Source organism: Neoarius graeffei, chromosome 9 (assembly GCF_027579695.1).
Source record: "Neoarius graeffei isolate fNeoGra1 chromosome 9, fNeoGra1.pri, whole genome shotgun sequence".
Lineage (NCBI taxonomy): Eukaryota > Metazoa > Chordata > Actinopteri > Siluriformes > Ariidae > Neoarius > Neoarius graeffei.
The window spans coordinates 23,017,383-23,161,561 of NC_083577.1; the positions used below are offsets into that span (position 1 = coordinate 23,017,383).

General features: G+C 41.8%; 3 protein-coding genes across 6 annotated transcripts; 2 read left to right on the top strand and 1 right to left on the bottom strand.

The window, feature by feature from the left end:
* Positions 1 to 13,816: 13,816 nt before the first annotated feature.
* Positions 13,817 to 19,085, bottom strand: LOC132891155 (CMRF35-like molecule 7). The gene is made up of 4 exons (XM_060928623.1): positions 19,036 to 19,085; positions 18,628 to 18,957; positions 14,194 to 14,356; positions 13,817 to 14,108 (listed from the first exon to the last, which is right to left on the bottom strand). Exons 1-4 carry the CDS (start codon positions 19,067 to 19,069, stop codon positions 13,979 to 13,981), a joined length of 657 nt encoding a protein of 218 aa, XP_060784606.1. The 5' UTR covers positions 19,070 to 19,085; the 3' UTR covers positions 13,817 to 13,978.
* A 14,392-nt stretch (positions 19,086 to 33,477) lies between these two features.
* Positions 33,478 to 104,284, top strand: sh3bp4 (SH3-domain binding protein 4). Of its 4 annotated transcripts, XM_060929199.1 has the most exons (6): positions 33,478 to 33,578; positions 33,688 to 33,782; positions 73,536 to 73,744; positions 73,877 to 76,224; positions 99,004 to 99,192; positions 101,132 to 104,284. In XM_060929199.1, exons 3-6 carry the CDS (start codon positions 73,624 to 73,626, stop codon positions 101,354 to 101,356), a joined length of 2,883 nt encoding a protein of 960 aa, XP_060785182.1. In that variant the 5' UTR covers positions 33,478 to 33,578; positions 33,688 to 33,782; positions 73,536 to 73,623; the 3' UTR covers positions 101,357 to 104,284. The 4 variants fall into 4 exon arrangements, with proteins under 4 accessions (XP_060785182.1, XP_060785181.1, XP_060785183.1 ...); XM_060929198.1 differs by lacking the exon at positions 33,688 to 33,782; XM_060929200.1 differs by lacking the exons at positions 33,478 to 33,578; positions 33,688 to 33,782 and adding an exon at positions 33,855 to 33,926.
* Positions 104,285 to 137,133: 32,849 nt separating this feature from the next.
* On the top strand, positions 137,134 to 138,946 carry arl4cb (ADP-ribosylation factor-like 4Cb). The gene has a single exon (XM_060928624.1). It carries the CDS (start codon positions 137,587 to 137,589, stop codon positions 138,163 to 138,165), a length of 579 nt encoding a protein of 192 aa, XP_060784607.1. The 5' UTR covers positions 137,134 to 137,586; the 3' UTR covers positions 138,166 to 138,946.
* The last annotated feature ends 5,233 nt before the right edge of the window (positions 138,947 to 144,179 follow it).

A 144,179-nucleotide genomic window follows, 5' to 3' on the forward strand; every position in this document is an offset into this window, starting at 1 on the left:
CATACATTAGATACCCATTTAACCCGAAAAGGACCGACAGTGGTGCTTGAAAGTTTGTGAACCCTTTAGAATTTTCCATATTTCTGCATAAATATGACCTAAAACATCATCAGATTTCCACACAAGTCCTAAAAGTAGATAAAGAGAACCCAGTTAAACAAATGAGACAAAAATATTATACTTGGTCATTTATTTACTGAGGAAAGTGATCCAATATTGCATATCTGTGAGTAGCAAAAGTATGTGAACCTCTAGGATTAGCAGTTAATTTGAAAGTGAAATTAGAGTCAGGTGTTTTCAATGGGATAACAATCAGGTGTGAGTGGGCACCCTGTTTTATTTAAAGACTATCAAAGACTGATCTTCACAACACATGTTTGTGGAAGTGTATCATGGCACAAACAAAAGAGATTTCTGAGGACCTCAGAAAAAGCTTTGTTGATGCTCATCAGGCTGGAAAAGGTTACAAAACCATCTCTAAAGAGTTTGGACTCCACCAATCCACAGTCAGACAGATTGTGTACAAATGGAGGAAATTCAAGACCATTGTTGCCCTCTCCAGGAGTGGTCGACCAACAAAGATCACTCCAAGAGCAAGGCATGTAATAGTCCGTGAGGTCACAAAGGATCCTCGGGTAAATTCTAAGCAACTGAAGGCCTCTCTCACATTGGCTAATGTTAATGTTCATGAGTCCACCATCAGGAGAACACTGAACAACAATGGTGTGCATGGGAGGGTTGCAAGGAGAAAGCCGCTGCTCTCCAAAAAGAACATTGCTGCTCATCTGCAGTTTGCTAAAGATCATGTGGACAAACCAGAAGCCTATTGGAAAAATGTTTTGTGGATGGATGAGACCAAAATAGAACTTTTTGGTTTAAATGAGACGTGTTGTGTTTGGAGAAAGGAAAACACTGCATTCCAGCATAAGAACCTTATCCCATCTGTGAAACATGGTGGTGGTAGTATCATGGTTTGGGCCTGTTTTGCTGCATCTGGGCCAGGACGGCTTGCCATCATTGATGGAACAATGAATTCTGAATTATATCAGCGAATTCTAAAGGAAAATGTCAGGACATCTGTCCATGAACTAAATCTCAAGAGACGGTGGGTCATGCAACAAGACAATGACCCTAAGCACACAAGTCGTTCTACCAAAGAATGGTGAAAGAAGAATAAAGGTAATGTTTTGGAATGGCCAAGTCAAAGTCCTGACCTTAATCCAATTGAAATGTTGTGGAAGGACCTGAAGCGAGCAGTTTATATGAGGAAACCCACCAACATCCCAGAGTTGAAGCTGTTCTGTACGGAGGAATGGGCTAAAATTCCTCCAAGCCGGTGTGCAGGACTGATCAACAGTTACTGGAAATGTTTAGTTGCAGTTATTGCTGCACAAGGGGGTCATACCAGATACTGAAAGCAAAGGTTCACATACTTTTGACACTCACAGATATGTAATATTGGATAATTTTCCTCAATAAATAAACAACCAAGTATAATATTTTTGTCTCCTTTGTTTAACTGGGTTCTCTTTATCTACTTTTAGGACTTGTGTGAAAATCTGATGATGTTTTAGGTCATATTTATGCAGAAATGTAGAAAATTCTAAAGGGTTCACAAACTTTCAAGCACCACTGTAAACTACTGAGTGGGATCAGTTCGAACCTCAGAGGTGGTGTGGTGTACTGCTTAGTCTATTCAACTGACATAACTTATTGCTTTTAGGAGTTTGTTACTCTATAGATTCTTTATCTAAAAGTATGTTTGTTTCAAGATTGATAAAAAAAAAAGTGTTTAACAAGGTGACTGATTTTCTGTTAGGGTCCCATTACTCTGTGAGATTTGTTGCAAAAAATATTTCAGCAAGTTAGTCGCTTCTTTGTGTGTCTATCTTTGCCTATCTGTAAGTTTGCATGCTTGTCTCAGATGTCTGCCATAATTAAGAATATAACTCTTTCTTACAAATTGTAGATAACTAGTGAACCTGTTAGTTATAGAGTTACTGAAATGTCTGATGTCTGATGCTTATCTGTCCATGCACTCTCCATACAGAACAACAGACAGTTCAGCAGATACAGAGAAAACTGGCATTGTCTAGTTGTGAAAGTGACATTGTTTACTTTTGAAAATAGTCCAGTGGCTGTCTCATCTCATCTCATCTCATTATCTCTAGCCGCTTTATCCTGTTCTACAGGGTCGCAGGCAAGCTGGAGCCTATCCCAGCTGACTACGGGCGAAAGGTGGGGTACACCCTGGACAAGTCACTAGGTCATCACAGGGCTGACACATAGACACAGACAACCATTCACACTCACATTCACACCTACGGTCAATTTAGAGTCACCAGTTAACCTAACCTGCATGTCTTTGGACTGTGGGGGAAACCGGAGCACCCGGAGGAAACCCACGCGGACACGGGGAGAACATACAAACTCCACACAGAAAGGCCCTCACTGGCCACGGGGCTCAAACCCAGACCTTTTTGCTGTGAGGCGACAGCGCTAACCACTACACCACCGTGCCACCCGTCCAGTGGCTGTTCTGGTCATAATATGCGTTACCAGTAACTGCTTTTATCTTCATGTTTTGTGTTTGAATCCTTAGGCAAAGTGTTACTTCTTGATGTAGTTTGGACATTAAAAAAAAAAACAGAAACTGCTAGCAGCTTAGTAATAAATGTATCACAGAAATTTCTGAAACGAGAGACTGTGAGCTGAGTTCTGGAATGTAGATAAGCTATAAATATTTTCAAGTTCTGTAGCAATAGTGTAAAATATTTCTGGCTTTTTTATGTTCTCTATGTACTTAACCCTTGTGTGGTGTTTGTATTTTTGTTACTCAGCCAGTTCATGGGTCTGGTGGACCTGCTGCATTTTGGTGCTTTAAATTCAACACAATCAAACAATTTTACATTAAATACTTAACAGATGTTTACTTCACCCCAATTGCAAGCAACATAAACAGCATATATGGTTAATATTTGCCCTTTACCTTTGTTAGATTACATTTATTTAAAAAAAAAAGTGCTACTTGTTTTTGTTTGTTTTTAATGAAATGTAATTTTACAAAAAGAAAATCAATTACAGTCAAGATATGAGTGGAAAAAAAAGATGTTTATCTTCAAATTTACAAATGAAGCAAGGTTTTTCATAACAACTGATTTTTTATTTCTTTGAATTTCATTAGAAATTTAACCCATTCAGTTCAGTTTACACAACACAAGCTGAACACATACAGTCACCATGTCAGTCTATACAACACAGCATCCCCATGCTCGTCTTCATTTTGGGACGGGCTGATGCTCCATCTCATCCTCATATAATTATGAAATTCGTAAAGCAAGACAGTCTTTCTTCTCCAACATTATCAACAGGAATATGAACAATGCCCGTGTGCTATTTTCAACAGTAGAGAAGCTAACTAATCCCCCACCACAATTAGTACCTGAACTTCTCTCAGTTAATAAATGCAATGAGTTTGCATCCTTCTTCAAAGGTAAAATTGATAAAATACGGCAGAATATTGCTCATACTATATCTCAGTTGCAAATAATTGAAAAGCTGCAATCACCAGTGACACAGACAGATAACTTCAACACAATGTCAGAATTTTGTTTAATTGATTATGAGACTCTTGAAAAAACTGTACAAAATCTCAGTTCCTCAACATCTGAATTGGACATTCTGCCCTGCCCACCAACTTTTTTAAGTCTGTTCTTCACCTTATAATTACAGATGTGCTTCAGATCATAAATACATCCCTAGAGACTGGCATTGTTCCTGTGTCCCTGAAAAAAGCCGCTGTAAAGCCCCTACTTAAAAAGAATAATCTGGATGCTTCAGTATTAAACAACTACAGGCCAATATCGAATCTACCATTCATCGGGAAAATCCTTGAAAAAATTATCTTCAATCAATTAACTGCCTTCTTGATATCAAACAGCTGTTTTGATAACTTTCAGTCAGGATTTCATGCCAATCATAGCACTGAAACAGCGCTGATTAAAGTTATAAATGACATACGTCTTAATACTGATGCAGGCAAAACATCGGTCCTGGTGTTACTGGACCTCAGTGCAGCTTTTGATACTGTTGGTCACAACATACTGCTATATCGACTTGAACACTGGGTTGGGTTGACTGGTAAAGTTATCAATTGGTTAAAATCATACTTAGAAGCTTCTTTGTTACTATGGGAAATTGTACCTCAACATCAATGTCCTTGACCTGTGGTGTCCCCCAGGGGTCGATTCTTGGACCATTACTATTCAACCTTTATATGCTCCCACTTGGACAAATTATCAAGAACAACTCAATTTTGTATCACTGCTATGCAGATGACACCCAAATTTATCTTGCTCTATCACCTAATGATTACGTCCCCCTTGAATGTCTCTACCAGTGTATCGACCAAATCAACAACTGGATGTCACAAAATTTTCTTCAGCTGAACACAAATAAAACAGAAGTAATTCTATTTGGGAAAAAAGATGAAAGACTCAGGATTAGCACTATTCTTGACACAAAGGGGATTAAAACAAAAGATATGGTTAAAAATCTTGGTGTTTTCATTGACAGTGAGCTAAACTTTGACAGTCACATGAAAGCAATCACTAAAATGGCATTTTATCACCTAAAAAACATTTCCAAACTAAGAGGACTTATGTCAAAAAATGATCTGGAAAAACTTATACATGCCTTCATCTCTAGTAGGGTTGATTACTGCAATGGCCTTTTCACAGGCCTGCCAAAAAAGACCAGCAAACGACTTCAGCTGGTTCAAAATGCAGCGGCTAGGGTTCTCACACGAACAAAAAGAACAGAGCACATTACTCCAATTCTAAGGTCCCTTCACTGGCTTCCAGTAAGCTACAGAATTGACTTTAAAGTATTGCTGCTGGTGTACAAATCTCTAAATGGTACAGGGCCCAATTACCTCTCTGATATGTTGCAGCGGCCTAACCCAATCAGATCTACCAGATCACAGCAGCAAAATTTACTGGTAAAACCTGTTGTTAAAACAAAGTGTGGTGAAGCAGCTTTTAGCTACTATGCAGTACAGCTATGGAACCAACTCCCAGAGGACATCAAAAATGCTCCTGCTGTTGGCAGCTTCAAATCTAGACTAAAGACTAAGCTGTTTTCAGATGCTTTCTGCTAAATGATTAATATTGTCATCTTTACATGTTTTAAACTTTCTTAACTTTTACAGTCTTTGCATGTTTTAAACTTTACTTAACTTTTATTCTATTTTATTCTGCTGTTTTTTTACTGAACTTTTACTTCATTTTATTATTTTATTTCTACTATTGTTTAATTCTTATTATTTTTCTTCCCCCTTTATTTTATGTAATTTTATTTTCTATTGTTTACTGTTTTGCTTTTATCTCTGTAAAGCACATTGAACTGCCACTGTGTATGAAATGACTATGATATTGAATTTACACTTTGTTGAATTAATTCAATATCATAGTCGCCACTGAAGTCCACTCGATCCTTGTTGACCGTTAATGGATCGGTCACTCATCAAACAGTCCGCCAGAATCCGAGTAGGAAATGGCCGCAACAGCCTCCGGGGGAATTGCTGAGCGTAGCTGTCAGTCAAACACAAGTTAGCCAATGGGAATGCATTCCTGGACAGCCCACCCACACGTGAAGTTTGTGCCAAAACTGCAAGCAAGAAGTCAGGGAGCGCAAACGAGAAAGCTGGAATCGCAACCAAAATAAATTACATCAAACAAAACTGAGAAAGACGCGGAACAAAAATAAAAGGTTTCTGAAGACTAATAGACTGATATTTTGCATGATTACACAAATAATTTGTTTGCCAGTCTAAAAAAATTGACTTTTTTTTTGTATTTTGATTTGTCGTTTTTGTTTGATATTTCAAAAGTATTGTATGAACATTTTGGCACAAAATTGATTCCATAAAGCTCCACCCTTCAAAAAATAAACTTACGAGCACGAGATAGGTCACGCGACCTCGTGACGTATGTTTCAGAATAACACGGTGGCATCGTTGCACCTGGACTGAAGTGCTGAAAGTAATTTGAGTTGATTTAGTTACTTACAAAGACTGAGTCCAGAGTTTTCGCCTACAGTCCCCAGCCATGCCTACTCGGTGTATAATCGCAGGTTGTGGCAATACATATAAAGACGGGGTAAGCTTTCATCGCTTCCCCAAAGATGAGACCATCAAAAAATTTGCGCCAAAAATGAAGTCGTACAGATATCATGGCATCCTCAGCAGGTAAGTTCATACCTCTCGCTAATCTTGATAACTCAGAATGTTGCTGTTTTCATGCTGATAATAGATAACATCACATTCAGTATCAATATTAACAGCATCAACAAAATCATTGTTTCTTTCCTATCATTTCTATCTCAGGATTCATTTAGCAGCACTACACTACAACGCAAACAGTGACAGAGAGCAGGCAAGGACAAGTAAAGGGGACCTACGCTATAGTATTCGAAAACCAAAGTACAAGCCAGGAAGTGCTTCAGCTAAGCCAGTCAAAGAACCATGCAACTACTGTAAGTCAAAGGTGGAAAATGTCACGTTATGTAGGTTGTGATTTCCCCCATACATTTGTCACATATGCCGCTTTTCCACTACCAACGCGGCTGAGTTGGGCTGAGCCGTGCCGTGCTGAGTTGGGCTGAGTCGGGCTGAGTGGGGCTGTTGGAGTTGCATTTCGACTACAACCGTGCTGAACCGTGCTGGCTGGAAGTGGGTGGACACATTGGGTGGAGTTAGCGAAAGTGGGTGGACGTCACGTGATGTCGTTAGGCGGCGCAAACAGTGACATCAGTGATCTTTTAAGCGGTAGTCTCACAACCCGGAGAGTAAACAATAAACATGGAGGACATGGAGTCGTTAGTGTTACTGGTCTTGGTGCTGTGGCTTGTTGTCGCCGAAAACGCCAACAGATACTGGCAAGAGCGTATAGATGAGGCGAAGCGCATAAGGCTTCATAATTCTCGTAATTCTCCTTCTTCCGGGTTTACGGTGTTTACAGATCCCAGCGTGCTCGCGGGGCGTGTGTGGGCGTGTGAGGACACTCCTCCTCACCAATCAGTGCACAGGGGAGTGTCTGCTCACGCCCCTAGCCTCACTCAGCTCGGTTTGGCTCGCTTCAGCCCTACTCCAAAACCGTGCGAGTTTTGGGGGCTGAGCAGGGCTGAAGCGAGCTGAGTCGTGCTGTTCTTAGATAGTCGAAACACGAGCCGTGTCGGGCTGAAGTGAGCTGAAGCGAGCTGAAGTGAGCTGAAAAAGGGTAGTGGAAAAGGGTCAATATTGGCTTTGCACTGATTTGTAAAACGCTTTACCTAGTGTTACAAAACAGACAGCCCACCAAAACTAAAAGCAGTAATCTTCTTTTGAATGTTTGACACTTTTTTTAATGTGTGTAGCCTATGTTGAGGAACTCATGGCTGATGTATCGGAGCAAGACTTTGACACTTCACCACCAGAGAGGCAGCCATCACCACCACCTTTGAGCAGCAGCCATCTGTACCCCCCCAAAGAGGACATAATCCGATGCCATCACAGCTGATTTTCCAAAAAATGATTGTATTGTGCTGTATGTACACATCAGAGAAACTTTTGATGGGCAAATGTGTGTCATGTATGATCTTGTGCCTTTTTGGGTCTTTGAAAACTTTTTCAGTTCTATTTCAACACCATACATAATTATTATTATTATTATTATTTTTTTTTTATCATTGCTGAGGTTGTTTCAGGCAAGTATTAGTGTTGATTATGGACATATAATGTATCCACACTGGATTGGGAAGGATTGCTGTGTGAATCCTTTTCCCAGGTCTTTGGACCTCTGGTTTGTCTTTGTTATAGGGTTAACAAATGCATTAGAACAAATAAATCTGATTCAAGTATACATTCAAACGTCTTTATTTGCCACATTACACCACATCCTGGAAACCTGTATATTCAGTGGATGGGAATGTCTCCCAGATCTTTGTGACTGCACAGGATGGCAGTGGAATGCGAACATGACGGCCTAGGTACTCCCAGCACCATCTAGCCAGCTGCCGATATGCAGTATGTCTGATAGAGCCCTGCACTCCCGCGGGAGTCCCGCGGGACTCACGGGAGCCGCTGCAAAGCAGTGCGGCGCGGGACAAATTTTGAAAGCTCATTGCGGGCGCGGGCGGGAGCAGGAGTGCATGTATGCGGGTGCGGGTGGGAGCGGGAGTGCACATATGCGGGCGGGAGAGGTGATAAGCTGCAGTCCCGCTAACTAAAAATGTGTTTAAAATAAAATTTATAAATTATTAATTTATGTCTATCATATATAATTTGTGCTGGATATTTTATTTGGCATTAATAAAAACATTTTAAGATGCCTAAATTTGCAGAGAGAGTCAGATTGCCAGATTGAGTGAGGAATGGCATCTTAAATTTGCCATTGATCACCCTAACGGGCAATCCTTTGATCACTCTAATGACTCGCTGTTCACACCCAGCCTCCAGTGACCCACACTAACATGATGCCTCAATGACACCTTAGATGAGCTGGTCATCAGAATTCTGATTCTGATCCAGGAGAGGATAAATAACTCTCGTACGTTTCCGATTCCTTTCCTCTTCCGTGTTTGAGATCTCCGATCATGGCAGAAGAGCAGAGCTCCTTTACTGAAGCTCACAGTGTTTCAAAAGTAAGTGCTGCTTTAAAAAGAGGTACATTTACCATTAAAAAGTCAAGAGTCCTGAAATCGGACATTTTAGTTAGAAATGCTTTACAAATGTAAACTGGGTTAGCCTAATGTTTTGTATGGCTGAACAATAAATATACCAAATTTCCACTTGGAATTACGTGCTCACCTGTCTTTTTTATTATTATTATTATTATTATTATTATTAGAGACACTGACGAAGGCAACAGCCGAAACGTTTGTCTCCTTCTGTTGCTAAAAACAACTGAAAAGAAATGTAACTAAAAGAATAAGTTCAAGAGTGCGATCCATCTCTCCTTTCACACTAATTATTCATAGGAGACGCACCACGGGAGAGCGCATACTTAAATGATTAGCCTACTTAAATAATTATTATTATTAGGTCTACATGTTGCCATTTCAACATTCCGAATTCAGAAACAAGGTAAATAATAACAAACGTGAACGTGAGCTGTAGATATTTATGCTCAAATCCACTCAAAGTAGGGGGCGGGGCACCATCACGCTGTGTCAAGACAAGAACTTTCCTGAGAAATAACGTGAACATCTGCATCATGCGGGATTTGCGGGCGGGAGCGGGACAAAATATGGCAGGCGCGGGCAGGAGCGGGACTGAAAATCATAATTCTTTGCGGGCGCGGGCGGGAGCACGACTGAAAAATTATAATTCTTTGCAGGCGCGGGCGGGAGCGGGACTGCACAATGCGGGCGCGGGCGGGAGCAGGACTGAAAAATCCGACCCGCGCAGACCTCTAATGTCTGAATTTCCTGTAGAGCAAAGAAATGTCAAGAATGTGCCTTCATTAATAATAGGTCATTTCCAACCATTATTCAATGTACTTTGTGAATTTACTTTGTGTGTGGTTTTATTATTATTTTACTACAGTAGTGATGACACCTCTCCTCAGCTCATCTTGGTCGGATATATCGCTGGAACTGGATGCCATGTCGTTCAGCTCAATCGCTCACCACCTCACAAATGTTCTACTCGCATGTGCATCACTTATGTACCCTACCCTACCTGATAAAAAAAAAATGAAAAAGCATGATGCAGGACACATTCGGGGCATATTACCTGTTGTGAAACACTATGGAAAACAATGCACAACACAATGTGTCCCTTTTATTTCGATCCTTATCGATCATTTCCACAAAAACTGCAGGGAGTTCTTCAGGTACTTTCTGCATTGTATTCTGAAACATACGTCATCACCTGTTGTCCAATCAGAAAGGGATATTTTGTAACTTCACTAAAAATATACGATTTTGAGAAGAACAACTTTCTTGCTTTACTTCCAAGTCAGGTTTTGTGTTTTTAGGTAAGAATAAACATATTATGAAAGTTAATTTTTTTTTAACTTAGTTGACCTTTAAGATACAAGTGAGAAAATTTCAGGTTAGACAGGCTCTATGGTGGTTTTATTATTTAGCTTTTTTTTTAAGTTTTATATGTACATCCAGGGAGTTTGCATGTTCTCCCCGTGTCCGCGTGGGTTTCCTCCGGGTGCTCCGGTTTCCCCGACAGTCCAAAGACATGCAGGTTAGGTTAACTGGTGACTCTAAATTGACCGTAGGTGTGAATGTGAGTGTGAATGGTTGTTTGTCTCTGTGTCAGCCCTGCGATAACATGGCGACTTGTCCAGGGTGTACCCCACCTCTCGCCCGTAGTCAGCTGGGATAGGCTTCAGCTTGCCTGCAACCCTGTAGAACAGGATAAGTTCTTGACTACAGATGATGGATGGATGGATGGATGGATGGATGGATGGATGGATGGATGGATGGATGGATGGATATACATCCAGTATATTACATACATGACCATGTATGTAGTAATATAAGATCATTTTAGGACCTTGGTAAATGAGCTATTTTAAAATAAAGGTCCAGCTGGGCTCGTGTTATGGGTCGTTTACCTGGAAACCCTGCAGCTTGGAACTCTCAGTGAGATTTAAAAAAACAGGAAGTGATTAAGAAGTGGTGCTAACAAGGACATTAGTTTATAGAGACCTCAAGAGGGCATGATGTTTATTACCATGTGCTGATGTGACACTGAACGCAGTGTGAAGTATCCTTTACTGGGTTTATTATAGAGATGACTGCACACAGTAAAAAGGCTCTTGCTGTGTAATAGTGGTGCTTCGAATTAATGACGCTGTGTGTCTCCTTGTTTTCAGAGGGGCTGCTTCATGATACACAAAGCCACTGGGGTCTTTAAGGAAAAAGCTGAATGGAACCTCTCATGGTTTTACTGAAATGTCAGCCAGACACCAGAACACAGAGAATCTGTTCTTTCTGATAATGAGTGATGCTTTTAGCCAAAGGGACACACTCTGTGTGTTCCAAACTGTAGCCTTCAGGAAATAGAGTTTAACTGTTTTTAACATTTGGTCCTCTGCTACACTTGTTAAACCTGTTACTACACTACACTAACGACTATAGACTAATTAGGCATATGCAGTATGGTAATTAAGTGCTGGCAAAAAAATAATTGCATTCTTCCTTGCTAATGAAGATTACTGTTTCTTCAGTGTGACATGCAGTCAGATAATGCAAAGCTTTCCTCCCCATTATTTTTAACTATTTATATAAAATTGATTTTATATGAATTCCTTCAATATCAGGTCACAAAATAACTTTCTGGGGTGGCACGGTGGTATAGTGGTTAGCGCTGTCACCTCACAGCAAGAAGGTCTGGGTTCGAGCCCCATGGCTGGCAAGGGCCTTTCTGTGTGGAGTTTGCATGTTGTCCGCGTGGGTTTCCTCCGGGTGCTCCGGTTTTCTCCACAGTCCAAAGACATGCAGGTTAGGTTAACTGGTGACTCTAAATTGACCGTAGGTGTGAATGTGAGTGTGAATGGTTGTCTGTGTCTATGTGTCAGCCCTGTGATGACCTGGCGACTTGTCCAGGGTGTACCCCGCCTTTCGCCCGTAGTCAGCTGGGATAGGCTCCAGCTTGCCTGCGACCCTGTAGAACAGGATAAAGCGGCTAGAGATAATGAGATGAGATGAAAATAACTTTCTTCACAAAGCAATTGTATGTTCTATTTTTTTTTAATATAAAACTACAGTTTTAATATGTAAACATTTTATAAATGATAAAAATACATTCTTTTAACAGCCAAACAGTTTGAAATCTAGTCAGTATTCAAAATATTTCATTACATTAATTGATTGAATTAATTGAATACTGCACATTAATGCTAAATTCTACTATATGTAATGCAAATGTTAAGTATGATCCAAAAATGGTCCAAGGAAGGACAACCAGTGAAACGGCGACAGGGTCATGAGTGTCGATTGGACCATATGGGCTAGCCTTCGTGCCCCATGCGAATCAGTGAGGCTTCGACACCCATGACCCTGTCGCTGGTTCAACGGTTGTCCTTCCTTGGACCACTTTTGGTAGGTACTAATCACTGCATACCAGGAACACCCACAAGACGTGCCATTTTGGAGATGCTCAGACCCAGTCATCTAGCCATCACAATTTATCAAAGTTACTCAGATCCTTACACTTGCCCATTTTTCCTGCTTCCAACACATCAACTTTGAAAGCTGACTGTTCTCTTGCTGCTTAACATATCCCACCCCTTGACAGGTGCCATTGTAATGAGATAATCAATGTTATTCACTTCACCTGTCAGTGTTTTGTAATGTTATGGTTGATCGGTGTAAATGTAATGTAAGCCTGAAGCATATATGTTTCTCTCAAATCATCAGTAAGGGGTACTGAAATAAAATTGTGTTGTGTCTGAAAATGTTTCTACTTGAAAAGGTGAAATACCTTTTCAGACACTTATTACATGAGAGATGAGATATAATAGATGTCTCTTCCTTAAAATTCAGTCACTATAGCATGAACTTTTGGCTTGGATCATCACACCCTTATAGTAGGGGTCCAAGCAACCAAGTGCACGATCAAGAAGTGTTGTATTATCACTAATCAGAAATGGATAATTTTTTTTTTCCAGTTTGTACTTAAAATTCAAAACGCAAGTTGGCCTAGTGGTTGGCGTGTCAACCTCTCAACCGGGAGATCACGAGTTCTTGCAGTCAGGTCATAGCAAAGACCATTATAAAAATGCTACGTACTACCACCGTCTGGCAAGGCACGCTGCAATACAGATGCGAGTAGGGAAGTGAAACTCTCTGGTTACCAGAGGACTAGCCCCCCACTGTAACCCTAGCTGTATAGGCGAGAGGCTGAGGGCTATCGAAACAGAGATCAGTGCTGCACCCATATGCCTTAGGCCCTGTCCACACGGCAACGGATTCAGGTGAATCTGATAAAATTTTTTATCGTTTCGGCCTGGCGTCCACACGGCACCGGCGTTTTGGGTGCCCCAAAACGATATTTTTTGAGAACGGTTTCCAGAGTGGAAAAATCTGGCAACGGCACCGTTGCGAAGTCGTCTGGATGAGTAGAACGGATTTGTTTACAATGATGTCACAACCACATGACTAGAACAAGCAGCACTCTCGCGCGCATCATTCGTAACAACAACAGCAACAATGGCGGACCCCAGAGTAGTAGTAGTTTCAGTGCTGCAGTCGCTGCTAAGTTTAGCAGACAAGAGAGTCGGTTTTTCCTCGCGTAGTCGCAGCCATCTTCTTCTTGTTGTTGTGTGTTTGTTCCTGTGAGTGCTTCACACCGGGTAGAAGAAGGGGTTTATGCGCATGCGTCCTACTTCTTCTATTGTTCTGGTGTCTCCGATGGGACCGTCTTACAGCGCACGTAGAGGTGTGGCATGTGTATTGCATCGTTTTCAGCAAGCGTTGCGTTGCCATATGTACCTGATATTTTACTGATCCGTTGCCCATGTGGACGTGATATTTTTTTTACCCGTTAAAAAAAAAAATCTCGTTGTCATGTGGATGTAGCCTTAAAGAGTTGGTTAGTACTGGGACAGGAGACTGCCTGGGAAGGCCAGATTTTGGCATGAGAGGGACTTTGACTTGCTTAAAATTCAAGAATAGATTATATGAAACTGAATATTGTTCACTGTTTAAAAAGTCCAACAACAATCCTATGTGTTTGTTCTTTCAATAAGAACATAAATTAATGAAGAATAATATTTCAATAGGAATCTTATAAGATCAGTTAGTAATCACCAATCACTTCTAAACAGTTCCTGATTGTTGGCTTGGTAGTGCTTGTTTGGCTTCATTTTTACCATCGAGCTTTTGTTATTAATCATAATATTAAAAAAGTACACCAAAGAGGCACCCAAATCTGTCATGAAATGAAAGAAATGTTCAGTGTAAAGGCTTAGTGTATCTCTTAGTGTCTTCGAAACCCAATTTCAGTGCAGGTTACAAAACAGGTAAGGTAGACACACATTCCCATGAAGAGGATCCATCGTGTGATGCTCCATATTTTGGGGTTGAACCACTCAGTGACTTCAGTCTCACTGGAAAAAGAGGGGGAACAAAAGTGTTAAAATTGACTCAGGCTTTGAATGATAATTCCAAAGTACAGCATCATATCTGACATACTCTGGTGTGGTTTCATGCTGTACGTCTGTGTTTTTCAGTGTTGTGTGTGATGACATTATTGTGGTCGTCCTGAAAGTTGTTAAGGCGCTCGTTGTCAGTGGTTGAGTGGTCGCCTCTCTGACGTTTTGTGTTGGCTCAGGCACAGAGCAATGCTGCGCTGATTCTGTGTGGGGGGAAAAAGGTTCCAGTGAAGAATGGAAACTTTTGATCTCTCAAACCAAATACAAGTCATTTCAGTATACTGGAGGTTAAACTGACCCCTAGAACAAACGTTGATGTTGGTTTGACAGATTCTGCAAGTAAAGGCTTATACTGTTTGTTCTGTTTTAATGATAAAATGAAAATGTTACAAGGTCCAGTCATTAAGAAGTTGCTATGTGATTGAGAAGGAAGTGCTAGGTGAAGGCTATGGTGTTTCTAGTGGCTGCTAGACAGTTGTAGGTTATTCCAAGTGGTTGTTAAGGTGTTGTGAGATGATCGTTGTTTCATTCTACTGTAAGTGGTTGGTATGGATTTCCTCAGTGGTTACTCCTGTAACCCCAGGTGGTTCGTAGGTTGGAGCTAAGCAGTTGCTATGGAATACCAGATGGTTGCTGTCATGTTCATGAGAGCCTAAGGTGTTTGTAGGCAGACCAATGCACTTATAACTACCTCCAGTACATCTGAATTAACACTGCCTCAAATCTTGTGTTGGAGAACCAGTGAAGCCTTCCCTTTGTACACCCTGTGGGGGGGGGGGGGGGGGGGGGCATTTTTTTTTAAGTTGAAAAATTATCAATTTGTTTTAATGTAGGATAGGAACTACTGTTAGGAAGTATTGTTTAATTCCTTGTTTCCACAGGGGTTGTTTTATGTTGTTGCACCTTGGATAATAGACCAAGCTGGATGTATTAACCTCATCTCATTATCTCTAGCCGCTTTATCCTTCTACAGGGTCACAGGCAAGCTGGAGCCTATCCCAGCTGACTACGGGGGAAAGGCGGGGTACACCCTGGACAAGTCACCAGGTCATCACAGGGCTGACACATAAACACAGACAACCATTCACACCCACGATCAATTTAGAGTCACCAGTTAACCTAACCTGCATGTCTTTGGACTGTGGGGGAAACCGGAGCACCTGGAGGAAACCCACGCGGACACGGGGAGAACATGCAAACTCCACACAGAAAGGCCCTCGCCGGCCCCGGGGCTCGAACCCAGGACCTTCTTGCTGTGAGGCGACAGCGCTAACCACTACACCACCGTGCCGCCTGTATTAACCTCATGTGCCGAAATTATTATTAAAGTTTATAGCCCGGTTGGGTTGAAACCGTACAAGTTGTGAAGTCTTATTATGAAAAGGAACAGACTTTAACAGTATGTATTTATTTTTCAAATTATAAATCATAGTTTTCACACTAAGAATTCTAAATAAACCACAGAAACTTCTTGGGGGTGCTCAGGGGGTGCTATGGCTATCCTAGAAGTAGCTGCAGCACCCACAAGCCCCTTCCTCGCACCACCCATGGTTCTGTCAACCATAACTCTGATCTTTCCCTAAAAGTGCAAGCGCCCAGTTCCTTTGAGATCAACACGATTCTGCTGAACTCTGTAGTTCTACGTAAAAACGTAATTTGCGAATAGAAGATGACTATGTTCACTCTGTCAAGCCAACATAATTAAGATCTTGTGGTTACATTTAATGAGAATATTCACAAGGCTGAATGACACTGGATAAGTTTTTCACTGCAAATGACATAAACCTACTTGAACATTTATAAAGGATTTTTTTTTCTAATATGGCAGCTGTACTAGACTGAGTTTATTAATTCTGATCTCAAGCTGACTTAGCACCTGAGTCAACAGACAGCTTTTGGTTAATACAAGGTTGCAATCTGACATCCACCATGCTGACTTTTCTGAGAATATGGATATCATCAATCTTTTAATATGGTGACACCTTATATTTTATTAAGATGGCTTTTCCCCCCACATATAATGTAATATTAATCGATGTCCAATCCTGGCAGTAACTTTAGAATAAATATAGAGATAGTGAAAGTAGTACACAAGTTTCACAGATGTTTTAGGAGTCCAAACTTACATTTTTTCATTCACTTATACAGTTGTGGTCAGAAGTTTACATACAGTGACATGAATGTCATCTTGGATATGAATGTCATGGCAATATTTGGGCTTTCAGTAATTTCTTTGAACTGTTCTTTTTCTGTGGCAGAATGTACAGCATAAGTCTTTCATTTTAAAAAAAAATACTAAAATTTGGTGCACAAGTTTTAGTTTTCTTTGGGTTTTCTGAAATCAACACAGGGTCAAAATTATACATACAGGGTCAAAAATATAAATACAGCACACCTAATATTTGGGTAAAATGTCTCTTTGCAAGATTCACCTTGACCAAACATATTTTTGTTTGCCATGAACAAGCTTCTGGCAGAATTCTGGTTGGATACTTCACGACTCTTCGTGGTAAAATTGGTCGAGTTCAGTTATTTTTTTTCTCTTGGCATGGACTTGACTTATAAGCATGGTCCATATATTTTCAATAGGGTTGAAGTCAGGGCTTGTTTTTAGCTTGCTTTATCCTCCACAACCAGCTCTGATGCGTGTTTGGGTTCATTGTCCTGTTGTAAGTCCCAAGTCGTGTTCAAGTTTCTGATGGTTTATGCTGAAGAATTCTGAGATAGTCCTCCTTCTTCATTATTCCGTCCACTTTGTGTAATGAACCAGTTCCACTGGCAGCAAAACAGCCCCAGAGCATGATGATTCTACCACCACCACCAGCTGGTACAGTGTCCCTCTCTACATGTTGGTCATTGTGGCCAAACAACTCAATCTTTGTCTCATCTGGCCATACAGCTTTCCTTCAGAAGGCTTTTTCTTTGTCCTTGTGATCAGCTTCAAACTTTAGTTAAGCTTGAAGGTGTCAATTTTGGAGCAAGGAGTTATTTCTTGGATAGCAGCTTCTTAGTCCATGGTGATCTGAACTGTAGACAGTGATCCATCAGCTTCCAGTTCATGGCAGGGCTGTGCCATGGTGGTTCCCAGGTTGTTCCTGACCATCCAAACCAATTTCCTTTCAGCTGAGGGTGACAGTTTGGGTTTTCTTGAAGCAAAGTGGCTTGGCAAAGTGACTACACCTCACAATAACTTGGATACAATTGTTTGAACTGATGTTGGAATTTTCAGTTGTTTAGAAATGGCTCCAAGAGACATTCTAAAGTTGTGTTTATCTGCGATCCTCTTTCTCAGATCTGCACTGAGCTCCTTGGACTTTCCCATTTTACTGTGTGTTGGTCAGTCCAATGAATGCTGTAAACAAACCCTTTTTATGAAGGCACAGAGAAGCTACCAGCTGTAGTCAATCCTGATCACTAACAGGAAGTTAAGAGACCTCGGCCTTGGCAAGATAAGCGACATTTCGGAAGTTTCAGCACCTCTGAATTAATAATCTAAGTGAGCATATGTAAATTTTTGGCCCTGTATGTATAATTTTGACCCTGTGTTGATTTCAGGAAACCCAATGAAAATTAAAACTTGTGCACCAAATTCTAGTGTTTTTTTTTTTTAAATTAAAGATGTATGCTGTACAATCATTCTGCCATAAAAAAAAGAACAGTTCAAAGAAATTACTGAAAGCCCAAATATTGCCATGGCATTCATATCCAAGATGACAGTCATGTCACTGTATGTAAACTTATGACCACAACTGTGCCTACATATCAATAGTTACTGAGGGAAATTTGGAGTCATTACTAAATGGTATGCTTTACGATGACGACGACGACAACAACAACAACTGAATAATGGCTTAAGGCTTTAAGATGAACTGTTAACCTGAAATTGACCCTTAGTGCACTCCGGTTACAAGTCACAGCTTTCAGGAAACAAGAACAATGAGAAAGGCACTCAGAAGAGTGTATGCCTTATGTGTTTGTTTAGATACATATCTGGATTTGCATCAAAATCTAATCAATTGTTCCTTGGCCCATGGCTCACCTTTCTTCCAAATTTCATCAAAGTCCATTCATTACTTTTTTTTAGTTACACTGGGAAAAGACAAAAAAAAAAAATCCTGGATCCACATACATATCTGGATCTTAGATCCACATACATAACTGGATATGCATCAAAATCTAATCAATTGTTCCTTGGCCCATTCCCCACCTTTCCTTCAAATTTCATCAAAGTCTATTCACTACTTTTTTCAGTTACATTGGGAACAAACAAACAGAGATGAAAACCTCTTCCAACACCACTGGTGGAGGTAAACATTTAAACCACATTTCTCTAAAGTTTTTCTAATCATTTTCCACTCAACAATTTGTCAAAATTGTATTGCTTTCTGATAACTTATGAGATAAAACCAATTCTTGATGGTGGACTTATCAATTTTGTCCCCACTACATGATAATCAGAGGAAAGTCAGCTTACCTTCAGATATGATTAACTGCATGGATTTGCTTACGTGACGACTGACTCTTTCAATCGCGCACCAGTACCATCCACTATCTGCTGTTTTAGCATGCTTCATGTGGATGCTGAAAAACCCTTCTCTTTTATTGTCGCTTATCTGCAGAGGTTCAGAGAAATGCTGGGATTGACCCGTCTGTAAGAGTATGGTGCAGTAATTAAAATAGTAACCTTTGCACCAATATTTGACATGGTCCCGGTAAAATGGATGATAGTGACAGATGATGTGAATGGCTCTGCCTGCACATTGCTTCACTTCATTAGGTCCAGTGAGTGTATGATCAGCTGCAACTAAATACAAATAGCCATTACAGTTCAGTAACATGCTTACAATGTCATGTAAAGTAGCCTGTAGATGGCAGGACTCACCCTTTTCGAGGAAAAGCAGAAGAACTAAGATCATTTTGGAGACCACTTGCTTATCTTAGATGCTGCTAAATGAGGCATCAAGTACGTATAGCAGGGGACAAAAAAAAGAAACAGAAAGTTCAGGTAACTTCCTGTTGCTATGCGTATGGTCAGCGGCGTTGTGGCTGCTCAATTTCACACAGGAAACAGGCTCGCATGCAATGCACCTTTAAAACACTGAAACATAGGATGTGCAGCTTTATGCTTGATCTTTAGAGTAGCTAGATAGTGTATCATGGAAATGGACTCTTAAGTCTGACAAATCAAATAGAATTACAGTACTGAAGAAAGAATACAAAAGTAATTATTAATACTTTGTTATCAAATCAGTGATTCTGATTAACCCTAAACAAAGATTGACTGACTGTTTCTGTAGGATTTCTTTGACCTCATCTTGTCTTGGTTTTATCCAACTGCTGAATCCATGTGCTTACAAAGCATGAATGCGATCTCATTGCTGAGGGTTATAGACCAGGAAAGGACTACAAAAGCATTTCCAAAACATTAGATGCCCCATGGAACACTGTGAAAACCATCAAGAAGAAATGGAGAAAATGGGGGGCCACAGTGACATGACCAAGAACAGGATGTCTCTCAAAAATAGACAAAAGGACAAGAAGAAAACTCATCATGGAGCCTGCCAAGAGACCTGTGGCAACAGTGAAGGAGCCACAGGAGTATCTGGCAACTCCTGATCACTCTCAGCATGTGGCAACGAGCTCTCATTTTCTTCATTTATCTGGACTAAGGGGTAAGGTGGCTAGACAGACTCTCTTTCTCATGAAAAACAAAATTTAAAAATCCAGGTCTGCCTAAATAACCCCATACCATGTGACAAAATGTGTTTTAGACTGACTGACAAGACCAAAGTAAACATTTTGGGCATAATTCTAAAAGATACAGTATGTTTGAAACAAAAACAAGACAAAGAAAAAGTCAAAGTCCCTCTCACGCCAGGACCTGGTCTTCCCAGGCAGTCTCCTGTCCCAGTATTAACCAACTCTTTGAGGTGCATGGGTGCGGTATCGATCTTAGTTTCTACAGCCTTCGACTTCTCACCTATTATATAGATGGGGTTACATGGGAGGTTAGTCCTCTGGTAACTGCAGGAGACTGACTCCCTACTTGCATCTGTATTGCAGCATGCCTTGCCAGACAGCAGCAGGTACCATTTTTGTGATGGTCTTTGGTATGACCTGACCACAAGTAGAACTCGCGAACTCCTGGTCAAAAGGTGGGCATGCTAACCACTAGGCCAGCTCATGGTAAAAACAAGACAGTTCATCACTAAAAGAACACTGTACCTACAGTGAAGCATGGTGGTGGCAGCATCATGCTGTGGAGCTGCTTCTCTTCACCTGGGACTGAGGCTCTAATCCAGCTGTCCATGAGGAATCATGGACAGATTCTGAACTGTTAGTCAGTTGAAGATGAAGAAATACTGTCTTTCACCTTCCATTACAATAATGACTCAAGACACAAGTCCACATCATCAAAAGACTGGCTTCAGAAGAAGAATACAGTATCAAGGTTTCTGAATGGCCAAATCATAGCCCAGATCTAAATCCTTTTTAAAAACCTGTGGAATGACTTGAAGAAGGAGATCCCCTTACAGTTGATGGATCTGGAGCATGTTTGTAAAGAAGAATGGAATAAAATTACCAAATCATTGACCAAGACTAAAAAAATACCAGAAAAAAACCCACACACAATATGCTGCATTCCAAGCAAAAGTTGTTGAACCAAGTATTACTTAAGTAGTGTGTACACTTATGTAACAAGGTTATTGTAAGTTTTTCCTTTTTTCCCCCTAAATTGTGATATGACAATAAAGGTAGGGAAAGATCTGACATTAATGACCTTGTTTATTTGTTTATTTATTTTTTACATGGTCAGAAAATAAAGTATGCCATTGTACCTTTCGCGCTACAATGGTTTAAGGTACTTATTTTTACCCTTTATATACTGCTTGGGAATGTACAGTGGCATGCAAAAGTTTGGGCACCCTTACTGAAAATGTCTGTTACTGTGAATAATTAAGTGAGCAGAAGATGAACTGATCACCAAAAGGCATAAAGATAAAGACGAAACATTTATTTTCAGTGTTTTCTGCAAGATTTGTGTATTATTTTTGTTTTGTACAATTGGAGAAAAGAAAAGGAACACCATGCGAAAGTTTGGGCACCCCAATACATTTGAGTTCTCAGGTAACTTTTACCAAGATTCCAGACCTTAATTAGCTTATTGAGCTGTGGCTTGTTCAAATTCTTCATTAGGAAAGGTCAGATGGTGCAGATTTCAAAGCTGTATAAATTATCTGACTCCTCAAACTTGTCCCTAAAATCAACAGCCATGGGCTCCTCTAAGCAACTCCCTCGCATTCTGAATAATAAAACCCCGATTCCAAAAAAGTTGGGACAAAGTACAAATTGCAAATAAAAACAGAATGCAATGATGTGGAAGTTTCAAAATTCCATATTTTATTCAAAATAGAACATAGATGGCATATCAAATGTTTAAACTGAGAAAATGTATCATTTAAAGAGAAAAATTAGGTGATTTTAAATTTCATGACAACAACACATCTCAAAAAAGTTGGGACAAGGCCATGTTTACCACTGTGAGACATCCCCTTTTCTCTTTACAACAGTCTGTAAACGTCTGGGGACTGAGGAGACAAGTTGCTCAAGTTTAGGGATAGGAGTGTTAACCCATTCTTGTCTAATGTAGGATTCTAGTTGCTCAACTGTCTTAGGTCTTTTTTGTCGTATCTTACGTTTTATGATGCGCCAAATGTTTTCTATGGGTGAAAGATCTGGACTGCAGGCTGGCCAGTTCAGTACCCGGACCCTTCTTCTATGCAGCCATGATGCTGTAATTGATGCAGTATGTGGTTTGGCATTGTCATGTTGGAAAATGCAAGGTCTTCCCTGAAAGAGACGTCGTCTGGATGGGAGCATATGTTGCTCTAGAACCTGGATATACCTTTCAGCATTGATGGTGTCTTTCCAGATGTGTAAGCTGCCCATGCCACACGCACTAATGCAACCCCATACCATCAGAGATGCAGGCTTCTGAACTGAGCACCAATAACAACTTGGGTTGTCCTTCTTCTCTTTAGTCCGAATGACACGGCGTCCCTGATTTCCATAAAGAACTTCAAATTTTGATTCGTCTGACTACAGAACAGTTTTCCACTTTGCCACAGTCCATTTTAAATGAGCCTTGGCCCAGAGAAGGCGTCTGCGCTTCTGGATCATGTTTAGATATGAGTACGGCTTCTTCTTTGAACTATAGAGTTTTAGCTGGTAATGGCGGATGGCACGGTGAATTGTGTTCACAGATAATGTTCTTTGGAAATATTCCTGAGCCCATTTTGTGATTTCCAAAACAGAAGCATGCCTGTATGTGATGCAGTGCCGTCTAAGGGTCCGAAGATCACGGGCACCCAGTATGGTTTTCCGGCCTTGACCCTTACGCACAGAGATTCTTCCAGGTTCTCTGAATCTTTTGATGATATTATGCACTGTAGATGATGATAATGTTCAAACTCTTTGCAATTTTACACTGTCGAACTCCTTTCTGATATTGCTCCACTATTTGTCGGCGCAGAATTAGGAGGATTGGTGATCCTCTTCCCATCTTTACTTCTGAGAGCCGCTGCCACTCCAAGATGCTCTTTTTATACCCAGTCATGTTAATGACCTATTGCCAATTGACCTAATGAGTTACAATTTGGTCCTCCAGCTGTTCCTTTTTTGTACCTTTAACTTTTCCAGCCTCTTATTGCCCCTGTCCCAACTTTTTTGAGATGTGTTGCTGTCATGAAATTTCAAATGAGCCAATATTTGGCATGAAATTTCAAAATGTCTCACTTTCAACATTTGATATGTTGTCTATGTTCTATTGTGAATACAATATAAGTTTTTGAGATTTGTAAATTATTGCATTCTGTTTTTATTTACAATTTGTACTTTGTCCCAACTTTTTTGGAATCGGGGTTGTAAAATAATTGATGCTCACAAAGCAGGAGAAGGCTACAAGAACGTAGCAAAGTGTTTTCAGGTAGCCGTTTCCTCAGATTGTAATGTTATTAAGAAATGGCAGTTACCAGAAACAGTGGAGATCAAGGTGAGGTCTGGAAGATGAAGAAAACTTTCTGAAAGAACTGCTCGTTGGATTGCTAGAAAGGCAAATAAAAACCCTGTTTGACTGCAAACGACCTTCAGAAAGATTTAGCAGACCCTGGAGTGGTGGTACACTGTTCTACTATGCAGCGACACCTGAACAAATATGACCTTCATGGGAGAGTCATCAGAAGAAAACCTTTCCTGCATCCTAGCCACAAAATTCAGCATCTGAAGTTTGCAAATGAACATCTAAATAAGCCTGATGCATTTTGGAACCAAGTCCTGTGGACTGATGAAATCAATATAGAACTTTTTGGCCACAGTGTGCAAAGGTATGTTTGGAGAAAAAAGGGCGCCAAATTCCAGGAAAAGAACACCTCTCCAACTCTGAAGCATGGGTGTGGATCGATCATGCTTTGGGGTTGGGTTGCAGCCAGTGGCACAGGGCACATTTCATTGGTCGAGGGAAGCATGGATTCGAATAAATACCAGCAAATTCTGGAAGCAAACATCACACCATATGTAAAAAAGTTGAAGTTAAAAAGAGGATGGGTCCTACAATAAGACGATGATCCAAAACACACCTCAAAATCTATAATGGAATACCTCAAGAGGCACAAGCTGAAGGTTTTGCCCTGGCCCTCACAGTCCCCTGACCTAAACATCATTGAAAATCTGTGGATAGATCTCAAAAGAGCAGTGCATGCAAGACAGCCCAAGAAACTTGTAGAACTGGAAGCCTTTTGCAAGGACGAATGTGTGAAAATCCCCCAGGTAAGAACTGAAAGATTATTAGCTGGCTACAAAAAGTGTTTACAAGCTGTGATACTTCCCAAAGGGGGTGTTACTAGGCACTAACCATGCAGGGTGCCCAAACTTTTGCTTCAGGCCCTTTTCCTTTTTTTGGTCATTTTGAAAATGTAAAAGATTAAAATAAAAAAAAATTCTTTTTGCTTAAAATATAAAGGGAATGAGCCATCTTTAACGTTATGCCTCTTGGAGATCATTTCATCTTCAACTGTAACAGCAATTTTGACCAGGGGTGCCCAAACTTTTGCATACCACTGTATATGTACCTTTTTGGCCCTGAAAAGCTACACATGGTTACCTTGAAGTCCAACAATGAGCCCTAGAGGGTACATTAGTGTTGATTGTATCTTAGGGGATAGAAATGTACGGTACTCATAGTGTACCCCTATTTCTGACAGTGTATGTTACAAAAACCTGTAATTATAACAGGGGAGTGTAGACTACAGTATCAAGATATCAACTGTAAGTCTCAAAAATGTTGTTGAATTTTAAAGATAGACTGCCTTTCAAATTTTTCATGTTTAGGTCATAAAAATAATTTTCCCTGGCACCCAATTATTTTTGTTCAGTGGACTGAAAGCTACTGAATTCAAATCACAGACTTCCAATCTTATTCTTTTTTTTTAATCAAACAATTAAAACTAGACGGCCTTTCGAGTTCATAAAATCAGTGAAATTTAGTTCCCTCTGAAATTTGATTTATTTCTGTTAGATCTTTAAAAAAACAAAAACAAAAAAATGCCAGGCCATTCTGTGGCTGGGAAGTTATTTAATTTGAGGGGATTCTCTAGCAAATAACGTGCATGAAATCGTTCACTTCACACAGTCAAGCAGACAGGGGAAGTCTGTGTGCTCATGTGCAGGTTTACCTTCTTCTTTTCCTTCTTCTATTGGGTTTTACGGCAGCTGGCATCCAGTGTTGCATTACTGCCATCTACAGGTTTACCTTTGACCGTGCACCGAGTTCCATCATTCTGTCACTAAACAAACAGCTGATCACACCGAGGTGCTCGCTGACTGCCGATATTTATTAGTTTGGTCCTGCGTTTCCTTTCCTTCGCAACATAACGTCTTTTCTTCTCGCTTTCTGTTACTGTAGTCGGTCTTTCACGTTACATTCGCATCCTCCATTTCTCTCTCCTGTTTCAAATTTGTATCCCACAATGCCTTGTGCAAACAGGGAAAGCCCACCACGTCATGCATGATGTAGTATCTTGTATTGGGTCATGGTGAAGCAGGAAAAAATAGTGGAGAATTTAGGGCCATTCATTAAGTGTTCTTTTTTTTTAAACTAATAAATCCGTTTCCGGTTGAGAGTACGTCGTGCGCGTTCTGGCTGCCGCTTCTCACCGGAGCTCTTATTTTATTTCTTTTTCTTTTTTTTTTTCTTTTCTGTGTGTTTGTGTAGTTTGGTGTTTGTTTGAGTGTTTTGTCCGCCGGTTGTGGTGTAGCTCCGGACCCAGTTTGGGGCGTTGGTTCCCTCCAGGCCTTGGTTCACTGTGGGTGATGCCTGCGCTCCCAGCTGTGGACTGCAGTGAGTCTGTTGCTCAATTTACATCATGGTTGTCCAGCGCTCTGTGCTTTAACGCTCGGCGTGATGTTCCAAGCGATGTTACTCGGTGGCGTCGCGGCGGCTGTGCAGGCGGTTTGGGAGACACCAGCGCTCTGCGTGGCGGAGCTTCTCTGCTCGCTGTGTGGATCCATGGCATGGTGTTCGAGCGATGTTGCTGACGGCATCATGGCGGCGGTGCTGGAGATGTGGGACTTGTTTTCGTGCGCCTTTTGGTGGGACTGTGGCTGCTACACCATGGGAATTACATCCTGACCCCTACTTGGTGGACTTTTTACTTTTTATTATATTTTTATTTATTTTTTCTTTCCTTGTTTATAATTGTAAAGCGTCCTTGGGTTTTTTGAAAGGCGCTATATAAATGTAACTTATTATTATTATTATTATTATTATTATTATTATTAATAAAATTGGAAGTCTTTGATTCGAATTCAGTAGCTTTCGGTCCACTAAACAAAAATAATTGGGTGTCGGGGAAAATTCTTTTTATGACCTACACTTGAAAATTCTGAAAGTCAGTCTACCTTTAATGAATTTAGGGCCACGTGGCCCTAAATTCTCCACTATTTTTTTCTTGCTTCCCCATGATGCAATACAAGACACTACGTCATGCATTACATGGTGGGCTTTCCCGTTCACGCAAGGCATTGTGGGATATAAATTTGAATGCTAGGGAACCTGCTCAAATTAAATAACTTCCCAGCCACAGAATGGATTGTTTTTTTTTTTTTAATAGATATTACAGAAATAAACATATATCACAATGACCACATTTCAGAGGGAACTAAATTTCACTGATTTTATGAAATCGAAAGGCCGTCTAGCTGTAACCTAGCTTTTGTTGCCTAAATATCTTAATAACAGTAAAATTAACGACAGAACATCTTCACTGTGCAAATCACATAGTGTTATCTTTACTGTATGGTGTTATTATCCAGGGTGTTTCAAAAAATTGGATATTATTTGAGATGTAAATATCCCAGAAACTACATAGTCGAGGCAAATGAAACTGAACAGGCTTAATGTTGAGCAATATAAGATTTATTCCTCAAAATTTGAATGAGAAATTCAAAAGGTACCGTATGTGGATTCCATGAACGGTTTCACAAATTTTCAATATGCGCACCGCCTGAGACACGGCACACAGCCTTCCTCTTTGAACTTTTTGTGCCGTGTCCAAGTCTGCATTGCAGTTGGTGCATTTTTAAAGAATTCTCTCATAAACCCAGGCTGCACAGTCTTGTTCGACTGTGTTCGAGCGTACTCTAACACACAAAATGCCTTTTCTTTTCCAGTGAATGGCGTTTCTATACCTAAAGAGATAAAAACAAAAAGCATTAAACATAAAATTTTGACCTGTTTCTACGCATGCTGTTAAAATTTGAGGTCAATTGAACGAGAATTGGTGAAGTTATTAGATTGTGAAATGATATCAAAATTTTTTGAAACACCCTGTATTATTATGGTATTATTGATATCAGTGTTGTAAAGAGCAATATGTCTTATTTAGCATAATTTCACAACACATTTTGTTCTCGAAAGAATATGTTCTAAAAACCGTAAAGTATATTATTCAGTAACTGCTCAGGGGGAAAAGCATGCAGTGTGGAATAAAAGTTGGGAACAGAAATGAAAACAAAGGCTTCACTTCTATAGTATGGTAGAAAAAAACTTCAAAGGATTATATTCTAGACAGTCTGTATTGCTACACAGAGGTGATGATTAATGGATGATTAAAGCTTTTTTTATTAATGAATGTCTTTTGAAAGACTGTGAATGACATCTAGTGGGCATGTTGTGGCAGCTCAAGGCCTAGAACTCTATGATCAAACCCCATGTTCTCGGAAGTTCTAGGTGAGTCAGTGTTCAGTGAGAAAGACCACAGTATGATATTACCTTCCTTTCACCCTGCCTCAGGCTGTGGATTGTGTTATGTTGGCCATATTGATGTGTAATGTGTCATGAGCCACAGGAAGATCTTTTTATATTATTCTTCCTGTTAAGAACACCCATCCTACGGTATGAGGAAGCTGATGACAGTACTATGTGTCGAAACCTATAACAGAATTTACGAACTGATTAAATGAAGTACACTTGAAAGTGAACTCATATTTTTGGATCAGTCCATCAAAGAAAATAAGCTAATGAATAATGATTTTGACTTAAATTGTGGATTTCAGTATATTCATGAAAAGGTCTAGTGCAGTAGTAAATGTATAGTGTTCATATGCTTAGATTATGGATAATAATAATAAATAATAATATGAGCTCATTCGGATCAAAGGGAAAATCTACAAATATCCCATGTGCATTTAAACAAAGGGAACTATTTCGAATAACAATCGGAATACTGAACAATGAAAACTATGTGTTTGTGAAAATTATTTGTCAATGCATCTTAACGTCTCTCTTAACCCTTAAGGTCCTAACACTAAAAGGAACGTTTGACAAAATCCACAGTACTGTGCAGAAGTCTTGGGCGCATGAAAAGAAATGCTATAGACCAGGGCTTTTCAAAGTGTGGGGCGCGCCTCCCCTAGGGGGCGCCAGAGTTCTTCCGGGGGGGGGGGGGGGGGGGCAACGTGAGGAAAAATCTCATCTCATTATCTCTAGCCGCTTTATCCTGTTCTACAGGGTCGCAGGCAAGCTGGAGCCTATCCCAGCTGACTACGGGCGAAAGGCGGGGTACACCCTGGACAAGTCGCCAGGTCATCACAGGGCTGACACATAGACACAGACAACCATTCACACTCACATTCACACCTACGGTCAATTTAGAGTCACCAGTTAACCTAACCTGCATGTCTTTGGACTGTGGGGGAAACCGGAGCACCCGGAGGAAACCCACGCGGACACGGGGAGAACATGCAAACTCCGCACAGAAAGGCCCTCGCCGGCCACGGGGCTCGAACCCGGACCTTCTTGCTGTGAGGTGACAGCGCTAACCACTACACCACCGTGCCGCCCGTGAGGAAAAATAAACCAGAATAAGTTACTATTGCAGACATTTAGCGAACTTCAGCTAGCCTTTGCCAGAGACAAAATGGATCGATTTTTAGTACCTAAAGCTACAGTGAGTGAGGAGACAGAGTCTGGGCCAAGCAAAAAAAGAAGGAAGTATGACCACGATTATTTAAAGTTTGGATTTTCATGGACTGGATCTGAAGATGCTCCACTGCCACAGTGTGTTGTCTGCCAAGAGGTGCTAGCTAACGATGCTATGAGATGTTTAAAATGTGTAAAACAAGATGTTTTTTTTTAAAAAAAGCACAGATGTTTAAAATGTGTAAAAGAAAAAAAAATAAAAATGTGTACAACAACCATTTTTTTAAAATACGAATGGAACATTAAGTATAGCAAGAACAAAAATTGTAAGGCGGGGGGGCGCTGTTGTTTATTTGCTCTCTGGGGGGGGGGGGGGATAGAGAGCACAAAAAATGTGTTTTTTGTTTTAAACGGGGTAAAGCCTTTACAAAAAACAAAGAAAAAAACTCTCATATATACTAACCCTGATTAACCTGTATACCCTGTACGCCCCCACATTTTGTATGCTGCTGAATCTGTCCTTTTTTCAGTAGCTTTGTATAAACAATAACCGCTAAATGTAATGCAATGTTATGTAAGGTGATCGCCTAAGCATTCTCATTGTGAAAAGTAAGTCACATGTACATGGACTGGCATTTAATGTTGTATTTGTTCCTTTCTATTTGTTTTTTGTCTGTTCATATTCTTTTTGGGGGAGTAAAGTCAGTTTAAAAATGTCGTTAAATGCATAGGCCTATAGGCCAAGTTTAATGACCTTGAGGTTATCAGAGGTCATATGTCGTTTTACAAACGAAAAATGAATTCAGCACCCAAACATTTAACAAACAAGGCCATTTGCTAACTTCATTAATCATTTTAGTACATTTCATTCCTTAGAAAGCTGAGAAACTGGGTTCAGCTGAGACGTTTACAGGCCCAAAGTTCAATGACCTCTAGAGGTCAACAGAGGTCAGATAGAGCTCGGCATATTGCAGATTTGAATTCGGCACACCCAAATTGACAAAATAAGACTGTTTGCCGACTTTGTCTCAAAAATGCCTTTAACTCCTTAAATAAGCACTTTTTTGAATTTTGGTACCAGTCTAATATGAATGGGACTTCTGTTTCACAGCACACCCTTATTTGTTTGTTTGTTTTTGTTTGTGGGTGGGGTATCTCTGACCACAAGAGGCATATCTGTATCTCCAAACTTGTTGAAATCAATAAATAAGAGCGTACTGCAACCATTCTGTTTCTGTTTATTTGCTTGATGTCCACTAGAGAGCACTGTAATTACTATTAATTCAGGATCTCATCTCATCTCATTATCTCTAGCCGCTTTATCCTTCTACAGGGTCACAGGCAAGCTGGAGCCTATCCCAGCTGACTATGGGCGAAAGGCGGGGTACACCCTGGACAAGTCGCCAGGTCATCACAGGGCTGACACATAGACACAGACAACCATTCACACTCACATTCACACCTACGCTCAATTTAGAGTCACCAGTTAACCTAACCTGCATGTCTTTGGACTGTGGGGGAAACCGGAGCACCCGGAGGAAACCCACACGGACACGGGGAGAACATGCAAACTCCACACAGAAAGGCCCTCGCCGGCCACGGGGCTCGAACCCGGACCTTCTTGCTGTGAGGCGACAGCGCTAACCACTACACCACCGTGCCGCCTCGAGAAACTGTATTAGAGTTTATTTTTATTTTATTTGGAAGTGGAAATTGTGTTTTTGTTGTAAATAATGTCATGCATGATTTTGCATTATGTATGAAGACATTGTGTTCATGCTTTCGACTTAGGTCTGCATTATACTGAGTAGCCTAAGTACATGTATGTTACCTTTTTCAATGCATTTTATTGTTTTTTATCTTTAATTTTTATTCCAGTAAGAAATGTTTGATATATATATATATATATAGGCACGGTGGTGTAGTGGTTAGCGCTGTCGCCTCACGGCAAGAAGGTCCTGGGTTCGAGCCCCGTGGCCGGCGAGGGCCTTTCTGTGCGGAGTTTGCATGTTCTCCCCGTGTCCGCGTGGGTTTCCTCCGGGTGCTCCGGTTTCCCCCACAGTCCAAAGACATGCAGGTTAGGTTAACTGGTGACTCTAAATTGACCGTAGGTGTGAATGTGAGTGTGAATGGTTGTCTGTGTCTATGTGTCAGCCCTGTGATGACCTGGCGACTTGTCCAGGGTGTACCCCGCCTTTCGCCCGTAGTCAGCTGGGATAGGCTCCAGCTTGCCTGCGACCCTGTAGGACAGGATAAGCGGCTACAGATAATGGATGGATATATATATCAGCAGCTTTGATTATCGACAGTCCACAATTATCGACACCTTTTCAGATTTACCAATAAAAAACAATTTTACAAAGGTGAGTTTCAGTTACAACAGTTATTATTGGTTAATTAATCAACCGGAAGACCCGCCTCACCCTTTGATCTCGTCGTCTGATGACACAGCTCGTTACCTGAGATGGCATTTTTTTAGCACGATCAGCAATTTCAGGAAAACCCGGACGTTATCATCGCAGGTAAGCATGGTGGAAAGATCACGGACATGTTTTTACTGATCAAATTCACCGATATTTCATGATCTCCTTGTCGAAACCCACTTTATTTCTTACTCTTTCATTTAACAGTCGCCAGTTTGTATCTAAATGCACGTTTGAGAATCACGTGAGGTGTCGATAATAGTGATCACTTTCACCGGTGTCCACCATTATCGACACGCTGTGGAATTAAGGGACGTTTACAACTGTTATGGATCCATCTTTGTGTAACATTGTTGAAGTAGATGAAGCACTTTAAAAATAATAAAAGTGCTGTGATTTGTTATATTTTTTCTTCTGATTCTTAACAGAATGGAATGTTTATAGTGTGTTTGGAATCCGATTGCAATAAATAGAATTAGACCGGAATTAAATTCCTAGTATATAAAAAATTACATGCTAGAAATATTCAGATTTTTCTATTCCATTCAGAAAAAAACCTTTTTTTTTTGCAGTTTGTTGTAAATATCTACCACATATTACAATATCAGTAGACATTTTATATTTTGGTTCGAGGAATGACATGCGACGTTTGACCTGCGGTTACGATATCAATTGCCTGTTGAGATTTATCGACGAAAATCCTTAGAAAATGTACACAGGTTAAACATTCGCTTAATTTGTTTACAAACATTACAATTACTTTCTCATTTACTTAAACACCGACATCCATATATTTATATAAAAGATATTTTGTACTAAATATAAGTCTACGTAAAGCAAATTTTAAATAAAAACTGTTTTGTTAAGTTAATACCACATACTGATTATTAAAAAAAAATCATTCTGGGTGTCGATAATTATGGAACAGTGTCGATAAATGTGGACAAAGGTGTCGATACTTGTAGAAAGGTGTCATGTGATATCGGGAATTTTTTTTTTTAATCCAGTGGAAGTTTGAGTAATTATTCATGCACAATTTACGTATTGAAAGTCTTTTCTACTTTTGCAATGGCAAAAAGATTAAGGTGTCGATAATTGTAGCCGCTGCTCTATATTGTGTAAATGAGAAGGTAATTGTAATGTTTGTAAACAAATGAACTGAATGTTTAACCTGTGTACACTTTCTAAGTATTTTTGTCGATCACATTTTGTCCCTCACGCCATCAGACTGTACAACTCCTCTCTGGGGGGGAGGAGGGGTAACAGGAGGACAGAGGACGGGAAGGAGCAGCAGTAGCCTAGCCTAACAATAAGCAATACTGGACAGTGTGCAATATACTGTAAAGTGCGATATCTCTCCTGCTGGCCCCCCCCTTTTTCTTTCCCCCCTTCCTCTCTTCCCCGTATCTTATTCTTTTTATATTTGTATATGTAAATACTTCATTTAATTTATTTATCTAGAAGTTTTTCTCTATTTCTTTTCTCTGTTTATAAGTAATGATGCTGCTCGAATCTTAATTTCCCTGAGGGAACCCTCCCAAAGGGATCAATAAAGTTTTATCTAATCTAATCTAATCTAATCTAATCTAATCTAATCTAATATTTCCGCACTTGCATCTTGTCTTTATACTTCAACTATGATTAAAAGTATCAAATGGAAAGGTGGGCGGCACAGTGGTGTAGTGGTTAGCGCTGTCGCCTCACAGCAAGAAGATCCGGGTTCGAGCCCCGTGGCTGGCGAGGGCCTTTCTGTGTGGAGTTTGCATGTTCTCCTCGTGTCTGCGTGGGTTTCCTCCGGGTGCTCCGGTTTCCCCCACAGTCCAAAGACATGCAGGTTAGGTTAACTGGTGAGTCTAAATTGACCGTAGGTGTGAATGTGAGTGTGAATGGTTGTCTGTGTCTATGTGTCAGCCCTGTGATGACCTGGCGACTTGTCCAGGGTGTACCCCGCCTTTCGCCCGTAGTCAGCTGGGATAGGCTCCAGCTTGCCTGTGACCCTGTAGAACAGGATAAAGTGGCTAGAGATAATGAGATGTATATAATAGTAATAGAATGTCAAATTTGTTAACATTTAAAAATGGATATAATTATAAAATATATATATAAAATGTCAAATTTGTTAACATTTAAAAAGTTTATAAAAATGGATATAATTTTATATATATAGTAATAGAATGTCAAATTTGTTAACATTTAAAAATGTTTATAAAAATGTATATATATATATATATATATATAATTTTTTTAAAATAATTTTTGAATTCATTTTTGTTCCAATAAATTGTTGGGAAATTGTTGTCATGTGCTGGCAAGGAGCCAGGAGTGGGCGGGACCGGTTATGTCCCGCCTACTCTATCTCTTCCTTACTGTCAATCACATTGGTCGCCAACCAATCACGTCGCTTCATGTCTCCAGAGGAGGAGCCGCAGGAGAGATGTTTGTCCCGGTCTCTGAGCTCAGTGCGCGTCTCTCGGCTTCTCTCTGTGTCTCCTGGTGATATTTTCCTGAAAAGTGGGATTTGTTGCAGTGAGTGAACTTTTCTTCCTCTCTTTCAGCTCCATATTTAACTTTTAAACACAGGCTTTTGTTGCTTTTAGCGCATTTACAGCCAACTGAATGGGTTTGTTTGTGTTAGTTTGATGTTGTTGAGCGCGCGAGCTGCTGGGGGTGATGATGATGATGGTGGTGATGAAGATGATGGTGGTGATGGTGATGATGAAGATGATGGTGGTGAAGATGATGGTGGTGGTGGTGATGATGATGATGATGATGATGATGATGATGGTGGTGGTGATGATGATGATGATGATGATGGTGGTGGTGGTGGTGGTGATGAAGATGATGGTGGTGATGGTGATGATGAAGATGATGGTGGTGAAGATGGTGGTGGTGGTGATGATGATGATGGTGGTGGTGGTGGTGATGATGATGGTGGTGGTGGTGGTGATGAAGATGGTGGTGGTGGTGATGATGATGATGATGATGGTGGTGAAGATGGTGGTGATGATGATGGTGGTGGTGATGATGATGATGATGGTGGTGGTGGTGGTGATGATGATGATGGTGGTGGTAATGATAATGGTGGTGGTGATGATGAAGATGGTGGTGGTGATGATGGTGGTGGTGATGAAGATGATGATGGTGGTAGTGATGAAGATGATGATGATGATGATGGTGGTCATGATGGTGATGGTGGTGATGATGATGGTGGTGGTGATGGTGGTGGTGGTGATGATGATGGTGATGGTGGTGGTGATGATGATGGTGATGGTGGTGGTGATGATGATGGTGAAGGTGGTGATCTTTTACTCCACAAAGCCACAGTGCTGAAATCCGGCAGGGAGAGTTTTACACCAGTCTCAGCTTTACAGCATGGAATTAAATTTCAAGGAGGTGTTCAGTCAGGAATGGAAATGTTCCTGGTGAAGAAAAGTTCACTCCAGAAATGTTCCTTATTGTGACTAGATGACCTGATGGAGTGAACAGCCATCATGTAGATTCAATACTCAGTTTATGATGATTTTCTAAAAGAAAACCTGACAGCAGTAAACCAGAACTTGCCCATATCATCATGGTTCAACAAATTACAAAGCTTTTAATATGTTAATTAATCTGCACCAGGAGTTTAAAAGACTTGACAACTTCAAGAGCTTTGTTTTTGTTTGTTTAATGAACAGAAGCAACATACAGGGTGTCCCAAACAAACAAAGCACTTACTCTTTTAAATGACAATAAATGCATTGTTTATTGACTCAGTAACAAGATTAAAGGAGAACTGAAGTCATTTTTAAACTTGCTTTATTTTTTAATTAACATCTTATTCACTAGGCGGCACGGTGGTGTAGTGGTTAGCGCTGTCGCCTCACAGCAAGAAGGTCCGGGTTCGAGCCCCGTGGCCGGCGAGGGCCTTTCTGTGCGGAGTTTGCATGTTCTCCCCGTGTCTGCGTGGGTTTCCTCCGGGTGCTCTGGTTTCCCCCACAGTCCAAAGACATGCAGGTTAGGTTAACTGGTGACTCTAAATTGACCGTAGGTGTGAATGTGAGTGTGAATGGTTGTCTGTGTCTATGTGTCAGCCCTGTGATGACCTGGCGACTTGTCCAGGGTGTACCCCGCCTTTCGCCCGTAGTCAGCTGGGATAGGCTCCAGCTTGCCTGCGACCCTGTAGAACAGGATAAAGCGGCTAGAGATAATGAGATGAGATGAGATGTGTTATTCAGTTACGTTTTCGGTTTTATTAACCTTATATCGTGACTCATATTGGCATATTATATGACACTTATCAGCCTTTTCGGTTTTTAGCCATGTTGGACGTAGTTCGTTTGGTCCATGGCCGGTGTCGCTTAGGCCCCCGTCACACTTTAGGACTGCGGTTGACTTGCTGACTTTGGGACTGCGATTGTCGTGAATGGTTTTGCGCTCGGGTTTCCGTCGGTGGGGGGTTTATAGCATCATCGAAGCTGACTTTATGTTAGGACTGTTAATGTTATGCATGTTGTCTGTTGTTGCCCAAATGAGGATGGGTTCCCTTTTGAGTCTGGTTCCTCTTGAGGTTTCTTCCTCATGTCGTCTGAGGGAGTTTTTCCTTGCCACCGTCGCCACAGGCTTGCTCATTGGGGATAGATTAGGGATAAAATTAGCTCATATTTTAAGTCGTTCAAATTCTGTAAAGCTGCTTTGCGACAATGTTTATTGTTAAAAGCGCTATACAAATAAACTTGACTTGACTTGACACTTATTCGGAATTAGCAGGAATTAAGCAGAACCAGCTGGAATGAAAAAAATTTTCAGAATTCGTGCGGGAATTTCAAACTGACCACCATTCTTACAGCTTTGTAAGAATGCCATTCGAATACTTAGAATGCACTTCGAACCCGCCTCGAATGACTCTGGCACATTCCGGGTGTATTAGCTTTCGAATGCAGTTCAAATGTAGTTGGAACACAGTAGGAATACCTAGAATGCTATTAGAATGCAGTAAGAATATTAAGAATGCACTTCGAATGCCATACGAGTGCGGTTCATTTGCTGCCCGAATACCACCCGAAGTCTGGTCGGAAGGTGCCTCGAATGCTGTACAAATTCACCTCAAATGCAGTCAGAACGCTCCCGGAATAGTCGCCGAATATGTTTCGAACGTCTAAGAATTCAAAGAGAATGCAGCTTGAATACTTAGAATGTACTTCGAATATCCCGGAATATACGAAGAATTTTCATTCCGATGGCATTCCGACTCATTCAAGGCACATTCGGGGCATTCTGGCAGGATTTGAAGCGGCTTGCCATTTCGATTTTTCCCTCGAACACGATCAGAATGTTTCGAATGCTGTTGGAATGCCGTAAGAATATTTAGAATGCTGTCAGAATGCAGTTGGAATACACTTCGAATGCCGTTCGATATTTCTCCTCTTCGAATGCACCTCGAATGTTTTGAGCATGAGTAAAACATTCGGGCCGGCCACAAGAGTGGGCCCGAATGTTTGGAATGCACTCAGAATGCAGTCAGAATTTTTAGAATGCACTTTGAATATCCCGGAATATCCGAAGAATTTTCATTCTGACGGCATTCTGGCTCATTCCACCTCTAGTGTGACTACCCTATTATCCGCGCGATCTTCATGAGACTTGTGCGAGGCTTCAAACGTGAAGCGTCAGCGCCGCCATTTTGAAAACTGTTTACACAGCGGCCAGATCGCCATGTCATTCAAATTTAGGTTAATGTCGAGATTTGCCAGCTTCATCAGCGATGGAGTGTCAGTCGTGCACGCGAAGGTGCGCCGAGTGAACTCCAGCATGCACGCCGTCCACAAGGTGCACCTGAGCTGAGCTCAATTAAGGAACTATGCATTTGCCTATTTAAAGACTGTGCTGATGTATTTGCATCGTGAAGTATTACGATACGCATGCACGCATTACCGAGCCTTTCTACCTGTTGTCTTGATTTCCTGTTTCACGATCCTTGTGCCTGTTTCTCGTTCTTGTCCTCGCTTAGCCTCTGATGTACTGTTTGCGCCTCGACTGACCCTTTTGCCTGTATTCTCGTTTTTGATCTAGCCCATATATGGGCAATTCCATGTAAATGTCAACCTCACCATGCAAAAATAAAGCAACATGTAATACATCAGAACCACTCCCAGAGATCTCACCTAGGCCTGTATTTTACAGATGTGAATAAGTTGAATCAATTTGTCACAAGAATTGTTCCCTTCGCCTTCACTACTTTAGCTAAGATTAGATTAGATTAGATTAGATTAGATTAGATTAGATTAGATTAGATTAGCAGTCTAGTTTAAAAATCTTTTCACAGGATATGGCACACACTGTATTATTATTATTATTATTATTATTATTATTATTGTAATACACCAATCAGCCACAACATTTAAAACAACTGAGAGGTGAAGAAGTGAATAACATTTGATTATCTCATTACAATGGCGCCCGTAAAGGGGTGGGATATATTAGGCAGCAAGAGAACCGTCAGTTCTTGAAGTCGATGTGTTGGAATCAGGAAAAATGGGCAAGCGTAAGGATCTGAGCGACTCTGACAAGGGCCAAATTGTGATGGCCAGATGACTGGGTCTGTCTCATTGTTTCACATGAGGCACGAAGACTATGCCATATGGTCCAATTCTGTAGAAGATCTATTGCAGCACAAACTGCTGAAAAAGTTAATACAACACCGTTCTGTTTTAGCCAGCATTCATTCACTTTTTCAGCAGTTTGTGCTGCAGTAGCTCTTCTGTAGGATTGGATCATACCGGTATGGGCTAGCCTTCATGCCCCGTGTGAATCGACACCCATGACCCTGTCGCCGGTTCACCGGTTGTCCTTTGGATCCTTGGACCACTTTTTGTTTGGTACTAACCCCTGCATACCGGGAACACCCCACAAGATGCGCCATTTTGTAGATGCTCAGACCCAGTCATCTAGCCATCACAATTTAGCCCTTGTCGTAGTCGCTCAGATCCTCACGCTTGCCCATTTTTCGTGCTTCCAACACACCGACTTCGAGAACTGACTGCTCTCTTGCTGACTAATATATCCCACCCCTTGATAAGTGCCATTGTAATGAGATAATTAGTGTTATTCACTTCACCTCTCAGTAGTTTTAATGTTATGGCTGATCAGTGTATGCTTGTCTTGATGTCAACGTTAACGTGGTGTTGGTAGCATGGCTATGATGGAGAAAAACCAGAGAAACTCGAGTAAAAAGTGAAATTATGGTACTTGCAGTTTTGAACGGGTATCCATGAGTCGTTTTTATGCCTCCACCACCTTAAGGTGCAGGAGGCATTATGTTTTCGGGTTGTCCGTCTGTCCGTACGTGCGTCCGTGCATGCGTGCGTGCGTCCATCCCGAAACCTTGTGAACACAATGTCTCCAAGGCAAATGAAAGGAATTTCACCAAACTTTCACCATTTGTGCATTTGGGGACAAACATGAACTGATTAGATTTTGAGGTTAAAAGGTCACAGGTCAAGATTACGGATGCCCCTTTTCCACCAAAGCAGTTCCAGGGCTGGTTCGGGGCCAGTGCTTAGTTTGGAACCTGGTTTTCTGTTTCCACTGACAAAGAACTGGCTCTGGGGCCAGAAAAAACGGTTCCAGGCTAGCACCAACTCTCTGCTGGGCCAGAGGAAAGAACCGCTTACATCAGCGGGGGGGGGCGGAGTTGTTAAGACCAACAACAATAACAAGACCGCGAAAGATCGCCATTTTTAAGCGACGAGAAGCAGCAGCTGTACAAACGCGAAGTCATCCATTATTATTATTATTATTATTGTTGTTGTTGTTGCTGCTGCTTCTTCCATGTTGTTTTTGCTTCGATATTCGCGCCAAGGTTTATGCAAACGTAGCGACGTAGCTGACGTATACAGCGATGTAATGACGTGGCTTCCCTTAGCACCGTGAGCTATGGAAAAGCAAACTGGTTCTCAGCTGGCTCGCAAGTTGAACGAGTTGTGAACCAGCACCAGCACTGGCCCCGAACCAGCCCTGGAACTGATTTGGTGGGAAAGGGGTAGGAGAGGTCAAATGTCCATCCCCAAACTTTGTGAACACCATATCTCAACGGCTAATGAAAGGAATTTCACCAAACTTCACCATTTGTGCACTTTGGGACAAAGATGAAATGATTAGATTTTGAGATCAAAAGGTCTAAGGTCAAGGTCACTGTGAGGTCAAATGTCTGTCCGAGAACCTTGTGAACACAATGTCTCCAAGGCAAATGAAAGGAATTTCACCAAACTTTCACCATTTGTGCATTTGGGGACAAACATGAACTGATTAGATTTTGAGGTTAAAAGGTCACAGGTCAAGATTACTGTGAGGTCAAATGTCCATCCCCAAATGGCAACTTAATAAGGCGTGTAGTCTACCAGGTGGAGGCATCCCCATCAACGCCGTTGGCGTCGAGTTCTATCTAGTTCTTCTTGCAAATCTCCACAATCCATATCCGGCTACTTTGGCAAATAGCGTGACTTTGTAGTTAAACGTCATCTATGCGCTTCAAAGAGAAAGAAGTTGACAGTGACTTGTAATATTTGCACCTGCTTGGATCACACTTGCATATAAAGAACATGAACAAAACATAGTACATTTACCTTCGCCATATTTTGCCCAGTAAAGCAGATGAAATGCGTTTAAGGGTGTATTCAGACCAGGATCGTTCGATAGTTCACTTGCTTTGGTCCGAACCAAATGTTTTTTTTTTATTTTTTCATTTTGGTGCGGTTCGCTTTCACACTGTGCATTTTAGTAAGCGGACCAAAATCTGTCAACAAAGCCACGCGCCCTGAGGTCGTTCAGCTATTGGTCAGAGACGACACGCGCACAAAGCGTTAAGTTCAAAAGTAGTCATGGAGGCTTTCCGTGCTGTTATTCTTTTTAATGTCATCAAAGCTATATGTTTTTTTTTTCCAGTTTTTACTGTTTTCACAATTGTGCGATTACTATGCTGTTGTACAAGTAATTTATCGACGACGACAAAGGGCAAGGCGGCTACGGAGGATAGCGCTGATGAGCGCACATCATGTTGTGACAGTTCTGGCTCTTCACGCAATAGATGAATTTCTTTTTTGCGTCGCTAGTACCACCACTTTTTGAAAGAACGTCCCTGATTTTAATGTAGGTCTGACGGAGTTTCTTCACTTTTAGCCGACATTGTTCTGGGGAGCGCGTGAACCCCTTCTCCTTCATTTTCTCACTGAATACAGCAAACACGTCGGCATTTTTGCGTGTTCTCTCCAAAAGCTCAGATATGTGGACATCTGCCCATATATCCACAAGGGTACGCGTTTCTTCCTCGGCCCATGTTTGCCCCCTACTCATTTTTTGTACTCTGTAGTCTAGCCTGAATGACTGAATGACTGTTGTAAGGTTCCCTTGACAACCGAAACAGTGTTTGCACTTTGCGGTGGAGTGTCAAGACTCTGTTTCCCATAATGCTCGACAAACGATGGAAGCTCCCGAGGTACAAAAAAGCAAAACTGTCGGATTAGGTCCGGTCTGCTTTCACACCTCCAAAAGATCCGCACCAGGGTTCCTTTAGTCCGGACCGAGTCCGACCTTGCAGCTCGGTCTCGGTCCGCTTGTTTGGTCCGGACCAGAGTTCGGTGGTTTGTATTCAGACCAACCCAAAAGGTCCGGACCAAGGGAAATTTGGTTCGTTTGGTCCGGACCAAACAACGTAGGTGTGAATACGCCATAAATGTGAATATTTTGGTTTTGCTTTGTACTTTTTTGGCTGTGCTTTGTTTTGCTCTCTGGAGAGGTGGAAATCTTTTCAGCAGGTCAGAGTGATTGACCCGTGTGTGACTAACTGTGTGATGGCACGAGAGGAGAGTTTTCAGGAACACATCACATAGGCATTTCCTCTGTGTTTTCCTGCCATTTAACCATTCGCTCAGGCTGCAGTGTATCTCTCTCTCTCTCTTTACATTTCATTAGAAATCAGATCTACTCACTCCGCTGAACTTTTCATGAGTTCAGGTCATAAACAGCGTGGAAATGTTCTTAATGTTCAAATGTCGAGTAAATGTCCGTCTGTAAGGCTGAGCTTTGTTTCCAAGCATCACAAAAGAGCCTTTTTGCCACTTTCAGTCAGTCCCAAGCAAGCTTGTAGTACTCGAGTCTGACTCATACCCGAATTTTAAGGACTCGTGACTTGACTTGGACTCGAGCACTGATGACTCGGACTCGTGCATTATCTGCATTCGGACTTGTAAATTGGAAACAAGGAGACTGATTTCTTTCTTTCTTTTTTTTTGTAACATGGCATCATAATTTGGCATAAGATATTTATATCTAGGGTGGCACGGTGGTGTAGTGGTTAGCGCTGTCGCCTCACAGCAAGAAGGTCCGGGTTCGAGCCCCGTGGCCAGCGAGGGCCTTTCTGTGTGGAGTTTGCATGTTCTCCCCGTGTCCGCGTGGGTTTGCTCCGGTTTCCCCCACAGTCCAAAGACATGCAGGTTAGGTTAACTGGTGACTCTATTGCCGCTTTTCCAATACAAACGCGGCTGAGCCGTGCCGTGCCGAGTCGAGCTGAGTCGGGCTGAGCGGGGCTGTTGGAGTTGCATTTCGACTACAACCGCGCTGAACCGTGCTGGCTGGAAGTGGGTGGACACATTGGGTGGAGTTAGCGAAAGTGGGTGGACGTCAGGTGATGTCGTTAAGCAGCGCAAACAGTGACATCAGTGACAGTGGCGGAACAAGTCAGAGCCGGGCCGGGGGCGGGGCAAATGACCGGGCCCTTTATTAAAGCTTATCATAACATCATTTTAGGCTACAAAATGTCCGCAACTGCGGTGTTTACCAATTTCAACACTACCGGGTGCAACTATGTTATTTAGTACATCAAGTCCTTCAAACGAACATGTAACTCAGAAACAAAAAACATTAGGATACTGTACATGGCTCATAATAAAACATCAATAGCCTATACTGCGCACATTATTTGAAGGGCATACGAATGAGCGCTCAGAGGTTGCAACGGTGACAGGAAGAGTCAGAAATAAAAGGAGGGCGGTGCAAACCTCACTGAATGCACTGTGTTTACCAATTTCAACACTCCGGGGTGCAACTATGTTATTTTGTACATTAAGTCCTTCAAACGAACATGTAACTCAGAAACAAGAAAACATTAGGTGACATACTGTACATGGCTCATAATAAAACATCAATAGCCTACTGCGCGCATTATTTGAAGGGCATACGACGAGCCTTGCGCTCCGCGAACTCGTCCACGATGCTCTGTATGTCACTGATTCAGTGAGCTTTTAAGCGGTAGTCTCACGACCCGGAGAGTAAACAATAAACATGGAGGACATGGAGTCGTTAGTGTTGCTGGTCTTGGTTCTGTGGCTTGTTGTCACCGACAACGCCAACAGATACTGGCAAGAGCGTATAGATGAGGCGAGGCGCATAAGGCTTCAGAAATTCTCGTAATTCGTAATTCTTCTCCTTCCGGGTTTGCGGTGTTTACAGATCCCAGCGCGCTCGCGGGGCGTGTGTGGGCATGTGAGAACACGCCTCCTCACCAATCAGTGCACAGGGGAGTGTCTGCTCACGCCCCCAACCTCACTCGGCACGGCTTGGCTCGCTTCAGCCCCACTGCAAAACCGTGCGAGTTTTAGGGGCTAAGCAGGGCTGAAACGAGCTGAGTCGTGCTGGTTTTTGGTAGTCGAAACGCGAGCCGTGTTGGGCTGAAGCGAGCTGAAGTGAGCTGAAAAAGGGTAGTGGAAAAGGGCCATAAATTGACCGTAGGTGTGAATGTAAGTGTGAATGGTTGTCTGTGTCTATGTGTCAGCCCTGTGATGACCTGGCGACTTGTCCAGGGTGTACCCCGCCTTTCGCCCGTAGTCAGCTGGGATAGGCTCCAGCTTGCCTGCAACCCTGTAGAACAGGATAAAGCGGCTAGAGATGATGAGATGAGAATGAATTTTTTTTTTTTTTTAATCACTTGGACTTGAACACTGGGGACTCGAGACTGGACTCGGACCCGAGGTTTAGTGACTCGACTCCAACAGTGGTCCTAAGTGAAGTTTATGTTTAAAAGCAAAGCACCGCTGTCATTTTGCTCTTTGAAAGAGAACAGGTTGTAACGAAATTGAATGAAAGTGATGTTTTGTCTGTACTAGTCATACTACTGCTGTTATTAATACTAATAATACTCCTGTTAATGATCGTCGCCCAGTTCAGTTGGGCTCCATTGTGTCAGTATGGAGTGCTTGGTCAGTGCTTCAGCTGGGGTCGTGGATCATTTTATCCACTCACACACATCATTTGCAAATCTGAGTAGTAGTTTTCTCAATGCCAGTGTTGTAGTTGAGTCACTAAACCTCGAGTCCGAGTCCAGTCTCGAGTGCCCAGCGTTCAAGTTTGAGTCGAGTCCACCATTGATCCGAGTCAAGGCTGAGAACAAGACTCCAATCGCGCCATTTGACGGTGGTTGTTGCTGCCTTTATGTGAAAGCGTCTCTGCGACTGTGCTGGACTAACGTTCCTGCTTGACTGCCCCGTTTTAGTTAACAGGCTACAGATAAAAAGCTTGTTCATCGCTCAGCAAGCCCCGCCCACTATCAACAGGGCAAATAACATGAGAGAGGGTTAACACTAGCTAGTTCATCGCTTAGCAAGCCTCGCTATCAACACAGCAATGAACATAGCGTGTCACTTCCTTCTCTGGGTGAAGTCTTGCCAAATGACGATTGAAGTTCGAGGTCGTCCCCGTCGTCTCCTTGATAGTTCTTCTACATATGGAACACACAGCGGTGCATTTTTTCCCACTGCACAAGAAGTCTGTATAAGCAAAGCGGACAATCCTAGGGGCGTCTCTCCAGGCATTTTAGCACCATTAGCGTTAGTTTGTTCCTGAACATGACATATGAACAGGTAAATGTGCATTCTCTTGCATGAAATTAGTATAAAAATTAATGTAGATATAAGGCCATCCTTAAAAAAAAATCCGTTTCCTGTCCACCGGGTGGGCAAAAAAAATTTCAGTCGGGAGGGAGGGATTTATTTATTTTATTTATTTATTTTTTATTATATATGGATGGATAAGAAATCGCAATGCTGTGTTTGCTTTTTCTTTCAGTACTTTTTTTTTATTACAAAAGCAGACACATTTAATAAAATATGACAGTTAAATCAACTGAAACTTGTACAAAAACTTGAAGTTAGCATTTTAAATGCTGACTGCAACATTTGCAAAACTTTTACAAAGGTACTTAAAATGTCCGACACACGGACTTTTTGTAGTTCTAAATCGACCGTTAGGCCTAGTTCGGATGAAATTACACTATTAAAATGATCACTGAATGATTTGTTTTTCTGAATCTTTACTATTTTGTTGTTCGCTAGAATACCGTTTTGCGATTTCACATTTCAGCAAATGTTTGAAAACTCCGGATCTCCTTCCTTCATGGTGGCTGCCATTTTTTTGTGCCGCACGGCGCATGCGCAGAGCTGATTCGACAGGGCTTTCCACAAGCGCCGGCTGCCGGCCACACAATTAAGTCCAGCCGGCTACTTTAATGACTATTTTTGTAGCCCACAGGCTCTAAATATTAATTTTCAATTTTAATAAAATTAAATGTTTATCTAACGGACTGACAATAATGTCAAACTGAACCGTTGATCAAGGGAGAGTAACTCATCTGCACCCCGACATGTGGTGTGCGCGCGCACTCAGCTGCGTGAATGTGTCATGCACCGAAAATAAGAGATTTACAAGCCAGGAAAGCCTCATGATGCAATACGCAAGAAAAGAAAGAAGATTTACTGCCATTTTACTTTGTATTTGAGTAAAGTGAATAAATAAATGGTCTGTGGAAAATAAACTTAACCCTGGGAACTGCGTGCACAGGAGTTTATTTTGTGTTTACTCCCCCCGGCTGGCTACTTATTTATCATGGCTGGCTAGTATGAGCCTTAGTGGAAAGCCCTGGGAATGCGTAAATGTCAAGTTCGATTTTAGATTTACGAACCTGAAAAAAATGTCGAAAAACCGGCGTTAAAAAAAAATTTTAATTACTTGTCCATTTAATTTAATTGTCCAGGGTGTACCCCGCCTTTCGCCTGTAGTCAGCTGGGATAGGCTCCAGCTTGCCTGCGACCCTGTACAGGATAAAGCAGCTAGAGAGATGAGATGAGACATGAGTGTTTTACTGAGAAATACACCACTCGTGTTTTTCATACGAGCTCCATCTGGGACATGGAGAAGCAAAACCGTGACATGAATCTCTTTATTTTTTTTCGTGGTCCTGTTTCCATCAAATCCTGCGCTCTGATTGGCTGGCAAGCAGGTCCATATCCTACGATACGGACCCCGGTTACGGACCTCTGGTGACTCGCTCGTTCACAACAACAAACATAGTAGCATTTTTTGTCAACATTTATTTATTTATTTATTTATTTTTATAAGATTTATTTATAAGATTATCAAAAATCTTGTAAATTTTTGCCAGCATTTCTCAGGAGAATAGCATTAATTTTACAGCATGGATAGCGATAACGACAGTGTTCACAGCGAAAGTGAGTTTTACTACCCTGAGGAAGAAGAAATAAGAGAAAACATTTCAGGAGAAAGCTAAAAACCTCTAACTGTTGCTGACGCCGAGCAAAAACATGGCTGAATCCCGAATGACTCAATTTTGCATAAATAAGGGACTACATAGGCGGCAAAATGTAGGTTTTTTTTTTCCTGCCATGGAAGTGCACTTGTATACCGAGGAGGAAGCCATTTGCATTACAGCCGTGAATGAGGATTCAAAATGGCGGCTCGCCTCGGTTCAGTTTTCCCTTTCGGGTGCTCTCGTTTTCTGTTAGAATTTGGTAAAGAAAAAAATAAATATATTATTTACCAGCTTAAGATCGGACCGTATGGTGAAATACCGTGACCTCGGCCTTGAATACTGACCTCGGCCCAGAGGGCCTCGCTCAGTACTTTCAAGACCTTGGTCACGATATTTCACCATACGGACCTCCTAGCTGGTAAATAAAACTTGTGTGTATATATATACACACACACACACACACATATATACATATATATGTATGTCACTCATGAGGAAATCGATGAATTGTTTTGCTAAATTTGGGAAATTTTTGTTTGTGAATGTGTCGATATAATAAAAAGAAACTCACACATTGGCTTGAAGATATGAAGTTTATCTTCTCGTGTTGAAGAAAAACTCGCATTTTTCAGACAAAATACATCACAGATCTGAGTGAGATATTTAAATAATATTGACTGGCGTTGAGTAGTAGATCATATACATTCCATTCAGCTAGCATGATACTGAACGAGTCGAAGACAAGTAGCTGAATGGAATATATCTGATATACCACAAAGAATATTTATTATTATTATTATTATACATGCACATGTGATGGAACAATTCTAGATTTTACAAAAGCTTAAGAACAGGGGGGTAACTTAGCAATGCTGATTCTCATCTCATCTCATTATCTGTAGCCGCTTTATCCTGTTCTACAGGGTCGCAGGCGAGCTGGAGCCTATCCCAGCTGACTACGGGCGAAAGGCGGGGTACACCCTGGACAAGTCGCCAGGTCATCACAGGGCTGACACATAGACACAGACAACCATTCACACTCACATTCACACCTACGGTCAATTTAGAGTCACCAGTTAACCTAACCTGCATGTCTTTGGACTGTGGGGGAAACCGGAGCACCCGGAGGAAACCCACGCGGACACGGGGAGAACATGCAAACTCCACACAGAAAGGCCCTCGCCGGCCACGGGGCTCGAACCCGGACCTTCTTGCTGTGAGGCGACAGCGCTAACCACTACACCACCGTGCCGCCCCAATGCTGATTCTGATTAAATGTAATTCAGTGTTCTGTCAATCCAATGTACCGTACATGTACTAAATCAGAGTTCTAACAATAAAAATGGTACAAGTCCAAAAAGCCTGAATAACAACCCAACTTATATACGAGTGATATTCAAGTTCACAGTTACATTTGGTCGTAGTTAATCGTTACATTGCAGTTGTTCAAAACAAAAGTGGCTTTGCTGAGTGAAGTCCACGAATGAAGTCCTCTTGTAAAAGTCTCTGTCACTTTTCCTCACTTCCAAGTAGAACTTTGACATAATTTCCGCTATTGCTCTCTTTTTCCAGTTTTTCAATGTCAGTTTGCTTGTTTCTTGTAAATATGTATGAAGAATATCCAGTGAAGTTTTGGTAGCCTTTAGGGTGTTCAGCGCGTCTCTCTCTTTCAAAATTCTCTCAATCTTCCAATTTTAACGACGCAAACCTCACGGCCATGTTTGTGTACAAACTTGGTCACTCACGAGCATGGAAGTTTTACGTCTCCGATGTGTCTCTCTTCCAGTTTTTTGATGTCCATTAGTTGCTGTGTTCACACTTATACCGGTACGATAGTGGTATAACTGTATCGATACAAAGTATACCGGTACAGTTTAGTGCATCTGTCCACACTAGCGAGAAACGTTTGCGGTTTTCTTTCACGGTAGTTGAAATGCGCGTGCGCGAAATGTTTCCGTGGTTACCGAGTAACTTCCTTCCGAGAATATGGCGGATGAAACAACGTGTGTGCGCTTTTTGTTGTCAATGTACAGTCTGTATTTCTGGTGGTCGTTTATTCAGTCGAATCGTATAAAACGCACGAGGCAGTTGAGAAAGAAACAAAGAAAATGAATCTCCCTTTCTCCCCCTCCCTTTCTCCCTCTTTCCTTCTCTTCCCCTCACTTTCTCTCCCTTTTCCCCCTCTTCTTCCTTTCTTCCTCCCTCTTTCCCCCTCCCTCCCTCCCCCTCTCCCTTTGCTCCATGTAGCTCCACGGTCGTTTTGAGCCATTTTGACGTTTTATTTACAGCTGGAAAGCACGGGCGTATTGTATTGTATTGTATGAATAACCCGGAAGACGTAGGAATGGTTCGTTGTAGCCTGGGCCCGCCCATCCTAAGTGTGACGCAACACGGGGGCCTGTTGCGAACTTAGTCTGGCAAGGCAAGCTATCTCCAGCTCTTCCAAGCTCCCGAAAAATCAGGAGCCAATCAACTTTGAGCATCTCCAACAGCCCTGGGTAGAGGCGTGTTCAAGGCACTGACGTAGTAGAACTGCGACCGGAAGCCATAGATTGTTTACAGAATCTATGCCGGAAGCGCTTCATTCACTACGAACATGGAGCAGCGGCAAGCCTTTGACACAGCGGTAGATGCTGTATTGAAAGCATTCAACGGGAAGTTCTCATTGAAAACAGAGCAAAGAGCAGCCCTGGAGGTATTTATCTTCTTCCTGTTACTCAAGCAGTTTCCGTCGCGTCACATACGTCAGAGGAAAGAGTGATGTGATTGGTTTAAGCTTCGTCACAGCCTTTTCTGGCTTCGACCAGTAGCAAACTGAGGCATTTCAGGGAGGCGGGTCAACCACGCACTTTGGGAAACGGTTGGGCTTAATATCTTTGCCAGACCAATGCTCGCAGAGCTTTGAAGTTGCGTTAGCCAGACTAGGTTTGTTGCGCTTGCGCATTATATTTGTATCGATACAGAACCGCTTCATCTGTCCACACTACAACGAAGCGCTACAGTACCGATACTGTCCCGGTACGAAACCCATACATTTGTGGGTTTCGTACCGATACAGTTATATCGCTACAGTACCGGTATAGTTGCGAGTGTGGACAGGTGTTGCGGTACGAAAGTAGTTTCGTATCGGTACAAAATCCCTAGTGTGGACAGGGTAAGTATGTTTTTTCTCTTGTAAATATGTGTGAAGAACATGTAATGAAGTTTTGGTAGCCTTTTGGGTGTTCAGTGTGTCTTCAGTTTCAGTTTTCAGTTTATTTATTTAGTGCTTAAACCTAGCACTGGATTAGCCTTGTCTTCTCTCTCTCTCTCTCTCTCTCTCAGCTGAAAAAAAAAATTATTCTGCGCTTCAAAGATTTATGCTGTACAATCATTCCACCTTGGAAAAACAACAGATCAAGGAAATCATTAACAGCCCAAAATTACCATGACATCCATGCCCATGATGAGTGTATGTAAACTTCTGACCACAACTGTGTGTGTGTGTGTGTGTGTGTGTGTGTGTGTGTGTGTGTGTGTGTGTGTGTGTGTAATTTGTTTATTCTATCCACATTGACTGGATATGAGCTATCGTGCACTCTGATCGGCTACTCGGCTATCAGCTCCTATACCGTGAGTAGAGAAAAACAAAATGGCAGCGCGTGTTGCTGAACCAACTGAGGACGAAATGAAAACTTGACTCAAAAACAAAACCCCCAAAATATTTTTAAAAAGCAACAAAATATGGAATAAAACTCTTTGATGGTAAGAATTATCGCATTTTTTACAAATCGCTACTGTCATTTCACCAGTTTGTTTAAACTCTTCATCTTTAAGCATTAAAATTTGTTGTGTGTGTGTTTTTTTTTTTTACCTCCGCCAAGGAGGTTATGTTTTCGGTAGCGTTGGTTTGTTTGTTGGTTTGTCTGTTAGCAACATTACGGAAAAAGTTATGAACGGATTGCTCTGAAATTTTTTTCCAGAGGTGCGACTGGGCACAAGTAACAATCCATTAAATTTTGGCGGTGATCCGGATCACCTTCTGGATCCCGGATTTTTTTTAAAGGATTCTTGGCGAAAGTCTGCGCTCTCCGAGTGCTTTTCTAGTTATTTATTTAATTTTCTTTTATAAAGACTAGTTCAGAAGCTTAAAGAAGTTTGAAAATTACTTCACTGAAATGTCCAAGGAAGAATTAAATAAATATCTAAAGTTATTCTATACCTTGACACGACAGCAAGACGGCACTTTCTACAAAAACAAAACAAAACACTAAAGTCAATTTGTGCAGTGATAGGTTTTTAAGAAGTCCACTTAAGAGGAAATGATTTTGTCAGATGTTTTGTATAAAGTTTTTGTTTATCGAATTTGCAAAAAAATAAAAATACTCTTTCTCAAAATCTAGAGAATATGGATAGAACAGAACAGTTATTCCACTCAGTCTTGTCGTACATGGCTTATAGCCGACTCGGTGCTACGAGCCTCATCACCTATCAGCTCATATACGACTCAGTTTCATGGAATAACTGTTAAATTATATTTGATTTATTTGTTTGTTTACTATGTGTCTGATTTTAGTAGTCTTTGTTTATTCTATTCAGACTTGTAGTACTCGAGTCTGACTCGTGCCTTAATTTTAAGGACTCGTGACTCGACTTGGACTTGAGCACTGATGACTCGGACTCATGCGTTAACTGCATTTGGACTCGTAAATTGGAGACGAGGACTTGGGGTTTTTTTCTTTATTTTTTTGTAACATGCCATAATAATTAGCCATAAGATATTTATCTCATCTCATCTCATTATCTCTAGCCGCTTTATCCTGTTCTACAGGGTCGCAGGCAAGCTGGAGCCTATCCCAGCTGACTACGGGCGAAAGGCGGGGTACACCCTGGACAAGTCGCCAGGTCATCACAGGGCTGACACATAGACACAGACAACCATTCACACTCACATTCACACCTACGGTCAATTTAGAGTCACCAGTTAACCTAACCTGCATGTCTTTGGACTGTGGGGGAAACCAGAGCACCCGGAGGAAACCCACGCAGACACGGGGAGAACATGCAAACTCCACACAGAAAGGCCCTCGCCGGCCACAGGGCTCGAACCTGGACCTTCTTGCTGTGAGGCGACAGCGCTAACCACTACACTACCGTGCCGCCCTAAGATATTTATATCTACATTAATTTTTATGCTAATTTTGTGCAAGAGAATGCACATTCACCTGTTCATGCGTCATGTTCAGGAACAAACTAACGTTAATGGTGCTAAAACGCCTGGAGAGAACGCCCCTAGGATTGTCCGCTTTGCTTATACAGACTTCTCGTGCAGTGGGAAAAAATGCCCTGCTACTGTATGTGTTCCATATGTAGAAGAACTATCGAGGAGACGACGGAGAGGACCTCGAACTTCAATCTTCATTTGGTAAGACTCCACCCAGAGAAGGAAGTGACACGCTATGTTCATTGCTGTGTTGATAGCGGGGCTTGCTGAGCGATGAACTAGCTAGTGTTAACCCTCTCATGTTATTTGCCCTGTTGATAGTGGGCGGGGCTTGCTGAGCGATGAACAAGCTTTTTATCTGTAGCCTGTTAACTAAAATGGGGCCATCGAGCAGGAACGTTAGTCCAACACAGTAGCAGAGACGCTTTCACATAAAAGCAGCAACAGCCATCGTCAAACGGTGCGGTTGGAGTCTTGTTCTCGGACTCGACTCGAAATTTTCTTTTCTGACTTGGACTTGATTCGGACTTGAACACTGGGGACTCGGACTCGACTACAACACTGATTCCATTATCCTATTATCGGCTATGTTATAAATACCCATATCCGTATTTTTGCCTTTTAGGCTTCAAAGGCTTTGTTATGCTACTGAATGGTCTATATCCTCTATATTCGTTTCATATCCTTCCAAAGGTATTAAACAGGCAGTATACTGTAATACGATTCTTTGCTTCCAGTGCTTTGACAATCTGCCATTGTCCTATAGATGTGTATGACTTGAGTCTGCAGTAATGCACTTCACTTGCAACAAGTGGTTTCAAAGCACTTGTAGAGTTTTTCACTTCAACAACTTTACGCACATCTGTGTGTTTCTTGCTTGCTAAGTTCAAGAGGCTTAATCCGTGTCTAGGAAACTTGTCTATACAGATACAGAGCATGTAAAGAAATAATAAAAGCATGTTTGTGCAAGTCCTTCACACCGGTATTTGTCTGAAGATCCTCTCATGGAAATGCCTTTCCTCGGCAAGGCGGTACCCATGGAAACTGTGGACATGTGCTTCGGAAGAGCTTGCTGAATCTCAGATCAGGCTTAAGAGGACACTACTTTGAATCTCAATCATTTTGCCTGTATTTATACATACAGTTGTGTTCAAAATAATAGCAGTGTGTTTAAAAGCATGAGTACAGCTCAAAATCCTTATAATAGTTTTTATTTCCATGCATTGGGAACACTGCACATTATATTCTACATCAAAACATGAAGAAAAATGTATGAATATTTAATTACTTTACAGAAAATGAAGAAAAATGAACATTGGGCTGTTCAAAAAAATAGCAGTGTCTGCATTTTTCATTACAAACTCCAAATATTTACTGTATAAACTGAAAAAATCTTAAGGATTTAGTATTCCCGTGAATCTCATCTCATCTCATGATCTCTAGCCGCTTTATCCTTCTACAGGGTCGCAGGCAAGCTGGAGCCTATCCCAGCTGACTACGGGCGAAAGGCGGGGTACACCCTGGACAAGTCGCCAGGTCATCACAGGGCCGACACATAGACACAGACAACCATTCACACTCACATTCACACCTACGGCCAATTTAGAGTCGCCAGTTAACCTAACCTGCATGTCTTTGGACTGTGGGGGAAACCGGAGCACCCGGAGGAAACCCACGCGGACACGGGGAGAACGTGCAAACTCCACACAGAAAGGCCCTCGCCGGCCCCGGGGCTCGAACCCAGGACCTTCTTGCTGTGAGGTGACAGCGCTAACCACTACACCACCGTGCCGCCCATTCCCGTGAATCACTAAACTAATAGTTGTATAACCACGGTTTCTGAGAACTTCTGGCACCTGTGAACAGGTATTCCAGCCCAGGATGATTTGACAACATTCCACAATTCCTCTGCTTTTCTTGGTTTTGCCTCAGAAACAGCATTTTTGATGTCACCCCACAAGTTTTCTATCGGATTAAGGTCCGGGGATTGGGCTGGCCACTCCATGACTTTCATTTTGTTGGTCTTGAACCCTGATGCTGCTCGCTTACTGGTGTGTTTGGGGTCGTTGTCTTGTTGAAACACCCATTTCAAGGGCATTTCCTCTTCAGCATAAGGCAACATGACCTCCAAGTATTTTGATATATGCAAACTGATCCATGATCCCTGGTATGCGATAAATGGGCCCAACACCACAGTAAGAGAAACATCCCCATATCATGATGCTTGCACCACCATGCTTCACTGTCTTCAGAGTGTACTGTGGCTTGAATTCAGTGTTTGGGGGTCGTCTGAAAAACTGTCTGCGGCTCTTGGACCCAAAAAGAACAATTTTACTTTCATCAGTCCACAAAATGTTTTTCCATTTCTCTTTAGGCCAGTCAGTGTGTTCTTTGGCAAATTGTATCCTCTTCAGCACGTCTTTTTTTTAACAGTGGAACTTTGCGGGAGCTTCTTGCCGATAGATTAGCTTCAGACAGGCGTCTTCTAATTGTCACAGTACTCACAGGTAACTTCAGACCGTCTTTGATCACCCTGGAGCTGATCATTGGCTGAGTCTTTGCCATTCTGGCTATTCTTCGATCCATTCGAATGGTAGTCTTCTGTTTTCTTCCACGTCTCTCTGGCTTTGCTGTCCATTTTAAAGCACTGGAGATCATTTTAGCTGAGCAGCCCATCATTTTCTGCACTTCTTTACAGTATACGTTTTACCTCTCCAATCAACGTTTTAATCAAAGCACGCTGTTCTTCTGAACAATGTCTGGAACGACCCATGTTTCTCAGGTTTTCAGAGAGAAATGGATGTACAACATGTGCTGGCTTCATCCTTAAATTAGGGCCACCTGACTGACATCTGTTTTTTCACAGAATGAATGACCTCACTAATTAAACTCCACACTGCTATTATTTTGAACACGTCCCTTTCACTTAATTATTCGATTACACAGACTCGGGAGCATGCATATCATGAATGTTGGGTCTGTTGGTTTTCTATGACTCTACTACACCTACTGGTAAATTATTTGCCATGTAGTAATATAATTTCCACCAAAAACAGTGATTGATCTGGTTAGTCGTGTTGGACTGCTATTATTTTGAACACAAGTGTATCACTGTGTAATTCAGTGGTAATATAATAGAAAGTGTTTTTCAACAACGTGGTGTCCATCTTTCTCTTTATGACAATTAATTTTGCTAATATCTACAACCTCTCCAGGAGGTATGAGATGACAAAAAAATACACATTCATAAAGCACAATATTTTTTTTTTTACAAAATGACAGTCAGTTGGACTGAAAGAAGAAAAAAAAAAGGTTTACTTATGACACATATACAGTACAGTTGGTCTAACCCGTGAAATTTGAAGTTGGTGCTGCATTCTTCTTTGACTATCTGTCATTTATCTCATGGTGGTGTGACTGCAGGGGCTTTCCTCATGATTCTGCAACCTTTGTGGTTGTTCTATACAGCTAGCTGTCTAACTCTAGCTGCTACGAGGTGTGACAGAAAAGAAACACGACTGGGGTCACAAAAAAAATTTGTCAAATCCAAACTGCAAGTTTTCCCCTTCGAAATAATCCCCCTCGAGTCTAATGCACTTTCCCATCCTTCTCCACCATGCCTCCATGCACTCCTGGAAGGATTCTCCTGGGATTCCATGCAGCTCCGTTGTCACGGCCCTCTTGGTGGCTTCCATGTCCGGAAAATGGGTCCCCTTGATGACCCCTTCGAGCTTGGGGAAAAGGAAAAAAAATCACACGGAGCCAGGTCGGGTGAGTTGGGAGGTTGCTCCAGCACAGCAATGTTCTTCTCGGCAAGGAACTGCCGGATGCTCAGGGTGTTGTGAGCCGGTGCGTTGTCGTGGTGAAGCAGCTATGAGTTGTCCTGCCACAACTCTCGCCACTGAAAGTGCATTCTCGTGCACTGAACTAAGCAAACACTGCAGGATCCCTTTGTAGACATGCTGGTTGACCGTCTGGCCCTGTGGCAAGAACTCTATGTGGACAATGCTCCTTACATCGAAGAATGCGATCAACATGAGTTTGACTTTGGACTTCGACTGTCTTGCTTTCTTTGGCCTCAGCGACTCCGGACTTTTCCACTGAAGGCTCTGGCGCTTGGTCTCCGGGTCGTACTCAAAGATCCATGACTCATCACCGGTGACTCTCCCAAGCAAGTCTGGTTCGGTTTCAAGACGCTCGAGGATGTCCTGACACACCTGCATGCACGGCAACTCCTGGTCGTTGTTCGGCACCATCTTCACGCAGATCTTCCGCATGCCCAAATCTTCGGTGATGATCTGCCAGATGCTGTTGCGGTTCATGCCCAGCTCACTTGCGATCGGTCGAACAGTCAACCAATGATCGCCATGCACCACCTGCCTCATATGCTCAACGTTGGCCTCAGTCCTGCTCGTTGAAGGCCTTCCGCTCCTGGGGTCGTCTCAGCGCTCGAAACTAACGGTGTCCCGGCGTCCCGGGGACCATAAAAAATGTCATCGGGACACAAAATTATCATATCTGGGACAATCCCGGGACAATGGAAAAAAATAGATCTAGAAAAAAAGTTCTACATTAATATTATTTACAAGGCCGTAACACATACGTAGACATTCACCTAATTTGTCAATTTTAATTTTAAAACGTTAACAGCGAAAAATACATAGTAGCTACACTTTCGATGCACCTGCATCCATAGGCTACAGAGCAGCGCATTCTGTTCTAGAATCTTCGGCCGGAGTCCGCATTATATGGACTTGGAATGGAATTGCTACCGCACACGCTGCGCCGACTCTTGCCAGAACAAAAATGCTTAAGTGGTTGAAGCGGACCGACCGCGGGGAAGAAACTGAAAGCCCAGACATAACGTCTCCGGGACCTTCAGGATCCAAAGTGTCATCGCCTGGTCTGCAGGCAACGCTAGCAACTGAATGAACTTAATGAACACTGTTAGACACGTTATAAAATACAACAGGAATGATGTGGATGATATTGACGGAAGATACCGTTCAACAGAATAAGTGAGTTTTCTTGGTGTCTTTCTAGTTCAGAAAGTTTAGTCAGTCAGCAGCACAACTAGGCTCGGACCTGGCACTATGCTGATGGTGCTAACGTTTGCACCCGGCAGCGAAAGTTCATAAAATGGATAACGGAAAGTTCATAAAATGGATAACGGAAAGTTCATAAAAATGGATAACGGTAATGGATAACGGAAAGTTCATAAAAATGGATAACGGTAATGGATAACGGAAAGTTCATAAAAATGGATAACGGTAATGGTGAAAATTATAAGTTGGCCTTATAAGTCCCAACAGATATTCAAGGTATAAGTAGATTAAATGAACATAAAAGGGGTCTTATTTTCAACTAAAGTGTACTGCAGATGTAGGGAGTTGAAACATTTTCTGAATGAGCTAGTTGGCCCCTTTAAATAAACGGGTATCTATTCATACAGTGAGATCGCCAAAGTTTAATAAACTGAAAATGCAATAACTGTAATTTTGAAGTAGATGATGTATAGGACATGTGTCGCTTGTGTCTTGTGACTTATTGTAAAAATGATATAAAGGGTTCAAAATCGCATAGTTACAAATATAATAGTAACTTCATATGATGGGCGGCACGGTGGTGTAGTGGTTAGCGCTGTCGCCTCACAGCAAGAAGGTCCGGGTTCGAGCCCCGGGGCTGGCGAGGGCCTTTCTGTGTGGAGTTTGCATGTTCTCCCCGTGTCCGCGTGGGTTTCCTCCGGGTGCTCCGGTTTCCCCCACAGTCCAAAGACATGCAGGTTAGGTTAACTGGTGACTCTAAATTGACCGTAGGTGTGAATGTGAGTGTGAATGGTTGTCTGTGTCTATGTGTCAGCCCTGTGATGACCTGGCGACTTGTCCAGGGTGTACCCCGCCTTTCGCCCGTGGTCAGCTGGGATGGGCTCCGGCTTGCCTGCGACCCTGTAGGGCAGGATAAAGCGGCTAGAGATAATGAGATGAGATGAGACTTCATATGATAATATTAACCACTGGTTATTTCAGAGAGGAAAAAAATGGGGACACTATTGCTTCCATTCGGGACAATACAACACAGAAATCGGGACCACTGGGGGACACAAAGAAAAAAAGTTAATTTCGAGCCCTGGGTCGTCTTCCATGTCCTCGCATCCCTCTTTGAACCTCTTGTGCCACTCGAAAACCTGTGAGCATGACCTCATCTCCGTACACTTGCCGCAGTAGTCCGAGTGCTTCTGGCCGCACCAGAAACTTCAGGTTGGTTCGTTGCTCTGTGCCCACCACTTGGCAGCCTAAAATTGAGGAGCTGTTAACAAAAGCATGTGAAAAAACATAAAGTGGCTGCAGAGAGCTGAGATCACAGTTATATACTCCCCGGATATTACTTCACACGGTGACGCAACCCACTAATCCCTACCCCACTCATAGCTCACACAGCACACTAAGTCCTGTTACTTTTCTGACACACCTCGTATATAGTGTCGAGAACAAAACCATGACACATGGTCCTTTCATATAGCGTCCCCTGGTTAGTTTGTGCCACAATGGCATCAGAGGGTCGAATCATTTGAGAAACTTAGGGTGTATTCAGACCAGGATAGTTCGATAGTTCACTTGCTTTGGTCCGAACCAAATGTTTTTTTTTATTTTTTCATTTTGGTGCGGTTCGCTTTCACACTGTACATTTTAGTAAGCGGACCAAAATCTGTCAACAAAGCCACGCGCCCTGAGGTCATTCAGCTATTGGTCAGAGACGACACGCGCACAAAGCGTTAAGTTCAAAAGTAGTCACGGAGGATAGCGCTGATGAGCGCACATCATGTTGTGACAGTTCTGGCTCTTCACGCAATAGATGAATTTCTTTTTTGCGTCGTTAGTACCGCCACTTTTTGAAAGAATGTCCCTGATTTTAATGTAGGTCTGACGGAGTTTCTTCACTTTTAGCCGACATTGTTCTGGGGAGCGTGTGAACCCCTTCTCCTTCATTTTCTCACTGAATACAGCAAACACGTCGGCATTTTTGCGTGTTCTCTCCAAAAGCTCAGATATGTGGACATCTGCCCATATATCCACAAGGGTACGCGTTTCTTCCTCGGCCCACGTTTGCCCCCTACTCATTTTTTGTACTCTGTAGTCTAGCCTGAATGACTGAACGACTGTTGTAAGGTTCCCTTGACAACCAAAACAGTGTTTGCACTTTGCGGTGGAGTGTCAAGACTCTGTTTCCCATAATGCTCGACAAACGACGGAAGCTCCCAAGGTACAAAAAAGCAAAACTGTCGGATTAGGTCCAGTCTGCTTTCACACCTCCAAAAGATCCGCACCAGGGTTCCTTTGGTCTGGACCGAGTCCGACCTTGCAGCTCGGTCTCGGTCCGCTTGTTTGGTCCGGACCAGAGTTCGATGGTTTGTATTCAGACCAACCCAAAAGGTCCGGACCAAGGGAAATTTGGTTCGTTTGGTCGTTTGGTCTGGACCAAACAACGTAGGTGTGAATACGCCCTTAGAGTTTCTCTGATACAAACTAACTTCCTATCAAATTCGAGAACAGGTAAATGTCTTACCTGTCTAGCAAAAAAAAAAAAGCCTAAAACTCTGTCAATCCTGAAAACTTTTTTTTTTCCTTGGGTTTATTTTTTTATTTTTATTTTTATTTTTTGTTACACTCACCTGGTTGGCTGTGTGTCCTGCCCATCAGTGTGGATCCAGACTTATTTTATGCCTCAAGTTGGGGCGTAATGATGTTTGAGCTGTTAAGTTTGTATAGCGCTTTTAACAAAAGACATTGTCACAAAACAGCTTTACAGAAAATTAAAGGCTTTAAACATGAGCTAATTTTATCCCTAATTTATTCTCTGCGGTGACCGTGCCAGGGAAAAACTCCCTCAGACGACATGAGGAAGAAACCGAGAGGAACCAAACTCAAAAGGGAACCCATCCTGATCTGGGTGATAACAGACAGTGTGATTATAAATAACTCACTTCTGTAACTGAGTCCTATATAGTCACAGAGTATAACTGTGAAAACAGGAAAATCATTATAGTTTTAACCTGAAAACTGTATGTTGTATGACTGCATGCACATTTCCTGCCAGATCTGACACTGCACTAATTAGTATTACAGAAATTTCAGGATGACGCACAGCAGCTCAGGAACTAGGGCTGGGTAAAAAAAAAATCGATTTAATCGATTTTGGATCGATTTCATTTAAATTTCGCACTATCTATTCACAGGGCATGAGATCGAGTTTTTTTTTTTTTTCTTTTCCCCCCCCCCACAACACAATCTTGTGTGGCGGCACGGTGGTGTAGTGGTTAGCACTGTCGCCTCATAGCAAGAAGGTCCGGGTTCGAGCCCCGTGGCTGGCGAGGGCCTTTCTGTGTGGAGTTTGCATGTTCTCCCCGTGTCCGCGTGGGTTTCCTCCGGGTGCTCCGGTTTCCCCCACAGTCCAAAGACATGCAGGTTAGGTTAACTGGTGACTCTAAATTGACCGTAGGTGTGAATGTGAGTGTGAATGGTTGTCTGTGTCTATGTGTCAGTCCTGTGATGACCTGGCGACTTGTCCAGGGTGTACCCCGCCTTTCGCCCATAGTCAGCTGGGATAGGCTCCAGCTTGCCTGCAACCCTGTAGAACAGGATAAAGCGGCTAGAGAGAATGAGATGAGACAATCTCGTGTGTTGTGTGATTTTCCTCCCTCAGCCATCTCGTGCGTGATGACGCAGCTGCGCAGTCGTACGTCGTGACGTTCAAGCACGCGCACAAAATGGCTGAGGCCAGAGCCATGGCTGAGGCAGAGAAAACACCGCTCGGCAAGCCGTCTCAAATGAAATCTGACATGTGGAATCATTTCAAATTTAAAACGACAAAGGACGAAGAGCTTGATAAAACCAAGGTAGTTTGCAAGATATGCCAAGCAGAGCTCAGTTATTGTAGGAATACTACAAACCTCAGAAACCACCTGACAAGGTACCACACTACGCTAACCTTAGCTTCCGACAACAAGCCGCCCGGAGCAAAACAAAAGAAACTGAAGGACCTGCTAGCATTACCATCAGAGTCTCCGCGGGCGATAAAGATAACAGAGGCCATCGCAACTTTTGCTTGCAGAGATTTATGCCCATACTCGGTAGTGGAAAATGAAGGATTCAGGCAGCTCATTCAGGTACTCGAACTTGGTGCAACGTAAACATCTGACTGAAACTGTGATACCCATGATGCATACATCTGTGAAAGACGCGATACGAATGAAAATGCAGTCAGCAAACAGAGTCGCAGTCACGTGTGACACCTGAACATCGCTGTCAACGCAGTCCTAAGTGTGACAGTTTAAGTTTACTGTCTTCGTTTTGTTAATATTAATACTTTTGTTAATATTTTTTGTGAATATTTTTTCACTTAAACGATACAATTTGCTGCAACGTACATTTGCACTTTTTACATTTGCACTTTTTTAATTACAGGAAGATAAGACAGTTTTGTTTACAGTTACGTGTGAACTGTCAAATTTACAAAATAAAGACGTATATTTTGCAACGTATTGTATGGAGTTTCATTAGTTAAGAGCAGATTGAATTGATTCAGATCGAATCGAATCGTGATTAATCAATTTAAAACCCTAAGAATCGAAATCGAATCAATCTAGGAAATTGACTGTGATACCCAGCCCTATCAGGAACATCTCCCCGATATACTCATCACACACACACAAACACCTGACCGTCACATCCATATGTAGTACTTCCCCAAACTGTTACCATGAAGTTGGACGCACACAATTGTGTCAAATGTTTCTGTGTACCATAGCATTAAGATTTCTATTCACTGGAACTAAGGGTGTTTTCACACTTGGTCCCTTTCAGCCATCTAACCGAACTCAGATCGATGACTCAGCATTTTTTGCGCATATGTGAACACTCCAACCGTACCCAGACCCCTTTAAAGGAACAGTCAACCGTACTTCCATAATGAAATATGCTCTTACCTGAATTGAGACGAGCTGCTCCGTACCTATCCGAGCTTTGCGCGACCTCCCAGTCAGTCAGACGCAGTCAGACGCGCTGTCACTCCTGTTAGCAATGTAGCTAGGCTCAGTATGGCCAACGGTATTTTTGGGGGCCGTAGTTAGATGCGACCAAACTCTTCCACGTTTTTCCTGTTTACATAGGTTTATATGACCAGTGACATGAAACAAGTTCAGTTACACAAATTGAACCGTAGCGATTTTCTATGCTATGGAAAGTCCGCACTATAATGACAGGCGTACTAACACCTTCTGCGCGCTTCGGCAGCGCATTGATACGGAGCTCAGATATCAATGCGCTGCCGAAGCGCGCAGAAGGTGTTAGTACGCCTGTCATTATAGTGTGGACTTTCCATAGCATAGAAAATCGCTACGGTTCAATTTGTGTAACTGAACTTGTTTCATGTCACTGGTCATATAAACCTATGTAAACAGGAAAAACGTGGAAGAGTTTGGTCGCATCTAACTACGGCCCCAAAAAATACCGTTGGCCATGCTGAGCCTAGCTACATTGCTAACAGGAGTGACAGCGCATCTGACTGCGTCTGACTGACTGGGAGGTCGCGCAAAGCTCGGATAGGTACGGAGCAGCTCGTCTCAATTCAGGTAAGAGCATATTTCATTATGGAAATACGGTGGACTGTTCCTTTAAAGCGAACCGAACTGAGACCACCTCAGGAGGTGGTCTCAGTACGGTTCGCTAAAAATCAACGGTACGGTTCGCCTAATCTGCGCATTGTGAACAAAAAGTGCACTGGGTTCACTTCGCCTTTCACTGTAGTTTAACCTTCTTCGTTTGCCGTAGTTGGTCACGTGACTGTAGCAGGGAAACTCAACTTCCTTTTGGAACTTACCACAGCCGCTGGAATACATTTTCCTTAATCCGCACTATTTTGATCAAAGAATACAGCAGGGCAAGCATGGCAGCAGACGTTTTGATTCAAGAGAAAATTACCCAGAATTCCGTGCACTGGGGGTCTGAGGTCTCTAGAGGACCTGGTGTGAACAGAAAGAGGACTGAGGCCCCATCAAAGCTTAACTGGACCAGAAAGAGAACCCAGTCCTCTTTGTAATAAATTCACAGTGCGAACACAAAAAGAACTGAGTTCTTTTTCTGTTGGTCCACTTTTTGGTCCACTTAAAGAGGACTGAGTCTGGTTCCTTTAAAGGGGACCAGGTGTGAAAACACCCTAAGAGGCCCAAACCTGTTCCAGCATGGTCCATAAAGAAAAGGTTGGCTTGGAAGAACTCGAGCGTCCTGTTTGAGAGTACTGACCTTAACCCCATTGAACAGCTTTAGGATGAACTGGAGTACTGGACTGGAATGTTGTAGTACTTAAAGGAGAACTGAAGGCAATTTTTTTTTGTCAAAATTCTATTTATCTCATTTTATGAACTATAGGAATGCATTTTTGATAGCTGTTTTGTCACTGCTATAGCAAGTGGAGTGTTTTTGAGGGTGTTTTCACACCTGGTCCCCTTTAAAGGAACCAGACTCAGTCCTCTTTAAGTGGACCAAAAAGTGGACCAACAGAAAAAGAACTCAGTTCTTTTTGTGTTCACACTGTGAATTTATTACAAAGAGGACTGGGTTCTCTTCCTGGTCCAGTTAAGCTTTGATGGGGCCTCAGTCCTCTTTCTGTTCACACCAGGTCCTCGAGAGCCCTCAGACCCCCAGTGCACGGAATTCTGGGTAATTTTCTCTTGAATCAAAATGTCTGCTGCCATGCTTGCCCTGCTGTATTCTTTGATCAAAATAGTGCGGATTAAGGAAAATAAATTTATTTATTTATTTATTTATTTATAATATAGTTATATTATTGTGGCCGACTCGTCAGTCAGTAAGTTCAGAGAACTGTAAAGCGGCTGTGGTAAGTTCCAAAAGGAAGTTGAGTTTCCCTGCTACAGTCACGTGACCAACTACGGCAAACGAAGAAGGTTAAACTACAGTGAAAAAGGCGAAGTGAGCCCGGTGCGCTTTTTGTTCACAATGCGCAGATTAGGCGAACCGTACCGTTGATTTTTAGCGAACCGTACTGAGACCACCTCCTGAGGTGGTCTCAGTTCGGTTCGCTTTAAAGGGGTCTGGGTACGGTTGGAGTGTTCACATATGCACAAAAAATGCTGAGTCATCGATCTGAGTTCGGTTAGATGGCTGAAAGGGACCAAGTGTGAAAACACCCTGAAACATGCTACAGTATGTAATACATCCGTCCATATGTCAAAACAATGGCCGTAAACGAGATTCGTTGAGACTTGTGCAAGACATCATAGGACGGAAGTAAAATGTACAGCGGAAATCAAACCACGTGTCCGAAATCGGTCACTCGTTCACTACTCCCTATATAGGGAATTACTATATAGAGGACTATATAGTGAGCTCATTGTTAAAATGAAAAAAACACTTTCGGACACTACTCCGTCGCGCTGGTGTTTACGTCATTACTGTCGCACTATTAAAACGTGCCAGGTCAGTCGGCTGGTGGGTTTTCAAAATAATAAATATGTGCATGTATTTTTGTCATAAATCCATATTCTACTGAGCGCATTTCCCACATTAATCAATACAAAGTGTCTGCATCTTTCAGTTCTTTTAAATCAAGGCTGAATACTTTCTTCTTTGCTGCTGCCTTTTATTCAATCAAATTTGAGGCTTTTAATTTGATTTCTTTCAGTGCGACCGCAATGCATGATGGGATATATTGCTTTGGTTAGTGACCATCGTTGTACGCTACTTTTTGTGATGCGTTGTGGGATACTTTGAGTGCACTATATAGGGTGTAAATAATCCTCACTAGGGTTTCGGACAACACTACAAAATGGCGTCCCCACTATATAGTGCCCTGTGTTAGTGAGTAGGGAGCGATTTCGGACACGGGCTGTCAAAAGACGCGCGCACCCTCTTTGGAATACTGATGTAATCAAGCCGGAAGTTTTGTTTGTTTTGATAGCAATCAGGAAAGTTTGAAGAAAGTAGGCAGTCATTGTCATTCAAACTCATTTTTATGCAATATTTCGTTTGGAAAACAGTTTTCAAAATGGCAGCACTGACACTTGGCTGACACTTAATGTTTTGAAGTCTCACACAAGTCTTGCGAAGATCGCACGGATAAGCGACGCCTGCCATGGACCAAACGAACTAAATTCAACATGGCTAAAAAACAAATAGGCCGATAAGTCTCATCTCATCTCATTATCTCTAGCCGCTTTATCCTTCTACAGGGTCGCAGGCAAGCTGGAGCCTATCCCAGCTGACTATGGGCGAAAGGCGGGGTACACCCTGGACAAGTCGCCAGGTCATCACAGGGCTGACACATAGACACAGACAACCATTCCCACTCACATTCACACCTACGGTCAATTTAGAGTCACCAGTTAACCTAACCTGCATGTCTTTGGACTGTGGGGGAAACCGGAGCACCCGGAGGAAACCCACGCGGACACGGGGAGAACATGCAAACTCCACACAGAAAGGCCCTCGCCGGCCCCGGGGCTCGAACCCGGACCTTCTTGCTGTGAGGCGACAGCGCTAACCACTACACCACCGTGCCGCCCAGGCCGATAAGTATGATATTTAATTGCAGTTAGTTGCCAATATGGGGTGGCACGGTGGTATAGTGGTTAGCACTGTCGCCTCACAGCAAGAAGGTCCTGGGTTCGCGGCCAGTGAGGGCCTTTCTGTGTGGAGTTTGCATGTTCTCCCCGTGTCTGCGTGGGTTTCCTCCGGGTGCTCCGGTTTCCCCCACAGTCCAAAGACATGCAGGTTAGGCTAATCAGTGGTTCTAAATTGGCCATAGGTGTGAATGTGAGTGTGAATGGTTGTCTGTGTCTATGTGTCAGCCCTGCGATGACCTGGCGACTTGTCCAGGGTGTACCCCGCCTTTCGCCCGTAGTCAGCTGGGATAGGCTCCAGCTTGTTTGCGACCCTGTAGAACAGGATAAGCAGCTACAGATAATGGATGGATGGATGGATGGATAGATGGATGGATAAAACTGCCTGCTTCAAATGTGATCAATAACATGACTCGTTGCGAATTTGAAATTTCGTTATTGTTAATGGCTGTCATCCCTCCCCCGCCCCCTTTCACACCCTCTGGTCCTGGTCTTAACTCGGTTTTGCCTTGCCTAGGTCTTGACTTGATTTCAACCCCTCGAAGTCTTGGTCTTGACTCGGTCTCAATACACTCTGATCTTGGTCATGACGTGGTCTCGGTTTAGGTGGTCTTGACTACAACACTAATGGACTGCGTGCAACACCTTCTTGCCTAACCTCACTAAAGCTCTTGTGACTAAATGGGCTCAAATTTTCTCATCTGTGTTCCAACATCTAGTGGAAAGCCTTCCCAGAAGAGTGGAGGCTGTTGTTAAAAGTTGTATGGTTGTTTTTTCATTGGGGTTACTGGCAATTTAAAAGCATACAAGGGCTTTAACTCAAGGCCATGTGGTTTTGGGTAAACTCATGCTGGTGTTATCGAGTAGCTATTAATGAGAATGTAAATGTTAGGGAAAGTTTAAATATCCAAATCGTACCTCAAATTTCTAATCATTTTATGCTTGAGCATGTCCTAATCCTGCAGCAAAACAGGGACAAGGCAGCGACTTCTTCATTTTAAAGCGAGAGATGATTCAGATTTTTGTTCCTGTGCAATCATAAACTCCGGGAATGAGCTGAGGAAACTTGTCTGGACTAGGGCGTGCTCTTTTTGTTTTTTTAAATCCATTACTGTTTTAGTGCATGACCTGTCATGACAGAACATTGCACCATTTGTGGTTATGGTGCAAACAGCCTTATGCAATAATAGTGCAACTAACTTTTTTTTTGTGCAGCTTCGACTGTTAGAAATGTTATACCTGTAAAGCCTGTTGTCAGCAATAGTGACAGTTCAGAAACTGTCAGAACATTGTTTTGGAATGTACACTTGGATCAGCAGTGTGTGACATTGGTTAGTTGTTGATCTTGGCAGCAGTTTCACTGGTATAAAAAGTCTGAGTTTGTTTAGTGCTAAGACTAATATGCACTTAGATTTCTGGTCTATTAGATAAACCAGAGATATCCAGTACACCATTTCTAGAGCGAAATTTAGTGTGTGTGTAATTAACCATGTAACCAGTTTTGTGACTAAGTCTCCAGGATTGTATGTGATATACAGTTGTGCTTGAAAGTTTGTGAACCCTTTAGAATTTTCTATATTTCTGCATAAATGTGACCTAAAACATCATCAGATTTTCACACAAGTCCTAAAAGTAGACGAAGAGAACCCAGTTAAACAAATGAGACAAAAAATATTAGACTTGGTCATTTATTTATTGATGAAAATGAGCCAATATTACATATCTGTGAGTGGCAAAAGTATGTGAACCTTTGCTTTCAGTAAAGGTTGCTTTCTGGTGTGACTCCCTTGTGCAGCAATAACTGCAACTAAACGTTTCCGGTAACTGTTGATCAGTCCTGCACACCGGCTTGGAGGAATTTTAGCCCGTTCCTCCGTACAGAACAGCTTCAACTCTGGGATGTTGGTGGGTTTCCTCACATGAACTGCTCGCTTCACAACATTTCCATTGGATTAAGGTCAGGACTTTGACTTGGCCATTCCAAAACATTCACTTTATTCTTCTTTAACCATTCTTTGGTAGAACGACTTGTGTGCTTAGGGTCGTTGTCTTGCTGCATGACCCACCTTCTCTTGAGATTCAGTTCATGGACAGATGTCCTGACATTTTCCTTTAGAATTTGCTGGTATAATTCAGAATTCATTGTTCCATCAATGATAGCAAGCCGTCCTGGCCCAGATGCAGCAAAACAGGCCCAAACCATGATACTACCACCATGTTTCACAGATGGGATAAGGTTCTTATGCTGGAATGCAATTTTTTCCTTTCTCCAAACATAACGCTTCTCATTTAAACCAAAAAGTTCTATTTTGGTCTCATCTGGCCACAAAACATTTTTCCAATAGCCTTCTGGCTTGTCCACGTGGTTTTTAGCAAACTCAAGACGAGCAGCAATGTGCTTTTTGGAGAGCAGTGGCTTTCTCCTTGCAACCCTGCCATGCACACAATTGTTGTTCAGTGTTCTCCTGATGGTGGACTCATGAACATTAACATTAGCCAATGTGAGAGAGGCCTTCAGTTGCTTAGAAGTTACCCTGGGGTCCTTTGTGACCTCACTGACTATTGCACGCCTTGCTCTTGGAGTGATCTTTGTTGGTCGACCACTCCTGGGGAGGGGAACAATGGTCTTGAATTTCCTCCATTTGTACACAATCTGTCTGACTGTGGATTGGTGGAGTCCAAACTCTTTAGAGATGGTTTTGTAACCTTTTCCAGCTTGATGAGCATCAACAACGCTTTTTCTGAGGTCCTCAGAAATCTTCTTTGTTCGTGCCATGATACACTTCCACAAACATGTGTTGTGAAGATCAGACTTTGGTAGATCCCTGTTCTTTAAATAAAACAGGGTGCCCACTCACACCTGATTGTCATCCCATTGATTGAAAACACCTGACTCTAATTTCACATTCAAATTAATTGCTAATCCTCGAGGTTCACATACTTTTGCCATTCACGGACATGTAATATCGAATCATTTTCCTCAATAAATAATTGACCAAGTATGATATTTTTGTCTCATTTGTTTAACTGGGTTCTCTTTATCTACTTTTAGGACTTGTGTGAAAATCCGATGATGTTTTCGGTCATATTTATGCAGAAATATAGGAAATTCTAAAGGGTTCAAAATCAGTCAGATTATAAGACAACATATTACATCTAGCTTACATAAAAACCTTACCAAAGTAGGTCATTGTTTATGCTCAATTTAGTGTAACTTTAACTCTCGTATTAAATTAACACACTTGGAACATGTGCACTATGATCGCGCAGTGGTGATACGGACATTGCTGAATGGCAGAAGTTTAAGGTTTGAATGTCAGTTGAACGTGCAGAGTTCGCTTTCATTCAAGGCTTTGCAGATACGTGATCAAATCATGTTGAATTCAAACACATGGAACTGGGGTACATATTTGAATTAAGTTAATTCTTTCTTCTTTTTTTTCCCCTTCAGTGTAATGGGACTAACCTAAAGGGTTAGTTTAATAGATGACTTGCAACCACTTGATCAAAATGTGCTTCATCATGAGCATCAGCCATGATGGTGGATATACAAAAGCAACTAGGATGGCAGCTGCTGAAAGCATGTCTGTAAACAATGCTGAATTTTCTCAGTATTACCACGATCGGAACAGTCGAGCAAAGATTCTATACAAAGAGAAGATAGATATGTGTGGTTTTGATCAGGGCTTTGAACCAGAATTTTCTTCCTATTGGTTCGTTCCGAACAGAAACGGAATTTTAACATTTCCGGTTTTGGGTTCCACCATTAAATAGACGTTCCTGAACCGGTTAGAACAAAAAAAAAATAGTTCCCGGAACGGTTAATTACGTTCCCTGCCAGCTGTTTAACAAATGGCTATAAAATTATGTCTCTGTCTCATCCAGCTTAAGCCAAATGTAGGCTAATTCTATTACAACCTTCATTAAATAAGACAAGAAATAATTCAAAATTATTATTATTTCAAATGTTGGCGATATGGATTCTCAGTATGTCTTCCCATCTACACAAACAGAAAAAGTGCCAAAAATGAAAGATAATTCGTTTAGTGTGTTACCAAAGGCTAGTCAGGCCCTATGCATTGATAGGCTAACAGAGGTTAACGTCATTTAATGTTCGCGAGCCTCTCATTAACGTGGACAAATATATTGATATCGTGTTTGAAATTGACATTTTTGAATAACGATAGACTGCAATATTTACCTCTTATTTAAGATGTGGAGATGTGATAGTAGTCCACCCTCCCGCTCTCTCCATTCAGTCAGCGAACGTCACACAGGAAGTGAACCCCAGCGGGTCATAGAAACTTGCACAGGAGAAGAATGACTTTTTTATTTGTAGGCTACGGAAACTTTGAGGAATGAAATAAAAACCGGTATTAACCGGTTACCATTATTTTTAATAAGCGTTTCTGTTCCGGAACATAAAAAATAATAAAGTTTCTGGTTTTGTTTCTGTTCCATGTGAAATAGAAAAAGTTCCCGGTTTTCGTTTTCGTTCCTTGAATCGGTTCAAAGCCCTGGTTTTGATCCATATTATTTAAAAAAAAAAGTCAGATTTTTCTGAGGATAAGACGCTTCTACTGACCATCGAGGACCCAGATCTGTTTGGAAATCTTAAATTTATGGAAGTTTCGAAGCAATATTAGGGCAATTCCATGTAAATGTCAACCTCACCATGCAAAAATAAAGCAACATGTAATACATCAAAACCACTCCCAGAGATCTCACCTAGGCCTGTATTTTACAGATGTGAATAAGTTGAACCAATTTGTCACAAGAATTGTTCCCTTCGCCTTCACTACTTTAGCTAATGACACGAATAACTTTGATCATGTACAATTCTATATTATTGCCACAAGCCACAGAAATGTATGCTAAAATCCACAAAACAGCAAAACAAGAGCCATCCTAAATATTATTTAAGAACTTTGATAGTTTTAGCTGATATTTAGAGAGTTTTTCAAAGGGTTATGGTGGTTAAATTGCTGATTTTCTAAACATATGCCATGTCTATTTCAGACGCGTCACATCCATAACGGAATTTCGTCACATCCATAACGCTGACTTTTCCTTCCGAAACTCTGCATAAAATACAAAATATTTTAAACAAAGATTTTTTAATATTCACCTTGGACCCCTTTATCAAATGGATATCTCCATTTCGACATTAGGTTTACAATTTCACAGAGTTTGATAAAAATGTACAGTCACCCAAGAAAAGTGATACTTTTTCTGTCACATCCATAACGCATCTTTTATTGGCATTTTCTGGCATGCCCTAGGTGTACTATGGGAATTGTTCTTGTTCTATCACTTCTCCAGTATGGTACAGCCTTAAAATATGCAACACCTGTTTAAATACTGGGAGACAATAAAACATGCACTGGGTCATTTGTTGCCATTTTGAGTTCAAGTGTCACGTCCATAACGCTGGAATTGCTCACTACTTTTGTTTCAGTCAAAATTAGCTGACCTGGTATTAATTTCTCAGCTTCAACTGTGGTGTCTTGGAACTCCACAGGCGAGTTACCACATGCAGCTTCCACAAATTCAGCTGTCTTCCTCCTCCTTTGAGCTCTTTGGTAACGTTCCGCTGCCGCAGAAAAAAGTCCGACCTTGGCCGAAACATAGCCCATTTTCTGAGTGGGTGCCCAGTCTGGATTGTTTCTTTCATGTAATTTTGCTGGCGCTCCTTAACGCGAAATGGTAATACACATGTTAAAATTATAACAATGACCGAGTGAACCACGACAAGAGAACACTCATTTTATAGCAAAATTCTAGCAACACAAAATAAAATTCTTCCATGATATTATTGAGAGAGCTTTAGAATCTCACCGGAGATAAAATGATTACTGCAAGCACGAGCTGTTTTGGTTTTAGCCTCTGTTAGATCAGCCCTGCTGATGTTCAGCCGTGCTCGTCCCCTCTCCATACTAAGCCTCAGAGTTTCCTCGCCCTCTTTCCGAGTCACAGATGGAATTCTAAAAAAATCGAAACATGCTACAGTCATGAGTACTGTTGTGACCACAACCATATACAGCACAAAGATATGGCAAAGCTAAAAGAACGCTCAAAGCAGTGGAAAAACAAAGACGGTTGCGCGTGCGTGACTGTTTTGTATGGAATGTCGCTTGATCCCGCATTTGTATATCCACCAACATGGCCGATATCCAGGTTTCTATTTTGCTTTGAGGTCACTTGCAAGTCAAGGATAGGATTATATTTATTATATACAGAGTGTTCCCCTAAGTTTACTGGCTTTTTGGAGGAGGGGGGTGCTGGATGAGGATGGTCACATTGCTAACTGTTGTTTGAATTGAATTGTTTCAATTGTGGCGGCACGGTGGTGTAGTGGTTAGCACTGTCGCCTCACAGCAAGAGGGCCCTGGGTTCGAGCCCAGTGGCCGGCGAGGGCCTTTCTGTGCGGAGTTTGCATGTTCTCCCCGTGCCCGTGTGGGTTTCCTCCAGGTGCTCCGGTTTCCCCCACAGTCCAAAGACATGCAGGTTAGGTTAACTGGTGACTCTAAATTGATCATGAATGTTTGTTTCTCTCTATGTGTCAGTCCTGTGATAACCTGGCGACTTGTCCAGGGCGTGCCTTTCCTCTCGCCCATAGTCAGCTGGGATAGGCTTCAGCTTGTCTGTGACCCTGTAGAACAGGATAAAGCGGCTACAGATAATGGATGGATGTTTCAGTCATTTTTGAGCACATGAGAGGAGAGCAGCTTGAGTGGGGGATGTTTCTGCATGGTCCTAGTGCCTGCTTCCTCTCCTGTTTTTGAGCAGGCACTCTTTCCGTGTGGCCTGCACTGCAAAAAATAAAAATCTTAGGAAGTTTATTTGTCTATTTTCAAGTCAAAACATCTAGCCACCCTTATTATAAGACATAATTGCCCAACAAGCAAAACCTCATTTAGCTAGAAAGGCTAGTTTTTAGACAGTCCATCTTGAAAATCTTGTATAGACAAAATGTCTTGAAAAAGTCTTATTTGGAGCACCTTTGAAAGTAAAACAAGTTTTTTTTAAAACAAGTAAGTACGTTTTGGACATTTGTCAAATGCGGTTCATCTTGTTTCAAGAAAAAAAAAGTATGCTTGTTTGGGAATAAATGAACTTTACTGAAATCTTTGAATCTTTCATTACAATTCAACTCCACCTTACAGATCCTAAGTTTACTGCGACTGTTTACTCAGTCATTCAGAGTGAGCTCCTTCTAGATGCTGTACAGACTCTAGACCAGACAAGTGCCTTCAAAAAGGCTATGAGTGAGTGGAGGGCGTTTTAGACCCCGTCCACACGTAGCCGGGTATCTGCTAAATCGAAGATATTTTTCTACGTTTTGGCCTGTCATCCACATGGAAACACATCAAAAACGAATATTTAAAAATACTCCGGGCAAAGTGAAGATTTTTGAAAACTCCGTGTATGCCTTTTCGTGTAGACAGAGATAACCGGAGTTTTGCGTTTTAGAACGTTACAATCTGTGCCAAAAAAATGACAACAAATCTGCCCTGACGTCAAACGTGCGACCTTTGTTTACTGCAGAAGCCAGATTAAGCATGGACAAAGAGTAATGGATCGGAGTAGTGCCTTGAAAGCGTTAATTATTGTGCAGGTGCTATTTACATGTTTAATTTTAGAAGCCCAACTACTGACAAGATTCCCAATCAACGTTTTCATGCGTCTTTTGAAGTTTGTACTCCAAAATTGTGTTTAGAAGCAATTCTGTCTCCGAGTCTGTCCAGACGAACGAGCTTGGCGCCATGTTTTATGTTTAGGCGGAAGTGACGCCAACAGAGGGCTATTCTGATGTGATTAGGGGGTAGGATTTGGGGAAATAATGCCATCTACAGGTTTGGAATGCTTATGAATGTGATTGAAAACGCAGATGTTCGGTTATGTGTGGAAGGGATTTTTTTCGAAGACGAGGTGGTGTGGATAAAACATTTTTATAAACGGAGGGGGGGGGGGAAATGTTCGGTTTTAAAAATACCCGGCTACGTGTGTACATGGCCTTAGTGAGGACTTTTTGGAATGCTGTGAGTTAAGTTGTGTTTTTTGTTTGTTTGTTTGTTTGTTTGTTTGTTTGTGTCTGATCTTGTAAACCCCTCGTACACATGAATAGTCAGTGCCCCCAAAATGCACTGTTGCTTTGGCGTTGTGTAAGCACTGTAAGTCAAAATGCGTAGACTTTTTATTTATTGATTTTTTTTTTTTTTTTTTTGGTGCCTGAGGTCCTGGGGAAGTGGAATCTTAAGAGATGTTTTAATGTTTGAATGTTGAAATGGGAAAAAAAAATAAACTTGTTGCAATGCTACACGTGTCGTCAACTTGATTCAAGATAGTCTCTGGTCTCATATCTAGAGTATTTTACTAATTACAGGTCACAAAAGGAGAATCTTTTAAGCTAGCAATGCTTAGTTGTAGAATTTAACAATCCTCATATTAGTATATTTATCTTAAATTCAGTTTTTACTGCTAAGACTTTGTCATGAATTTAAGTGAAATACCCTTAACATGAAATAAATAAAAATGACTTGAATGGCTAAATGTAAGAAGTACGATCTTGTTATAAGAACTATTTTGATTATTTTGAGTTAATCAGATCTCGCATAATAAGTTCCCCGATCTTATTTTGGAATTATTTCATCTAAAAACAGGTTAGATTTTTCATTTTACGTTAAGAAATCTTACCAAGTCAAATTTGACTAGTTCCATTGGCAGATTTCTTTTCACCTGATTCAAGCAAATATGCTTTGTTTTAATCTTTTATTTCTTATTTTTGAAAGGCCATTTTTTGCAGTGTGTACTCCTTTTTTCGGACCTTAAAATGTGTGTGTGGGGGCTCCCCCAGTATAATGTTAGGTGAAGCACTGCAATATTACTAATTGCACCATCAGTATCTGCTAATAACCCTGTGGAATATCCCAAGTGAGTAAAATCTAGAAGGTAGTTCAGTCCTGACTTCTGAAGTTAGACTTTTTTCATCGAAGTTTCTGGTGGAATACAAATTTTAAGCCAAAAAGACACGATCACCATTTGACACATGGCCTTTTGTTTCCCAAACAGATCGAATGAAAAGCTGCTGGTCACAGTTGGGATTAAAAGATGGAACAAGCTTCTTGACAGAGAAAGAAATGCAGCAGGAAAACTAAACATGGCTGCCCATCGAATTCGAACAGCAAATAACAACAATGTCATGCCTCGCTGCAAGTCTGAGGGAACACTTATTGAACTGAGTTCTGGAGTGTCAGAAGCCAACCTTTCCGATGTTAAAGGTTCCTTTCATTTTTTTTGTTTGTTTGTTTTTGTTTTTCTACCCTTAATAGAGTGACTAGAATGTCAGTGTTTTCCAAGCATATTTTTGTGCTGACTTAATTCACTCTTTTTCTTCTTCTTCTTCTTCTCAGTGCCCAGCCCTAGCAGTTTACGACGAGAAGCTACTACCTCAATTGAATCTGCTAGAGAAGTCATTGCCATTAAAGATTACTGTCCATCAAACTTCACCACCCTAAAGTTTTGTAAAGGAGACCATCTTTATGTTCTTGACACATCTGGTGGAGAGTGGTGGTATGCCCATAATAACACAGAGATGGGATACATCCCAGCAGCCTATGTCAAGCCTGTCACACACCGAGAGTCTTTATTCTCTGACAGTGGCATGATTGACAGCCTCGGAGACATCTCTAATGATGGGTCCAAAGTGCTAGAGCAACGTGGAGAATGGTCAGAGCACATAAAACCTACAGTTCCTCAAAACGGAAACCCTTTTGCGACTAAGCGGCTGTCTCTCAACCCGTTCCTTGATGGCTCCTTGCTAACTGATCAAAACAGTATCCAGAGTTCAACGGATCACCTTGGCTTTGATGCGTCCTCCTCTCCAGACTCAAAAAACAGCAGCAGTATTAACGTCAGCAAGTTTGGAAGTAATATTTTGGATACGTATTGCTTGAACTCTGGCACGGAGAAAGGTCCAGTTCTTAGAAGGAACAATCCATTTTATAGGAGCAAGCGTTGTTACAGCTTGTCTGAACTGTCCATCTTGCAATCACAGACAGACGCACCTCCAGAATTCTTGGGGTTTTTTGGTAGCTTGAAAGCACCATCACCCGAGCAGTTTCAAAGTAGAGAAGACTTCAAAAATGCCTGGTTAAACCACCGCAAGTTTACAAGGTCCTGCCATGACCTAGATTCCATTGGTCAAAATCCTGGATGGGGTCAAACACAGCCAATAGAGACCAATATTGTGTGCAAACTGGACAGCTCAGGTGGTGCTGTTCAGTTACCTGATACTAGCATCAGCATCCTTGTACCTGAGGGCCATGTTGCACCAGATGACACTCAACAGATATCTTTAAAGGCCTTGCTGGACCCACCATTGGAGCTTAACAATGACAAATGTACTACTGTGAGCCCAGTTGTGGAGATCAAGCTGAGTAATATGGAAACTAAAACCACCATAACATTGGAGATGAAGGTGTCTGTCGTAGTCAAGATGGAGAGTCGACAAACAACAGAAGTGATCTGTGTCCGCAGTGACTGCAAGGAGGGACCCTACATTCCAGTTCCTCATGTTTATATGTATGGAGATACAGTCCAGGTAACTTTGGACAATTTAGAGCCATGCATGTATGTATCAGTTGTCGCTCAAGCCCAGGTTGTAGCTCCATACAATACAGTCTGGGAGCATGTTGTAAAGAAAGTTACCCTTGGCGTATATGGTCCCAAGCATATCCATCCATCTTTCAAGACAGTTGTTGCCTTATTCGGCCATGATTGTGCTCCAAAAACATTATTAGTAAGTGAGGCTAAAATGCAGTCTCGCTGTATTCCACCAGTATCCCTCCAACTCTGGGGAAAACACCAGTTTGTACTTGCAAAGCCTCAAGATCTTAAGGTTGGTCTGTATTCCAACATCACAAATTTTGAAGTGAAAATTAGTGAGCAGACAAAGGTGGTGAGGAGTTTTCAGCTGAAACTTGGCAAAGTATCGCGCCTCATCTACTTGATATCTGCTCGAGATCCAGACAACATCTCGGACTTCACATTGCGCATTCAGGTTAAAGATGACCAGGACTGCATCCTTGCTCAGTTCTGTGTTCAGACACCACCTCCTCCACCAAAGGTCGCAACAAGCTCGGTGCAGCGGCGCTTTTTAAAGAAAAAAGAAAAGCACAAGTCTGTACTGTTACCGCTCATCGGAGACACAAAGTACCCTGTGTTTCAGGACAGACCAGTCAAAAATATCAAGTTTGGAAAGATGCTAAAAACTGTCCTTCGGCAGACAAAGAGCCAGTATTTGCTGGAGTATGTCAAAGGGGATGTGATGGCACTTTTGACTGAAGAAAAAATCAAACTTAAAGGGCATCTTTGGACCAAGGAGTGGTATATTGGATACTATCTTGGTCGAATTGGATTGGTACATGCCAAGAACATTCTTATAATGGGAAAAGTCAAGCCAGTTAATTTAAAGGGGCCTGAGCTAACATCTGCTGTTCTTTTAGACCAAATTCTAATCCCCTGCAAATGCCTCACTTACATGTATTCCTCATTGAGGACTATACTGATGGAAAACATAAATAGCTGGAGAGCATTTGCTGATGCCTTGGGCTATGTCAACCTTCCTCTGGCACACTTTTCTCGTACTGAGCTGAACAGTGAGCCAGAAAAAGTGGCCTGTGTTCTTGAGAAGCTTAAAGAAGACTGCAACTCATCTGAAGTAAAGCAAAGGAAGTCTTTCCAGAAGGAGCTCTTTACGGTATGTACTAACTAAGTGTTTTTTAATTTGAAGTGTAAATTGAAAATCAGTTAATTTGATTCAGAGGTCCTACACAGTATTTCCTTGAATTTATACTCAATCTTAAGGCAGCTAGATGTAAGATTTTAGAATGTTGCCCTCACTGGCCGAAAAATGCTATTGTAAGCTACTTGCAGAAAAATATTTTGTAGCACAGTGGTGCTATGGCCATTTGTATACCACAGATAAATATTCACGATGCAAATTTTAAAAAGGCTGTGAGTGCCAAGTCAGGACACATTCAGAGAGAACTTGTTGTATGGACACACTATTTAGTATTGGACATGACCCAAGTGTTTGTGATTTCTGAGGATATGATATCTGTTACTAGTCTGGTTAACACCAGACCATATCACAAGTGAAATATGGTCTGGAATCCGCCTATTGAATTTCTCTTAGGGGAGGTATGGTTTACGATTGTCAACGGCCGTTTATTGGACGTTGCGAATGTCTATCATTTGGCGTATACGTAGCCCATGGCCAATCATGGCAGTTGTACCCGGTGATGTAGTTAGAGCGACGAAGAGGCGAAGAAGAGAAGGAAATATGTCTTTTCAGATCGGAACGATTGTGCAAAGCAGCATGGGATTTCCCAGGCTAATTCAGAACAGTGTCTAAAGCTTGATCGAAAGTTTGGTTCGTATCGCTCGCCGCCATGTTAAATGTGATCCGTAAACAGTCCCAAATAAACTACAAGCTTCCGTTTGTCGAGTAGTACGCGTCACCGTCTTTCCACCCCTCCCCACTCTCTGATTGGCTCCCTAACTCAGGCGAGCCTTTAGACCATAGTTTCCATGCTGTCTTTTCAGATCGGAACGATTGTGCAAAGCAGCATGGGATTTCCCAGGCTAATCTGTTACAGGTCTTGTTTCCTCACTGTTACAGAGGCTTTATGAGAATTAAAAAGGTATCTTTCAGGGTAATTAACGCTATCTAGCTAGTTAGCTAAGATACAGTGTAGCGAGCAAAGCTGTTAAGATCTACCTTGGGCTGTGAAATTAATCTGTCCGTCAATCTTGCTATACTGGACAGCAGTGTTGGGCACGTTACTTTCAAAAAGTAATTAGTTATAGTTACTAGTTACTTTTCCCAAAAAGTAACTGAGTTAGTAACAGAGTTACTTTGTCATAAAAGTAACTAATTACCAGGGAAAGTAATTATTCCGTTACATTTTGTTCCCCCTCAAAAAAAATCAAATTCAATTAGTGTAATCATAATAAAAGTGAATGTTAAATGTGTTTAATGACTGAAATGGACACTTAACAGAACCAATTAGTAACGTTATCTACACTATATTAATATTTTTGTGGGACAATGTGAGATAAGACATCTATCAAATGTAATATATTTTTGTAGTTATTAAAATTATGTTACTAATTACTGGCCACTGACGAGGACAAATGCTTTGTTCCTCGACATAATGTGCATTGCACGTAAACACTCTTGCCTTTTATTTCAAGTAATGAAAAGTAATGGCTGTATTTCCAGTGTGAAAGCGCAGTGTTGGGCTGACCGCTCGCCATCGCTGGGTCTTCCGATTGAAAGAGTGCGCAGTAGTGCAGTAGGCGTGGCCTACCTACGTCTGTTGTCCAAATCTACTCTGATTGGCTTACTGTGCCATTGTCTCGTGTCTCCCCGCCCCACACGAAAGCAGAGTAAAGAAAGGCTGAACGAGCAGCGTGCCAGATGAGAACAGCTTTAATAAAGTAACGCATAGTATTTTATTGTAAGTAACGGGAACGGCGTTATAACGATGTAAAAAGTAATTAGTTAGATTACTCGTTCCTAAAAAAAGTAACGCCGTTAGTAACGCCGTTATTTCTAACGCCGTTATTCCCATCACTGCTGGACAGTGTAGGTAGGTTTACGGCTTGAGATGGTATGCGGTTACAGACTCTAATTTTATTATTTGGGGACTAGTTTTTGGATATTATTAGTATACTAGTTTTTTTTTTCAATCTCATCAATTTCAGGTGTAATATGAAAGATAAATAAATAAAGGGGATAAAATTGTGCTGGTCTGAATCCATAAAACAACCTTAAGATATAGCACAAAAAAAAAAAAAACACTACACTGCAACCCTACTACAACAAATTCTTTTACTACAAACTTTTGCATATAACAAACAAAGTTTGTGTCTCCTGCCTTCAGTGAAAATGACTGAGTTAAAAAAAAATGAATTAATTTATTTAAAAAAAAAAAGAAAGGTCACCGTGTTTGGTGCTCGGAGTGCGCAGTGCAGTTAGGACTAATTACGATGCACCTGCTCCGAATTGGAACACAATCACAGCAAGCTTATTGGGACTCTCTAAACGCACAGACCTGGCAAAGAATACGCACTGTATCTAGTTTCTCACATTACCAAGCCTTGTGTCTGTATATTGCCTTTGGGCAATTCCATGTAAATGTCAACCTCACCAGGCAAAAATAAAGCAACATGTAATACATCAAAACCACTCCCAGAGATATCACCTAGGCCTGTATTTTACAGATGTGAATAAGTTGAACCAATTTGTAACCAACCTAATATGTCACTGTCAGTCTTTCTTTCTTATAATGTAAAACCCAAGCTAAAATCAACTTTGATCATGTACAATTCTATATTATTGCCACAAGCCACAGAAATGTATGCTAAAATCCACAAAACAGCAAAACAATAGCCATCCTAAATATTATTTAAGAACTTTGATAGTTTTAGCTGATATTTAGAGAGTTTTTCAAAGGGTTATGGTGGTTAAATTGCTGATTTTCTAAACATATGCCATGTCTATTTCAGACGCGTCACATCCATAACGGAATTATGTCACATCCATAACGCTGATTTTTTCTTCCTAGATTCTGCTTGAAATAGAAAATATTTTAAACAAAGGCTTTTTTTATTTTCAGCTAAGACTCCTTTATTAAATGCATGCCTGCATTTGGATATTATGTTTGCAATTTCACAGAGTTTGATGAATATGTGTAGTCACCCTGGAAATGGGGTATTTTTTCCGTCACATCCATAACGCGTGTCTTTTTTGGCATTTTCTAGAGTTCTAAATGTACTATGGGAATTCTTTTTTTCCCCATGACTTCTCCAATATGAGAGGTCTTAAAAATATACAACAAACTTTAAAATACTGGAAAGGAATAAAAATTAACTAGGTCAGTTGTTGCCATTTTGAGTCCAAATGTCACATCCATAACGCTGGAATTGCTCCTTTCTGGTTTTGACTTTATGTATTTGGACTCTGCCGTTCATCTTTGCCTCCACTATTCTGTTTGTGCCTCACGTGACCACTGCCTATTTTACAACTCTGGCTTTGTCTTACGTTTTTGAACTGTTTGCCTGCCTGTTTGTAAATAACCGCGCTTCCTGCAATTACATCCATCATTCACCTGCTTACATGACACACTGAGGCTACGTTTACATTAGACCGTATCTTTCTCGTTTTCTTCACGGATGCACTGTCCGTTTACATTAAACCACCTGGAAAAGCCGGGAAACGGGAATCCGCCAGCGTCCACATATTCAATCTAGATCGTATCTGGTCCGGTGCTGTGTAAACATTGAGATACGCGAATACGCTGTGCTGAGCTCTAGCTGGCATCCTCATTGGACAACGTCACTGTGACATCCACCTTCCTGATTCGCTGGCGTTGGTCATGTGACGCGACTGCTGAAAAACGGCGCGGACTTCCGCCTTGTATCACCTTTCATTAAAGAGTATAAAAGTATGAAAATACTGCAAATACTGATGCAAATACTGCCCATTGTGTAGTTATGATTGTCTTTAGGCTTGCCATCCTTCCACTTGCAAGCAATAAGTGATATGCGCTGGGATCACACACACAGCGGCTCAGTCCCGAATCGTGGCTTGTGCACTTCACTTGCGCGCTCTGTGAGCTGCGCAGGGCCGGAGTGCGCACCCTCCAGAGGGCACTCGCTGTTCAGGGCGGAGTGATTTGGAGCGCAGGATGCCTGCGGAGCCGAGCGTATCCGTGTATTGGTGTTGCTGTGTGCACGGCTAACGGTTTTAGTGTAAACGCGAATCGTTTTAAGAACGTTAATCTGATGATCCGCTGATTCGACGTAATGTAAACGTAGCCTGAGCCATGCGCTGCAATTCCCACCAGAGACAAACAATAAGTAATCAAGTCTGCAGTCAAGTTAACAATACGTGTTAACGGCATAAAACAAAGGTTTAACGAGTCTCACTTAGGTGTCTGTCGCTAACAATTATCGAGACTGGAGATCAAAAGATCGATAAAAGGATGATATGACTGCTGATACTGCTAAACTTAACACCTAGTTAAAGCATCCCAGTGGTGTTTTTATACTCCCCACCCCACCCAGCCCTGTGGTGCGACATAAATTACATCATCAGTGATTTGGAGCACATGAGCGAACTGAATGGTGAAGATTTAGAAAACGGTGCGAGTCAGTGGGTGGACACAGACACCGGTAACCTCCATCAGTCAGTGAACTGCGATAATTACTTGAAAGGAGAAATTCGTGATAAGGAGAATGTGCCTAAAATTTGGCATATAATGTGAGTATTTCGTCCGACAAGTGGGTCCATTTTAGTATTATGGACTTTTCGGTATAACAAACTATTTGGACGTCCCCCAAGGAGTTCATTATAGCAGGGTTGCAGTGTCTCATGATACTTGAAGACATTTTCACAATACATACATATATACATATATACATACATACATACATACATACATTTCAAGTCAAGTCAACTTTATTGTCAAATATGCTATACATGCTCGACATACAGCACAGATGGAATTTCAATCCTCTCTGACCCACGGTGCAAACAGGCAATGCAATAAATAAATAGAATAACTAAAATAAACAATATAAACACTCTAGATAAGAAAATAGACATATACACACATCTGTGAGTGTTGTGTGTGTGTGTGTGTGTGTGTGTGTGTGTGTGTGTGTGTGTGTGTGTGTGTGTATACAGTGCTCGGCGTAAATGAGTGCACCCCCTTTGAAAAGTAACATTTTAAACAATATCTCAATGAACACAAACAATTTCCAAAATGTTGAAAAGACAAAGTTTAATATAACATCTGTTTAACTTATGACAGGAAAAAGTAAGGTTAATAATATAACTTAGATTACACATTTTTCAGTTTTACTCAAATTAGGGTGGTGCAAAAATGAGTACACCCCACAACAAAAACTACTGCATCTAGTACTTTGTATGGCCTCCATGATTTTTAATGACAGCACCACATCTTCTCAGCATGGAATGAACAAGTTGGTGACATTTTGCAGCATCAATCTTTTTCCATTCTTCAACAGTGACCTCTTTTAGTGACTGGATGTTGGATGGAGAGTGATGCTCAACTTGTCTCTTCAGAATTCCCCAAAGAAAATAATTTATTTCCACCACAAAGGTGAAGGCTACAAGAAGATCAGCAAAGCTTTACTTATCAGTCAGAATACTGTAGCAAAAGTGGTACAAAAATTTAAGAGAGATGGAGCTGCAGCCATCTCACAGAGACGTCCAGGTCGTCCACGGAAGTTAACACCTCGACAGGAGCGTCTTCTGATGAGAAGGGTTGAAGAAAATCGGCATGCAAGTTCACTGCAGTTATCTAAAGAAATAGAAAGCCAAACTGGGGTGACTATTTCCCGTGACACAATACGGTGTACACTGCAGAGGAATGGCATGCATGGATGCCGTCCACGAAAGAAGCCTCTCCTAAAGCCCAGGCACAAAAAAGCCCACCTACAGTTTGCCAGGGCCCATGCTGACAAAGATGAAGACTACTGGGACTCTATACTCTGGAGTGATGAGACCAAGATAAATGTTTTTGGAACTGATAGCTTCAAAACTGTATGGCGTCGCAAAGGTGAGGAATACAAAGAAAAATGCCTGGTGCCTACAGTGAAACATGGTGGTGGCAGTGTCCTTATGTGGGGCTGCATGAGTGCTGCTGGTGTCGGGGAGCTGCATTTCATTGATGGCATCATGAATTCACAGACGTATTGCTCTATACTGAAAGAGAAGATGCTACCATCACTCCGTGCCCTTGGTCGCCGTGCACTTTTCCAACATGACTAAACACACATCTAAGGCCACTGTTGGATTTCTGAAGAAGAACAGGGTGAAAGTGATTCAGTGGCCAAGTATGTCTCCTGATCTGAACCCAATCGAACACCTACGGGGAATTCTGAAGAGACAAGTTGAGCATCACTCTCCATCCAGCATCCAGCCACTAAAAGAGGTCGTTGTTGAAGAATGGAAAAAGATTGATGTTGCAAAATGTTGCCAACTTGTTCATTCCATGCCTGGAAGACTTGGTGCTGCCATTAAAAATCATGAAGGCCATACATAGTACTAGATGTAGTAGTTTTTGTTGTGGGGTGTACTCATTTTTGCACCAGCCTAATTTGAGTAAAACTGAAAAATGTGTAATCTAAGTTATATTATTAACCTTACTTTTTCCTGTCATAAGTTAAACAGATGCTATATTAAACTTTGTCTTTTCAACATTTTGGAAATTGTTTGTGTTCATTGAGATATTGTTTAAAATGTTACTTTTCAAAGGGGGTGTACTCATTTACGTCGAGCACTGTACATACATACACATATATATACATATATATATATATATATATATATATATATATATATATATATATACACACACACATACTAAACACTCACAGATGTGTGTATATGTCTATTTTCTTATCTAGAGTGTTTATATTGTTATATATGTACACACACACACACGCACACACACACATATATATATATATATATATATATATATATATATATATATATATATATATATATAATTGGAGCAAAGGGACATAAAATACATAGTCAAGGGCACTTGAGGAATAGCAGGTAAACATGAAATAAACAATTAACTAATAACTAATAGCTGTTAAGGTGAGGTAGTGCGGAATAGTGCAAATGAGCGAGGTAAAGTGAAATGTGCAGTCCCTGAGTTCAGTGTGCGAATGAATGTTGAGAGTGTGTGTGTGTGTGTTGGGGGGGAGACTGTGAGATTGACATGATGTCAGATGCTGAAGTGGGGGCAGGGGGTGTGTGGGCAGAATCTGTGGCAGAGGGGGAAGGAGGGGCAGAACAGGGAGGGAGTTGAGCCTCCTGACCGCCTGGTGAAAGAAACTGTCCTTGAGTCTGCTGGTTTTGGCCCGGAGACTCTGCAGTCTCCTCCCCGACGGCAGCAAGCTGAAGAGGCTGTGAGATGGGTGGGTGGGGTCACCTGCAATCCTGATGGCTTTTCGGGTGAGGCGGGAGTTATAGATATGCATAAGAGAAGGGAGAGAGACACCAATGATCCTCTCAGCTGCTCTCACGATGCGCTGCAGAGACTTGCAGCAGGACACGGTGCAGGCACCGTACCACATGGTGATGCAGCTGGTCAGGATGTTCTTGATGGTGCCTCTGTAGAATGTGTGCATGATGGGGGCTGGGGCTCTTGCTCTCCTCAGTTTGCAGAGGAAGTACAGATGCTGTTGGGCTTTTTTGGCCAGTGATGCGATGTTGTTGCTCCAGGACAGGTCTTCAGAGACGTGCACACCCAGAAACTTGGTGCTGCTCACCCTCTCCACTGCAGCACCATCGATAGTTAGTGGAGCATGCTGGGTGTGTGCTCTCCTGAAGTCCACAACAATCTCCTTCGTCTTTTCCATGTTCAGGTGGAGATTGTTGTCCTTGCACCACATGGCCAGGCGGCTCACCTCACTCTTGTAGATTGTCTCATCGCCATTGTTGATGAGACCCACCACAGTCGTGTCATCCACAAACTTAATGAAGAGGTTGGAGCTGGATGTTGGTGTGCAGTCGTGGGTCAGCAGAGTGAAGAGGAGGGGGCTCAGCACACATCCTTGGGGGGCCCCCGTGTTCAATGTGATGGTGCTGGAGGAGTTGCTGCCGACCCGTACAGCCTGTGGTCTCCCCGTCAGGAAGTCCAGCAGCCAGTTGCACAGGGAGGTGTTGAGTTCCAGCTGGTCCAGTTTATGAATGAGCTGCTGAGGAATGATTGTATTGAATGCTGAGCTGAAGTCTATGAACAGCATTCTGACGTATGAGTCTTTTGTCTCCAGGTGGGTGAGGGCTAAGTGGAGGGCAGTGGAGATGGCGTCATCAGTCGAACGGTTGGACTGATATGCAAACTGAAAAGGGTCCAGGGCAGGGGGGAGGGCAGACTTGATATGCCGCATGACTAGCCACTCGAAGCACTTCATGAGGATGGGAGTGAGTGCGATCGGGCGGTAGTCATTGAAGCAGGAGGGAGGCGGCTTCTTCGGGACCGGGATGATGGTGGTGGCTTTGAGGCACGTGGGGACAACAGCCTGGCTCAACGAGATGTTGAAGATGTCTGTAAAAACATCTGTGAGCTCCTCAGCACAGTCTCTCAGGACACGACCAGGAATGTTATCAGGACCCGGGGCTTTCCGTGCATTTGTCGTCCTGAGAGCTCTCCTCAGACTGTCTGGGGACAGCATCAACACCTGGTCGCCGGGAGGTGGTGGGGTCTTCTGTGCCATGGTGCTGTTGTCTGCCTCAAAGCGAGCGAAGAAGTTGTTCAACTGATTCAGCAGAGAGGTGGAGTTGTCACAGGTCTGCAGCGAGGGCTTGTAGTCTGTGATGGTCTGAATCCCCCGCCACAGGTTCCTGGTGTCTCTGCTGTCATTATACATACATACAACTCCGATTCCAAAAAAGTTGGGACAAAGTACAAATTGTAAATAAAAACGGAATGCAATAATTTACAAATCTCAAAAACTGTTATTGTATTCACAATAGAACATAGACAACATATCAAATGTCGAAAGTGAGACATTTTGAAATTTCATGCCAAATATTGGCTCATTTGAAATTTCATGACAGCAACACATCTCAAAAAAGTTGGGACAGGGGCAATAAGAGGCTGGAAAAGTTAAAGGTACAAAAAAGGAACAGCTGGAGGACCAAATTGCAACTCATTAGGTCAATTGGCAATAGGTCATTAACATGACTGGGTATAAAAAGAGCATCTTGGAGTGGCAGCGGCTCTCAGAAATAAAGATGGGAAGAAGATCGCCAATCCCCCTAATTCTGTGCCTACAAATAGTGGAGCAATATCAGAAAGGAGTTCGACAGTGTAAAATTGCAAAGAGTTTGAACATATCATCATTTACAGTGCATAATATCATCAAAAGATTCAGAGAATCTGGAAGAATCTCTGTGCATAAGGGTCAAGGCCGGAAAACCATACTGGGTGGCCGTGATCTTCGGGCCCTTAGACGGCACTGCATCACATACAGGCATGCTTCTGTATTGGAAATCACAAAATGGGCTCAGGAATATTTCCAGAGAACATTATCTGTGAACACAATTCACCGTGTCATCCGCCGTTGCCAGCTAAAACTCTATAGTTCAAAGAAGAAGCCGTATCTAAACATGATCCAGAAGTGCAGACGTCTTCTCTGGGCCAAGGCTCATTTAAAACGGACTGTGGCAAAGTGGAAAACTGTTCTGTGGTCAGACGAATCAAAATTTGAAGTTCTTTATGGAAATCAGGGACGCCGTGTCATTCGGAGTAAAGAGGAGAAGGACGACCCAAGTTGTTATCAGCGCTCAGTTCAGAAGCCTGCATCTCTGATGATATGGGGTTGCATTAGTGCGTGTGGCATGGGCAGCTTATACATCTGGAAAGACACAATCAATGCTGAAAGGTATATCCAGGTTCTAGAGCAACATATGCTCCCATCCAGACGACGTCTCTTTCAGGGAAGACCTTGCATTTTCCAACATGACAATGCCAAACCACATACTGCATCAATTACAGCATCATGGCTGCGTAGAAGAAGGGTCCAGGTACTGAACTGGCCAGCCTGCAGTCCAGATCTTTCACCCATAGAAAACATTTGGCGCATCATAAAACGGAAGATACGACAAAAAAGACCTAAGACAGTTGAGCAACTAGAATCCTACATTAGACAAGAATGGGTTAACATTCCTATCCCTAAACTTGAGCAACTTGTCTCCTCAGTCCCCAGACGTTTACAGACTGTTGTAAAGAGAAAAGGGGATGTCTCACAGTGGTAAACATGGCCTTGTCCCAACTTTTTTGAGATGTGTTGTTGTCATGAAATTCAAAATCACCTAATTTTTCTCTTTAAATGATACATTTTCTCAGTTTAAACATTTGATATGTCATCTATGTTCTATTCTGAATAAAATATGGAATTTTGAAACTTCCACATCATTGCATTCCGTTTTTATTTACAATGTGTACTTTGTCCCAACTTTTTTGGAATCGGGGTTGTACACAATGTACATAATTTTAATTTATTTGAGGTTGCATTGTAAATGTTGAAGCTGTGACATAATGCACCAGCAAAACATTTATAAAATGGCGATACAAAAATTATATCAGTGATTGAATGTATTGGGATGGATTATTTTCAGTATCCTTCAACAGAAACTCTTTAACATTAAAATTCTTTCCATGAACTAAATAAACTTGAAAACTTTTAGTTTTTAAGCACATTGCTGTATATTTCTAGCATATTCACATTTTTTATTCAAATAACTCTTCATATTTTATTTAGCTTTAATACTAAATTATTTAAGAGTTATGACTACTAGACCTGCTCCTTCACCAAGGAATTCCTAACTTTTCACATTGGCTTGTATGACTTTTTCTAAGAAAACCTTGAGACTGTGCTATGATAATCCTGAATATTAGTCTTCTAATTAAGCAATAATGATGATTTATGGTATAAAATAATGGTATATTAATAGATGTAATCAAACGGCTAATTCTAAATGAACAGCAGCAAGAAATTTTGAATCGGTATATGATATAACAGTAGGGGCTAGATGAGCTCATGCCATGTCCTTCTTTTAAAAATTCTACATACGCAAGATCGCACAAGGTTCATTTTTGGTCAGTTGCAATTCACCAGCTGACTTCCATATGGAGGTTTCATCAGCAGCATGTCCTGAATGTCTGCACCAAAACCAATTGAGCATCTTTGACCAGCCCAGGCCGACTACTGGTTAATATTCTGTTCCAGATTGGTGGAAGATGGAAGATGGCCAGGGTGTGTCAGCTTGGCTCGACAGATGTTTCCTTTTTTATTGTTTGCATCTAAACAGGAGGGCTGTGAACACCACAGGAGACGCCCCTTATTCAAACAAATGATCTTGAACGGTATTTGAACCAAGCCAAGACACACACGGAGCCATGGCTTGGTCATCCTAATGCCCATCTTCTGTTCACTTTTGAGTAATGGATAGTGTTATTAGCTCTTTGACAGATATTCTGTAATATTGGCTTTAAGAAGACACCCTGCCTTTCAGATTTTCAAGTGTAGGTCATAAGAATTTTCCCAGACACCCAATTATTTTTGTTTAGTGGACCGAAAGCTACTGAATTCAAATCATAGACTTCCGATTTTATTATTTTTATTTTATTTTATTTTTTATAGAACAATTAATGAATATAGGGCTATGTGGCCCAATTTCTCTATTTTTTTCTTGCTTCACCATGACCCAATTCAAGGTACTATGTTATGCGTCACGTGGTGGGCTTTCCCCATTCAAGCAAGGCATTCCAGGATACAAATTTTAAAACAGGAGAGAAAAATGGAGGACATGAATGAAACGTGAAAGACCAAGTACAGTAACGGAAAGTGAGAAGAAAAGACGTTACGTTGTGAAGAAAAGGAAATGCAGGACCAAACTAATAAATATTGGCGGTCAGTGAGCACCTCAGTGTGATCAGCTGTTCGTTTAGTGCCAGAATGATGGAACGGTCAGTGCACGGTCAAAGTAAACTTGTAGTAATGCAACACTGGATGCCAGCTGCTGTTAAACCCAAAAGAAGAAGAAATAAAATGATAAAACCTGCACATGCGCATACCGGACTTCCTCTATCTGCTTGACTGCATGAAGCGAGCGATTTCATGCACGTTATTTGCTAGGGAATCCCCTCAAATTAAATAACGTCCCAGCCACAGAATGGCCTGGGTTGTGGGGTTTTTTTGGAGATATTGCAGAAATAATCATGTATCACAATGAACGAATTTCAGAGGGAACTACATTTCACCAATTTTATGAAATAGAAAAGCCGTCTAGCTTTAATATGCACTGGATTCCCAATGAACCAAACAAAGCCGGTATAAAGCCGTGCCAGTGTACTGTATGTTTTACATGGTATGCGAGGCTTTCCGGAACCATATGCATGACGTGTAACACAATGCAGCATTGGCCTCTAGGGTGATGTGTAGCGTACTATGTTTTGGAAATACAAATACCCCGAGTATACCAAGGCTGCTTTCAAAGCAATAATAGCTGACGAACTGGGGAAGCCATGGCCTAAAGGTTAGAGAAGCAGCTTTGGGACCAAAAGGTCACTGGTACAATTCCCTGGACCAGCAGGAATGGCTGAAGTGCCTTTAAGCAAGACACCTAACCCCCAACTGCTCCCCTGGGTTGCTCACTGCTGTGGGTATGTCAGGGTCTTGTACGTTGCTCTGGATAAGTACGTCTGCTACAGTAAATGCTTGTAATGTAACAGAGTGTTGAGCTGCTTTTGCTAACCATGCACATTTATACCACCCTGCAAACACAAGTAAAGTTGCTTATGTTGGATGAGAAATTGAAAAGAAGTGGGAAGCGATTTGAGGCAGAAAGGTGTGCAGACCTTGGACACCATAGATGGAGATGTTTGAATTTGCACTGGTCTCGAAAAGAAGAATGTCAATGTCAAAACCCCTGTCTCACAGTGCTGGCTAGAACTAGATTTGACACCCGTGTGAAAGGGATTATTATTATCGGTCGTTCAGGCTCGGCGGTGGAATGATACAGAGCCCTCATTCCTTATTCGGACCTTTTACACAGAATGGTGAGGGGGAATAAAGGCGCAATATTCCTATCTTGAACAAACTGTGTAAAAGGGGATATCAGTTCAGGTCTTCCCGTTTGTGTTTACAGAACACAGGGTTTAAATATAGCCACTTTGTCCAGGCGTATGGGTGTTCTGACCAAAAATAAAAGTAGCACTGGAAACTAGTGTCTTTCCAGCCATCTTTGGGCTATGATTAGGATTCTGCAGCTTGGAGACTGAATTCTGTCCAACATGCAGATAATCAGCAATGAAGTTGTGGGCCAGTGAATCCTGTCCCAGTCGATTACTGGCAGTGTGCTGACTTGGCAGCCGTGAAAATGTCCACCTGTGCCTTACCAAACCTTTCCCAGAGCTGGAACAGTACACAGCTGGTTCATATGTTCTGATCTCCTGGGGGGTCACATGCCACTGTCAGCCTGTGGCACCGCATTGTTCCCAAACCAGATAGGGAAACATCCATGGTTTCTCTCCTCAGTTCTACAGCTCCCTGAAAAGCTTGTAAACCCTTCCATAAAGCCCAGGGGGACTACCCCCTGTGTCTGCTTTGAATAATTTCAGCATATGAGACTGTACCACAAATTACAATGGCTGGATTTGATTGGCAAGCGTAATGTTAGCGGTGACAGATTGGTTTGCATTCAGAGTGAATATCGCTTCATGCTGATGAATTGCTTGGCCGGTTTCATTGTTAATCAGCTCTTTTCTTTCTGAGTTCAGTGTGAGACTGTGTGCAAGGCAGGTGGAGTCTGGATGTCTCCTGAATGGGCTGCTTCTTGGTGGGGGAACACAGGAGCAAGTTGTCTTAGTACAATTAGTATCCTGATACTGCCAGCTGTCATACATCTTGGAAACACCTGTGGTACTAAAAGGAGACCCAAATGGAAAAGTGTAGAATTTTGAATTGCAATGCCTGATCTTGGAAAGCAGTCATTCATTAGCATCTGTGTTCTATGGAGATGTGAACATGGAAATAGGCATTGTATAAATCCATTGACATTTTGTGAACCAGTCCAGTGATTACGCAGACTGAATTGCATCATATAACCTTAACAAGACCGTCAATGACGCTGTAGCTCACTCCGGCCCCGTCTAGTCCAGAAGGAATGATCTAAAGTGGGCCACCTTGTGCAATAAATGTTGCAAGCTATATACACTATATACAAGCTTTTTTTAATTAATTAATTAATTAATTTATTTATTTATTTATTTATTTAACAGCCTAGGAATACCTATTTGCCAGAAAGAATCCAAAATGGTGAGGAATTGACCGAGAAGAACCAATTTTTGTTGAACTGCTCATTAAGCCTTAATTAGTCCATAACTTCATTAATAATTATAATTAAGCAAATCTGGGTAGAGACAAACACCACCAGACAAGCCCTGACTTGAAACCCTCAAGGGAAGAGAAGAGGTCAGCCAAAAAACACCTGGCGAAGAGATCTCCCGGCAGACTTCAGGAGGCTGGGGTACACCTGGACTCCTATAGAAGGAAAAGCACAGGACTGGGTCCTCTAGAGATCCCTTGTCAATGGCCTATACCCCAGGAGGGGTGTCAGGGCATAGAAGAAGAAATCTGGGTAGAAGTTACAGTATATGCACCCCAGGCGGACCTACCTTCCTGCCAAAAAGAATAAAAATTGATGAAGAATTGAGAGAGAAGAAGCGATTTTTGTGAAACGTGGACAACGCCGGATGGACAACGGATAACACATGATGGCATAAGCTCATCACCTGTCGGCCAGATGAGCTAATAACTGGGTCTTTAGTAACCGGTTTGCCCCCTTCAAATCTACATCTGGATAGAATCCACTATCCTCCTTCTGAACAAGGAAGTAGTGGAGTAGAAGTATTTTCGATCATGCCTTTGTCCAAGAACTGCTTGGATCAGAGCAACAACTTTACTTAGGTGTGATATGAGTTTATAGGCCCCGAGAAGTTTGGAACTTGAAGTGGTGGGACTCTCCCTGTCTGACAGTTGCATAAAGTACAATGAACCTTTGCCATTGGAATATGAAGCACCAGTGGCGGCTGGTAGTCTTTCAAACAGGGGAGGCTGGTCGGTTACGATATTTCCAGATTTTAAAAGAAAAAAACACATCAGTTTTGCCCATACTCTTGCCTCTGATCTGGCTGATTGTTGGCAGCGTCACAAACTGTGAAATAACAGGTTCTTTTGGCCCATTAGCCTACTGTCCAATATACATGATGGTGGTGTTGGGGGGGGTATATTTTAACATTTTATATTTTAAATATAAAATATTTTTATAAAATGTTTAAAAATGTTTTCCAAATTGTAGCTGTGTTTAATTCATATCCAGAAAAATATATATTCCAATATAATTTACTCAGCATAAACATTTTAAATAGATTCTATATTTTTGGTCCATCCATGACATATTACTAAAGTAGCCTATTTACTGTTGTTGATGTGGGTCACTTGCTGTTAGCCAATTCACTTTCTCGTACCAGGAGAGCTGAAAGGAACGAGTATTATTCCCTACCTTTTTCACCAAGTCAATCTGAGGCGCTGGTCTACCCTGCTCTTTAATTTTATTTTTTTCCTTGAAAGGAAGACTGGCAAATGGCTTCGCCAAAATTAAATCAGCAATGCTCGGCATCCGTGCGCAGCTTTCTTGCTAGCTGACTAGCCCCCTCAAGTTCAAGTTCAGTCACTCAAATAAACAAAATTTCTGGAACTAAGATAGCAAACTTGACAACACTATATTTACACTTTATTTACAATGAAAATATATACAAACTAAAAAAGCTGGTAGAAACCGTATGTAATGAATGAAATCGAAATGTAAGCCGATCTCTTACAATACACCACAGCACTTGCGAATCCGCATGGGACTGAACTGATGTTGCCAGATACTGCTGACGTTATCCAGCCCAAAATATGTTCAAAACCCGCCAAAATGCACTTAAAACCGCACAATTGGGCGGGACACCGCCCAATCTGGCAACACTGTACCGCTGCCTGTCTATAGTTGAAACGAGCTGTCAATCAAAGAAAATATCCGGCCGCTTTCACCAATCACCAGTCTCCTCGCGGAAACTGCCATGTCCCTCCCACTGTGAGGCTGGGAGTCCGTGGGTGGGCATTTTCGCAGTATTTGTCCAATAACCGTCTTGCATTTTGAGATTGAAAAGCGCATAGCTCCCAAATGCCATTGAAGTCCATTGAGGCTGGGAGTCCGTGAGACTCCGTGGGCGGGCGTTTTCGCAGTATTTGTCCAATAATCGTCTTGCATTTTGAGATTGACAAGCACATAGCTCCCAATCCACTGAGGCTGGGGTGCATCGCGCTGTCACGAGGGGGAAAAACTCACGCACACATTAGGCGAACTGGGGAAAGTTATAACGGAATGATTTCGCACTGTAGTTGGGTTGAGCACATATATTTCTATGATTCTGGATCTGAAATAGCAATGTTATAAGGTCGGCTATAACGTAAGCCTAGCGCAATTCATCCTACACGATGTTCGTCATTTTTAGAGGAGGCTGAGCCTCCCTCGTTGTCTTAGAGCAATCGCCCGTGTGAAGCACTGATCTAAACATGCTCTGCATATGGCATTTGGCCATGATAGTTTTGTGATTCTGAAACCTGCACTCACTTCTCCAATTGCAATTAGTTAGTGAAGTGCATAAACCAGGTTAGAAGAGAGTTACCCTACATTCTGGCTCAGGTGTCCCTCTGCTAAGAGCGAAGTGTTGATCAGCAGTGTATATTGACTGGAAATGCAGTTATTTGAACATCGGGGGTTTGACAACAGAAAACAGTCACTGTCATTGCTCTTTAAATATATTCTGGTCCATGCTTCCTTTAATTATATTCAGTGGCACAGGTTGAACGTCCCTTTGAAGGACTCTTCAGAATGCTGGGACTGCCCTAAAACCTCACATGGGCAATGTACATCTTAGAAACCCCAACACTAAATGGGGGCCCATATTGCTAGCACAGTACAGAGGGAAGTGATGAACCTTATCCCGTATTCATACACGATGCTCATTACTGCTTGGTTAACCCACACTGTACACAGTACTGACATGACGACAGCGTTTCATTCTTATCAAGAAAACTAATGCAGGGCAGGGGCAGCAGGTTAATTAAAAAAAAAGTGATCGAGTGAATTAATATTAAAATTATTTTTATTACTGTTAATGCCCACACATAATAACTAACAGTTGAAAGGGATGTTGGTTGGTTATTCTGTGGCAAATTAGAGTACAGGCTGTTTCAAAAATTTTGATATTATTTGAGATGTAAATATCCCAGAAATTACATCTCATCTCATCTCATCTCATCATCTCTAGCCGCTTTATCCTGTTCTCCAGGGTCGCAGGCAAGCTGGAGCCTATCCCAGCTGACTACGGGCGAAAGGCGGGGTACACCCTGGACAAGTCGCCAGGTCATCACAGGGCTGACACATAGACACAGACAACCATTCACACTCACATTCACACCTACGGTCAATTTAGAGTCACCAGTTAGCCTAACCTGCATGTCTTTGCACTGTGGGGGAAACCGGAGCACCCGGAGGAAACCCACGCGGACACAGGAAGAACATGCAAACTCCGCACAGAAAGGCCCTCGCCGGCCACGGGGCTCGAACCCGGACTTTCTTGCTGTGAGGTGACAGCGCTAACCACTACACCACCGTGCCGCCTCCCAGAAATTACATAGTCAAGGCAAATGAAACTGAACAGGCTTAATGTTGAGCAATAGAAGATTTATTCCTCAAAATCTGAATGAGAAATTCAAAGGTATGTGGATTCCATGAACGGTTTCACAAATGTTCATTATGCACGCCACCTGAGACACGGCACACGTCACGTCGGTAGTCCAGCTCCTGCCAAACACGCTGCAGCATGTCTTTGGTAACAGTTTTCTGGTCACAGTGCATTTTTAGGGAATTCTCTCATAAACGCACGCTGCACAGTCTTGTTCGACTGTGTTTGAGCATACTCTAACACACACAGCGCCTTTTCTTTTCCAGTGAATGGCATTTCTGTACCTAAAAAGATAAAAACATTAAACATAAAATGTTGACCTGTTTCCACACATGCTGTTAAAATTTGAGGTCAATTGAACGAGAACTGGTAAAGTTATTAGATTGTGAAATATCAAATTTTTTGAAACACCCTATATAGTGATTGTAAATTAAGACTGCGAGCTGGCCTAGTGGTTCGCATGTCCATCGCTCAACCAGGAGAACGTGAATTGTACTCGTGGTTGGGTCGTACCAAAGACCATCATAAAAATGGTACCTGCTGCCATCTGGCGAGGCATGGCACAATAAAGATGTGAGTAAGGAGTCAAACTCTTGTGGTTACCAGAGGACCCACTACCACCACCACCACTGTAACCCTAGCTATATGATGGGCGAGAGGCCTAGTGCTACAGAAACGGAGATTGGTCCCGCCCAATGTGCCTTAAGGGCCTGGGTAGTACCGGGATGGGAGACTTCCTCAGAAGACCAGGTCCTGACATGAGAGGGACTTTTTTTTTTTTTTTTTATGGTAAATTATCGGAACTGGTCAGGAAACTCTATTTTCCAGGAACATGTCACTTCCTTCACCTTTACTCCTACAATGAAAACAAATGGCAGTTTTACCTGCAGGTAATATTTCTAAAATGAAGCTCATTTTCCAACAATTATTCATTTTTATCACTGGAGGATTTGTTTAGGGCAATTCCAGCGTTATGGACGTGACACTTGAACTCAAAATGGCAACAAATGACCCAGTGCATGTTTTATTGTCTCCCAGTATTTAAACAGGTGTTGCATATTTTAAGGCTGTACCATACTGGAGAAGTGATAGAACAAGAACAATTCCCATAGTACATCTAGGGCATGCCAGAAAATGCCAATAAAAGATGCGTTATGGATGTGACAGAAAAAGTATCACTTTTCTTGGGTGACTGTACATTTTTATAAAACTCTGTGAAATTGTAAACCTAATGTCGAAATGGAGATATCCATTTGATAGAGGGGTCCAAGGTGAATATTAAAAAATCTTTGTTTAAAATATTTTGTATTTCATGCAGAGTTTCGGAAGGAAAAGTCAGCGTTATGGATGTGACGAAATTCCGTTACGGATGTGATGCGTCTGAAATAGACATGGCATATATTTAGAAAATCAGCAATTTAACCACCATAACCCTTTGAAAAACTCTCTAAATATCAGCTAAAACTATCAAAGTTCTTAAATAATATTTAGGATGGCTCTTGTTTTGCTGTTTTGTGGATTTTAGCATACATTTCTGTGGCTTGTGGCAATAATATAGAATTGTACATGATCAAAGTTGATTTTAGCTTGGGTTTTACATTATAAGAAAGAAAGACTGACAGTGACATATTAGGTTGGTTACAAATTGGTTCAACTTATTCACATCTGTAAAATACAGGCCTAGGTGAGATCTCTGGGAGTGGTTTTGATGTATTACATGTTGCTTTATTTTTGCATGGTGAGGTTGACATTTACATGGAATTGCCCTTTAGCAAGGCATCAATGCTTTGAACCTGTTTAAAATATTTACTAAATATGAAGAACACCTTCATTTATTTCATCACTGGGTGAGCAAAAAATATTTAGCCTGGAAGGCAGGAATTCAAAACCTCTTGCTCCGACTCCAAGTAGATCCTCAAGGTTATCAGACGTAAACCTTCCCCTAATATCCTCTCATACCGAGCATTCCATACGGAATTGTGAAATTGGACATCACTGACCTCATGGAGTGTGTGTCTGCGTGCTATGTTTATATGTATTCATGAGTACCAGATGTAAGGGCGGCACGGTGCTGTAGTGGTTAGCGCTGTCGCCTCACAGCAAGAAGGTCCGGGTTCGAGCCCCATGGCCGGCGAGGGCCTTTCTGTGTGGGGTTTGCATGTTCTCCGCGTGGGTTTCCTCCGGGTGCTCCGGTTTCCCCCACAGTCCAAAGACATGCAGGTTAGGTTAACTGGTGACTCTAAATTGACCGTAGGTGTGAGTGTGAATGGTTGTCTGTGTCTATGTGTCAGCCCTGTGATGACCTGGCGACTTGTCCAGGGTGTACCCCGCCTTTCACCCGTAGTCAGCTGGGATAGGCTCCAGCTTGCCTGCGGCCCTGTAGAAGGATAAAGCGGCTAGAGATAATGAGATGAGATGAGTACCAGATGCCCACATAATGGTAGGAATATGTGGTAGATTTTACCTTATGGAGATACCGGTATTTATTTAACAAAAATTACGTCTTCTTTAAAAAGGTCATTTAAAAGAGCCAAAAGATTACTTTTAAGTCAACACTGAGGTCAAGGTTTAGACTGAGTTGCTAGATATGCGAGACAGTGCACTATTTAGTTACAGTAGCGTAGTGGTCGATGCAAACACCCCACAAAGGCTTAGACGTGTCCTGTGCTGCCGTGTTGATTATTTTTCTTTGAAAGCATGCAGCTCTGCTGCAGTAAAAAAAAAAAAAATCTGAAAAGTCTGAACACTAAACTTCAGTAAAACCTACTGAAGCACACACCAGAGAGAAGAGGGTGGAGGAAGCAGCAAGCCAAATAAACCCAAACAAACACTGGTCTTTTTTCCATCCACCCCAGCCGGATGTTCCTACTTCCTCCAGTGTTTCCTTGTTGGATGGGCCTTGATGGCGCACTATGCTCATACTAGCACGTAAATCCCTCACTAAGAGCCTTATCTGCAAGTTCATCAAAGCACATAGTCATTATACTCAGTTGTTTGATTGAAACGGCTCATCCTGTGTGACAAAGTGCTGTGTATATATATACATACTCTCTCTCTCTCTCTCTCTCTCTCTGACTTCATTTCAGAGAATTTCATTTAACCAGCTGACCCGTACAGTTTATTGTAATGTGACACAATGCACTCTTCCTTAATATGTTTAAAACTTCCTTTAATTCAAGTATAAATGCTTCTGAATTTGCAGACTGCACCAGGTCATAGTTCTTTCACTTGAAAGACCCTGGCAGTTTCTTTCGGTTGTGTGCATGAATGAATGTGTTAGTTTCGTGTCTCTCGGCTTTGTGGCAAGGGTACGTGCCACAGCGTGTGCTGTAACTGAAAACAATTCAGTCACATGCACAATAGCTTCTGCTGCAATAGTTGTCTCAACTTGCAACAATAGAATTCCAGCAAAACTCACAAACATACAATGCTAATTCCAAAAAAAAGGGACGCTGTGTTAAACGTAAATAAAAACAGAATGTGAAGATTTGCAAATCATGGAAACGCTGTATTTCATTGAAAATAGTCCAAAGACAACATATCAGATGTTGAAACTGAGAAATTTTATTGTTTTTTGAAAAATATATGCTCATTTTGAATTTAATGCCAGCAACATGTTTCAAAAAAGTTGGGACAGGAGCAACAAAACACGAATAAAAAGTTGTGGAATGTTAAAAAAAACTTATTAGGTAAATTGGCAACAGGTCAATACATGATTGGGTATAAAAAGAGCATCCTCCAAGAGGCGGAATCTCTCAGAAGTAAAGATGGGGAGGGGTTCACCGCTCTGTGAAAGACTGAGTGGGCAAACAGTGGAACAATTTAAGAATAACATTACTCAATGTAAAATTGTAAATAATTTGGGGATCACATCATCTATGGTCCATAATATCATTAAAAGACTCAGAGAATCTGGAGAAATCTCTGTCTGCAAGAGACAAGGCTGAAAACTGACACTGGCTGCCTGTGATCTTCAGGCCCTCAGGAGACACTGCATTAAAAGCAGACACGTGTCTGTAGTGGAAATCACTGTATGGGCTCAGGAACACTTCAGAAAACCATCGTCTGTGAAAATAGTTCATTACTGCATCCACAAATGCAAGTTAAAACCAGATATAAACAATATCCAGAAACACCGCCACCTTCTCTGGGCCTGAGCTCTTTTATGGTGGACTGAGGCGAAGTGGAAAATTGTCCCGAGTTCTGATGAATCAAAAATCGAAATTCTTTTTAGAAATCATGGACATCACGTCCTCCAGGCTAAAGAGGAGAGGGACCATCCGGCTTATTATCAGTGCGAAGTTCAAAAGCTGGCATCTGTAATGGTATGAGGGTGCATTAGTGCACATGACATGGGTAGCTTCTACATCTGGGAAGGCATCATTAATGCTGAATGATATATACACGTTTCAGAGCAATATGCTGCCATTCAGACAAAATCTTTTTCAGGGAAGGCCTTCCTTCTTTCAGCAAGACAATGCCAGACTGCTTTCTGCACATATTAAAAATGCATGGCTCCATAGTAAAAGAGTCTGGGTGCTAAACTGGCCTGCCTGCAGTCCAAACCTGTCTCCCATTTAAAACATTTTGCACATTATGAAGTGCAAAATATGACAAAGGAAACCCCGAACTGTTGAGCAACTGAAACTGTACATCAGGCAAGGACGGAACAACATTTCATTTTAAAAACTACAGCAGTCGGTCTCCTCAGTTCCCAAACATTTACAAAGTGTTGTTAAAAGTAGCAGCGATGCAGCACAGTGGTAAACATGTCCCTATCCCAGATGGGACAGAGGCATGTTTCTTTACATTTTACATTGAGGAGTTTTACAAATACATGACTTGGATTTTAATAAGAGTACACTGTATACTTGTCAGGAACCAAAAAAATTGTAAAGCTACAGTTTGTGCAAAGCCTTCTGATCCATTTTAGATCAAATCCATCAGTGTGTAATCTGAACACATGCTTTAGTAGAAGAGATTGGAGATGAGCTTCTGTACAAAGCAGTTACCATGGCCAACACAGCATTTCTTTATGGCATTTCTTTGTGTACGTCAGACTTTTGTACAGTTTTGTAAATGTGGGTGGGGTTTTGTTTGTTTGTTTTTGGGTGATTCAGGCTCTGTTGAAACTGGACTGTCAGGGGCTGGTGGCTCGGCTGCTGAAGGACTTTGCGCTTCTCACTGCAGCAGTGGAAGTGTCTGACCGCTGGAGAGAGCTTGCGGAAAAACTTTCCAAAGTGTCACGTAAACAGATGGATTCTTACGAGGCTCCTTACCGAGACACAGATGGCGTGATAGAGAGCGAGGTGTGGAGCAGAAACACACACACACACACACACATTATATATATATATATATATATATATACAGTGGTGCTTGAAAGTTTGTGAACCCTTTAGAATTTTCTATATTTCTGCATCAATATGACCTAAAACAACATCAGATTTTCACACAAGTCCTAAAAGTAGACGAAGAGAACCCAGTTAAACAAAAGAGACAGAAATATTATACTTGGTCATTTATTTACTGAGGAAAATGATCCAATATTACATATCTGTGAGTGGCAAAAGTATGTGAACCTTTGCTTTCAGTATCTGGTGTGACCCCCTTGTGCAGCAATAACTGCAACTAAACATTTCCGGTAACTGTTGATCAGTCCTGCACACTGGCTTGGAGGAATTTTGCCCATTCCTCAATACAGAACAGCTTCAACTCTGGGATGTTGATGGGTTTCCTCACATGAACTTCTCGCTTCAGGTTCTTTCACAACATTTCGATTGGATTAAGGTCAGGAGTTTGATTTGGCCATTCCAAAACATTAACTTTATTCTTCTTTAACCATTCTTTGGTAGAATGACTTGTGTGCTTAGGGTCATTGTCTTGCTGCATGACCCACCTTCTCTTGAGATTCAGTTCATGGACAGATGTCCTGACATTTTCCTTTAGAATTTGCTGGTATAATTCAGAATTCATTGTTCCATCAATGGTGGCAAGCTGTCCTGGCCCAGAAGCAGCAAAACAGGCCCAAACCATGATACTACCACCACCATGTTTCACAGATGGGATAAGGTTCTTATGCTGGAATGCAGTGTTGTCCTTTCTCCAAACATAATGCTTCGCATTTAAACCAAAAAGTTTTATTTTGGTCTCATCCGTCCACAAAACATTTTTCCAGTAGCCTTTTGGCTTGTCCACGTGATCTTTAGCAAACTGCAGATGAGCAGCAATGTTCTTTTTGGAGAGCAGTGGCTTTCTCCTTGCAACCCTGCCATGCACACCATTGTTGTTCAGTGTTCTCCTGATGGTGGACTCATGAACATTAACATTAGCCAATGTGAGAGAGGCCTTCAGTTGCTTAGAAGTTACCCTGGGGTCCTTTGTGACCTCGCCGACTATTACACGCCTTGCTCTTGGAGTGATCTTTGCTGGTCGACCACTCCGGAGGAAGGTAACAATGGTTTTGAACTTCCTCCATTTGTACACAATCTGTCTGACTGTGGATTGGTGGAGTCCAAACTCTTTAGAGATGGTTTTGTAACCTTTTCCAGCTTGATGAGCATCAATAACACTTTTTCTGAGGTCCTCAGAAATCTCCTTTGTTCATGCCATGATACACTTCCACAAACATGTGTTGTGAGGATCAGACATTGATAGATCCCTGTTCTTTAAATAAAACAGGGTGCCCACTCACACCTGATTGTCATCCCATTGATTGAAAATACCTGACTCTAATTTCACCTTCAGATTAACTGCTAATCCTCGAGGTTCACATACTTTTGCCACTCACAGATATGTAATATCGGATCATTTTCCTCAATAAATAAATGACCAAGTATAATATTTTTGTCTCATTTGTTTAACTGGGTTCTCTTTATCTACTTTTAGGACTTGTGTGAAAATCTGATGTTTTCGGTCATATTTATGCAGAAATATAGAAAATTCTAAAGGGTTCACAAACTTTCAAGCACCACTGTATACAAACACTTAAATATAATCAAAGGTTAAAGTTAGTGTACAGCTCATTCATCTTCAATAAGTGCTTAATCCTTTATAGATCTGGAGCGTATCCCAGGAACACGGGGAGCAAAGCCACCCCGGATCATAGATTTTCTCCCTCAGTTTATATGAAATATGATATTGCATGTTAACCTGCTGTATTATAAATCTATCCATCTATATCTGAGTGCTGGAAAACTACATATAGTACCATTCTCTTCATTTATCTTACATCCTTGCCCATTGCAGGCCATGTGGAAGCCGGCATATGATTTCCTGGTAACGTGGGCAGCCCAGATCGGTGACAGTTACAGGGACATACTCCAGGACCTTCACACTGGCCTTGACAGAATGAAGAATCCCATCACCAAGCGCTGGAGACACTTAACAGGAGCACTAATACTCATCAACTGCCTGGACCTCTTACGGAGCACCGCCTTCAGCACCGCCCCCCAGGACGACTGTGCCATATAGACGTCACGGATGTGGCCGAAACGACACCCTATTCACAATATAGTGCAATATACAGACAGTATGATATACTGTATATCATGTTCAAAAGTCTCATGGCAAAATCCATGCCATAAAATGTAACATGTACCCATAATCCTCAGTGCACAACCTGAGCAGTTGAAATAACTGATTTTAAGCATTTTGATTTTCCTTCATCGTTTCCTTAGCTTCCCACTGGCATCTTAATAGCTGTTTCATGACTCCTGAGGGGACAAAGGGATCAAGTCCTCATGATTGTAGATACTCTTTTTAAAATGTAATAAAATAGTGGTGTTTGTAAATTAGCTAGCTAATTAGCAAGCTGATCGGATCAAATACTGTACTATCTTGTATAACCAAGAACTAAATCAAATTCCAGTTGTTCAGAGACTGTTAAGGTAATTGGCCGTGCCTCTGATACACACTTCCTAGTGAACAGGGAAACAACCAGGTAGTGTTAGAAACACTATAGGAAAGGATGAACTGTGGCTTTAAACTAGGGTCCATCACACTGGCAATTCACATAGACAGTTTATCATTTCATGAAATAGGCTTGGTGAAGAACGTATGCTTCCTGAGATGGTTATGAACCCCTGACTGAGAAAGATCTCACGATTACAGCAAAGTAATACAAAGATCTAAGACTGATAACGATCAAATGCAGCACTGTGTGCTTATCTGGTTTCATCATGAGTAACAGCAGTTGCCTTCTCAACTGCTCCAGAGTAGTGTTGTCAAGACCACCTAAACTGAGACCAAGTCATGACCAAGACCAAGACTTTGAGGGGTTGAGATCAAGGCAGGGCAAGACAGAGAAAAGACCAGAACCAGGCCAATGGGTATGAAAGGGGATGCGGGGGAGGGGTGACAGCCATTAACAGGAAAAACATTTTCAAATTAGCAACAAGTCACGTTATTGGTCGCATTTGAAGCAGGAAGTTTTACATCCAATCACAGTAATGATCTCATCTCATTATCTCTAGCCGCTTTATCCTGTTCTACAGGGTCACAGGCAAGCTGGAGCCTATCCCAGCTGACTACGGGCGAAAGGCGGGGTACACCCTGGACAAGTCGCCAGGTCATCATAGGGCTGACACATAGACACAGACAACCATTCACACTCAATTTAGAGTTACCGGTTAACCTAACCTGCATGTTTTTGGACTGTGGGGGAAACCGGAGCACCCGGAGGAAACCCACACGGACACGGGGAGAACATGCAAACTCCGCACAGGAAGGCCTTCGCCGGCCACGGGGCTTGAACCTGGACCTTCTTGCTGTGAGGCGACAGCGCTAACCACTACACCACCGTGCCACCCACAGTAATGATGTTAACAAATATTAGACAACGCACAGGCAATTTAGCAAAATCCCCACAGTTGTGGTCTTGGCCGGTCTGGAAATAAAATCCAGAATCTCTATGTCCGAGACCAAGTAAAAATGTGGCGATTCCAAGACCTTCAAAAAGTGGTCTTTAGACCAGTCTTAAGTACTACAACAGAGTCCCTGGTTCAATCATGTGTTTTATGAGCTCATCGTCTGGGTGGAGTTCCACAAGCCCTCTCCATGTCAATGTGGGTTGACATCTGGGGTCTCCAGTTTTCTTCCATCTCCCAAAAAAAACATGGTGGATGGATGTGTGTGTGATACCCTGCAATGGGCTTCAATCTCATACACCATGTATTTCCACCGTCTTTGTGCCCAGTGTTCCTGGGACAGGCTCTGAATCCACCACAACCCTGACCAGGATAAAGCCCTTACTGAAGAATGAATGAATATATCTATACTGAATGGTTAGTTAACTTTTTTTTTTCATTCAAAGTTTTCCAAACCTAAATATCAACCTCTGTATCTTGTATCATATTTTTGACACTGAAATGTACCGTATATTTCAATGAAATAGGCAACCTGACAATCGGTAATGTCAAACTACTGACTGAACAATCATCATGTGCTAAAATGTGTGTGAACAAAGAGTTCAGACTCAACATATGATCAGCTGTTAGACCTATTTCCAAGAGAATAAAGAGCATCATGGAGTTCACAATGCACTCAATTCCATTTTGCGCACCTTAATGTTCACACGGCTGAACTCAAACCTGTGAATTGATTGTGTTTGAATCATGGACGTTTCCCATCAATTGTATCCGTTTCATATGTATTATACACCTTCTGAATTCAAGCAAGATGTTTACTCTAAGACTGTTGATGTCCATGAACCGCCGGAAAACCAAACTACAAAAAAAAAACCACACACACACGTTGTTAAGTATTGATATTATTTACCTGTTATTTTACTGTAGATTTAGAATCTGTATAGAGCATTTCAAACCGTTTTGACAGTGCACACATTTGCGACACAATGAAATGACTGAAAGAATCAAATAGAATGCTTGAAATATGTGCCAAATACTGTATTTTATGTAAATGTATGTTCACTCAGTGAAATTTATTTGTATATGTACATAGATTTTTTTTTTCGAAGATATTATTTTATACCGATTATCAAGAACCACTGTTTCCGCTAAGGTTCTACATACTGAGCAATATGACAGCATATCTACTGCCTGTTTTTAAGTGTATACATTTTTTGCACCAAATGAACCATTTTATTTTTTTTCACGTGATATACCATGCTTGATTATTTTTTGTGTGCTATTGTTGAGTTAATATTTTCCCAGAGCATTTTTCTATGACCTAATTGCAAGTGTAAATACTATGCTTTTAACATTTTTAACAAAAAAAAAATACACTGTACCTGTCCTCACTGCATGTTATATTATTTTGCTAAAAGTACACTGTTGTATCGTATTTAATGTCTCGAGTTTGATTTAATGAAAAGACTCAGCAGCTTTGAAAATATAAGACGTGAAATAAAACTGAAATCTGTTTATGGTTGAGAGAAATAAAGCATGTAAATTGATTGTGGAGACATTAAAATGAGAAATAGGATAGGATAGGAGGTGGCATGGTGGTGTAGTGGTTAGCGCTGTCGCCTCACAGCAAGAAGGTCCGGGTTCGAGCCCCGTGGCCGGCGAGGGCCTTTCTGTGCGGAGTTTGCATGTTCTCCCCGTGTCCGCGTGGGTTTCCTCCGGGTGCTCCGGTTTCCCCCACAGTCCAAAGACATGCAGGTTAGGTTAACTGGTGACTCTAAATTGACCGTAGGTGTGAATGTGAGTGTGAATGGTTGTCTGTGTCTATGTGTCAGCCCTGTGATGACCTGGCGACTTGTCCAGGGTGTACCCCGCCTTTCGCCCGTAGTCAGCTGGGATAGGCTCCAGCTTGCCTGCGACCCTGTAGAACAGGATAAAGCGGCTAGAGATAATGAGATGAGAATAGGATAGGTGACAACTGTACTAAGCTTTTGAACTTCCCGAAAGAAGTCTGCATCAAAATGTGGGAGGAGCCAAAGCTTGTGCAATAATGTTTACCACTTGCAGGCACATGGGAATAGGTTTGAATTGGGTGGGGGCTGCCAGCTAAATGGAAAAGTATAAGGGTTTGTGTGTCTGTGTAATCTGTCAGACATATGATTCCGCATCACGTTTCATAGCCAAGATAAACAATTCGTGACTTTTTTCTCGTTATCAAATGGATCAAAGCAATGCAGTGCAACTAGGATAAACGTACTATTGATGTAGGTCTATTGTTTAGGTAATAGTAGTCCTATTCAGTGCAGATACACACACACACACAGAGAGCCTCATCAAACACTACCAACAAACCCGTTAATGTTAGGCTTCCTACATGGTAATAAATGAACGCTATATTAAATTACATTCATGGCATTTAGCAGAGCGATGTAAAACATACCCAGGGCAGCAGTTGGGGATTAGGTGCCTTGCTCAAGGGCACTTCAGCCATTCCTGATGCCCAGGGAATTGAACCAGCAACCTTTTGGTCCCAAAAGCTGTTTCTCTAACCATTAGGCCATGGCTTTCCCTAACTGCATGGTGCTTACTCTGGCCTCTATTGGAGTGGCTGGATCGGTATCAGTATGGTTATTTACATTTTAGGTTGTTTTTCTCTTCTTCTTTTTTTAACAATATTAATTATTATTAATGTCATTTAGCAGACACTCTTATCCAGAGTCTGTGAAGATTCTCAGTCATCCAGGTACATAGTAATCTGTGGTTGGTAGAAGAGAGCAATTGGACTTGCTTGAAGATTCTTGAAAACGTTTCACCTCTCGTCTGAAAGGCTTCCTCAGTTCTGTCTGACTAATAGGGAGTATCAGGTATTTATCCTCTCATGGATCATCATAGAATCCGAATCAGAATGCTGATGGCTGCATTGTAGGTGGCTGATAAAAGATGTCTTAGACCCCCACCTCTGTTCAGTGATGGTCGTTCCAGGTTGACAAAAATGAACAATCCTCTCTGGCTAAGATGTCTGCCAGTTTTCTGAAGTCCTCTCATACTCCCGCACCAGTCGAAGGGAACTCATCCCAAAGTGCGTAGAAACATGTCTGTGAAGATTCTCAGCCATCCAGGTACATAGTAATCTGTGGTTGGTAGAAGAGAGCAACTGGACTTGCTTGAAGATTCTTGAAAACGTTTCACCTCTCATCCGAAAGGCTTCCTCAGTTCTGTCTGACTAATACGGATTAATTAGGGATTTTCTGATTCGGATTCTATGATGATCCATGAGAGGATATAAATACCTGATACTGCCTATTAGTCAGACAGAACTGAGGAAGCCTTTCGGATGAGAGGTGAAACATTTTCAAGAATCTTCAAGCAAGTCCAGTTGCTCTCTTCTACCAACCACAGATTCTTATCCAGAGTGACATACAACATACCCAGAGCAGCTTGGGGAGCAGGTGCCTTGCTCAAGGGCACTTTAGCCATTCCTGATAGTCCAGGGAATTGAACCAGCAACCTTTTGGTCCCAAAAGCTGCTTCTCTAACCATTAGGCCATGGCTTTCCCTAACTGTATGGTGCTTACTCTGGCCTCTATTGGAGTGGCTGGATCGGTATCAGTATGGTTGTTTACATTCTTGTCTTGTTAGTATTTTAGTTTTTTTTTTTTAACAATATTAATTATTACTAATGTCATTTCCCAGACACTCTTATCCAGAGTGACATACAACATACCCAGAGCAGCCTGGGGAGTAGTTGGGGGTTCAGTGTCTTGCTCAAGGGCACTTCAGCCATTCCTGCTGGCCCAGGGAATTGAACCAGCAACCTTTTGGTCCCAAAAGCTGCTTCTCTAACCATTAAGCCATAACTTCCCATGAAGCTCATGTAATTTCACTGGAAATGAACTCCAATATTCGACTTTCTGTTTGCACTTTTTGCTTGCCAAATGTATAGGTGGCATCTCTGCTTTCGAAGCTTTTATGAAACCACACAAATACATTTTCTTACATACAAACACATTTTAAAAGCAAACCTCAAATCCTGCAATTTATAAACCCTGACAAATGGGAGGCTGCTGCCAGCAACAGAACTGCATGGTGTGAACTCTGCTCTAAAGACCTGACCACCTTTGAGGAGGGTCGAATCCAGCAAAAGAAGGACAAACAATGACGTCAAAAAGAGCCCCCTGCAGACTCAAATGACAGGAGATCAATGGAAATGCAATGAGTGCGGACGAACTTGCATGGCCCGTATTGACCTGGTCAGCCACCAAAGAACACACAAGTAGTCAACCATTTGCCCAAAGGTGAGATCTGTTTTTTGAAGACAGCTCACTCTATCCACTCAATAAATATCAAATGCTGCTGTAGCCAGTGTTTACACATTATTTTAATCTAATTTGTGATGTTTTTAGTTTTTACAGCTGCTGCATTTGATGTTGACATGCTGCTTCCCTGAACCTATCACCACCTGGCCATGATTTTTCAATGATGGATTTGATTTCACATAAAATTCACATTAAAAAAAGAACAATTGCGTAATAAATGCTGAGAGCTTCATGCTGTCCTTCACCTGAACCTTAATCATTAATCAACTTCTGATACACTTTTAATGACTCACAATTTTTTTGGAAACCATCGTTGAGAAACAGCTGAAAATGAAACATGAGGTTATCGGGTTCTTTCATTTCTCATGCTTAGTATCTGAGCATCATTGCTTCATCATGGCTTTCTGCTCTCGTTTCTACAAAGCTGATTGATTTTGAATTTTAAGAGCAAGAGAAGGAAGCCCAAAGGTGGCCAAAGGTTTGATAATTTTTGCGTTTATTCAGCTGTACACCAAACACAAAACAGTATATAATTCAAAATTGGGCTCTTTCCAAGAAATATTATTAACCAATTAATTAGAGTTCATTCATTCATTCATTCATTCAATTGAATCTTCAGGAAGCACTTTATCCTAATCAGGGTAATGGTGGATCAAGAGCCTATCCCACGTAGAAGCTGGGAATACACCTGGGAATACTATGTATGAGCCAAGAATACACCCTGGATGGTAAGGTAGTCGATCTCAGAGCATTGTTCTCACACACACACACACACACACACACACACATTCAATTGCAGGTTAGTTTATCTCAGCCAATCCATCTACTGGGATGTCAAAAAATGGGAGATGGAAGGAACCTGGAGAACGGGTTAATAAGAGAGCATGATAAAAACCAACACAGACAGTAACCTGAGCTCAGGATCAAACCAAAAACCTTGTGCTTCCCCACATGAACCCATCCATCCATCATCCATAACCACTTAACCTGTTCTACAGGGTCACAGGGAAGCTGGAGCCTATCGCAGTTGACTGTGAGTGAGAAGCAGGGTACACCCTGGACAAGTCGCCAGGTCATTGCAGGGTGATACAGAGACAAACAACCATTCACACCTATGGTCAATTTAGAGCCACCAATTAGCCTAACCTGCATGTCTTTGGACTGTGGGGGAAACCGGAGCACCCAGAGGAAACCCACGCAGACACAGGGAGAACATGTAAACTCCACACAGAAAGGCCCCAGTTGGCCAGTGGGCTCAAACCCAGAACCTTCTTTCTGTGGGGTAACAGTGCTAACCACTACACCACTGTTCCACCCCCGACATGAACCATGACCACAAAATATATCTTAAATCCTGTTTTTATCTCCTCTCCCAACTTTGTTGGAGGGGGTTATGGTTTCGTCTCCATTTGTTTGTTTGTCTGTTCCCCACGTAACTCAAAAACTAGTGAGTAGATTTTGATGAAATTCGGAGGAAAGGTGGGCCGTCGGCCAGTGAACCATTGATTAGATTTTGATGCAAATCCAGTTATGTACGTGGATTCAGGGTTTGTTTGGTTTTTTTGTCTGTTCCCAACGTAACTCAAAAAGTAGTGAATGGATTTGGATGAAATTTGGTGTACAGCTTTAGTATTATCCTAGGTTAAAATGATTTGATTTTGACATTGATAATATGTGGCTTGGCGAAGGTATGCACTCTACTCTCTACTGAGTTCCTTCTAGTTCTAAATGTAGAATCTTGTGTCTCAGTTTGTAGAATTCTTCAAGGCGCCATGCAACACCTGACACACACACACACGAGTAAGTCTGAAGGATTCATAAGCACATGACAAAGAGCAGATTGTGTTCATTCGTGCTCTCTCTCTCTCTCTCTCTGTATGTGTGTAGGATGAAAGAGGAGCCGGGAGAATAGGAGGGGTTCAGATCGAAACTTGCCAACCTGAGCCTTAGCTGGGAACAAAAATCCCAAGGTGGTCAATTCTCTCCTGACCTTTTCTGACTTCGGTTTAAAAATCTGGCATTTAAATTCAATTATCTGATACATCACTACATTTACTGTGTATTTACCCTTGTTTTTCATTTCTGACAGGATAATATCAGAACTCCTAGTTTCAGTCAGTGCCTGTTAATGGTCTGAAGCTGACATCCTCACTGAAACAAAGCCAAGTTTTGAACGGTTTGCTAACTTAAAGATATGAAGAGAAATTGTGTGGTGTGTAAATCATCACGTATCACTGGAATATATAAGAATGTGTCCGAGGATGAGACAGGGGAAAAAAAGACTTGACAAAGCTAATCTCATAGAGATCCAGGATTTGAGCCAAATATATCAGGTTCTGTAACAATCCATAGTATCAGATTAATATAATACACCCCTATATTTAACACAATACTGTTCTCATTGATAGATAACATACTGTCATTTTAGTTTTTCTTTTAATTTAATTACGGTAGATGTTCACATTTCTACAGTTAGCCAGGTGGAAATGGTCGACAAGTGAGCAGAGGTTGTCGAAAGCTGAGAAGTAACCCAATCGTACAGATGCAGAAGTGAAAAGATAAGTTGACATTTTATGAATGCATGGCATTATACAGTTGTTTGCTTTTCAGTTCAAACGGTACCGAGTGAACAGGCAGTTATAACACTACTAACCACGACCAAACTTCCTTTTATATTACCTGAAAATGTAACGTGAGTCAATGCCCATCAACAAAACTACTACATCTACCAATTAATATACATGTTTAATCTCTGTGAGGTTTTCTGAGTACAGGTTTTTCCTAAAACAGAGTAACTAATGCTGGCATAGCGCACAGCTTCAGAATAAATTAGCATGACTTGTACACTGTCACTCCCTTCCTCCACTGGCCTCCTCCAGCAGCCAATAAATTATTGAAGACCTCTGGCAGAACTCTGCAGTTTTTAAATTTAAGGGCTCATCAGAGCAGAAAAATTCCTTGTAAGACCAATATTTTTACCAGAAGGCTGCATAGTTGAAATGCATACAAAATTAAAGTCAATTAAGCAAGAAAGCAAAATGCCCTAGTGCATCGTTTTGTGTTATGTACAAGGACAAGCAATGAAATTTTCATGAAATCACGTAATGCATTCAACTAGAAGGCACTCAGTAGAGTGCATACCTCTGCCAAGTCACATGTATGGATTTGCATCAAAATCTAATCAATTGTTCCTTGGCCCATGGCTCACCTTTCCTCCAAATTTCATCCAAATCCATTCACTACTTTTTGAGTTACGTTCAGAAGAGACAAAACAATTCAGGATCTGCATACATATCCGGATTTGGATCAAAATCTAAGCAGTTGTTCCTTGGCCCATGGCTCACCTTTCCACCAAATGTCATTGAAATCTGTTCACTACTTTTTGAGTTATGTTCAGAAGAGACAAAAAATTCAGGATCGGCATACATATCTGGATCCTGGATCCACATACATATCCGGATTTGGATCAAAATCTAAGCAATTGTTCCTTGGCCCATGGCTTACCTTTCCACCAAATGTCATTGAAATCTGTTCACTACTTTTTGAGTTACGTTCAGAAGAGACAAAAAAATTCAGGATCGGCATACATATCTGGATCCACATACAATCTAAGCAATTGTTCCTTGGCCCATGGCTCACCTTTCCACCAAATTTCATGGAAATCTGTCCACTACTTTTTGAGTTACATTGGGAAAAGACAAAAAAAAAGTCCAGGATGCTGGATCCACATACATATTCGGATTTGCATCAAAATCTACTCATTTGTTCCTTGGCCCATGGCTCACCTTTCCTCCAAATTTCATTAAAATCCATTCACTACTTTTTGAGGTACGTTGGGAACAAACAAACAAACAAACAAACAAACAAACAAACAGAGGCGAAAACATAACTTTCTTTAACAAACATGGTGAAGGTAAAAAAGCAGACAAAATGCTTTTGTATTAAAGTTAACTGTGGCTAATAAACACTTATTTAGCACTGTTGAATAGGAACGATGTGTGACTTCTGTAAATCGAAAGATTTGCATGGGTTTTTTTTTGTCATCAACTTCCCGTTTGGGTTTTTTCCTGTTTTTCCAAAGCTCTGCACTGCCCACACCCCTGAACATTGTTTACACCTGTGTGTAGTTTGTCTCAACTGTGGTTTGTTACTTCACTCAGGCTATAAATTCTTTTCAACTTGGCCTAAGTCACTATTACAGTATATACCGCTACATCGGCCATAATTGAGCTTTTGAGAGTTTAGAGAAAAAATAGTCATATAGACTTGTCAGATATTGCTCAAGTAAAGTCTTCCTATTTCCTTGTGCCTTTATTGATCAAGTTGTTGTTGTTGTTAGATTCTTCACAGAGTAATATTATTCAATTTTAAAAATCACCGTAAAACAATAGCATGTTGATGGAGGAAAATACAGTAGATGTAAGAGTTTGTAAGAGACTCATCATGCTTGTACCCTAATGCATGAGGTGGTGTAGTGGTTAGCACGGTCACCTCACAGCAAGAAGGTTCTGGGTTTGAGCCCAGTGGCTGACGGGGCCTTTCTGTGTGGATTTTTGCATGTTCTCCCTGTATCTGCATGGGTTCTGTCCAGGTGCTCCAGTTTCATCCAACAGTCCAAAGGTCGATTGGCTACTCTAAATTGCCCATGCATGTGTATGTATACCCACCACCAGATGAGGGTTTGGGTCCCTCTGGTGTGCTATAATCACCCAAGAGAATTCAGGGAAGCTAGTTGATAGCTTCCTGGATTGCCGACCCTCAACTCTGAGGATGGCAGCAGACAGACAGACCCGAATGCACATGAGTTATGCATGCATAACCTTTTGATGTGTTTATTCTTGTAAAATTCATGTATTTATTTACCCCAGCCTTCAGGATCATTCTGTTACATTTGATTTTGATGATATAAGTATTGTGCAAGGGCGGCACGGTGGTGTAGTGGTTAGCGCTGTTGCCTCACAGCAAGAAGGTCCGGGTTCAAGCCCCGTGGCCGGCGAGGGCCTTTCTGTGCGGAGTTTGCATGTTCTCCCCGTGTCCGCATGGGTTTCCTCTGGGTGCTCCGGTTTCCCCCACAGTCCAAAGACATGCAGGTTAGGTTAACTGGTGACTCTAAATTGACCGTGAGTGTGAATGGTTGTCTGTGTCTATGTGTCAGCCCTGTGATGACCTGGCAACTTGTCCAGGGTGTACCCTGCCTTTCGCCTGTAGTCAGCTGGGATAGGCTCCAGCTTGCTTGCGACCCTGTAGAAGGATAAAGCGGCTAGAGATGATGAGATGAGAAATATTGTGCATATATAAGGTTTATAAAATTATACTCTTTTTCCCCCCATGGTAGAAAATAATCTCAGTTATAAACATTAGCATATCTGTGTAAGTTTGCTTTTGTTAAAAAAAAAGAAAGGAAAAAAGTTAATATCACACATGACTAAATAATGGTAATGTAGTATACAGTAGTAGGAAATGACTTTGTTCATCTAAGCCCCAGTGAAACTTTTAGCCTGTACCAGGTTCTCCTTGTCATCCATTTACTAATGGTAAATTCCTGCCTTATCTGTGTTTCACAATTTCTGTTGGCCAAAATGGCTGCCAATCTAAACATACACTTGCATGCACACACACACACACACACACACACAGTCTGTAAAAATCTGACACGCTCTTTTCTCCACTTCAAATGCATATTAAAGCTCTTGTGTGAAAACTGCCTTTACACACACTCTGATTGAACACACATCGGTCATACTGTTCTCATCTCATTATCTGTAGCCTCTTTATCCTGTTCTACAGGGCCGCAGGCAAGCTGGAGCCTATCCCAGCTGACTACGGGCGAAAGGCGGGGTACACCCTGGACAAGTCGCCAGGTCATCACAGGGCTGACACATAGACACAGACAACCATTCACACTCACATTCACACCTACGGTCAATTTAGAGTCACCAGTTAACCTAACCTGCATGTCTTTGGACTGTGGGGGAAACCGGAGCACCCGGAGGAAACCCACGCGGACACGGGGAGAACATGCAAACTCCGCACAGAAAGGCCCTCGCCAGCCACGGGGCTCGAACCCGGACCTTCTTGCTGTGAGGCGACAGCGCTAACCACTACACCACCATGCCGCCGGCCATACTGTTAAATAATAAATATGATTTGTTAACTTTTAGCCAAGTCAAAAATATAAAGATTATACTGTAGTAGCAGAATGCTGTTAGCTGTAGTGTTGTTGTTTTCAATGTGATTGGATGAAAAAGTCGATTTCCTAAAATACAAAAGTTATCGTTCACCGAGGAGGCTGACAATGTTTGGGTCGAGCACAATCTTCTTCTTCTTCAGGTTATTTCCCACACTGTGTGGGGCCGCCGGTGCTAATCCGTGCCCTCCAATACCTTCTGTCAGTTGCCATTTCCTCCATCACTCCAGCAGGTTTCATCCTCACAGCAATCGGGCTGCACGTTGTTTCCGGAGAACGGCCTAACATGACACTCATTGGATTGAACGGATTGCATTCTATAGTTAGTTTGGCAAAGATTTTATGACCAGACGCCCTTCCTGCCGTCAACCCTCCTCATTTATCCAGGCTTGGGATTGACGCACAGATCCAGTGGATTCTAGACTCTTATGGCTGAGTTTGGGTCAAGCACAATATTAACCTAAAATCGGTGTTCTCGGTGACTAATTTGATTAATAAATGACTAACTTGAGTTCTGTGGTTAACTACAGTACCTCGTGCACACATTTCTGACTAACCAGCTAGCAGAATAAAAGAATGAAGTAAAAGTGACATCATCCGTTGTGTTTAGATGGAGTAGTTGGCTACAGCAAATAAAACGCTGAAATATTAACTATTTAATTGTAACTGTTGACAGTTATAAAATGCCCATTTTTTGCTGTTTTGACAGAGAAATTGCATCAGGTCACAGTGCTTTCTGGGTAAATTCGCTTTGAACTGCAAGTATTGTTAACTCAGTCTCAGATGCCTCCAGAAGTGTTGTTTAACAAAGTACACTCAAGCAAATAAAGCACTTTGTTATACTGTATGGCACAAGCTACTTCCAGTAAAATCGTGCGCTCTGATTGGTTCCCCAGCAGGCAATCTTTTCCCACAATACCCGAGGGTGATTACGGAATTTCTTTCCAAGGCGCAGGCTTTCAATGTTGCAAAAAAAAAGATTAACTGGAAATAAAAAACGGCATCAAAAACAGCTGAAATGCAAAAGATAAACAAGAGTCACTGAGTTATTCAAGAAATGAGTAAAAAAGAGCATTCAGAAACCACTAACCATGAACAGAAACTCAGTTTTGAAACCACTAGCCATTTATTCTGCATGCGTGACTCAACTAGGTTACAAATATGACATGACTGAAAGCAGCGTCACGCCTCATTATAATGACCGTCTATTTTAATCTTAGAAATAAAAAAGTTATATAATAAACTCCTTATTAAAGGGGAACAGAGGGCAATATATAGAGTAAATATAACAATAAAACACACATTGACGAACCTTATTCAAGACTTACAAAAGTTTTTTGTTCTAAGATTGGAAAGTTATAGTGTTTTGAAAGTAGCTCGAGCAAACTATTTCCGCAGTTTGAACAGCCCGCCATGATATTAATTTTATCCAATCAGAATGCACGTTCATTTTCTCTGCGTAACACTCATGACGTACAGTATGTATGTGCCCAGTTGTGTTGGCTCATTGAGGTTGGGAATAGCACGTGTGAAATACCTGTTTCTGCCTCTTGCGACAATTTTGCAAGTCCACGGGTGGCGCCTATCTCATTGCAGCAAATAAATTCTGCTGGACTCGTGAGCAACTCCACGTTACATTTTCCGCACGAGCGCCACGCCGTGTCACCTGCACGCAGACGCTCTGCCCCACGCTCGCCATGCCCATGGTCAGCATCAGTCTCATCCTCGCCGTCATCCGAGCTTTCTTCTCTTATTTCATCACCGGAGTCGAGAGTACCTCTCCTAGGTTCAAACTGGTACCCTTCTAAGCCATAGCCTCAATGCAGTGTGTCTTGCGGGATCTCTTCGTATGATTCGACAGAGCTGTCGCTTTCACTTGATGCGCCCGACGCCATGATTACACGCTTATCTCCTCTATTTCGGAGAGTTCTGCTAGTGCAGTGGGTAGCGCTGACGTCACGGTCTTTTAAAAATGGCAACTCTTGTGCTGTTTAGCGTATAAAGTATTATATTCACAATTACCAAGATATTTCGTTGTTTTCTAGTACATTAATTTGATAGAATACTTAAGAATACGTTACTTTGTCATATCAGCAACCGTATATATTATATTTTGTACCCCTTTAACCTTGCTTACTCAGTCTTTATGGGAAAATATCAGACCAAGGTCTTTTTGTACTGTAGGCCTATGGCTCGGTCTGTACTGTCAAGACCTCAGTGTGATATTTTCCTGTAAAGACCTTGAACTCGGCGGCACGGTGGTGTAGTGGTTAGCGCTGTCGCCTCATAGCAAGAAGGTCCTGAGTTCGAGCCCCATGGCCGCGAGGGCCTTTCTGTGTGGAGTTTGCATGTTCTCCCCGTGTCCGCGTGGGTTTCCTCCGGGTGCTCCGGTTTCCCTCACAGTCCAAAGACATGCAGGTTAGGTTAACTGGTGACTCTAAATTGACCGTAGGTGTGAATGTGAGTGTGAATGGTTGTCTGTGTCTATGTGTCAGCCCTGTGATGACCTGGCGACTTGTCCAGGGTGTACCCCGCCTTTCGCCCGTAGTCAGCTGGGATAGGCTCCAGCTTGCCTGCGACCCTGTAGAACAGGATAAAACGGCTAGAGGTAATGAGATGAGATGAGACCTTGAACTCAGTTAATAAGTAGTTAAAAATGTCTCTAAAAGCCCCTTTCACATAGGAAATATGTTACTGAATGATGTTAAAGCAACACCGTAATGATAACAAATTTTCATTCCCATTCAGTCTTCCATAACAGAAAAGTAACAGATATCGTGTATTCCCACCTGACTGGATTTAACAGAATGCTACGCAGCGTGACTATGCGAAACCAGAAATGATGTATAATTCATGAGGTGGGAAGTCCATTGATGTTTAAAAAAAAAACAAAAAAACAAGCTGAGACATTAACTAGTTTGCACCATGGCACAAGTCGCGCTGCATCGTGTCTCCAGTGAGAATTGTCTTCTTGTTTCTGAATATTTATGTTGTTCAAGCAAAATCTATTTATAACATTTTTTGTTTACACAGACCGACGTCAGTATCTGCTGACTCAGCCAAGCAAAAAAGCATGATGCCTTGAACTATACACCCTGCTTATAGACAGCATTATCCACAAACACGCGCTTCCACTTTTGAAAACATACTGTAATTCCTCACCTTATTTAAGCCCAGCTTCTGTTAGTTTGTCTTGCATTTGTTTTTATTCTCAAAAAATATCATGTTTACATGCCTGGGGATTTTGTTGCTTTGACTGGAGCAGCGGCTACAATTATCGACACCTTTTCAGATTTACCAATAAAAAACAATTTTACAAAGGTGAGTTTCAGTTACAACAGTTATTATTGGTTAATTAATCAACCGGAAGACCCGCCTCACCCTTTGATCTTGTCGTCTGATGACACAGCTCGTTACCTGAGATGGAATTTTTGTTTTTTAGCACGATCTGCAATTTGAGGAAAACCCGGACGTTCTTATCGCAGGTAAGCATGGTGGAAAGATCACAGACATGTTTTTACTGATCAAATTCACCGATATTTCATGATCTCCTTGTCGAAACCCACTTTGTTTCTTACTCTTTCATTTGACAGTCGCCATTTTGTATCTAAACGCGTGTTTGAGAAGTCACGTGTGTGAGGTGTCAATAATAGTGATCACTTTCACTGGTGTCCACCATTATCGACATGCTGTGGAATTAAGGGACGTTTACAACTGTTATGGATCGATCTTTGTGTGACATTGTTGAAGTAGATGAAGTACTTTTAAGAAAATAAAAGTGCTGTGATTTATTATATATATATTTTTCTGATTCATAACAGAATGGAATGTTTATAGAGTGTTTGGAATCCGATTGCAATAAATAGAACTAGAGCAGAATTAAATTCCGAGCATACAGTGGGGCAAAAAAGTATTTAGTCAATCACCAATTGTGCAAGTTCTCCCACTTAAAAAGATGAGAGAGGCCTGTAATTTTCATCATAGGTACACTTCAACTATGAGAGACAAAATGAGAAAAAAAATCCAGAAAATCACATTGTCTGATTTTTAAAGAATTTATTTGCAAATTATGGTGGAAAATAAGTATTTGGTCAATAACAAAAGTTCATCTCAATACTTTGTTATATACCCTTTGTTGGCAATGACAGAGGTCAAACGTTTTCTGTTAGTCTTCACAAGGTTTTCACACACTGTTGCTGGTATTTTGGCCCATTCCTCCATGCAGATCTCCTCTAGAGCAGTGATGTTTTGGGGCTGTCGCTGGGCAACACGGACTTTCAACTCCCTCCAAAGATTTTCTATGGGGTTGAGATCTGGAGATTGGCTAGGCCACTCCAGGACCTTGAAATGCTTCTTACGAAGCCACTCCTTCATTGCCCGGGCGGTGTGTTTGGGATCATTGTCATGCTGAAAGACCCAGCCACGTTTCATCTTCAATGCCCTTGCTGACGGAAGGAGGTTTTCACTCAAAATCTCACGATACATGGCCCCATTCATTCTTTCCTTTACACGGATCAGTCGTCCTGGTCCCTTTGCAGAAAAACAGCCCCAAAGCATGATGTTTCCACCCGCATGCTTCACAGTAGGTATGGTGTTCTTTGGATGCAACTCAGCATTCTTTCTCCTCCAAACATGACAAGTTGAGTTTTTACCAAAAAGTTCTATTTTGGTTTCATCTGACCATATGACGTTCTCCCAATCCTCTTCTGGATCATCCAAATGCTCTCTAGCAAACTTCAGACGGGCCTGGACATGTACTGGCTTAAGCAGTGGGACACGTCTGGCACTGCAGGATTTGAGTCCCTGGCGGCGTAGTGTGTTACTGATGGTAGCCTTTGTTACTTTGGTCCCAGCTCTCTGCAGGTCATTTACTAGGTCCCCCCGTGTGGTTCTGGGATTTTTGCTCACCGTTTTTGTGATCATTTTGACCCCACGGGGTGAGATCTTGCGTGGAGCCCCAGATCGAGGGAGATTATCAGTGGTCTTGTATGTCTTCCATTTTCTAATAATTGCTCCCACAGTTGATTTCTTCACACCAAGCTGCTTACCTATTGCAGATTCAGTCTTCCCAGCCTGGTGCAGGTCTATAAGTTTGTTTCTGGTGTCCTTTGACAGCTCTTTGGTCTTGGCCATAGTGGAGTTTGGAGTGTGACTGTTTGAGGTTGTGGACAGGTGTCTTTTATACTGATAACGAGTTCAAACAGGTGCCATTAATACAGGTAACGAGTGGAGGACAGAGGAGCCTCTTAAAGAAGAAGTTACAGGTCTGTGAGAGCCAGAAATCTTGCTTGTTTGTAGGTGACCAATTACTTATTTTACCGAGGAATTTACCAATTAATTCATTAAAAATCCTACAATGTGATTTCCTGGATTCTTTCCCCCCATTCTGTCTCTCATAGTTGAAGTGTACCTATGATGAAAATTACAGGCCTCTCTCATCTTTTTAAGTGGGAGAACTTGCACAATTGGTGGCTGACTAAATACTTTTTTGCCCCACTGTATAAACAATTACATGCCTGAAATATTCAGATTTTTCTATTCCATTCAGATTTTTTTTTGCAAGTTGTTGTAAATATCTACCACATCTTACAATATCAGGAGACATTTTATATTTTTAGATGTAAAAATATAAAGTTTTGGTTTGAGGAATGACATGCAACCTTTGACCTGGATGTTCATGCGGTTACGATATCAATTGCCTGTTGAGATTTATTGGTAAACTACAAAACTAGAAATTAATACAAACAACAAAATGAAACGAAAACGAAAATACTTAGAAAGTGGAACCAAAAGATTTTCTGACGCAGGTTAAACATTATCAGTTCATTTGTTTAAAATCATTAGAATTACTTCCTCATTTACGTAAACACCGACATCCATATATTTATATAAAAGATATTTTGTACTAAATATAAGTCTGTGTAAAACAAATTTTAGATAAAAACTATGTTTTGTTAACTTAATACCACATACCGATTATTTTTTTTATAAATAATCATCTGGATGTCAATAATTGTGGAACGGTGTTGATAACTGTGGACAAAGGTGTCGATAATTGTGGAACGGTGTCACGTGATCTGATACGCTAAGTAATCGGGAATTAATTCATTTTTCCAGTGGAAGTTTGAGTAATTATTCATGCAAAATTTACATACTGAAAGTCTTTTCTACTTTTGCAACGGCCAGAAGATCGTTAAGGTGTCGATAATTGTACCGTAGCTGCCGTTCTATATTGTGTAAATAAAATGTTTCTGCACTTGCATCTTGTCTTTGTGCTTCAACTATGATTAAAAGTATCAAATGGAAAGGCCATTACTCTTATTGATGTCACTGTGTGTAGTTTCTAAATTAAACTTTATTGGAACTTCATGGTTTGGTCCCCTCCACAATTTCAGTTCTCCGCGTTCGATCTTGGAATGTATCCCCTGTGGATACAGCGGTCCCACTGTACCTGCTGACATTTTCTTTGCTTGTTCTTGTGTCCCTACATCATTCATATCACCGCCAGCAACATCTCACTCGGTCACAACACATAAATCTGACAGTTCCGAGTCCCACTCGAGCCGTAACAAAAGATTTCCGTAAATGCTACTAGGTCGATAGGGAGGGAGGGGGTTCAACTTTGCCGTTTTGTTCCCATTCCTACAGGACACCATTACAGCATGACAACTGAAATTTTACGTTTTTCTCTGTGAGTGGGAATGAGGTATCAGACGGGGACTGGGAGTCTCATCTCATCTCATTATCTCTAGCCGCTTTATCCTGTTCTACAGGGTCGCAGGCAAGCTGGAGCCTATCCCAGCTGACTACAGGCGAAAGGCGGGGTACACCCTGGACAAGTCGCCAGGTCATCACAGGGCTGACACATACAACCATTCACACTCACGGTCAATTTAGAGTCACCAGTTAACCTAACCTGCATGTCTTTGGACTGTGGGGGAAACCGGAGCACCCGGAGGAAACCCACGCGGACACGGCGAGAACATGCAAACTCCACACAGAAAGGCCCTCGCCGGCCACGGGGCTCGAACCCAGGACCTTCTTGCTGTGAGGCGACAGCACTAATCACTACACCACCGTGCCACCCGGACTGGGAGTCAACCAGGAGAAATAGTGAGAGGAAGTGTGAGGAAGGCGTGCTAAGAATAATACAGGAATGGAGTCATATCCCAGCATGCATTTTCCAGCGAACTATCTGAGCATCAGATTTCTTTCATACTTTCTGATTTCTGAGCAGACTCATTTTGGAGGTTGTGTGTGCAGGGTAACTCTTCTAATCAAGTCCTAGCATCTGCATTCAATCTGCACTCAGGCATTTTAAATGAGCATGACAGGTACTCCAGTTCACATTCAGTGTGTGTGTGTGTGTGTGTGGTAACTGGTACAGCCTGGCCTTAAAGTAAAGTGCATTCCAGCCAGTGCACGCTGAAGTATGAACACTCCCTTATCAGGGCTTAGGGGTGCACTTTACTCCACACCACATTATGATTTATCATTGTACAAACAATGATTGGCACATTTTATTTGAAAACACACTGATGTAATGGGGAGGGGATTATTTTGATCAAAAGAATTGGAATTGCATACATGTCAACCTTTGGTCAGTCAAACCTGTATAACCAACCTCCAAAATCCATATTTCCCTTATAAAATCCATATAAGATGCAAATTAAAATAATTTACCTAAAATTTGAATGATAATTAACAATGATATATCCCAGTTACTTTTTATTCAATATTAATAACAATAAACCTTCAGAATGAATACAAAGCTCCAATGTTTGACAAAAACACAAAGTGTCACTCTAATGTTCTGAATTGTACTCCATGACAGCTTTTTTAGCACTCTGCACCAATACTCACTAGGCTGCATGTCACAGCAAGTGTCTGTGTTGAGCTTGCCGGAGTGCCCATTCAGAATCTTTTCAGTCGCTAGTGAAAGTCGCTCAGGTGGAAATACGCGTTTCAAACAAAATGTTACTTCCCGGTTGGCGGGATTCTCGCAATGCGGTGTGTGCATGATCAAAAGTGGAACGAAGTCTCGCTACCACAAGACAACGCGCGATTTCATAAGACTCTTTACTGGCTGTCTGTGGTGTACAGTACGTTTGTAAATGTTATGCGCTCTTTTATCATCGTGGGCATTGATTATAGCTCTAAATAAATATTGAAGTTTTTTTTAAAAGAATCCGTATAACTTTATTTGTACGCCCGTATACTACGTTTATTGAATCAAATCCGTATAAAATACAGACATTCCGTATAGGTTGACATGTATGGAATTGTATAAACCAACTCTCCCAAAAAGACTCTCATCTGGAGCATGTGAGATTAGTCATGATGTTCTCTCACACACAATGGCACATCAGTTAGGGGAGGATTTACAGAATTAAAAATTCTGTGTTACAATCTATAAAGTGATGGCACGGTGGTGCAGTGGTTAGCGCTGTCGCCTCACAGCAAGAAGGTTCCGTATTCGGGCCTCACGGCTGGCGAGGGCCTTTCTGTGCGGAGTTTGCATGTTCTCCCCGTGTCTGCGTAGGTTTCCCCCGGGTGCTCCGCTTTCCCCCACAGTCCAAAGACATGCAGGTTAGTTAAAAATACCCAGCCAGTGCATACTTAGTGTCGGCCTCAAGCCTGGATAGATTGGGGAGGATTGCATCAGAAAGGGCATCCGGTATAAAAACCTAAGCCAAATCAAATTTATGGAACATGATGATCCGCTGTGGTGACCCCTAACAGGAGCAACCGAAAAAAGAAAATAAACTGTGTGGCTTAAATTAATTAATTTCTCTGTTCCTTTTTCCCCCTTTTTACTTATTTTAGAGCCATGATATTACAGTCAGACAGCAGACATTTTCCCAAATACTGTATTTCCTGAGCACTAATGAGAGTCTGCCCCCTAGTGGACAAACAGCAAAAGCATTACATATAGTCCATCCATCCATTATCCATAACCGCTTATCCTGTGCAGGGTCGCAGGCAAGCTGGAGCCTATCCCAGCTGAGTAAGGGCGAGAGGCGGGGTACACCCTGGACAAGTCGCCAGGTCATCACAGGGCTGATACATAGACTGTGTCCGAAATCGCTCCCTACTCACTATATAGGGCACTATATAGTGAGGACGCCATTTTGTAGTGCTGTCCGAATGTATAGTAAGAATTATTACACCCTATACAGTGCACTCAAAGTATCCCACAATGCATCACGAAAAGTAGTGTGCAACCGATGGTCACTAACCAATGCAATTATATCCCCATCATGCATTGCAGTCGTGCTGAAAGAAATCAAATCAAAAGCCTCAAATTTGATTTAATAAAAGGCAGCGGCAAAGAAGAAAGTATTCAGCCTTGATTTAAAAGAACTGAAAGATGCAGGTAGTTTGTATTGATTAATGGAGGAAATATGCTCAGTATAATATGTATTTATCATAAAAATACATGCATGTATTTATTATTTTGAAAACCCACCAGCCGACTGATCTGGCATGTTTTATATGTGCGACAGTAATGACGTAAATATCAACGCAACCGACTAGTGTCCGAAAGCGTTTTTTCATTTTACCAATGAGCTCACTATATAGTCCTCAATATACAGTACACTACCGTTCAAAAGTTTGGGGTCACCCAGACAATTTTGTGTTTTCTATGAAAAGTCACACTTTTATTTACCACCATAAGTTGTAAAATGAATAGAAAATATAGTCAAGACATTTTTCTGGCCATTTTGAGCATTTAATCGACCCCACAAATGTGATGCTCCAGAAACTCAATCTGCTCAAAGGAAGGTCAGTTTTATAGCTTCTCTAAAGAGCTAAACTGTTTTCAGCTGTGCTAACATGATTGTACAAGGGTTTTCTAATCATCCATTAGCCTTCTGAGGCAATGAGCAAACACATTGTACCATTAGAACACTGGAGTGATAGTTGCTGGAAATGGGCCTCTATACACCTATGGAGATATTGCACCAAAAACCACACATTTGCAGCTAGAATAGTCATTTACCACACTAGCAATGTATAGAGTGGATTTCTGATTAGTTTAAAGTGATCTTCATTGAAAAGAACAGTGCTTTTCTTTCAAAAATAAGGACATTTCAAAGTGACCCCAAACTTTTGAACGGTAGTGTAGTAATTCCCTATATAGGGAGTAGTGAACGAGTGAGCGATTTCAGACACAGGGAAAGAGACAAACAACCATTCACACTCACATTCATGCCTACAGTCAATCTGAGCCACCAATTAGCCTAACCTGCATGTCTTTGGAGGAAAACAGAGCACCTGGAGAGAACATGCAAACTCCACACAGAAAGGCCCCCATCGGCCACTGGGCTCGAACCCAGAACCTTCTTGCTGTGAGGCGACAGTGCTAACTACTACACCACCATTACGTATAAAAAGAAGAAGAAGTCGTCAAATATGTCTGATTTTATTTGTCTTTATCTATTATTACATAAATACAGTATGTCGTAAATGTAGTTTAACATGAAGCTTACACTTAATTTATTACCAGAGTTACGCAAAACTTTGACGTGTATATAACAAAGCAAATTTTGTGAAAAATAGTAGAACTTAAAGCAAGCTATTTATCAGGGTAGACTTGCACTGGTGTGTGTGTGTGTGTGTGTGTGTGTGTCACCCTTCCTAATGTGGTGGGTGGTGTTGAAGTATCAAAGTAATTAACAACAGCGACTTGGTGTAGGTTTCACTCAGAGATGCCTCCTTGACAAAAGTAAGCCAAAGGCCAATCGAAACCCCGAAACCGAAACCCTACCAGCTCTTCTATATCATAACCACAGTACAAACGTCCACAGCTTAGGCCTTTACATAAGATTTCAATTTCATAGCACTACATATCTGACTAATATACAGAAGATTAAAATGATTTATTCCACAGCACTGTTGATTCATTTTCTATCACAGCAGCTCTGACAGTAGTTCTGCCTGCAAGGCAATTCACAAATCCATATTAATGCTTTCATTATAATACCTTCTGGTTTCTACAGTAACAATTCATTCACACAAGCGTGCATGGCCAATTCTGACCATATACTGTACAGATACAAATAAAGCAAACATCAAATTGTTGATCTGGTCAATCTGTCCAGAGATGTTTATCGACCATTTATACAGTGCCTTAAAAAAGTATTCATACCCCTTGAACTTTTTCACATTTTTCAACCTTACAACCACGAACTTAAAAGTTTTTTATTGAGATTTTATGTGATAGACCAACACAGAGTAGCACATAATTGTGAAGTGAAATGAAAATGATAAATGGTCTTCAAAATTTTAAACAAATAAAAATCTGAAAAATGTGGTGTGCATTAGTATTCAGCCCCCTGTACTCTGATACCTCTACAGTAAATACAATCCAGTGCAATCAATTGCCTTCAGAAGTCATCTAATTAGTTAATAGAGTCCTACTGTGTGTAATTTACTCTCAGCATAAATACACTTGTTATGTGAAGGCCTCAGTGGTTTGTTAGAGAACACTGAAGAACAAACAGCATCATGAAGACCAAAGAACTCACCAGACAGGTCAGGGATAAAGTTCTGGAGAAGTTTAAAGCAGGGTTAGGTTATAAAAAAAAAATATCCCAAGCTCTGAACATCTCAAGAAGCACTGTTCAATCCATCATTCAAAAATGGAAAAAGTATGGCACAACTGCAAACCTACCAAGACATGGCCGTCTACCTAAACTGACAGAGCGAGCAAGGAGAGCACTGGTCAGAGAAGCAGCCAAGAGGCCCATGATCACTCTGGAGGAGCTGCAGAAATCCACAGCTCAGGTGGGAGAATCTGTGCACAGGACAACTATAAGTCGAACACTCCACAAATCTGGCCTTTTTGGAAGAGTGGCAAGAAGAAAGCCATTGTTGAAAGACAGGCATAAGAAGTCCAGTTTGCAGTTTGCCAGAAGCCATGTAGGGGACACAGCAAACGTGTGGAAGAAGGTGCTTTGGTCAGATGAGACCAAAGTTGAACTTTTTGGCCTAAATGCAAAGCGCTATGTGTGGCGGAAAACTAGCACTGCTCATCACCCTGCACACACCATCCCCACTGTGAAACATGGTGGTGGCAGCATCATGCTATGGGGATGCTTTTCTTCAGCAGGGACAGGGAAGCTGGTCAGAGTTGATGGGAAGATGGATGGAGCTAAATACAGGGCAATCCTGGAAGAAAACCTGTTGGAGGCTGCAAAAGACTTGAGACTGGGAAGGAGATTCACCTTCCAGCAAGACAGTGACCCTAAACATACAGTCAGAGCTACAATGGAATGGTTTAGATCAAAGAATATTCATGTGTTAGAATGGCCCAGTCAAAGTCCAGACCTAAATCCCATTGAGCATCTGTGGCAAGACTTGAAAATTGCTGTTCACAGACGCTCTCCATCCAATCTGGCTGAGCTTGAGCTATTTTGCAAAGAAGAATGGGCAAAAATTTCAGTGTCTAGATGTGCAAAGCTGGTAGAGACATACCACAAAAGACTTGCAGCTGTAATTGCAGCAAAAGGTGGCTCTACAAAGGATTGGTGCAGGGGGGCTGAATACTAATGCACATCACATTTTTCAGATTTTTATTTATTTAAAATTGTGAAGACCATTTATCATTTTCATTTCACTTCACAATTATGTGCTACTCTGTGTTGGTCTATCACATAAAATCTCAATAAAAAACTTTTAAGTTCATGGTTGTAAGGTGGAAAAATGTGAAAAAGTTCAAGTGGTATGAATACTTTTGCAAGGCACTGTAGAAGGAGTCTTGATTGTCACCACTTTGTAACAGGAAGTTTCCGACACAGGAAATTCTTCAGGATGGAGGACTTGGTAACATGACAAGCTGTTTTATTTTTTGTTTTGAACTTCAAGAGACAGATAAAAATAGAGGCTGGTGAGGAACTACTGTTTATAGATGTTATAACCCAAGCAATAACAGGAACTACCTTGTCTCGCAGATGTTCCTCAATATTCAGTATAAGTATAAATGGTCGAAAGCATGATTTGTTGTTCATTAATAATAATAATAATAATAATAGGAATAAAACACTTGATAATCCACTTCCGCATCATATCACACTGTTGTTGATTATTTTCCTCGAACGTCACACCTTATAACAAGTGTTTTATTCCTTACATAAGCTTCTTCTTCTTCATTTTCTTTCAGCTGTTCCCATTAGGGGTTGCCACCGTGGATAATATCCCTCCATCTCTTCCTGGCTTCTGTATCTTTTTCTGTAGCACCAACCATCCTCACGTCCTCCTTCACCACATCCATAAATCTCATCTTTGGCCTTCTTCTTTTCCTTCTACCTGGCAACTCCATCTCCAGAATTATTTTCCCAATACACCCTGGGTCTCTCCTCTGCACGTGTTCAAACCATCTCAATCTCACCTCTTTCACTTTGTCTCCAAGCCCTCCTATATGTCCTGTCCCTCTAATATACTCATTTCTAATCCTGTCCAACTTTGTCACTCCCACTGAAAACCTCAGCATCTTATTTATTTATTTTTAATTGTATGGGATCTGAGAATATGGTTTTGTTGCGGTTTTGCAGTTGGAATATTTGTCCAATGTTGCTTGATACAAGACTTCAGCTGCTCAACAGTCCATGGTTGCCGTTGTCTGATTCTCCTCTTCATCAACACCATACATTCTCAATAGGAGACAGATCTGAACTGGCAGCAGGCCAGTCAAGCACATGCACTCTATGTCTACAAAGCCATGCTGTTGTAGCCCGTGTAAGATGAGGCCTGGCATTGTCCTGCTCAAACAAGCATGGACTTCCTGGGAAGAGACGTCGCCTTGATGAATATGTCACTTGTTACCAATTAACCTGCTTATTGTGGAATCTTCCAAAATGGTGTTACTTGAATATCCTATCAACTTTTCAGTCTTATTTTGCCTCTGTCCCAACTTTTTCTGAGTGTGTTGCAGGCATCAAATTCTAACTTTGTTTATATTTACAAAATACAATTAAGTTGGTCAGTAAAACAATTGAAAATCTTTTCTTTGTACTTTTATCAGTTAAATAAACATTCACATGAATTAACAAATCACAGATTTTTGTTTTTATTGCATTTTGGAAAATGTCCCAACTTTTCTGGAAATGGGGTTAGTAGTCGAATATAATATATCTTGAAGCCTAATGAGGTGGATTAGGATGTCTTCAATCCCCTTCCAAGAAGTTAGTAATTACTGTAAGAATCCAATTATGTTTTTAGCGGACGTAACTGAAAAGCTTGGTGATACAGTTTAAAATTGGGAAATGAAAGTTCCCCATCAGATTTGAAACAATGTAAAGTAGAAAGACTTATTTTGGGGTGCTCCCCATCTTCAGCTCTGCTACCTCCAGTTCAGCCTCCTGTCTTTTTGTCAGTGCCACCATCTCCAAATCATACAACATCGCTGCTCTTACTACTGTCTTGTACACTTTCCCTTTCACTCTTGCTGGCAACCTTCTGTCACAAATCACTCCTGACACACTCTTCCATCTGTTCCAACCTGCTTGCATTCTCTTCTTCACTACTCTTTTCTTCTGTACTCGCCATTTCTTTGTACATTTGATCCTGGATATTTGAACTCATCTCCTTTGATCACCTCTATTCCTTGCAGCTGTATCATTCCACTGTCCTCACCCTCATTCATGCACGTTTCTCTGTCTATGTATTCCTTACATGATGTACCCCCCAAACAAACAAGCAAACAAACAAACCTGCATCATAAGTTCAAAAGTCACAATTAAGTAAGCTATACTGAGATATCCTGGATCACAAACACTTACCATAAATCAGTGTCGTAATATTGAAATAATATTGGCTGGCATTGAGTGGTATATCATTCAGTGTTGGGCACGTTACTTTCAAAAAGTAATTAGTTATAGTTACTAGTTACTTTTCCCAAAAAGTAACTGAGTTAGTAACTGAGTTACTTTGTCATAAAAGTAACTAATTAACAGGGAAAGTAATTATTCCGTTACATTTTGTGTTACCCCCCGCCCCCCCCCAAAAAAAATCAAATTCAGTTAGTGTAATCATAACAAAAGTGAATGTTAAATGTGTTTAATGACTGAGTTTAATGACATAAGTCATTATGTGTTACAAACCTTATGAAACACATAATGACTTATGTGTTTCATAAGGTTTGAATTAGTGGCAAGGGCGGCACGGTGATGTAGTGGTTAGCGCTGTCGCCTCACAGCAAGAAGGTCCGGGTTCGAGCCCCGTGGCCGGTGAGGGCATTTCTGTGCGGATTTTGCATGTTCTCCCCGTGTCCGCATGGGTTTCCTCCGGGTGCTCCGGTTTCCCCCACAGTCCAAAGACATGCAGGTTAGGTTAACTGGTGACTCTAAATTGACCGTAGGTGTGAATGTGAGTGTGAATGGTTGTCTGTGTCTATGTGTCAGCCCTGTGATGACCTGGCGACTTGTCCAGGGTGTACCCCGCCTTTCACCCATAGTCTGTTAGGACTGGGACTGTTTTGGCCTCTAGAGGCCACTGTTGTTTCCTTTTCTGGTCATGTTTGTTTTGGGCCTCTAGAGGTCACCACTGTGTTCTGTGTTTTGTTTTTGTCTTATTGCCTGTTTCCTGCCCCGCCCTGTCCTTAATTAGTTTGTGTATAAATACCCCTCTGTTTGTTCCCTTGTCATGGAGTCTTTTTCCTATGTTATGCTGTTAGTGCTAGTTCCCTCTGTCCCATGTACCTTGCCTGTGTCTTTGTATTCTTGGTTTTTGCTTCTTTCTTTTGGACTTTGTGGATTTTGTTTTTGACCTTTTTGATCTTCTGAGCGTTTGAGTTTTTGCCTTTTTTCTTATTTGGATTTTGGACTTTGAACCTTGGGATATTTTATTTTTGTTTATCTTCTGAGCTTTGGATTATTCTTTTTTGTTTTTTCCCTTGGATTGTACATAGTGTAAATAAACTGTTTTTGATACTTTTCTACTTCCGCCTCACGCCTCTGCACTTGCGTCATCCCCCTGGTGGCCTAGTGGGGGTTTGCTGGATTATCACACCAGCAAACCAGGTTTGAATCCCAGCAAAACCCTAACGTAGTCAGCTGGGATAGGCTCCAGCTTGCTTGTTGACCCTGTAGAACAGGATAAAGTGGCTAGAGATAATGAGATGAATTAGTGGCCAAGGACGAATGCTTTGTTCCTCGACATAATGTGCATTGCACGTAGACATTTTTGCCTTTTATTTCAAGTAATGAAAAGTAATGGCTGTATTTCCAATTTGAAAACGCAGTGTTGGGCTGACCGCTCGCCATCGCTGTGTCTTCTGATTGAAAGTGTGCGCAGAAGTACAGTAGACGTAGCCTACCTATGTATGTTGTATGTATGTTGTCCAAATCTACTCTTATTGGCTTACTATGCTGTTGTCTCACATCTCCCCGCCCCACACGAAAGCAGAGTAAAGAAAGGCTGAATGAGCAGCGTGCCAGATGAAAACAGCTTTAATAAAGTAACGCATAGCATTTTATTGTAAGTAACGGGAACAGCATTATAACGATGTAAAAAGTAATTAGTTAGATTACTCATTACTAAAAAAAATAACGCCGTTAGTAATGCTGTTTATTTCTAAAGCCGTTATTCCCATCACTGGATATATTCCATTCAGCTAGCATGATACTGAACGAGTCTTTGACTCGTTCAATATCATGCTAGCTGAATGGACTATATCTGGTATGCAATGAAAAAAACATTTATTATTATTATTATTATTATGCGTTCCTTTCGGGTGTTCAACGTGTCTTTCTCCTTAAAAATTCTCTCAAAATCTTCCATATTTAATGAAGCAAACCTGGCAGCCATGTTTGTTTACAAATTGCCACAGTCGCTCACTAGTGCGGAAGTTTTACATCTCCGACGTATCTCTTTTCCAGTTGTTCGATGTCTGTTGGTCTGTTTTTCTCTTGTAAATATGCATGAAGGATATCTCATGAAGTTTAAGTAGCCTTTTGGGGGTTCAACACGTCCTTCTCTTTCCCAGCAGACAAAGAAATGCTTTGTGCATGTGCAGCAGAAAATGTTCTCATTGGATATTCGCATCAACTCCAACATGTGACATCACATTGTCTTGTCAACCATATTCAATGCTCATTCTCCATTGAATAGAGTGACGTAATCCACGTAGGATAAGCAATATGCTAACAATATTGCATACTTTCAAACCAAACGAATGAAGCCCACTAGAAGGGAATTGAACACGTTTTTATTCCATGGAAAGTGTCCTGTATGTATAATAATTCAAAATACAGTATATTGCACAAAGTTTGTGGACACCTTACCATCATGCCCATGTGTTTTTGACCATCTTAAAGGGCAACTGAAGGCAAATTTTTTATTATCAAAATTCTATTTATTTCATTTTATAAAATGTAGGAATGCATTTCTGACAGCTATTTTGTCACTGCTATAGCACATTATGAGTGTTTGAAATATGCTACATAATATATCAGTCCAGGTGGCACGGTGGTGTAGTGGTTAGCGCTGTTGCCTCACAGCAAGAAGGTCCTGGGTTCGAGCCCTGTGGCTGGTGAGGGCCTTTCTGTGTGGAGTTTGCATGTAGTCTATGTGGGTTTCCTCCGGGTGCTCCAGTTTCCCCCAAAGACATGCAGGTTAGGTTAACTGGTGACTCTAAATTGACCGTAGGTGTGAATGGTTGTCTATGTGGATGACCTGGTGACTTGTCCAGGGTGTACCCCGCCTTTTGCCCGTAGTCAGCTGGGATAGGCTCCAGCTTGCCTGCAACCCTGTAGAACAGGATAAAGCAGCTACAGATAATGAGATGAGATGAGGTACACAGGCAAACAATCCAAAATGGCAGGCGAGATCAAAAATGAGAATACAGGCAAAAGGGTTGGTCGAGGCGCAAACAGTACATCAAAGGCTAAGCGAGGACAAGAACGAGAAACAGGCACAAGGATCGTGAAACAGGAAATCAAGACAATGGGTAGAACGGCTTCTATCGTAAGAGTTCATGATGCAAATGCATCAGCACAGTCCTTAAATAGGCAAACACATTGTTCCTTAATTGAGCTCAGGTGTGCCTTGTTCACGGCACGCCTTCAGGTGCACGTGCCACAGTGCACAGGACTGACACTCCATCACTAATGAAGCTGGCAAATCTCGAAATTAATCTAAATTTGCATGATATGGCGATCTGGCCGCTGTGTAAACAGTTTTCAAAATGGCGGTGCTGATACTTCACTTTTGAAGTCTCGCACAAGTCTTGTGAAGATCACGCGGATAAGTGACGCCTGCCGTAGACCAAACGAACTACATTCAACATGGCTAAAAACGGAAAAGGCTGATAAGTGTCAGATGCCAATACGAGTCATGATATAAGGTGAATAAAACTGAAATCGTAATTGAATAACGTTAATTAAGAAACTAGACTGCATTTCCGCAGAGAAAATGCAGTGTGTGCTTGCTGAGCTGTAGCAGAACAGCTATCATGCTAGCATGCTAAAAGCTAGCATGCCAACATGCTAATGCTAACAGTTAGCATACTAACATGCTAACAGCTAGCATAACAGCTAGCATACTAATATGTTAACAGCTAGCATACTAACATGCTAACAGCTAGCATACTAACATGCTAACAGCTAGCATATTAACATGCTAACAGCTAGCATACTAACATGCTAACAGTTAGCATACTAACATGCTAACAGTTAGCATACTAACATGCTAACAGCTAACATACTAACATGCTAACAGCTAGCATACTAACATGCTAGCAGCTAGCATACTAACATGCTAACAGCTAACATATTTACATGCTAACAGCTAGCATACTAACAGGCTAACAGCTAGCATACTAGAGTGGAGGAGCTCCTTATGACATCACTCCAAAGTTCTACCCATTCATTTCAATGGCATGGAATTTTGCCGAAAAACGGGAATACCGAACGAACGACAAGGGGTAGTGCAACCATTTTAACAAGCAAACCATTCCAGATCGGGCCCTACGTTTCAGCATTGGAACAGCATCTCTATCTCAAAAGCCCGAGGAGGAGGAGTGGATCCAAAAGACGGGTGAAACAGAATAATAATCTTGTCTCATCTCATTATCTCTAGCCGCTTTATCCTGTTCTACAGGGCCGCAGGCAAGCTGGAGCCTATCCCAGCTGACTACGGGCGAAAGGCGGGGAACACCCTGGACAAGTCGCCAGGTCATCACAGGGCCGACACATAGACACAGACAACCATTCACACTCACATTCACACCTACGGTCAATTTAGAGTCACCAGTTAACCTAACCTGCATGTCTTTGGACTGTGAGGGAAACCGGAGCACCCGGAGGAAACCTACGCGGACACGGGGAGAACATGCAAACTCCGCACAGAAAGGCCCTCACCGGCCACAGGGCTTGAACCCAGGACCTTCTTGCTGTGAGGCGACAGCGCTAACCACTACACCACTGTGCCGCCTGGACTGATATATTATATAGCATATTTCAAACACTCATAATGTGCTATAGCAGTGACAAAATAGCTGTCAGAAATGCATTCCTACACTTTATAAAATGAAATAAATAGAATTTTGATAATAAAAAATTTGCCTTCAGTTGCCCTTTAAGATGGTCAAAAACACATGGGCATGATGGTAAGGTGTCCACAAACTTTGTGCAATATACTGTATTTTGAATTATTATACATACAGGACACTTTCCATGGAATAAAAACGTGTTCAATTCCCTTCTAGTGGGCTTCATTCGTTTGGTTTGAAAGTATGCAATATTGTTAGCATATTGCTTATCCTACGTGGATTACGTCACTCTATTCAATGGAGAATGAGCATTGAATATGGTTGACAAGACAATGTGATGTCACATGTTGGAGTTGATGCGAATATCCAATGAGAACATTTTCTGCTGCACATGCACAAAGCATTTCTTTGTTCGCCGGGAAAGAGAAGGACGTGTTGAACCCCCAAAAGGCTACTTAAACTTCATGAGATATCCTTCATGCATATTTACAAGAGAAAAACATACCAACGGACATTGACACAGAAAGGCCATGCCACAGGGCTCGAACCCGGACCTTCTTGCTGTGAGACAACAGTGCTAACCACTACACCACCGTGCCGCCCAGGAATAATAATAATAACAATAATAATACTTGGGTGGCACGGTGGTGTAGTGGTTAGCGCTGTCGCCTCACAGCAAGAAGGTCCGGGTTCGAGCCCCGTGGACAGCGAGGGCCTTTCTGTGCGGAGTTTGCATGTTCTCCCCGTGTCCGTGTGGGTTTCCTCCGGGTGCTCCGGTTTCCCCCACAGTCCAAAGACATGCAGGTTAGGTTAACTGGTGACTCTAAATTGACCGTAGGTGTGAGTGTGAATGGTTGTCTGTTTCTGTGTCAGCCCTGTGATGACCTGGCGACTTGGCCAGGGTGTACCCCGCCTTTTGCCCGTAGTCAGCTGGGATAGGCTCCAGCTTGCCTGCGACCCTGTAGAACAGGATAAAGCGGCTACAGATAATGAGATGAGATGAGATGAGATACACAGGCAAACAATCCAAAACGGCAGGCTAGATCAAAAATGAGAATACAGGTAAAAGGGTCGGTCGAGGCACAAACAGTACATCAAAGGCTAAGCGAGGACAAGAACGAGAAACAGGCACAAGGATCGTGAAACAGGAAATCAAGACAACGGGTAGAAAGGCTTCTATCGTAAGAGTTCATGATGCAAATGCATCAGCACAGTCCTTAAATAGGCAAACACATTGTTCGTTAATTGAGCTCAGGTGTGCCTTGTTCACAGCGCGCCTTCAGGTGCACACGCCACAGCGCACAGGACTGACACTCCGTCACTGATGAAGCTGGCAAATCTCAAAATTAATCTAAATTTGCATGATATGGCAATCTGGCCACTGTGTAAACAGTTTTCAAAATGGCGGTGCTGATACTTCACGTTTGAAGTCTCGCACAAGTCTTGTGAAGATCACGCGGATAAGCGACGCCTGCCGTAGACCAAATGAACTACATTCAACATGGCTAAAAACGGAAAAGGCTGATAAGTGTCAGATGCCAATATGAGTCATGATATAAGGTGAATAAAACCGAAATTGTAATTGAATAACATGTTAATTAAGAAACTAGACTGCATTTCCGCAGAGAAAATGCAAAGTGTGCTTGCTGAGCTGTAGCAGAACAGCTATCATGCTAGCATGCTAAAAGCTAGCATGGCAACATGCTAACAGCTAGCATACTAACATGCTAACAGCTAGCATACTAGAGTGGAGGAGCTCCTTAAGACATCATCACTCCAAAGTTCTACCCATTCATTTCAATGGCACGGAATTTTGCCAAAAAACGGGAATACCGAACGAACGACAAGGGGTAGTGCAACCATTTTAACAAGCAAACCATTCCAGATCGGGCCCTACGTTTCCGCATTGGAACAGCATCTCTATCTCGAAAGCCCTAGGAGGAGTAGGGGATCCAAAAGACGGGTGAAATGGAATATTAATCTCTTCTCATCTCATTATCTCTAGCCGCTTTATCCTGTTCTACAGGGCCGCAGGCAAGCTGGAGCCTATCCCAGCTGACTACGGGCGAAAGGCGGGGTACACCCTGGACAAGTCGCCAGGTCATCACAGGGCTGACACATAGACACAGACAACCATTCACACTCACATTCACACCTACGGTCAATTTAGAGCCACCAGTTAACCTAACCTGCATGTCTTACCCCTTTTCCACCAAATCAGTTCCTGGTTCAGGGCTGGTGCTGGTTCACAAGTCATTCAACTTGCGAGCCAGCTGAGAACCAGTTTGCTTTTCCATAGCTCGCGGTGCTAAGGGAAGCCACGTCATTATGTTGCTATATATGTCAGTTACGTCGCTACGATTGCATAAACCTTGGCGCGAACAGGGGCGGTCCTGGGGGCGGGCCCACCGGGCAGCCGCCCAGGGCGGCATCGCGGGGGGGGCGGCACGAGCGTGGGTGCGAAAAAAAAAAACGGTCCCCCCCAAAAAAAACCCCGAAAAAAAAACAAGACGGGCAGGGGTGTGTGTGTGTGTGGTGTGTGTGTGCCTAACTTGTTGTAGCCCCATAATATGCACAATCCCGCCAGCGGAACATTGTACTAGTCATCAAAAAGACTTTACTACCATAGTACTACACTACTATGACATTACACAGAGTCTTAAGTAATACATTACGACTTGATCATTGCCATTCTGGTAACAGCAAATTTATAACGGGCCGTGTCCGCGATGTACAACACACGACGAGAAATGTTTAAACGACCATGTAAAGCTGTTAACATTCTGTTGGCTAATACAGAGCCCAACGCGGGGGGCGAAAAAAAAAGGTCCCCAAAAGAAACCCCCCGAAAAAAAAACAAGACGGGCGGGGGGGCGCCAGCAGGGGGTTTCGCCCGGGGAGTAAATCACTCTAGGATCGCCACTGGGCGCGAATATCGAAGCAAAAACAACACGGAAGAAGCAGCAGCAGCAACAACAATAATAATAATGGATGACTTCGCGTTTGTACAGCTGCGGCTTCTCGTCGCTTAAAAATGGCGATCTTTCGTGGCCTTGTTATTGTTGTTGGTCTTAACAACTCCACCCCCCGCTGACATAAGCGGTTCTTTCCTCTGGCCCAGCAGAGAGTTGGTGCTAGCCTGGAACCGTTTTTTCTGGCCCCAGAGCCAGTTCTTTGTCAGTGGAAACAGAAAACCCGGTTCCAAACTAAGCACTGGCCCCGAACCAGCCCTGGAACTGCTTTGGTGGAAAAGGGGCATATTTGGACTGTGGGCGAAACCGGAGAACATGCAAACTCCGCACAGAAAGGCCCTCACCGGCCACGAACCCAGACCTTCTTGCTGTGAGGCGATAGCGCTAACCACTACACCACCGTGCCGCCCCAGAATAATAATAATAATAATAATAATAATACTTAAGGGGCGGCACGGTGGTGTAGTGGTTAGCGCTGTCGCCTCACAGCAAGAAGGTCCGGGTTCGAGCCCCGTGGCCGGCGAGGGCCTTTCTGTGCAGAGTTTGCATGTTCTCCCCGTGTCCGCGTGGGTTTCCTCCGGGTGCTCCGGTTTCCCCTACAGTCCAAAGACATGCAGGTTAGGTTAACTGGTGACTCTAAATTGACCGTAGGTGTGAATGTGAGTGTGAATGGTTGTCTGTGTCTATGTGTCAGCCCTGCGATGACCTGGCGACTTGTCCAGGGTGTACCCCGCCTTTCACCCGTAGTCAGCTGGGATAGGCTCCAGCTTGCCTGCGACCCTGTAGAACAGGATAAAGCGGCTAGAGATAATGAGATGAGATGAGATGAGACTAATAAAGCATGTTTAGAAATGACTTCAGTTCCTCTTGACCAGCAGGTGGCGCTGCAGGCTGCACAATTACACCTCGTACTATTCTGATAACTTTATTCATTTAAAGTAGGTTTTATTTTCTGTATTATTACACTTCGACGTGGTGTAGAATGTAGAGTTAGCCGAAGTTTATCCCTCAGACTCTGCTGTTTTATCAGACTACTCAGGAAAATAGTTTAGTGTGATGGCGGAAGGGTTTGTGTCTCTAACCAACGGTCAGTCCGGGAGAAAAATGATTCATTGTGTAAATATCATGAGATAACTGGATAAACATTCACATAAGGGCCTGCTTTATGATTTTACACGGCAGAGAAAAGCTCCTGACTCATCCGCAGCCAATGTGTTTATCCGCTAATGTTTCAGGCAGGCAGAGGAAATGGTGCAGCTAGGCGACGGCAGTGGGCGGGACATACGGAGAGGGCGGGTCTCAACCAATCATGAGGCGAGCTTGGAGTGCCAATCAGGCGCGTTTGTGTTTGGCGGCGCATGTGGGCGGAGCCTCAGAAAGCCGTTTCGCCGCATGCAGTTCCTCTCAGCATTCATTCCTGGAGCTGGAGAGACGTGTTGGCTGTGTGTGTGTGCGTGTGTGAGTGTGTGTGTGTGCATGTGTGAGTGAGTGAGTGTGTGTGTGTGTGTGTGCTCTGACTACTGATCTGACCTGGGCTTAGACAGGGACCACGTATTTTACATTATTTTATTTTATTTTTTGAATTTTTGAGGATTTAGTCCACGGACGATATCATTTCCATTTGAAAGGCACCATGTTGGGAAAAAAAGCCAGTATGGAGTGACTGGGAGAAGAAACCGGTCGAGCTAGAAAAGGAAAGATGGCGTTTTAACCTGTTCATGGAGGAGAATGCAAATGTAAGGTGTGCAACCAAGAACGTTTCTCCCACGTCAGCCTTTGAGCATCGTCTTACAACTGCCTCATCCGAAGCCAAAAGCTGTTAAGACTCGTCCTACTGAACGTCTCTTACTGAATCAGGTACAGCGAAAAGACATGGGGAACAGCTTCTCGAACATCTCCGCCTTCCAGTCCCTCCACATCGTGATGCTGGGGCTGGACTCGGCAGGCAAGACGACCGTCCTGTACAGGCTTAAGTTCAATGAGTTTGTGAACACTGTACCTACGATCGGTTTCAACACCGAGAAGATCAAGCTGAGCAATGGTGCAGCGAAGGGCATCAGCTGCCATTTCTGGGACGTCGGTGGCCAAGAGAAGCTCCGTCCACTCTGGAAGTCGTACAGCCGTTGCACGGACGGCATTATCTACGTGGTGGACTCAGTGGACGTAGACCGGCTCGAGGAGGCCAAGACCGAGCTGCACAAGGTTACCAAATTTGCTGAGAACCAAGGAACGCCATTGCTGGTCATCGCCAACAAGCAGGACCTGCCCAGGTCTCTGCCCGTGGCTGATATAGAGAAGCAGCTGGCGCTGAATGAGTTGACCCCATCCACCGCATACCACGTTCAGCCTGCTTGTGCTATAATCGGTGAAGGGCTTCATGAAGGCATGGACAAACTGTACGAGATGATCGTGAAGCGACGGAAAGCCCTAAAGCAGAAAAAGAAGCGATAACCCATATTCGCTTCAAGGCTCGTTCCCCGCTCATTCATGCCTTCCGCAAGCCCGGGGCCCATCGTCATGTGCCAACGCAATGATGCACTGCTTGGATTATTGACTGATTTGGGCAGTTTGTTTGCTTTTCAGTTGGATTTATGTTGAACTTTGCAGACACTGTATGGCTTGCTGGGTGGTTTCGAACCACAGTGAACTTACAGGAAAAAAAAAAAAAACTTGAAAATTGACTTGACTTGTTACAATGAAAAAGGGCTGGTTCCCTTTTCTGCTGCTGTTGACTTACTGTGCAAGTAGCCTCGTTGTCATACTGAAGGAGCTCTCTACTTTAGCACTGTGAAGAAGTACGAATGCTACCGTTTTGGTTTGTGGAATGCTTGATTTCTCTCTCTGACGACCGGCTCGAAGCATTACTGTGTGTATCACAATAATAATGTTGCCTAAATCCTTTACAAGTAACTTCATTTGAGATTGGTTGTGATCTGTGTGAGGCTAAAGGTTTAACCATTGGGGTCGGCTTAAGAGATAACATTTGGTACATAAAGTCATGGACTTGGTGTACACATCCAGGCTTACGTATGAAGACAAGAACATGATACTTGTATGTGGTGGCCGGTGCTTATCATTTATGTGCTTGTAACCTCGGTCCACCACTTAGCACTTTTCCTTACCAAAACCAGTAGAGTTCAACACTGTATTGCAAAACTCAAAATTATTGTATTACACGGTCAAAAAAATGAATTCTGAAGTATTTTTCAATTAAAATATATAAATAGAAAAATGCTTTGTATCTGCTGTCTTTACTGTTTTGCGTGTTTTTTTTTTTGTTTGTTTGTTTGTTTTGGGTTTATGTTTGGATCCCATCCAAAACCAACCGTTTGATTGGTTCCCTTCAAATTTTAATTACATCTGAAGAAAACTCAAAAAAGGTCAGAAATCCAAAACTAAATACTGTAATTGCAAATATTTTTTTTCCAGATTTCTCAAGTGGAAATTGAAGGAACTCGTGATTCATGAACTTCATGACCTGGCCTTTCTAGAAAATCCTGCAACAGTAGCTGATGGAAATATGCAAACTATTCACATTTCCTTTCACGAGCCTTTGGCAAATTGGCTTAAAATTTGTGAAGCTTACTACAGCTCATGGGATCAGATGGTGGGGGAAACCTGAGGTCAATAGATTGATGAGGGATGGTTAACGGGGGCAAACTAACATGGTGTTTAAACTATTTAGTGCTTGCAGCCATTATTTCATCAATGTAACATGGAATAGCCTGTGACACACATAACGACCATCACATGTCAGTTATTGTAATCAATAATTTAAAAGGCCAGCTAACGAAGCTCAGGTTTACTTTTATAAGGTGGATATGAGCCTATTTTTTGTTGTTAAAGCAATGCTGATCATGCTGAGGTTTTTTCCAAACAGATTCACTCTCAGAAAATAAAGTATTGTTGTCTCTTTAGGGATACAATGGCTTTGTACCCTTTACATACTGCTTGGGAATACATACACATCTTTTTGACTCTAAAAATGTACACATGGTTACCTTAAAGTCCAATAATGAGCCCTAGGGGGTACATTACTGTAGACTGTACCTTGGGGGACAGAAATGGACTACTACTGTACCCCTATTTCTGACAGTGGAGTGTAGTTGCATTCACAGATTCCCACACTCCTCAAAACACCACATATCTACTTTATATCCTGATCTGAAAAGGGTTAAGAGTCCTTGAGGGCCACCAGCCAATCTACATTCTTGTTATATTGCAGCTTCCCAACATGGCTGAGCTTGGGAGTTAAGTGTTAGGTGTTAGCATTACCAGCTGTGTTGACATGTCGGGAACTGAAATGTTGGTTGTAGTTGTCTATTTTTGGGGATTGTGGTTGTTGTTGTTGCTGTTGTTATTCCAGCTCATGACTTCTTCGTAGTCTTCGTGCCCCTCAAATCAAAATTCAGGGTTCAGAACCGGGTTTTGGACCCGGCCCTTAGTTGTATAGGCCAACAATAAAACTTTGAGGAGATATTTTCACTGTCATTTAAATGTTAACTGTATTAAAAAAAAATTGATTTGCAGATACCTATACTAGTCTTATCTTTATCCAATTATATGCTCTCAGGAGCAGCTTGTTTACAGCCAATATGGTTCTGTTATACATCTTCTATCATGTTCCATTCTGGTTCGTGCTCCAAATTTTGACACATTCAGAGCATTTCGGGGGGAAAAAAATGGTTTGGAACCTGAAAACTTGGTTCCCAGTTGGAACCAAAACATAATCTGTTTTTTTTCAGCATGAACCGTGATGACATCAGTGGGCGTGCCATTAGTTTGGAGAGGAAGCAGAGTGCAGCAATGGAAAAACCAACGGAAAAGGATACATCTACTGAAAAAAATGGACTCAAAACAAATATCTGCAATAACAGACCAAAAGCTCGCAGGTAATCTATGCGCTCCACCATCTTGCTACAGTACTACTGTTTACTCCTGTTGTGGTTTGTGTTGTGCAACACCTTCCATTCATGACGCATCCTTGATTACACCAGTTCCACTCAAAGCTGGTGAAAATGCAGGCTGGTTCGCTAGCTAGGACCAAGGTTCAAAGAATCCAGAATGGAACCCGTTCAAGAACCCGTTCCCTGTTAGCCAAGAAGCGATATCATTGTTCACTTTTCTAATCATCCCTTGGTCCACATATCCATTTATTATGAATTACAGTAGTAATGGCTGAAATAAAGCCTCCTGAGACACTGAATTGGATATGGTTTCTTTCGTCTTTGTAGCTTAATTTACCATAATTTCCAGCTGTCTCATTAGAATCAACTTTGTGGTCTTGCTTGACAGAAATCTGTAGCCCTCCTCTGTCAAAGGAACAAAGGTGCTTTTCAGTCTCTGTGTAATTCTTAGGTTTCAGTGTGAGAAAAAAAGGAAAGGGGGCTGACTGTCTGACTGCAAAGGCGGTCATTTAAAGTACCTGCACTGTCACACCTGGTCCCGAGTCCTAAACCTGGTTTCACGTCGCACCCGAGCACTCATATAAGTCTTAAAAAAAAAGATCAGTCACTAATTATTTGCCTACAGGCAGTCTGCCGAGCTAATTTCTTAATTAACAAAGTCACGCTAAGTGGCAAAGAAATGACTTTCCGCAGCCGTGAACTCTGGCAAAACATCTGTTAATGGTGGGATTACTTTTTGATGAGAGGAGGATAATTGGGGAGAAGCATTTTGTCGTCTTAATTTGATAGCTTTTTGTGAGGGGTTATGGGGGGGGATAAGATCAAGAAACAGACGTCGAGGGACCCTCTCTGCATTAAACTTTCATGAAGATCGATTCTCTAAACTTGGCCAGTCTGAGCCATTCAAAAGCACCTCGGTGCCTTTGGGAAATGACTCATTTGGGGAATATGATGATATGGCATATGACTCAAGTCTGACATATGATAATCAGCTTTTAGTGTGTGCTTTTTTCATGTCCTGGTAGTCTCCATCTGAATACAGATCCGATGAATAACTATTTCACTGTTAATATTGACAAAATATATATTGATACACTACCGTTCAATAGTTTGGGGTCACTTTGAAATGTCCTTATTTTTGAAAGAAAAGCACTGTTCTTTTCAATGAAGATCACTTTAAACTAATCAGAAATCCACTCTATACATTGCTAATGTGGTAAATGACTATTCTAGCTGCAAATGTCTGGTTTTTGGTGCAATATCTCCATAGGTGTATAGAGGCCCATTTCCAGCAACTATCACTCCAGTGTTCTAATGGTACAATGTGTTTGCTCATTGCCTCAGAAGGCTAATGGATGATTAGAAAACCCTTGTACAATCATGTTAGCACAGCTGAAAACAGTTGAGCTCTTTAGAGAAGCTATAAAACTGACCTTCCTTTGAGCAGATTGAGTTTCTGGAGCATCACATTTGTGGGGTCGATTAAATGCTCAAAATGGCCAGAAAAATGTCTTGACTATATTTTCTATTCATTTTACAACTTATGGTGGGAAATAAAAGTGTGACTTTTCATGGAAAACACAAAATGGTCTGGGTGACCCCAAACTTTTGAACGGTAGTGTACATATTCATTCCTTTTGTAATAAAGAGTAGAGATTAAGAATATATAAGAGCATGCAGATTCAGGGGAAATAATGGATGCTTTCATTCCGTGGTGCTTTAAACATAACTAGTTATTCAAATGATAACTAATTGAACAAACAAACAGTTCCAACCACTGAAATTTAGCGACACAAAGTTTCATCATCTTTTATAATTTGATGTATCATGTTTCCTTACAAGCTCAAAAAAATGCCTACAAGTTTAATTCAAGCTTTAAAAAGAATACAAAACTTGTGTACGGCTTTATGAAGGAAATGGACTAGTAGCTGCTACGAAATATGACCCTTCCAACATGTTCATTTTGTGGTTTATGTAGGTGGCCTTTGTTTTATTTTTTTTAAATTTTTTTTAAGCTCAGGCTATTTTACAGCGTGAGCACTCTCTTTGTGCCATATAATTAACTAAAGGTCATTTTGCTGACAAAGGAATCCTGGTTTACAAAAACGTGTGCATGTTGCATGGGAGAAAGCATCGCTTAACAAAATATTTTTTTAGCCGAGCATTTTCTGGACTGCGATGGTTGTTAATTATTAGCTAGACCAGGGGTTCTCAACCTTTTCTGCTTTGAGGCCCACCTATTCATACTTGTAACGAGTTGGGGCCCATTAAAAAAAAAGATCCCCAATTATTTTGGCTCATCTATTCTATTAGAATCTAATAATCTGTTGTAAAGTGTATTAATGGGATGCAACATCACTCCCTGTTACAGATGGGAGCCCAGGAATTAAATAAATGCAATAAAAACAAACTGTTTTTGTGGCTACTGCCTCATATAGAGGCTGTAGCCACTATGTCATCGTGTTGTAAGAATGAGTGTAACAATAGCGCACTGCGCATGCGCATATGAGCGTTCGTATTAAAATAACCGGTGAGTGTATACAATTCAGTTCGCCATTCGAAATAAATGGAATAGACTAAAGAAATAGCTTTCAGACATGTTTATGCTTATTACTGAGGGAAAGTGTGTTCCTATTTTAAAATATACTCCAGGTTGTCCCCCTTTCCTCGCCTTCTTCGGCCAGTGGTCCCATGTGTGATGTAGATGTGATGCACTTCCGAGTTGTTACAGGAAGTTGTCGAAAAGAGTATTGAGACCACTGAGCTCTAGCGCCGGGCCTTTTCCAGTAAATAAGAGTTTGGGTCATGGCGATAGCGTGTGTATGTCAGCCTCGTTTCGGCGGTTTCAGTTTCGAAAACTGTAAGAGGTAAGAGTAGAATAATATAAAGTACAGACACTTGGTATATTTTACTTCTGTGATTTTTAAATTGTTTATTTTTGGATTATGCTTCATTTTTGTGGCTACTGCCTCATAGAGTAAATATATATGCTATATTTACTGTATGGACATGGGATCAGAAAACAATTTTATTTATAAGCAGTAGCCACATGTACCCATAGGGTACCTATTTTAATCCTAGGTACTGTACTTAAAACTGTACGGATGTGCCAGAAGCCAACATAAAACCATGCATTCAGGGCATTCTCAGTCAAAAGGGATTAATGATCCAAAAGTGGAGTCTGGTCCATTAACACAAGAACTTATTGCCATGTTTGTGTACAGAAAACAAGCAAGTTATTAAAACCAAGCAGTACACTCAAAACAAGTGGATATAGAAACCACTCAATGGGATTAGATCCTTACACACTAACAAAGAAGGATTTTTCCTATGAGTTGGAAAGTTATCTAACTACTGAGTTCCCTGACATCTCAAACTACCTGGTGCTGCAGACATCGTTCTACTCGGAGAAATGGACGAAAACCTGGAAGAGCATGGAGGTGTGCAACTTTTTATATGTGGCTTAGTTAAAGATCTGTGGATCAGGACACTACAAGATAGACAGCGGTAGATGGATCTAAGTGTAGGAAGAGTATTTATTAGCAGGTGTGATATTTA

Coding starts and splice junctions, on each gene's coding strand:
- LOC132891155 (XM_060928623.1), bottom strand. CDS start 19,069: ATGATCTTAGTTCTTCTGCTTTTCCTCGAAAAGG. Junction 18,958..19,035: donor TCTGCTTTTCCTCGAAAAGG/GTGAGTCCTGCC, acceptor ATTTGTATTTAG/TTGCAGCTGATCATACACTC. Junction 14,357..18,627: donor GCAGTTAATCATATCTGAAG/GTAAGCTGACTT, acceptor CCCCCCACACAG/AATCAGCGCAGCATTGCTCT.
- arl4cb (XM_060928624.1), top strand. CDS start 137,587: ATGGGGAACAGCTTCTCGAACATCTCCGCCTTCCAGTCCCTCCACATC.
- sh3bp4 (XM_060929199.1), top strand. CDS start 73,624: ATGGCTGCCCATCGAATTCGAACAGCAAATAACAACAATGTCATGCCT. Junction 73,745..73,876: donor CAACCTTTCCGATGTTAAAG/GTTCCTTTCATT, acceptor TCTTCTTCTCAG/TGCCCAGCCCTAGCAGTTTA. Junction 99,193..101,131: donor ATGGCGTGATAGAGAGCGAG/GTGTGGAGCAGA, acceptor TGCCCATTGCAG/GCCATGTGGAAGCCGGCATA.